Source organism: Phocoena sinus, chromosome 2 (genome assembly GCF_008692025.1).
Source record: "Phocoena sinus isolate mPhoSin1 chromosome 2, mPhoSin1.pri, whole genome shotgun sequence".
Lineage (NCBI taxonomy): Eukaryota > Metazoa > Chordata > Mammalia > Artiodactyla > Phocoenidae > Phocoena > Phocoena sinus.
The window spans coordinates 1,532,110-1,676,288 of NC_045764.1; positions in this window are offsets into that span (position 1 = coordinate 1,532,110).

Here is a 144,179-nt window from a genome sequence, read left to right on the forward strand (position 1 = left end):
TCTAATAAATAAGAATACCCGTAGTATATACTAGAGGACTAAGAACTCTGCAATGTGGTTGACCAGATGACCAGTAGCATAAGTCAAAAACTGGCACATTTATGACAAATTTTCTTCAAAAGAAATCTGGTGGAACTTGCCTTGGTCCAACTCTATGTCCCAGGAAAGAACTATAAGGACAACTGACACAGAAAAGATTCTGAGTAGTCCCTGGAACTTTCGCACTTTGAGATCTCTTCTGGAGTAAGAATATAAGCAGAACTAGCAAGTAATTCTCCAAAAGAATGGGTGAAGTCTAATTGTTTGCCTGATACATAAGATTTGAATAAGTCTTAAAGGTGGGATAAAAATCCACCGGTAGACTGGGGGAGGAAGAAAAGGCTTTCAAAGCAACAAGAGGAGCACAAGCCAAGGCACTGAGGTGTGGGATGACTTCGTCCATTCAGGGCCACCAAGAGGAAGGGTTCTGTTATAGAGCTCAGGTTACAGATGCAGCTGGAGAACAGACCAGAAAGGTCTGTGTATGTCACACTAAGGACTTTGTACTTCATCCTATAAACTGATGACTATTATGAGTGAAATATCTCCCAAAAAGATACGTTGAAGTTCTAACTCTCAGTACCTGTGGATGTGACCCTCTTTGGAAATAGAGTCTTAGCAGATGTAATCAAGTTAACATGAGGTCATGAGGCTGGGCCCTAGTTCAACATGACTGGCGTCTTATAAGAAGAGGAAACACCATGTAAAGACAAAGGCAAAGACTTGAGTGATGCAGCTGCAAGCCAAGGAATTCTTAGGATTTGTAGTTACCACCAGAAACTAGGAAGAGGCAAGGAAGGATTCCCCTGAGAGTCTCAGAGGGACCATGGCCCTGCTGAAGACATGATTTTGGACATAAAGCCCTCAGAATTGGGAGGGAATGAGTTTCTACTGTTTTAAGCCACTTAGCTTGTGGTACTTTCTTTTGACTGTCCTAGTACACTAGTATGCTTAGGTAAGTATCTACAGAGACAAGGACTGTCACATAAATGGATGAAGTGGGCCAAGCAAAAAACAATAGGGAATAGAGGGTATTGTGACAAACTACAGACCCTGTGCTCATCTTCATATTAACATATTTTAAAAGCATGGCCTGCAGCAAACAGAAAAAATTTCTGTGAGCCAAATTAGGCCCATGAGCTCCCAAGACTCTTACTATGTAATGGGAAGAATCCAAAGGGTTTTCAGCTGAGGGATGGTGTTAGTTTTGCATGGTAATAAATTGCTCTGTGGCCAAGAGGAAGAAGAATGAAAGGAGTATGAGAAGAGGAACTTTGTATGAACCAGGTGAAATGGTACAGATGAGCATGGTGGGTATAGAGAGAATGGGCTGTAGGATCAATAGTAAGTGGCTTTTAAAGTAAGGAAGTGGGGGAGTTGGGTTGGGAGGCACTGAATGGATGGCAGTGTGAACAAAGTAGCTATTGCCATGATTATGCTGTATAAGAAACCACCTCAAAACTCAGTGTCTGAAAACAACTGTTATTTATTCTCATGGGTCCAAAGGTGGGTTGTGGCTTGGCTTATCCAGTCCGGGCTTAGCTGGAGGCTCTGCTTCGCACTGAAGGTCTGCAGTTTGGATGAAATAGCTGCCTTACTTGTCCCTCATTCTGCTCAATTTAGCAAAAGCTAGATGGACATCCAGCAAGAAGCAGCACACAGGGCCTCTTGTGATTAGGCTCAGGGTAGGCACACTGTCTGCTCCACCCTTTTCCATTGGCCAGTGCATCACATGACCAGGTCCAAAGTCATGGGGCAGGAAATGAAGTCCTCCCACCATGAGGACGTGGCAATGGTGTGGATGCAGGAGGTGTGAAGAATTGGAGGCAGTAGCTCAACTGTGGTCTGTCATCTGGCCACAATTATTCACATCCATCCCATATGCAAAAGTCATTGACTAGCATCCCAGTACCCCAAATCTTATCAAATCACAGCGTCAGGCTCAAAGTCCAAGATTTCATTACCTATATCAGGTCCAGACGTAAAGCTTCTCAATTCAGAGAACAGACAAGTTATCTGCCCCACACCTGCCCAACAGGTAAAGGTGAGGAGGGGACAGGTTAATCACAACAAACACTCCCATTAGGAAAAAGGAAGAAACAGAGACACATAGCACTGGCCTATTGCAATCTTGAAGTCTCACCTGGCAAATGTTGTCAGGTCCTCCTGTCCTTAGTAGGGAATGTTCCCTGATTAGACCTGGGCTTTTTTCCTGGAGAATAGCTTCTTAGTTCTCTATTCTTCATGGATCTTGGTTCCCCATTCTAGGATTTTCTTGACCATTTCTGAAGAGGACATTGGAAACATACTCATTTTGGCAACTCAACAGCTTTCAAAGACCAGTACATTTCCTGTAGAAAGCTAGGAGCCCAGAAGTCTCTATACATTTCAATATATCTTGGGCTTTTTTGATCCATGCTGGTCATTCTTTCTTGTGGATATTTATTCATATTCATCTCTGCCTTCAACACTTCAAACAACGATCTTGCCCAAGTCCAGAAGTTCATTAAGTACCTTGTTTATCTTCCAAAACCTTTACCACCACCTGTAAGTGGTCACCATTGTTTCAGCTTCCTACAACATTTCTTTACCTCCTGCTACCCAGCCCTTTTAAAGCCAACAGAATTCATAATGAGTTTTTCTTACAGGAGCTCTTCTTTTCCAGAACCAGTTTCTATCTCACTGCTTCACTTTTGCTACAAAAAACATCACTCCAGACTCAGTGGCTTAAAACAGCATTTATCTCCATAGATCTGAGAGTTGGCTGGCATATGGCTGATCAGGCTGCCCTTGGCTGGAAACAATGAAGTCCTTTCTAAGATGTGGATGTAGGATGTGTACGGTTCATGGTGATTTGTGAGGGAGGGAAGAGCATCCTTGAGGGGGAAAGTAAAGAGCTCAGTTTTGGATACCCTGGTCTTGTGATGCCCGTGGAATGTTCAAGTGAAAAAGATGTGGGATTGGTGCCTAGGAGACTAGTCTTGGCTAGGGAGATAGAGAGAAACAGAGAGAGAGACTTACTGGGTCATCAGATTATAAATTTTGACCAGGGACATGGACATAGATGATTGACCAAGGTGACCCTATAATGAGACAAAAGGCAAAAGGCTCTAACATGAAACCTGAGGTGCGCCAACATTTAAGAGGCGTGGAAAGGAAGAAAGCTTACAAAGCCAGCTTGGATGGAACAGAGATATGGGAGAGAATGTCATCGTGTAAGCCAAGGAGAAGAATGTCTCTCACTATCGTGGGAGACATTACGCTCCCAGGTCCCACAGAGTGGCCACGCTATACGAAGACGGAAGAGAGTCTGATGGATTTGCAGATAGGAGATCATTGGTAAGGAGACCACATGATTTATCTTCGAACTAGGATACATTTGAGAGTGGCCAGAGGTGCTATTAATAATGACAGAAGAACAACACGTGTTCTCAGGCAAACAAGGGCATGTGGTCACGTTAGCGTCTGGGGATCTCTGCCAGACTGTTTCTCCAGGGTGAGTGGAGTGTAGGCTTGTGAACGAGCGGATCGGTGATTGGAACAGCAAAGAGCTGAGACCGCTGGAGAGATTTTTCTGGGAGCTACTTGGTTGGACAAGGAAGTGAGTGGGAAGAGGGAATGAGAGCAAAACAGTGATAGCAAAATGGTGGGCTTTGCAGAAACGTTTGAATATATGTTCTTCTAACAGAGCGGTCCTCAGACAGCTTCTAGGATTGTGTATTCAAATATAACTGACTGTGAGAGCTTCTAAGAGGACTGAAAAAGCAGAACGAGCTAGAGAGACCAGCCCCACCTTTTTTTTTTTAAGCAACATAGGGGGAAGATCTGTTGCTATGAGGGTAAATAAGAAGATACCAGGTGATAGAAAAGAATGGTCACTTGGGCTCAGGCTGGGAATTTGTTTTTCAGCAAGAACAAAACCATGTTCTTAGACGTGGCCTTGAAATAGTCCATTGTCAGAGGGCCTCAGTGTTACAGCAACATGCACTGTGGTGAACCCAAAATAACTAAGTATATTATGAGACAATTAAGTCTCAAATCGTGTCGAAAGTGTTTGAACCTTCCAGAGCGTGACGGATGGCTGCAAGCAGCATAGACATCTTCGTCCTTTCGCCCCTTATAAGGTTCCCTCCAAGTGACTCCCCACCCACCATGGCCAACCCACTGCGAAAGATTGCTCTAAAACCAGACTGATGGCACGGGTCCCGGTTGAACAAGCCCTCTTTGTTAGCCGCATCAGTTGGCTCCGAAGGGCATGTGAGCAGCGGCAAGAACAATTTCATGATAATCTAGGTCGGGTTTTTCCTTTCCCACCGTTGCCAGAGAGTTTCATCGACTTCAGAGTCAGCAGGGCACGGGACGGCTTATCTGTGTGGTCGTGTTTCTCTGATGGGGCTCCGTGTGGGGAAAGCAAAATCCCTGCTCTCATGCAACACCGTGAATGATGCTGAGAGCTTTACTTGATCTCAAACCCTATCAGCGTATGTATGCGGATTTTGGTTCTTTCTTTCTTTTTTTTTTTAGAACCCTTTCAGTTCGCTAACAACTAGTAGAATAACATTACATTTTGGCTAAGCAGAATGTGAGAAGCCAAGTTACATTTGAAAAACAATCTTTTCTTTTTAGGACATAAAAGATAACGGACTTAACAACTGACAATGGTGAAACCAGTTTGCCTATAACAGAGTCCCAAAGATAGGGGCCAGTTTATACTTTAAACGTTTCTTAGTTTCATTGAAATTTCAGGACTGTTTGAAAAAATGGAAAGACGGACATTTAAAGGCAAGTATGCAAAATGTAAATTGCTTCCCATATTATGGTAGACCTTGGACGATTTTTCCTAGCCTTTTTGAATGAGGAGTGAATTCTGATCATCAGCTTTGTGTTTCCCACAGTAGCTTGGCTTCACTGAATAGTCCAAATCCTTCAAAGTCTCGCGCCACCATTTAGTAGCTGTGTTACTTCGGATAAGTTAATTAAGCTTCATGTGTTTCACTTTCCTCGCCTATAAATAGGGAGAAATCATAATGGCTGTCCCATAGGGCTCTTGTTAATCATTAAATGAGGTTGTGTTTGTAAAGCCCTTGGTACAAGACCTATTTTATCTTAATAAAAAACGTTTATATCTTAATACAAAATAGATAACCAACAAGGACCTACTGTCTAGCACAGGAACTCTGCTCACTATTCTGTAATAGCCTATGTAGGAAAAACATCTGAAAAGAATGGATACATGCATATGTATAACTGAATCACTTTGTTGTACACCTGAAACCAGCCCAACATTGTCAATCAACTGTACTCCAACATAAAATGAAAATTAAATTTAAAGAAACTCAATAAATATTAACTATATTATTGTTTCTTCTTGTCATGGACCCTAATTGAGGGGCCCCAGGAACCAACTTCAAGAGGACTATAGAAGACCCTAGCACCTGGGGTAACTATTGCAGTCTCAAAACCTTGCATCTGAGTGATGGGGAAGGTGCTCAGTACTGCTGATGGGACTCTGCACATAAAGGTTCAAGCTCAGGGAGCCCCTAGCATTAGGGGAGGAGGGGCCCTAACTCAGAACCTGTCCTGGAGCAGTGGTGGGATCAGAGTTCTGCATGCTCCTTATGTTGGATCTCTCTAGATGACTGGCCTGCTTCTCCCTCCATAGCTCCTGAACCTTTGGCCTTCTCCAGTCTTAGCTCTACAAGAATTGTGGTCACTCCCAGCAATCTCACTCCTGGGCATATACCCTGAGAAAACCATAATTCAAAAAGAGTCGTGTACCACAATGTTCACTGCAGCTCTCTTTACAATAGCCAGGACATGGAAACAACCTAAGTGTCCATCGACAGATGAATGGATAAGGAAGACGTGGCACATATATACAATGGAATATTACTCAGCCATAAAAAGAAACGAAATTGAGTTATTTGCAGTGAGGTGGATGGACCTAGAGTCTGTCAAACAGAGTGAAGTAAGTCAGAAAGAGAAAAATAAATACCGTATGCTAACACATACATATGGAATCTAAAAAAAAAAAATGTTCTGAATAACTTAGGGGAAGGACAGGCATAAAGATGCAGATGTAGAGAATGGACTTGAGGACACAGGGAGGGGGAAGGGTAAGCTGGGACGAAGTGAGAGAGTGGCATGGACATATATACACTACCAAATGTAAAGTACATAGCGAGTGGGAAGCAGCCACATAGCACGGGGAGATCAGCTCGGTACTTCGTGACCACCTAGAGGGGTGGGATAGGGAGGGTGGGAGGGAGACGCAAGAGGGAGGAGATATGGGGACATATGTATACGTATAGCTGATTCAATTTTTTATACAGCAGAAACTAACACAACACTGTAAAGCAATTATACTCCAATAAAGATGTTAAAAAATAAGAAACAACCAATTAAAAAATGGGTGAAATATTTGAACAAATAAAATGCTTATTTTTTTTTTTTTAAAAAAAGGAAAGAATTGTGGTCACTGAACCTTGGCCTTTTGACCTGGCCTCCTAACTCTGGCCTGTAGGTTGTCTCATATGATGCTTATTCCTGGCCTGTCACTCGTGTCCCAGGAGAGAGCCCCCTCCACTGGGTGGGGGACTGTCTCAGTTTTGCATAAAACAGGACATTTTATCATGAAAGATAAGGGGTCACGTGGCATATTATGACGAATACACAAATGTTATCCTCTGCAAACCAGTCTTGCTGCAGGTTTTCTTTGGCTTGTAGAGTGCAAGGCTTCCGTGTCACGATTCCTTAAAATAAAATAGACATAAAATGACAGCAGAGAAGTCAGTCTCAAAATAACTTTTTATTGTGACTTTTGTGATATGTTGTAGAACTATTTATCGTGAAGAAAAATCCTAGAAGCTTTTTAAAAAACAGTCTTAAGCTATTACAGTTGAAGAGGAGATCATGGAAAGAAAACATTTTCTTTGTAAGTCCCAACAGAACAGACACATGACACTTTAGTGGAAATCCTGTAAAGGAGAACATTATTGATGAGAGACATTCTGTCTCTCTGAGTATGTTTCTGTGTTTAAAGAGTCACTTTTTAAAGTGTGAATACATATATATAGAAAGATAGAGATATATGTTTTTAATAGAATCAATTTTATAGGACATCCTAAAAGTTTTGAACATGTTTATACATCTTTACCTAGAAATTCCAGTTCCAGGGTGCTATCCTACGAGAAATATTTGTTGAGTGCCTACTACCTGCCATGAACTTTTCTCAGCATTTGAGATTCATAAAAAAAGAATGACATTTATCACCATCCTTTCTGAGCTTACATTCTAGCAGGTGGACACAGACAGTACACAATGAACATAATCAATAAGTAAGTTAGAGAGTATGTCTGGGGATTAGTGCTATAGGAAAACGGTGGAGCAGGTGGGGAGATCAGGAGGCAGGAGGGAGAGGAGAGCAGGTAACAGTGTAAACAGCAACCTATAACATTATTTTTAATAGTATGACACTGTATGGAAGCACCATAATTTGTTTTAGTTTATTCCCAATTCACCATTATAAATAAAGCTTCGATGAGCATCTTTATCTGCATGTATGTATTTGTCTACCTGTCTGATTATTTCTTAAAATAAATCCTGGAAGTTAAATTATTACGTCAAATACTATAAACAGGTTTAAGGCTTACCGAACAGAAAGTCTGGACCAATGAGCACTCCTTCTGGCACTTACATTTTTTACTCTTGCCCAATTTCATCACCAAAAATGGTAACAACTAAATTTTCATGGTATATGATATCAAATGAAAAATAAAAAGAAGTATTTGCTAGAACACATTAGATTGCATACATCCTTGACTAGATGTCAATACATCAGCATTTTAACAGTTTTTCCTTTTTTAAATTCAGTACTATAAGTGATTTTTTCTTCTTTCTTCACACCTTCCTGTATTTCCTAGGTTTTGTACACTCAACACAAATTTTGTCTAATAGCTTTTGCTTTTACGGGTAATAAAAAAATAAGTTTTAAGTAAGCAAACAATATTGGGAAGCTTTATAATGCTTTGTCAATGTTTATCACAATTTCCTGGATCGGCGAACGCTATTTCTTCATTTTCTTATTAATCTGAAATGGTTAAGGTATCTTAAAACACAAATTAACAATTCTTTCTGTCCTCTTTCGGCCAGACTACTTGCCTGATTTGCTTAGGGTACATCAGAGAAAGACCCCTTCCTCTTCTGCTATGTGGCTTGGTCCTTGAGACTTAGAAATGAGTTTTCCTAGAAGACCAGCCTCAGTTCAATGTAAAACATTGTTTGATTTGAGATGGGGGTCTTGTAGGGTGGTCCGGCTCCAAGTGGTCCCAAAGAAGTGGCTCATCCCTTCACCCAAAAGCATCCTTTCAGGGGATCAAATCTGTTAAAAATGACCAAGTTAGCTATTGATTTATTCGCGCAACAAATATTTATTAACGGACAAAGTGCTGGGGATACTGAAGTGAATAAAAAGACCAAAGAATCCCTGCTCTCATGGTGCTTCTCCTCTAGTGGCGGAGACCAAACAGTAAACAAGATGACTATGAACGTCACTGGTAGGTTACACAGTGATATGGGCTAAGGACCAAAAAATAAAGCAGGAAAGAAGGACCTGACATAGAGGAGGGTCAGGGATGCTGGAGTCTGAGATGGGGTAGCTAGTGAGCGGCCTCACGGAGGCTGTGATGTTTTCAGTAGGATCGTTTCCTTGGCATATTTCTTGCTGGGACCTTGAGACATTCTGACTCCAGGAGAATGGGTGGGTGGCTGGACTCTGGTTAATACAACCAGGGACGTCCACTTGGGGTCTGGCCCTCTTCTTTCAGGACGCCTGGGAGCTGAAGTGATGGGTGGGAAATGAACAAATAAGGAAAGACAGCTGGAGGGTGGCTGATAAGCTGGAGGGGAGAAATCGTGAGAGATAATGAGAGAATGTCCCTGAAGCCGGAGCGGTGTCAGGCACGTCTCTCGTCTTAACTGAGCTGATTTGCTCCCGTTGGCTCCCCCGCCTCTGCCTCCCTCTGCTCTGTCATTCCTTGGCTTCGCTTCAACTGCATTTGAAACATCCTCCAAAACAAATAACCAAGGTTCCTATGTGTTTAGAAAGTGGACGAGGTAAGAATTGTTTATTGAAAGGCGAGTTTGTGCCCTCGCAGCCACCACTTACTGGCAAATACTGTGATTTTTTTAAGCACTGAAAACAAATAATATTTTAAAGTGGCAGCACTTTTAATGTACAGGAAATAAATGTTCATGTAACGGGACCCTTAGCATGAAGAGCATTTTGTTCTCACGGGTAATTTACAAGTTCCAATTACGATGCAAGTGAATGTTTTCATTCCTTCCCGCTCACACTTGAATACCTGGTATATGCCGGGCTCACGACCTGTCTGTCCTCTGGGTACTTCCAAAGCAAGCATGTTGGTTCCTTGCAAAATAATTACATCTGTTATATCACCCGTGAGGGTTAATGATGTAACACAGGGAAAAGACGAAGACGGTTTAATAGTAACAATGAAATACATACTTTCTGGATAATAAAGGTATTTTTTACCCAGAAGTCCCCCAGAGCTCTTTAACTTCGAATAATGGTCAAGTTTCTATTTTGTAACGTAAGGGCAACCAGGCATGCAGTGTCCAAACTGGCAAACGATCCCAAGCTCATGTTTTTTTGGCTTTTGGACATATTTTTGAACAAACATTTGAATGTCATTATGTCTGATGTTCAGCGTTAATAAGTCCAATAAAACAGAGCCAGATGATGACTCTGGGTGCTGGAAGGTGTTTTTCCCCACTTCAAGTCCACCCCGGTCTCTACCTGTAACTCCCCACTACCATGGCTTTGCCTTTGCTCACTTTCCCTCAAACGCCCCCTGGAGGGTAACGGTACCAGGAGTTCAGGAAGGAGTCAATCACTGTGGGAAGGCTGCATAGATTGAAATCTAATGAGTTAAATAAATCTGAAGGTTGAATTATAGTAAATGTAGTGAGTGAGATAAAGGGAAGAATTAAATAGGAGGGGTGCTAACTGTGATGGGAAGAGGTGTGTGTCTTTATTCTCAGGAAAGCAAGCTACCAAGTACCCCCATCCCATCCCGTCCCATGCATCCTACCTTATAACTGGTTAATGGAAGGTGGCACAGCACTCCTGCTGTGAGAGGATACAGGGAAATGTGACTTAGGAAACAGGCCTGAGGTGTATTTATACTCTCAGCTGAAGTATTCAAAGAGCATGTCTACAGTTACTGGAAGCTGTATTAGAAACCTGGCCCCTGAGCCAGTTGTGAGCCCCTTTGTTGGCGAGTGTAGATGGCTGAGTGGAGCCTTTGGACGAAGCCTCTTCCTGTCTGTGTTTGAGGATGGGTCTCTGCCGTCAGTCCATTGACAGGTCAGAAAGGTGACCTGATTCAGATCAAATGCAGAGTGATGTGGGCTCTGGCATTAGCCGGCAGCCAGGGTTACTCAAGGTCTGGTACACGGAGTGACCTACTTAAAACTTCTTCTCTTGCTTTTGAAACTCCTTGCCCTTCCTGATTCTAACAGGTGCAGGAAACATAGGGGCCTTGGGCCAGACCGCTTCAGAAATTGCTGCTGGAGGGCTCTGAACCGTCCGGACTTCTGTGTCAGTGACAAACCTCTTTCTTGTTGGTTTTACCCACGTCTGGAGCTGCCCTGGGCTCTGGGGGATCAAGAGATTTCTTGGTTCCCTAAACATCTTTCCTCCCCCTTGGGGACACGAGGCCTCCCTGGCCCTGTTTTCCATCGTGCCTTCTCTCTAGAGGCACCTGACAAGGTGAGTCTTTCCTGCCCAGCCCAACCCTGGTGGCTTCAGTGAACACAATTGGTTTCACATAGATCCCGCTCTCCTCTCGAGAAATCACTGCATGGGAACAGGTTTGTCTGGTGTAGCTTCTACCTGCCAGGTCACTGCTGGAGTCATGAAGGTGGAGGATGACAATTTCACCTTATTCAAGTTTCACTGGGACAGGAGGCAGAGAGGCTCAGAGAGGGAAGCCTGAGAGCATGCCATCTCTAACTGTCCTGGAGAGACTGGAAAACTGCCTTGTCTATTGTTCTTTTTCACATTTAACCTTCTTTAATATGTACATTTATATATTATCTATAAATATATAAATATATTTGTAATTTAATTACATACAATTGCATTATTTATATATAAATTCTATATAATTTGTATTAAAATATACTTATTTCATATATAATTATATTATATAAAAATTTATGTATATAAATATTTATTGTGTATATTTATATATTATAAAACATTATTATATATAACATATAATATATAAATAAAAATATATAAAATATGTGCGTGTCTGTATGTATGTATGTGTATGTGTGTGTGCGTATGTGTAAAGAAAAACTCACAGAAGACTTTGGGGCTGAAGAATACTTGGCTGTTACCAGCTGTCACTCTTTTCACGCTTAGCTGATGTGCTGAGCAGAATTTTCCCCATCTCCACCTGTCCAGATCCTATATAGCCTTTAATTTGTGATTAAACAAGATCCTTCCTGAATTTTATTGCTTCCCTCTGTAGAAACAAAAATGCGTGTGCGCGCGTGTGTGTATAAATCTGAACTCGCACAAAACACTTTTGGCACTTGTGACATTCTCTCTTATACGCCAGTTGTGTGCACTCATAGCTCCTTGCTAAATTCCGAGTCGTGTACCTTCTGCATCTGTGTACCCCGGTGCCTATGTCTGTCTGCTACAGGATGGACGCACACGAAACAGGTGAGCAGTGGATGGAGTGTGAAGGCAGAGGGAGTCACAGACCCATCTGTTCACACCCGTGGACTCAACTTCCCCGTGTGTAGCTAGCTGGAGTTGTACTCTTACTTAGCTGTCCCTGATGAGTGCCTACCCAGCTCTGACTGCATGTTAGTATAACTTTAAATACAACGATAACGATCGAAAACTGTGTCCAGGCACTACCTCTGACCTGGGCATTTGTATTTTAATCAAACAAGCAAAAAGCAAACATACAAACGAGCAAGCGATTCTAACATGCAGCCAGGGTTGCAACCCTCACAGTAGAGATACTGGTTCCCTGCAATGCTTCCCAAGCATCACCATGCAAGGAATCCCTGGGGATTAAAATGTAGACTGACACTGTCAGAGTTGGCGTGACTCACAAACTCCCAGGTGATGCTGGTTCCTCTGTTCTGCAGACCAGAAGGTCTACCTCCTAAAAATTCTGCTGGAGTAGTTCAAGGGTAGGGCATAGGAATTTAAGTTTTTAACCAGCACCCTAGGTGATTCCCATAATTAGAAACATCTTGGAAACGCTGGATTTTAGCAGTGCTTTGCAATATTAGGAGTTCACTAAAAATCCCCTGGTTGCTTTGGTAAGTCCATCCCCCCTGCAGGGCCCCTACGAGGTTCCAGGTGGAACGTCAGGGTCTACACTTTAAAGATCCAGAGGTCATTTCCAAGTCATCCGAGGTTGAGCAACCCCAAAGATGGCAACAGTGCTTCTTGCATTGCAGGGAATAATCAAGGGTATAATCTCACGGACAACCTTTCCACTGAAGCTGTAATAGAAGAAACAGAAGTTGGTTTCACATCAGTCAGTTCATCTGCCTGTGTATTTTCCAATTCTTTCCCTCTTTGTCTATATAAATAAAGGTACTAGAAGCCCCATGGTGCCTGAAAATGGTTGGCCTTGTCTCAACGCCTTTTGCTATGAAAAGGCTGCTTGTATATGAGCAAGCAGGTCTGCATGAACTTCCTGCCCCACCGTGATCTCAAAGTTAGATGTCGCTCACCTGCCCTGCTGAGGGCCTTCTAATAGGATGGCTTCGGAATGCGGTCAAAACACCCCCGGTTGAGCATTTTTTCCAATGAAGTCAACTTTGGTGAAAGTTGGTGAAAGTTTGGTGAAAGTTTTGGCTTTGGTGAAAATAGTGATCCCTCCATTTTGTGAATGAAGCAACTGACATCTCCCAAGCCCTGAGTCTTGAGGCAAAAAGCGAAGAAGGATCAAAAACGATGAGTCTCGAAAACATGTCCTTAGTTCCCATTTCTAACCATCACGAGATCTCCTGCTGGAGACAAATAATAAAGTTACGGGCTCATTGTCCTTTGATCAGTTATAATATTAAAATTTCCCAAATGATAGAAATATAACTTTTCTCCAGGAGAAGAGGATCACTGACATTTGTTGAGATCTTTCCAAGGGACCGACAAGAGCACTGGAACGTCCTACTGTTTAATCTTATATTTACTTGGATTCTGTGTATAGTCTGATAGCCCAAATTTGGCTTTGGTTCAGACTGGGACAACCAGCTGAGCAATGAGAGAGACTCAACTCAGAATGGCCATGGCCTTTCAAAACGGGAGGTTTTCTTACTTCCCACAAGCCAGGAGATACTTCCTTGGAAGCCAGCTAACCATGCCTCAGAGATAAAGGTATACTGCCTCTGTGGTTTCTAAACCTGGTCATTCATCAACCACTTGGAGTGTGAGGAAAACTGACTCTTGTAGCCTATAGAGATACTGACTCAGATTTTAAGATGGCGTTGATAAATTGAAATTTTTTCCAAATGATCTACCGCTCTGCACTCCAGCATTAAGGAACATCCTTCTGACTCTAGGATTCCAGGGTGCACTGAATGTTTGTGTATATATGTGATAAGTGCTTCATAAATCAGAGAGTGTTACATAAGGCATTGTTAGTAATCACCAGACACCCCCATGTTTCTTTCACTGTGTGTCTGTGTGGGGCTGAGCTTACAACCAACAAGCAGAAATCAAGATAAAGTCTAAAAAAGGCATTCTTGTGAGAGGTGAAGCTGTTGGTTCATGGAAGTATAGGTTGTCGTGGACATAGGGACAGGAGACCAGAAGCAGAACTTGGCGGGTTCAGTACATAGAAGTTTTAGAGGAAGATACTGACTCAGAACTGGGGCAAAGACAAAGAACATGACTCAGGAAAAGAAGGTGGACAGAGGCCAGGCAGGTGGGAAAAAACCTGTGGACACATGTCAGATAGCAGGGTGAGCAGGGCGGCCCAGACCCGACACACAGGAACTGGAAGACCCATAGGAGATGCATGGAAGCTTGAGGTACAGGACAAGCCAACAGAAGAACTGCTCAGAAAATCAGAACCAGGGCTTCCCTCCCTAAACGCAGTTGGCTGGGGCTGTAGAAGGGTCTGACGGAGAGCATCCAGGTCGTGAGAAAGTAACCACAGGCAGGCTGTTTCTGAAACAGGCCCATGAGGGTGTGAAACCCATACCCTGGACGATTTTTGAACAATCTGAGTTCCTCAGCCAAATGGGCCATTGCCTGGAGTTGCTACTCCTGGGTAAACAAGCCATGTGACCTTGAGGCAGCTGCGTGCCCTTGAGCAAACTGCTTCATCTCTCCAAGTTCAAGATCCTCATCTTCAAGATGAAGGTGCAAGAAGGACAGGGGACCTCTAAGGTCTCTGTAATCCTGGGCAGCACTTACAATGCTGGCTCTGCCGGTGTTATGTCCACACTCAGTGGGACACCGCATTTGTCATCCAGCCAGGCTGAGAAAAAGCAATGTGTTGGTCTCTCTCTGAAAGTCATGTAGCCTGTTCCTTAGGGTGTTGGACTGTTGCCTTCTTGGAGCGCCATCTTGGATGCATACTATAAATAGCATGTAGATGGTCAGCTATATGCTGTCATAGCAACAGCAGGGTTCAACCACTTCCTTCTTGATAGATAGGCCACGTGGAAAGAGCATGGATCCCAATTTCAGCTTTGTAAATGTATAAACTATTTTTCCTTCCAGTTTTACTGAGATATAACTGACATAAAGCCCTGTATAAGCTTCTGGTGTACAGCATAATTTGATTTCATACATCGTGAGATGACCACAGTAAGTTTAGTGAACATCCATCATCTCCTATAGATACAAAATAAAAGGGAAAAAATTATTTTTTCCTTATAATGAGAAGGCAAGATTTGCTCTTTTAACAACCGTCATATATAACATTCAGCAGTGTTAATTAGATTAATCATGTTGTACGTTACATCCCTAGTACTTATCTTATAACTGGAAATTTGTACCTTTTGAGCACTTTTATCTAACTCCCCCTCCCCCAGCCTTTGGGAACCACAAATCTGATCTCTTTTCCTATGAGGTTGTTTGTTTGGCTTGTTTGTTGGTTGTTTTTTTTTTTTTAAGTATAATTGACCTGCAGCACTATGTCAGCTTCTGGTACAGGACATAGCGAGTCCATATTTCTACACATTATAAAACGATCACCACGATAAGTCTAGCTACCATCTGCCACCATACAAAGATTTGAGCAGCATGGGGAATATGGTCAATAATAATGTAATATCTTTGTAAACTTATAACAAACTTTCTGGGCCTCTATTTCTTATTAGGTTGAGCCATATGAAATTGCCAATGTTCAAATCTTTGGTTTTACAAAACCTGCAATTTCATAGGGTTCAACTTAAGATGAAACAAATGGGTTGGCCCGACCAGTGATTTTAATGTACCATGGAGGTTTCATTCCTGTTTTGATTTTAATAAATATTTATGAATATCTTCCCTGGGGTCAGGCACTGTGGTAGGTTCTGCCTACACAACAGTGAACAACATCGTCTCAGTAGCTAACCTCACAGAGCTTACCGTCTACTGGAAGACAGCTTTAAAGGTCTTTTGACAGGCCAGATTTAAGTCTGATAATTTGACTACTCCCGAAGCAGGAGGTAAATTGCATCTTCACAAGTGTAGGAGATACCTAGCACCTGGGGAAAGATTATTAAACTTTGTTCAGCCTCTAATGAAAAGATAATTAATACCTCTGTCAAAATACAGTTCAGAGAAGCTGGGAATGAGCAAAAAACACCCTTGATGAATTTATCCAAAGCCTGAGACTGTTTGAGGGAACGAAGATTGGGGATATTATTGTACTTTACTGATGACGTGGTCAGTCAGGCAAACGTGAGAAAATTAATACGTTGTGAAACATCTGACGTATGCAACAGGGAGCCTTCTAAAGTGTATTGAAATTTATGTTACTTTCAAGACATAAATTTAAGCCAAAAATGGAGCTTCCATATTGCCAAGGCCCCCTCGTTTGGGAATCACAAACACCCCAACAGGGTCTTGCCGAAGTCTATTCCCAGATGCCCCTCAGCAGACATCCCCTCAGGCCTCACTGTCCCAGGGGCTGAGGAAAGTTCCAGCCTCCCCGAAGGATCTGACCACTTTTACAAGAGGGTGAGCAAAATAAAGGTTCTGTTAGCAAGACAGAACTCATAGGCTGCCTGGTGGGAAGGGAGCCAAAAGGACAGACCTCAATGCCAAAGTCAACAATAAATCCAAGTGGATCATAAAAGAAGTTACGAGTGGATTAAAATCTGCCCTACCTTGGATTTTCTATAACCCTGCACCTCTGGATTAAGATCTGATTCCACCTGGAGTCCAAGTCACGATGTGCTCATACTTTATGGAGCAAATATGTCCCCCACATTCACTGAATTGTGGTGAAGTGAATCTACTTTTTCCATTGATTTATTTCATAAAACGCGTCTCTCACTCTTTGCTGTAGTCTGAACTCAGCCTATGAGAACATGATTCAGAAACTGATTAGGTCCATAAAGTACTGTGCAAATACAGCAACCCACCCCTCTGGAAGGGCTCTGTGACAGCGAACACTATTCCTGATCTGTCCTCCTTCAGCTCATCACTTTGTCCAGACTCCACCGATCCTTGGTATCACTTGTCCTTAACTCTCATTCTCTCCTTTTGTGTGAGTACGGAAAACATCTGATAATTCTGTCCCAGTGTCACAGAGTGTCACCCTCTGTATTATACCACCTAAAGGAATAAGAAAGCACAGAATGCATAGAAACAAGAGTGATCAGAGGTTCACTCACGTCTAAATGATCTTTTGTCTGAAGGATTTCAGTCTTATAATGAATCTTGTGCTCTAATTTATCACCTTGGCAAGTTAGGAATCTGCAATAGACCAAAGCTTACTTGTCATTTAGAGTGCTACATAAAACCCGGTGAACAGCAAGCAAACAGCCTTTGCTCGCCCTTGCCGCAGCGGTGAGGGGAGAAGGCTCTTCCTAGTAGGGCTTGGGGAACAACCAACCACATAGCTTTTGCACAATTAGTGGGGACAGGATTAGACTGAAATGTGATGTTTTCCCTCCAAAAATCAGGAAGATTTAAAAACGCTTCCCATTATTTAGTACAGAAAAGGCTGCTTTTTTAAAAGGAGGCAGAATACATTTACTTTAGAATAAAGGAAATCTCCAGAATTTTAGCTTGTTAGTGGCAAATGGAAAGAAAATTAGCCAGATCGATAGATACTGAACATATGTTAGATTTTAAGACTTAATTCTAGTCCTGGGAACTAAGAACTCTATACAATTAACAAATCATCTGTAATTAAAGGAAGGGATATTAAGATAGGGATTCATATCGGTGGGGGGACAGACACAAAGGCACAGACACAAAGGCGGACCCATGGGTGGGAACGCTGTGATGCTGACGTAAGAAAGGAACACGGTCAGGCCTTTCCCTACCCCTTCTGCAGAGTTAATAGTTAATGAGCATGGTCTAGCTATACCTTTATATTATCTGTGGTTACTTAGTAAATGGTACATAGTTCATTCTGTATATGGTTCAGTTCTTCTAAGCTACTTTTTGGGTTTTCTTTGCAAAATCTTCAGTTTAAAAAAACATAACAAAATAAAACAACTCCTTCAGTGTTGCTGAAGTGGGTTGACCCTAATGAATTTTCTGGATCAGCTGCTTCACATTAGATGAGATGTGCAGAGGGCCTTCTAGCTGTTTCTGCTATTGGGTTACGTGCATAAAGTTATAAACTGACCAAGCAGTGCAGGGGTGTCCCCAGAGGTAGGAAGATCCCCTTTAAAGAATCTTTTGAAGAAACTGCTTTTATATCAGTCAATTTTTTTAAAGTTAAGAAAACTATCCTATCTAATTTTTTTTCCTTAAGACCCTGTATTTTAGCTCATTGCCCCAGTTTTCTTGCCAGGTAATTATAAAGCTTTTTGCAAGGTTGTTCACGGCTGTCTGACATCTTTTTCTCTCTCTCTCTCTATTCCCCTCTCAACTTTCCACGATTCTACATGTTCTGATATCTTTTCTGTCTCCCACAGAGATGGACCAAGTATACATTTATCTCTCCCCTTTAAATCTGTGTCCCACGTCTCTACTGCGGATTCCAGAAGCCCAGGCTGTCTTCTCATTGACAAAACGCTTCTTCTCATGCTCAGTGTTGCTATTTCCACCCAAACAAAATGAGAATGAATTTTACCACGTTGAGGAAAAGAGGTATGTAAATCACAAAAATTCTTAGAGTTAGAAGGAACTTTAGAGACAAGTTGTAAATGGGGAAAATAATATCTTTTTACATAGACACAAAAGGTATTTTTTTTAACATGAAGAGTTAACACAAAATAGCAAGGGTAAGATAAACAACCCAAGGAACAGATGGGCTAAGGGTTTGCACAGCAATTCTCAAAAAATTACAGAAACCCAATAAACATATATTTAATGCTTTGAACCTCATTATCAATCAGTGGAATACAAATTAAAGAGTGGTACCATTTTTATGTATCATGGAATCAAAGTCTGGAAAAGATTATGACCCCTGGTCCTGGCATCAGTGTGAAGAGGTGGGGATGCGTACACTAGAGCCAGGAGTCTACATGTGTGCAGACATTCTCTAGGGCATTTAATGGGACCTATCAAAGCGTTAAACATATTTATAGTCTTTGAAGTAAGAACACTTCCAGTGTTTTATCCTAAGGAAATAATTAGGGAATCATGCAGAATTTTTATGTGCCAGGATGTTGCATACAGTGTTATTTGTAACCTCAAAAAAAAAAAAAAAAAAAAAGGAATCCCTAACTATATAATGTTAAAATATTGAATAAATAATATTAAATAAATTATGGTGTATTCATGGGACGGAAGCAACTGCTAAGCAAAAAGCATTCAGTCCCACCTTTATCCCACTTCCAGGGGTACCTGCTGCCATCAGGTATCTGAGTGGCTGAGGCCTTCTTAGTGTAAATATGGTTTTTTTTGTCTTTGCTCTGAAGGAGCTCGGGGCTCAGTGTTCTTTGATCCTCTAAGTCTGTTACCCGTCATTTTTTTACTTTCCGGCTTGCAAAATCCAGCTGCTATCATCTTTTTTTCCATTCTTCTTTTCCCTGTGGGCCTTTTAGAAAGTTCCTTTCTGTTATTTTAGTGGTGTTTTGGGAAGAAGCAACGTTAAATGTGTATTTTTCAATCCATTATATTTAACTAGACATTCATATCTGAAGATTTTTTGAAAAGTTTGTTGGCCGAGGCTGCTTGCAAGTTTTCAATGAGAGGGATTTCTGTGTGTCCATTGGTACGTTTAGTTGGAGCCCTCAGTGTGCCAAGCAGCATGCTGTATCATAGTGGGAAAGAGGAAAGACTCCCTCCTCATTCTGAGTGATGCGTTTTTATAGCAACTTAGTGAGACATCTCTTTTGTTTACAGCTCTCTCTGTTTACTAAGGATTCTTAGATGCATCACTGGATGCTGGGGTCTGAGAGGAAGTCCAGGTGATAGAGACCATGACTCTGGTTGATCCTATCTGGCTCCCTCTTCTCTAGGGCTGGTTTTCCTAGTTTCCCAGACATGGGTAGTCACATCTGAATCCCAAGAGGGAACGCAATTTAGCCTGAAGCTGGGATTCCCACTACATTTATTTTCTTAGCAGGAGACTTTCAGATCACTTAACCAACTTCTTCGTTTTACAGGAAAGCAATCTGTAGTCCAGAAAGTTTAAATGACTTAATTAAGGTCACAGGCTAAGTAAGTGGTAGGATCTCATGACCGGAGCTGTAACCAAGGAAGTCTAACACAAATTCGATCTTCCTTGAGAAAATATTAAGGAAACAAAGAAAGTTATGTCACTGCATAAAATAGGAAAGGCAAGAGGAAATCTGCTTAGCTGATCCTAACTCTATAAAGGTAATGCCTGAAATGTGACCTTCACATCTTACCCACTTACTTCTATACAGCAATGAAATCTTAAGACAAAAATAACTCACATTTACCAAAGGCTGAAACTTTCGGTCCACAATAATACTGGAGGAATGGAAGCCTGCCGGTCCAGGGTATTTTGGGTTCCTCAAGTCCAGTCCCTGCTGAGCTGCCCCCATCTCATCATCCATTCTTATCCCTTTATGGCAGCTATCCCTTGCATTTTCCTCTCCATTTCTCATCTTCCAGTGAAGGCTCTAGTTTTCACTTTGGAATTCACCTCTGCTTACTCTCAGCCCATGTGGTCTTGGCTCCATTGACCACAGTGGTTGGTTAAGAGGTGGGCATCTGATCTCAACTATTACACTCAGAGGATTACTTGCCACTTCCACTAGTGAAGTAGGGCCAGGAAATGAAGAGAGAGAAACATCAAGCTGATGACTTCACTTGAGCTCTGGAGCAAGCTGCTCCTGCAGCCGGAATACTTCTGAGTTATAAAGTAACCAAGATAATAAACTTAAACCCTCCCATTTAAAACAAATCCGATTTCAGTGGGTGAGAATGGTTTCTGTCACTTGCAAACAAAGAAAGATCCTAACTGTTAAACTATAGGAGCAAACACATGCATATGCACTTGTTTCTTTTTTTTAATATTGTTTTAAGGTTTTTTTTTAACGTCTTTATTATAGTAAAGTATAATTGCATTACAGTCGTGTGTTAGTTCCTGCTTTATAATAAAGTGAATCAGCTATACATATACATACCTCCCCATATCCCCTCCCTCTTGCGTCTCCCTCCCACCCTCCTTATCCCACCCCTCTGGGTGGTCACAAAGCACCAAGCTGATCTCCCTGTTCTATGCGGCTGCTTCCCACTAGCTATCTATTTTACATCTAGTAGTATTTATAAGTCCATGCCACTCTCTCACTTCGTCCCAACTTACCCTTCCCCTCCCCATGTCCTCAAGTCCATTCTCTACGTCTGCATCTTTATTCCTGTCCTGCCCCTAAGTTCTTCAGAACCATTTTTTTCTTTTTAGATTCCATATATATGTTTTAGCATACGGTATCTGTTTCTCTCTTTCTGACTTACTTCACTCTGTATGACAGACTCTAGGTCCATCTACCTCATTACAAATAACTCAATTTCATTTCTTTTTATGGCTGAGTAATATTCCATTGTATATATGTGCCACATCTTCTTTATCCATTCATCTGTCGATGGACACTTAGGTTGCTTCCATGTCCTTGCTATTGTAAATAGAGCTGCAATGAACATTGTGGTACATGATTCTTTTTGAATTATGGTTTTCCCAGGGTATATGCCCAGTAGTGGGATTGCTGGGTCGCATGGTAGTTCTATTTTTAGTTTCTTAAGGAACATCCATACTGTTCTCCATAGTGGCTGTATCAGTTAGTTTACATTCCCACCAACAGTGTGAGGGCTCCCTTTTCTCCACACCCTCTCCAGCATTTATTTATTTAAATTTATTTATTTATTTGTTCATTTATTTTTCGCTGAGTGGGGTCTTTGTTGCTGCATGCGGGCTTTCTCTAGTTGCAGTGAGTGGAGGCTACTCTTGATTGCGGTGTGCAGGCTTCTAATTGCAGTGGCTTCTCTTGTTGTGGAGCACGGGCTCTATGCATGTGAGCTCAGTAGTTGTGGCACACGGGTTCAGTAGTTGTGGCTCGCAGGCTCTAGAGCACGGGCTCAGTAGTTGTGGTGCATGGGCTTAGTTGCTCCGCGGCATGTGGGATCTTCCTGGACCAGTTCTCAAACCTGTGTCCCCTGTGTTGGCAGGCGATTTTTAACCACTGTGCAACCAGGGAGCCCTCCAGCATTTATTGTTTGTAGATATTTTGATGATGGCCATTCTGACTGGTGTGAGGTGATACCTCATTGTAGTTTTGATTTGCATTTCTCTAATAATTAGTGCTGTTAAGCATCCTTTCATGTGTTTGTTGGCAATCTGTATATCTTCTTTGGAGAAATGTCTATTTAGGTCTTCTGCCCATTTTTGGATTGGGTTGTTTGTTTTTTGGATATTGAGCTGAATGAGCTGTTACTATATTTTGGAGATTAATCTTTTGTCAACTGCTTCATTTGCAAATATTTTCTCCCATTCTGAGGGTTGTCCTTCTGTCTTGTCTATGTTTTCCTTTGCTGTGCAAAAGCTTTTAAGTTTCATTAGGTCCCATTTGTTTATTTTTGTTTTTATTTCCATTTCTCTAGGAGGTGATTCAAAAAGGATCTTGCTGTGATTTATGGTATAGAGTGTTCTGCCTATGTTTTCCTCTAAGGGTTCTATAGTGTCTGGCCTTACATTTAGTTCTTTAATCCATTTTGAGTTTATTTTTGTGTATGGTGTTAGGGAGTGTTCTAATTTCATTCTTTTACATGTAGCTGTCCAGTTTTCCCACTTATTGAAGAGGTTGTCTTTTCTCCATTGTATCCTCTTGCCTCCTTCATAAAAAAATAAGGTTACCATATGTGCATGGGTTTATCTCTGGGCTTTCTATCCTGTTCCATCGATCTATATTTCTGTTTTGGTGCCAGTACCATACTATCTTAATTATTGTAGCTTTATAGTATAGTCTAAAGTCCAGGAGCCTGATTCCTCCATCTCCATTTTTCTTTCTCAAGATTGCTTTGGTTATTCGGGGTCTTTTGTGTTTCCATACAAATTGTGAAATTTTTTGTTCTAGTTCTGTGAAAAATGCTATTGGTAGTTTGATAGGGATTGCATTAAATCTGTAGATTGCTTTGGGTAGTATAGTCATTTTCACAACATTGATTCTTCCAGTCCAAGAACATGGTGTGTCTCTCCCTCTGTTTGTATCATCTTTAATTTCTTTCATCAGTGTCTTATAGTTTTCTGCATACAGGTCTTTTGTCTCCTTAGGTAGGCTTATTCCTAGATATTTTATTCTTTTTGTTGCAATGGTAAATGAGAGTGTTTCCTTAATTTCTCTTTCAGATTTTTCATCATTAGTGTATAGGAAAGCAAGAGATTTCTGTGCATTAATTTTGTATGCTGCTACTTTACCAAATTCATTGATTAGTTCTGGTAGCTTTCTGGTAGCATCTTTAGGATCCTCTATGTATATTATCATGTCATCTGCAAATAGTGACAGCTTTACTTCTTCTTTTCCAATTTGGATTCCTTTTATTTCTTTTTCTTCTCTTATTGCTGTGGCTAAAACTTCCAAAGCTGTGTTGAATAATAGCAGTGAGACTGGACAAGCTTTTCTTGCTCCTGATCTTAGAGGAAATGGTTTCAGTTTTTCACCATTGAGAACGATGTTGGCTGTGGGTTTGTCATATATGGCCTTTTTAATGTTGAGGTAAGTTCCCTCTATGCCTACTTTCTGGAGGGTTTTTATCATAAATGAGTGTTGAATTTTTTCAAAAGCTTTTCCTGCATCTATTGAGATGATCATATGATTTTTCTCCTTCAATTTTTTAATATGGTTTATCACATTGATTGATTTGCATATATTGAAGAATCCTTGCATCCCTGGGATAAATCCCACTTGATCATGGTGTATGATCCTTTTAATGTGTTGTTGGATTCTGTTTGCTAGTATTTTGTTGAGGATTTTTGCATCTATTTTCATCAGTGATATTGGTCTGTAATTTTCTTTTTTTGTAGTATCTTTGTCTGGTTTTGGTATGAAGGTGATGATGGCCTCATAGAATGAGTTTGGGAGTGTTCCTCCCTCTGCTATATTTTGGAAGAGCTTGAGAAGGATAGGTGGTATTTCGTCTCTAAATGTTTGATAGAATTCGCCTGTGAAGCCATCTGGTTCTGAGCTTTTGTTTGTTGGAAAATTTTTAATCACAGTCTCAATTTCAGTACTTTTTTTTTTTTTTTTTTTTGTCGTACGTGGGCCTCTCACTGTTGTGGCGTCTCCCATTGTGGAGCACAGGCTCCGGACACCCAGGCTCAGTGGCCATGGCTCACGGGCCTAGCCGCTCCATGGCATATGGGATCTTCCCAGACTGGGGCACGAACCCGTGTCCCCTGCATCGGCAGGCAGACTCTCAACCACTGCACCACCAGGGAAGCCCAATTTCAGTGCTTTTGATTGGTGTGTTTATATTTTTTATTTCTTCCTGGTTCAGTCTTGGAATGTTGTGCTTTTCTAAGAATTTGTCCATTTCTTCCAGGTTGTCCATTTTATTGGCATATAGCTGCTTGTAGTAATCTCTCATGATCTTTTGTATTTCTGCAGTGTCAGTTGTTACTTCTCCTTTTTCATTTCTAATTTTATTGATTTGAGTCTTCTCCCCTTTTTTTCTTGATGAGTCTGGCTAATGGTTTATCAGTTTTGTTTATCTTCTCAAAGAACCAGCTTTCAGTTTTATTGATCTTTGTTATTGTTTCCTTCATTTCTTTTTCATTTATTTTTGATCTGATTTTTATTGTTTCTGTTAACTTTGGGGGTTTTTTGTTCTTTCTCTAATTGCTTTAGGTGTAAGGTTAGGTTGTTTATTTGAGATGTTTCTTTAGGTAGGATTGTATTGCTATAAGCTTCACTATTAGAACTGCTTTTGCTGCATCCCATAGAATTGGGGTTGTTGTGTTTTCATTGTCATGTGTTTCTAGGTATTTTTTGATTTCCTCTTTGATTTCTTCAGTGACTTCTTGGTTATTAAGTAGTGTATTGTTTAGTCTCCATGCGTTTGTATTTATTACATTGTTTTTTCCTGTAACTGATATCTAGTCTCATAGCGTTGTGGTCGGAAAAGATACTTGATATGATTTCAATTTTCCTAAATTTACTAAGGCTTGACTTGTGACCCAAGATATGATCTATCCTGGAGAATGTTCCGTGAGCACTTGAGAATAAAGTGTATTCTGTTGTTTTTGGATGGAATGTCTAAAAGTCCATCTTGTTTAATGTATCATTTAAAGCTTGTGTTTCCTTATTTATTTTCATTTTGGATGATCTGTCCATTGGTGAAAGTGGGGTGTTAAAGTCCCCTACTATGATTGTGTTACTGTTGATTTCCCCTTTTATTGCTGTTAGCATTTGCCTTATGTATTGAGATGTTCCTGTGTTAGGTGCATAAATATTTACAATTGTTATATCTTCTTCTTGGATTGATCCCTTGTTCATTATGTAGTGTCCTTCTTTGTCTCTTGTAACAGTTTTTATTTTAAAGTCTATTTTGTCTGATATGAGAATTGCTACTCCAACTTTGTTTTGCTTTCCATTTGCATGGAATATCTTTTTCTACCCCCTCACTTTCAGTCTGTATGTGTCCCTAGGTTTGAAGTGGGTCTCTTGTAGACAGCATATATATGGATCTTGTTTTTGTATCCATTCAGCCAGTCTATGTCTTTTAAATGGTTGGAGCATTTAATACATTTACATTTAAGGTAGTTATCAGTATGTATATTCCTATTACCATTTTCTTCATTGTTTTAGGGTGTTATTGTAGGTCTTTTCCTTCTCTTGTGTTTCCTGCCTAGAGAAGTTCCTTTAGCATTTGTTGTAAAGCTGGTTTGGTGGTGCTGAGTTCTCTTAGCTTTTGCTTGTCTGTAAAAGTTTTAATTTCTCCATCAAATCTGAATGAGGTCCTTGCTGGGTAGAGTAATCTTGGTTGTAGGCTTTTCTCCTTCATCACTTTAAATATGTCCTGCCACTCCCTTCTGGCTTGCAGAGTTTCTACTGAAAGATCAGCTGTTTAACCTTATGGGGATTCCCTTGTATGTTATTTGTTGTTTCTCCTTTGCTGTTTTTAATATTTTTTCTTAGTATTTAATTTTTGGTAGTTTGAGTAATATGTGTCTTGGCATGTTTCTCCTTGGATTTATCCTGTATGGATATGTATGTATCCATATGTATCCTCTCTGTGCTTCCTGGACTTGATTGACTGTTTCCTTTCCCATTTTAGGGAAGTTTTCAACTACAATCTCTTCAAATATTTTCTCAGTCCCTTTCTTTTTCTCTTCCTCTTCTGGGACCCCTATAATTTGAATGTTGGTGCGTTTAATGTTGTCCCAGAGGTCTCTGAGACTGTCCACAATTCTTTTCATTCTCTTTTCTTTATTCTGCTCTGTGGTAGTTATTTCCACTATTTTATCTTCCAGGTCACTTATCCATTCTTCTGCCTCAGTTATTCTGCTATTGATTCCTTCTAGAGGATTTTTAATTTCATTTATTGTGTTATTCATCATTGCTTGCTCTTTTGTTCTTCTAGGTCCTTGTTTAAATGTTTCTTGTATTTTCTCCATTCTATTTCCAAGATTTTGGATCATATTTACTATCATTACTCTGAATTCTTTTTCAGGTAGACTGCATATTCCCTCTTCATTTGTTTGGTCTGGTGGTTTTTTACCTTGGTCCTTCATCTGCTTCATATTTCTTGTCTCCCCATTTTGCTTAACTTACTGTGTTTGGGGTTTCCTTTTCACAGGCTGCAGGTCATAGTTCTCATTGTTTTTGGTGTCTGCCCCCAGTGGGTAAGGTTGGTTCAGTGCTGTGTAGGCTTCCTGGTGGAGGGACTGGTGCCTGTGTTCTGCTGGATGAGGCTGATATTGTCTTTCTGGTGGGCAGGTCCACATCTGGTGGTGTGTTTTGGGGTGTCTGTGAACTCAGTATGATTTTAGGCAGCCTCTCTGCTAATGGATGGGGTTGTGTTCCTGTCTTGCTAGTTGTTTGGCATAGGGTGTCCAGCACTGAAGCTTGCTGGTCATTGAGTGCATCTGTGTCTTAACGTTGAGATGGAGATCTCTGGGAGAGCTTTCACCAGTTGATATTACGTGGAGTCAGGACGTCTCTGGTGGACTAACATCCTGAACTCGGCTCTCATACATCAGAGGCACAGGCCTGACACCCGGCCGAATCACCAAGACCCTGTCAGCCACATGGCTTAGAAGAAAAAGGAGAAAGAAAGAAAGAAAGAGAGAAAGAAGGAAAAAATAAAATAACGTTATTAAAATAAAAAAAAATTATTAAAAATATAAAAAGTTAGAAAGTAATTTGAAAAAAGAAAGAAAGAAAGAAGAGAGCAACCAAACCAAAATACAAATCCACCAATGATTACAAGCACTAAAAACTATACTAAAAACAAACAAACAAACAAACCCCCCCCCAAAACGGACAGACAGACGCCTAGGACAAATGGTAAAAGCAAAGCTATACAGACAAAATCACACAAAGAAGCATACACGTACACACTCACAAAAAGAGAAAAAGGAAAAATACATATATATCTGTATATATATATAAAAAAAGGAAGAGAGCAACCAAATCAATAAACAAATCTACCAGTGATAATAAGCTCTAAGTATCAAACTAAGATAAACATAAAACCAGAAACAATTTAGATGCAGAAAGCAAACCCCAAGTCTACAGTTGCTCCCAAAGTCGACCGCTTCAATTCTGGGATGATTCGTTGTCTATTCAGGTATTCCACAGATGCAGGGTACATCAAGTTGACTGTGGAGATTTAATCCGCTGCTCCTGAGGCTGCACAGAGAGATTTCCCTTTCTGTTCTTTGTTTGCACAGCTCCTGGGGTTCAGCTTTGGATGTGGCCCCGCCTCTGCATGTAGGTCGCCTGAGGGCATCTGTTCCACACTTTCTGTACACCAGAAACTAACACAACATTATAAAACAACTATACTTCATTTTGAAAAAAAGGTGCAATTCTTCTTTTTTTTTTTGGTCTGAGGGATTAGTTCCCAGACCAGGAATCAAACCAGTGCCCCCTTCAGTGGAAGCATCAAGCCCCAACCACTGGACTGCCAGGGAAGTCCCAAAGATGCAGTTCTTTAATGGTTGTCCTGCCAACCAGGTACAGAATGAAGACAAATCCCTGGTGTGTCTTTGGAACCTCTGTAGTGACAGGCAACACATGACATGAACAAGACCCATGAGGAGCTTAGGTCCCTGCATTTATTCACACTTTTCTTGTCTAAAACCATTCTTATCCAAGCGTTGTTAGAAACGTTACCAAGGATTGTTTGGCAACTTTCATAGAAACATGGTTAACAGAAGTGAACTGGGTAAGCCTTTTCTCCCCAGGGTGGAACTTAGGCAAAGAACTTATATTTCCTCACAGCTGTGAAAGTTTTAAAGTCTTGACGTTGGCACAGAATTAATGCCTAAGGCAATGTGTCTCAGAGTGTCGTTCCCCAACCAGTAGCATCCACGTAATCTGGGAGCTTGTGAGAAATGCAGATTCCTGGCCCCCACCCCAGACCTGCTGATTATGACTCTGTGGGGATGAGGCCAGCAGCTTCTGTTTGCATGAGCTCCCAAGGGATGCTGATGCAGCCAAAGTTTGAGGACCACTGTCCCCAGAACCTGCCGTTGGGTCCTCCTCCAGGAAATACCTGAGATTTAGAACAGAATCTTTCTGAGAGAATGGTCTGTGCTGTCAGGTGAGTGCAGGTAAGTCAGCAAATGCCCTCTGCAGGCAAGTCCCCTGATATCTTGGATTCAGAGGTGAAGTCAGCGAAGTTCCAGATGATTTTCTGGAATGGACGGGAGCCTTGTTCATGATCAGAGCTTTGGGAGTTCAAGTGAGTGACTCAACATTCTTCCCAACATTCTCTAGAAAAAAAAGAAAAGGCCAAACATCTATAAAGTCCAAGAAGGACTGAATCTAGTTATTTTCTTCAGCTCATCACTTAGTTACTGACACTGATGGGGGGTAGTTACCTACAGCTCTGTGTAGTTATCACTCCCTGAGCACGATGGCTGCGGCGGGCAGAGATGGCCCGTGGCTTTCAGTGGCACCTGTGACATGCGAGCGCGCAAACGTTTAGAGGACTCAGCAGTGGGGCTCCTGTCTTGCCTCAGCTCAGCACTGTTCCCAGAGAGAAAGCTGACGCTCTGGGTGGGTCTTGGTTTTGTGTCACAGAGGATGAGGGGGGACAAATGGAGTCAACAAATAGAGTCTCCAGTCATGTTGCCCTAGTTGTGGACCTTGGACCACTGGAAACCTCTAGGGTGTTTGTTAACATGCAGATCCCCAGACCCTGTCCTAAAAATGCTCAGTCAGGACCTCCAGGGCTGAGTCCTGGGACTCTCCATTTAGTTAGCATCCCACGTTTCTCTTAGACACAGTTATGTTTGGCAACCATTGATCTACGCCATCTGACTTTGCTTCTCTTTTAGATTTTGATTAGAATACACAGTCTGCTGTTACCAGTTGGAATTTGGGCCTATAGAGAGGATATAAATTTGGAAATGAGATTAATCTGGCTTCAAATCCCAGATCCAGCAGTGATCCAAGGTAAGACTCCTGGCAAGTGGATGAACTTGTTTGAACCTCAGTTTTCTCATCTGTAAAATGTGATGATTATAATATCTATATGGCAGCAACACTGGAAAGGGTAAATGAGAAACTGTAAGCTAAGTTATTAATACATGCTATACCTATAAATATATGTATGTATTTAATACAGAGTTGCTATTTAATAACATTTTCTAAAGAATTCATCCGTTTTCTAGCCTTAGAAGATGATTTTTAAAAATCTCCTTCCAAAATACTGTTCTCCAAATGGAGGTGGGAGTGGAAGGAAGGAAGGTAGGAAGAGAGGGAGGGAGGAAGGAAGGGAGGGAGGGAGGGAGGGAGGGAGGGAACTAATAATAGGAAAGATCTGATCTAATGATTCCAACCCTCTAGATGTTTTTATCATCTAGAACTCACAGATGAGGCTGCTAAGAATCAGAGAAGAAGAGAAACAAATTCCTCAGCTTCCAAACCTCAGGCTCTTTCCGATTCCTTAAGGGGTAATCCCAGCTTTGATTAAATCCCTGCTACCATGTAACCCCATGGTGATTTGACATCACTGTATGCGATCTATACGTGTCCCCACAGGGAATTTGCCTCAAGGTCTAAGCAGACGTGACCCAGAGTTGAAAGGCCATCAAGTGTCAGGTTCCTTGAACCAGCCTTTCCTCAGGGTTTTTTTGCTGAAGGGATGACTCAGTCCTTCACCACCTCTGGCCAAATAAACCATGTTCCAATTACCACGCTACCAGCGTGTTGTCTGAAAAAAAGAGACCTAAAGAACCCGTCTGCCCTTTGTGGCGACAGAAATCCTGGTGCAGCTTTTAATGGCCTCAGTCATCCTATAGGGGGTTATGGTAACTTCAACTTTGTTTTGAGTGTCAAACTTGATCCCAGGCTTAGATACAGCACCAGAACAAGCCCGTGAAAACTTGACCTTATGTGCGTTCTAAGAACAGGAATGGGTATCCTTTCGGGGCCTGGGAGCTGAGGACCAAGTCACATGCCCAGGCCTTTGATAATGTCACGAGCACTGAAGACCAAGAACAGTCCTGGGAAAGATCGCAGTCCTTGTTCGGAATGTCGAAAGTCCATTTAGGGCAAAATCTGCCGACCGCTTCCCATGCTCTATTCTGCAAAGAAGCCTTTCACAGACTATGGAGAGTTTAGGAATTGAAGACGGACACACTCAATGTGAACCAGGATTCTAGATCCTTTTGGACTTGTCAGAGAAGCAATGGAAAATAAACAATCCCCAGATAATCTAATAAGGCAACAAAATTAGTTGTGTCTTTCCCTTTCCTGCAGCGTCAAAGCTCAGAAGACAAGCTTCTTTTTCCCCGTGGAAAAGTCAAATAGTTTAAAAATTCCCAAAGATATCGGTTTCTTCGAACGCAAGGACCTTCCACAAATTGGGCTGGCCTTTTCAAAGGGATAATATTTCATGTGTAGGTGTGATCATCATTATGTCGGGGTGTGTGCATAATCGCCCCAAAGGTAACAATTTCCATGGAATAAATGGACTAATAGCAACAAAAGAAGACAAGAAGACTCCCTAATAATGTAATTTTTATTGGTGCTTTCCTTCACTCACTGCCTTCATAGACAAATATCGGCTCATCTCACAGCACAGCTCTGGGTGGAAATCCCTGCTTGTTGGACTCGGCTCCGTGGTCTTATCTGTAATCTGAGGACACCCCTCCCTAACTCAGCTGGTCTATCAGATGGAGTCCCATTCAGGAAAACAGCTCCTGGAGGGCTCCGTTCTGGCTTCCTTCTCAGAGCCACGGGAAGCTGGGCGACGCCTGCTCCCATGGCCCCTCCGCTGGCGGAAAACCCTTGACAAATCACTTCTAAGCGTGGAAGGAGCGTCTCCATGATTTAGGGCATTTTCCAGAGTCCCTAAAACCTGCCCAGAGTGACAGAAATGTATGGGCGGTGAAGACGCTGCTGAGAATTATCGAGCGTGAGGTAAAGGATGGACCTTTGCCATGTTAACATCCATCATGAAAGCTCATGGGATGATTTATGTTTTCCAGAAATGGCTTTTTGGAAAGACCTGAGGTTCAACGGTCCCGGGTCCTAACTGACATTTGTCTTGCGTTATAAAATGTCATCTCAGAGAAACACCATTTCACGACTTCACAGAGAAACAGTGTGTATTTAAAAGTTCTGTGGGTGTGCGTGTAAAAAGTTGAAAACATAGCCAAATGCTCGCTGGATTAAGGGGACTCTCTCGGAAGCCAACTGTTTGAGATATGCATTGGGCTCGGGCTTGGTTGAAAAGGGGAGTTTTGCTGCGTGTCTTGTAGATTTCAGCTTGAATGCTCCCCCCTCCGCATACATCTCCTGCTTGTGGAATCTTAACTAGTCCTCTCTCAGTTCTATATTTTTTTCTTCGCGGCAGATCAGAGCCTGCATTTATTTTATTTGTCTCTTAATTGTTTCTCACTCTAGAATGCAAGGAAGCCCTCTGAAAACAGGAACTGCAGACAGTCTTGTTCGGTTTTCTTCCCAGAACCAAGCAGAATTGCTGCCGCATACATTGTAGGTGCTTGATAAATATTTATTGAGTTAGTGGTCAAAATCAGACTGAATCTTTGGGGCAAGACTTTATCATAGTATGTCTTGAAAACTGAAAATGGAAAGATATTAAACTAACTTCAACATTGAAGACTAGATCAACTCAGCAATGAAGGGTAAACTTAAGTATAACACATTTATTTAAATTTGATTATTTGGAATATAGGGGTAGACTTGGAAAGGAAATCTTCGTAGCATCCCTTGCGATGGAAGTACAGCATTGCGGAAAGATCACAGGAGTATGTGGAAGATGTTGACTGAACCCACGCTACATGGGGCCTGCACACATTGGGGGGCCAATAAGAAAGGGGGGTGCAGCATGACTGCTCCTCCAAATAAGAGATGGGGTTTCTGTGGCTCTAATTTGAAAAGATACATGCACCCCAATGTTCACTGCAGCACTATTTACAATAGGCAAGACGTGGAAGCAACCTAAATGCCCATCGACAGACGAATGGATAAAGAAGATGTGGTACATATATACAATGGAATATTACTCAGCCATGAAAAAGAATGAAATTCTGCCATTTGCAATAACATGAATGGGCCTGGATGCTATTTTGCTTAGTGAAATAAGTCATACAGGGAAAGACAAATACCGTATGTTATGACTTATATGTAGAATCTAAAAAATAGTACAGTTGAACTTACTTACAAAACAGAAACAAACTCACAGACATAGAAAACAAATTTATGGTTGTCAAAGGGGAAAGGAGCTGGGGGGAGGGATAAATTAGGAATATGGGATTAACAGATGTACACTACCATATGTAAAAAAAGATAAACAACAAGGATTTATTGTATAGCATAGGGAACTATATTCAATATCTTGTAATAACCTATAATGGAAAAGAATCTGAAAAAAAAGATATATACATATATGTGTGTGTGTGTGTGTGTGTGTGTGTGTGTGTGTGTGTGTGTATAACAGAATCACTTTGCTGTACACCAGAAACGAACACATTATAAATCAACTACACTTCAATTAAAAAAAGAAGGGTGGAGTTTCTGTTGACAATAGCAGTTCAGAGCACAAGGAAACCATGCCTTACCTTCTAGGGTCTCTGTCCTAGAATACACATGACCCAGGGGCAACCAAGCAATTCCCAACATGCGACTGAGGAAAAACAATTTTTTATCAAGCCCATAGTGTGTGCCAGGCATTGTGTACCCATATCATAATTAATCTTCACCATCATGCATAGAAGTTTTCTCAAGGGAAAAACTGAAGATCAGTGCCATCTACTAAATGTCTCTTGGGATTAAGTGAAGGTTCTCTGATTCCAGACCTTTGATTTGAGATTGGGACAAAGGCCTCAAGAGTGACCTTCTTTCCTGGGTGTTAGAGAAAGTGGGAGGATCCATATGATTACCAAGGAATAGAGTATCTCCAAGGAATGTCTCTGATGATTGTTCTGGCTTGGATTTGAATTTTGGAAGTTCTACTAGGATCTGGATGGCCTGTGTTTTCTTTCTAGGGCTACTTCTTACTGGTGCCGCCCCCAAAATAAGTTTGACATTGAGCACTCAGAGCGTCGCAGAGCTAGTTTCTCTTTATTTTCCAATCTGTAAAATGGACACAGTTTTACCTACTACATGGCGCTTTTATGAGGCTCAAATTAAGACGGTAGGAGCAAAAGTACTTTGAAAAGCGTCGTGTCTTACCCAGTGGAGGATTATTTTTTTTCCATCTAAATAATTTTCTAAGTTAAGGGAAGACAAAAATAATTAAATTTCCATCCACCATCCTTACAGGAGATCAAAGGTTGGCTTCTACAGTTTTAAACGTGAAAAAAGCCATTTTCTCACCTTTTTTGACTTGCATTTTCCGATTGTCTACTGAATACATGCCAGCAATTTCTTCACATTAGAGCTGGCTTTCTTTTTTTTTTTTTTTTCCTTCTGGTGACCTCTCATAGCTAATTGTGTTTGAGGGTGAAAATCAGATGTTTAGAAATGCTCATTGGTCCAGACTCCTTAACGGACCCTTCTTATTCTGTTGTATCCTGAAGAAGAGTTCTAAGTATATCATTTCCACCCCCAACCCCTTCGCTTTTAAAAAACTTTTGACAAAGACCAACCACAAATACCAGTCATAGATCATCAAAAGCCAACCCCAATTTGGCTAATGGTGTTCACTTTGTTTTTAGATTCTCTTAATACTTTAAGCACTTAACTGGAGCCTGTGTTCATCTGAGCTCTAGCCTGTGGTTTCCAGGCAGGAGCAACCCACCTGACGTTTAGTGCCCCTGTCTGAGAGTTGATAAGGACGTCTGGAGTCTCTAAACTCTTTTAAGTGCTAAATGTGGAGCTGGAATCGGGTGCCTCCCGCTGAACAATGTCTGTTGTTTCAAAATGATTACTTAATATGAAGAGGTTTCCAAGCGCACTAATGCTTGGGATATTTAAACAGGGTAATGGGGTATCTGTAAAGTGCCTTTTTAGCTAGCAGCTCAATAATCTCCCTCTTGTTCAAATATTATTTACACCACAGTTCATCTGATACCCTGTGAAAGTTAAACAAGCCATTCAGGAAAATGGGATTGAGTTGTGACAGGCTGAATAGAAGCTCTAGGAGCACATGTCTTCATATAGGGTAAGATATACTCTCGCATCCCTTTGTCCGTCCTGCTTGGGAGACAGTGAGGAATTTTACCTGCAGATGAGCAGGAAAATGAGGCACATCCAATTGCATCTATTAGACCAGACTCTGGATATATTAAGAGCAATTTCTGCATAAAATTCATTTCTTTTTTCCTCTACCTAATGCTCTGGAAATAAGCTACAGGCATGATCACCTATGCATGAATGGTCCATTGTCCTCCCCCACAAAAAAAATGGTGTGTAGAGAGAATCGCAGGATCACTTCTGCTCCTGGCATCTGGGAGAGGTTCAGGGAAGAGCTGCAGCCCTGGGGGCCTGACCTGCCCAGGCCTGTAGCCACCATCGTGTGAGATTGGTGAACAGTCACCGCGTCACCACCCTGCTGCTATGGGGGGCACCTTGTATATCTGTAGGTGGTGACATCAACACCCCCAAAGTACACATTCTTTCCTACTTTTCCCCTTAAACTTTATTCATTCTTGATCACTAAGCAACTCCCTTTTTTTTTTTTTTTTTTTTTACTCCTTGACTTTTTCTCTAATTAGGGGAGAAAGAGGTCTATGAAAATAAGAGCAGGATATCAGGATCTAAGACCTATCATTAATATAGTCCAGGAGATGCTTCAATTCTGAACTGAAAAGGAAATTTCCCATCATACATGCACAAATATATATGTTTGTTTGAGAAGAGAAACTGAGCCTTTCGTGATACTTGCTCTCTGTCTGTGGCTTCCCAACATGTAAGATGTGAGTAAAAAAAAAGTGAAAAATCTCTTCCGTCTTCTGAGTGTTTGGGGAAGTCTGCATAGCTGAGGTTCTGTCGGCAAAGCCTCTGGTGCCAAAGGGTGTGGCGGTGGGGAGGAGAAAGAACTGTGAACCAGAAGACAGGCAGTTGGCCTCAGGCCGGGGGTTCCCCAAAGCTTGGCCCGTGACCTCGCACAAATCTCAAGGTGTTTGTTTTTGTATCTGTCAAATAAGACTGATTGGATTATATAAATGCCCTCCATCCAGATGCTCAGCATCACTGAGAGAGCAAAAGGGGATAAAAATCACTTTCCTTCAAGAGTCAAGATGCAGGGCTGTTTTGAATCACCCTTCTTGTTGAGTATGTCCCAGCACCCTGGGTGGGAGAGGGGGAGCTGTGGCCACCTGCTCCCACAGTGGGCGCGGCAAGCTGTGAAGATGGGGAACTCCTAGGCATACACAGGAGCCCTGTCTTCCTGAGACCCATGGTCCACGGTGAATATTACTATTACCAATAACAACCATCTCAGGAGGATTCCCCTTTGGCGTTGGAGAACCTTCATACGTGACATCTCATCTGAGTCCCAAATCTTGGCAAAAGCAAGCAAACTACCCACACCGGGTTCTCGGGTCAGGTAGGCCCAGTGTTCCTGGGGGTAAAGGGTGTGAGCCCAGACACCTGGGCTGTCAACCTGAGCCCCTCCTTTCACCCCCATTACCGGACATGAAACTGCAAGTGACATGGAGCCCACAGCCCATCCTCTAGCTCCTCAGGACTCAGGGTCACCCCCCAGGCCCGGCAAGGTGAAGGGACACACCCAAGGCTCTGGGGGGCTGAGTGCTGGCTTTGTGGCCAAGACTAAGGCCTGGGGATCCCGGCTTCCAGGCTTCTGCTCTTTCCAGCCCAACATATAGCATCATCGGAGCCACTGCCGTGAGGGCATGAAGTCCCCACGGCCTGGATTTCATCATCCACAGCCTGGATTTCATCGGGAACCTAGTGTCAACACTGAACTGGTAATGGGAGGAAAGCAGTGTTCTGTCAGGAAAGAGGGCAATTTTCTTCTCCTTGGCACCCAGGAGAGGCTGCCAGTGATGGCTGCCAGCCTTGAAAGTCCTTCCCAGCTGCTGGCACAAGAATCTTCCCGGCCTGTACGGATGCTGGGGGCCGGGGAGCAATTGTGAAAACAGTTTCAACCATCCTGAGGGCTCCAGATCTGCTTCTCGCTCGTAAATCAGGTAGGAGCGGAGCCTAGGCATTGTCTTCTCACGCTGGGAGCTGCCGCCACTGAATCTCAGGGGTCCGGGTGCCTGGCGCCAGCCCAAGATGCACAGATGTGCCACGACTGCAGTTTCCCAGGCTGTCTGTCTCCACCTGTGCCCACACCAGTGCCCACGGCAGGAGGCTGCAGGCCAGGTAGCGTCAGCTGCTCCTGGCCCCTGGCCGTGGCTGTCCAGGCAATATGTTTTCAGTCCGCTGCCTGGGCCCCAACTCCTTATCAGGGAGCTTCTACTCAAGTCCCAGGCCAGCCCTGCCCGGCCCAGGGGCCTGGGAATGTAGATGGTGCCCGGGCCAGGATTCCCACCGCAGGGGCCGGGTCCCTCCCTGCTTAAGGCCACATGAGACTGCAGCGTGGCCCTGTTCAATTGGCTGAAGCACGTTTCTATGTAAAACTTTCACATAAGGGCAATGTTTAGCATTCGGATACAAGAAAGTGTTCTATGAATACGATTAAAAATTCTAGCCCCACTAATTCTTTGCCCTGATGATTCTGCTTGGCCCTGAAAGTTGTTTTGCCCTCATTTGGGCAAAGCAGCTCTGACTCGAAGCTGGAACAGCCCCACTCTTTATTCATTCTATCTCCTTGCTGTCTGCCTGTGCACCAGGGGGGCACAAGGTCTCTTTCGTAATTTTCTCCAGTGGCCCAGGGCTGCCAGGAAGAAAGACTATAGCCTTCCCCTCACTAAATCCAAGAGTCTGCTCCAATGACCTTTGCTTGGAGACTACATTTCTCACCACGGCAGCAAAAAAAATCCAGCCAAGAGCTTTGATCCTGAAAAGCATGAACAGAAAACAACACACAAAACAAACAAGTCAGCCCAGCCCAGGCTGGGTAAAGGGAGTTTCTTTTCATGTGGTTTCCTTTGCGCCTGCATGCTGTGACAGGTTCAGGGTGGCAGGACGCTGAGATTGGATGTTTGCAGAGTCACGCTGGCCGCCCAGCACACGGCTGGATTCAGAGTCCAGGGCGGGGTCCGCAGCGTCGCCCGGCCACCCGCCTCCCCACCCCAGCTGCTGGGCTGCAGCTCCCATCTCTCTGAGCTCATCACGGCAGGATGGTTCCTGCAGCACCTCCAAAGGACTGTCCCAGGTCAGAGCTAAGATGGGGGTGGGTCAGGTGCACGCCAGCAGGACAGAGCCCTGCGGGTGCACACGGGGTTCCCCTGCTGGTCCCGTGGGTCCCTTGGATGTTTTCTGCTCCAGCCCCCGCTCCCTCCGGGACCATTCCCTGCAGTGACTGGGCCAGGTTGATCCAGGGTCACCAGGAGCCTGAGTGGAGAGTGGTGAGGAAAGGTCAATGTCCCACCAAGCTTTGCCATCCTCAGGTTGAGGGAGGTTTCCAACTCGTGACCGAGTTCTATGACAAGTGTGTGAGGGGGGATATACGTGCAAAAATTTCACTAAGACATTGGACACAAGCCACACCGCTTGGATTCACAGGATAGAGTGTGACGTCCCAAAGGGGAGAGAGGCATTTGTACCTCCTAGTAACCCTGTTTGTGTTGTTAGCAGATGTGGGTTCTGGGTGTAAAATACCCCATAGGGTAAATGCCCACCGCAGGGCAGCAGGGGTGCCCACAGGAGCTTTTCTTCCCCAAAAGGAACCTCCTAGAGGCTCTCAAGTATTTGGGGGGACTCTTCAGATGGAGAAGGTTCTCAGGTGGAGACATGAGTCCACGAGACGTGGGTTATTACAGGTGATATTCATCCACGTGGATCCACAGTCTCGGAACGTTGGAGAAACGCTGGTTACAAACATTTTATCCAAGCTGATGGCGCTGCCAGCCAGCAGTGAGGAGCCATGATCCAGACTGGACCAATGGGTTGGACATTTATTTACACTCAGCCCCGTAGCACAGGCTTGCAGTGAAAGGACATGCAAACTGGACTCTGCTGCCACAGAGGCCCTTGACCGTGGAGTTGATGCCAAGCATCCCCACATCCTAAGAGGCTGTAAGCTTCATGAGGAAAAAGCACACACCAGCCTAGGAAAGAAAAGGAACTACAGAGATGAGAGAGGGAGAGCTTTACAGAGAAGCATGCTGGTGCCAAGGCAGGTCCCCAACGTGGGGACGGGAAGGAGTACATCCCCTCGAGTCAAGGCAAGTGACAGAAGGGGGCTTCAGGAGGAGACCTTGAAGCGGTACCCAGGGTCCCCGGGGCTCGGGGGTATTTGACTCTCTCCATTAGTCACTCATGAGGGGCCATAGTCTAAGCCCAACCGCACCGGAGAGATTGTTTCACTGGGGTGTGTTTATTTCCATCAAGAGCATGACAAAAACACCTGTGTTTTCCCCATGAGTCCACTGGTTCCGTGGGAAGGAGATGGCATGGAGACACCTTGAAAGGGATCTGTTTTCGGAGGGAATTCTTCTGGAGGGGTGAGGGGACTCCAGAGAGGAGTGGGGTCCAGGAGCCCAGCAGGTAGCCTGCATGAAGCTTCATAGGTTGGGGCCCCCAGCCAGGAAAAGGGGGACCACACACACCTGCTAGCCGGGGGCCCCAGTGCCAGGACACAGCTGCATGTGAGATGGCCCAAAAACGTGTCCTTCACTACCGACCCAGCCGTGGAACGGGTCAGAACCAGGGCTTGAGAGAAGGAGGAGGAATGAAAGGTCAACAGCGGAGGTGCAAAGAAAGTACACGGCCCCCGCCTTCCTCACTGCCGGCTTTACGAGGGGAAACACTTTACCTTTCAGTGAAGTTTGAAGTTTTGATGATTACACAACTTGGGCTGTTTTAATTGCTGAAATGAGATTCTTCATGGTACTGAAAGGGCTTGGAAAAGCTATGAGGGGCTTCCCTGGTGGTGCAGTGGTTGAGAGTCCGCCTGCCGATGCAGGGGACGTGGGTTCGTGCCCTGGTCCGGGAAGAGCCCACATGCCACGGAGCGGCTGGGCCCGTGAGCCTGTGCTCCGCAACAGGAGAGGCCACAACAGTGAGAGGCCCGTGTACCGGCCCCCCCCCCCAAAAAAAAAGCTATGGGGTCTGCTTGAGATTCTGTGTAGAGACATTTAAGAACAAACCCTCAGGATGACTTGAATGGAGAAGGTGGGAAAGAAGACTTTTTTTCCTTTTGCTCCTATGAAGTTTAGCTCGTTTAATAAAATACTTACACCATGAATAGAAACCCCCTCACCGAGTCCCCACAGTGATTGTCCTGACCGAGGAAGGAATGAGGAGGTGGCTGCAATGAGTTTGTTGGGGCTGCCATAGCAAAGTACCAAAGGATGAGTGGCTTAAGCAAGAGAAATTTAGTTCCTCACGGATCTGGAGGGTAGAATTTGAGATCAAGGTGTTAGCAGGGTGGGTTTCCTCTGTGGTCTCCCTTCTTGGCTTGTAGATGGCCGTGTTCTCCCTGTGTCCTCCCCACGTATGTGTCTGTGTCTAAATTTCCTCTTCTTGTAAGAACTCCAGTCGTATTGGGTTAGGACCCACCCTGATGACCTCATTTCAACTTGATCACCTCTTTAAAGACCCCCTCTCCAAGCACAGTTACTCTCTCCATCATGACTCCCATTAAAATTGTTGACGATTTTAATGCCCTCCAATTATAATTTCTTGAAAAATGAAAAACACTGCTCTCCTAAAAATACTGAATGAACACCTAAAAAATTTATTAAGTTGCTAATGAAGAAACCAATACAACAATAAAGCTGATTCCATGAGCACTCTGAGGGTCTGATCATTTCTAAATATTCTGAAAAAAAGTGAGAATAGGATTGCTAGGGTAGATACAAAACTGGTTAGTGTCCCACAGGGCCATAACACTAATAATCTATAGGGTTATCCCCTGCTCAGAAATGTACAAGTTAATGTGTAACTTTACAGTGTCTGGGTTCTAATCCAGTAATAAATAACAAAGTCAAACACAGGTTCATTCTGCTAGGTCATCCAGTGATTTGCAGGTAGGCTTGTAAGACATGTTCCGATGTGACACTGAAGAGACACGTCACCCTATTTGCCTTATTCCCAAGTTTTCCACAATGTTTCTGAACATTTGCCCCGGTGATTCCTTCCATCACTGGGGCCACTCGGAGCACTGTCTCCCTTTCCTCTGAGGACTTGGTTCTCCATTTCACCCCTTCTCTAACCCTTCGCCCCTTTCCTTGACTCCCAGACCATGTCACAGGCAATCACTGCAACCCTCCTGTTATCAGCAAGCCTCCCTCTTTCCATCCACCATCTCCTATTTTTCCAGGTCAGTAGTTTCCTAACTCCAACAATTTTTCAGCTCCAACAAGAGCTTTAATTCACTGACCCCATCACATTTTGGCATCTCTTATTGAGACAGGCTGGGACCTGGGACCTGGGACTCTTTGCTGCAGTGCTTGCACCTGGACAAATGTCTCCTCCAGCAACAAGATACAAAGAAACTATAAGGGACTAGAAACTGTGTGCGTGCACAGGTGGGGCACATTCTGGAGAGCAAGGTAAAAAAAGACTAAAAACCCAACTGCCAACTTCTGAAAAGCTGGGAGCAAAAGCAAGGTATTGTTCCTGCCCCCTGCACTTAACACCACCAAAGGGGTGGGCAGACCACCTAAGCTACGCCTCCAACCCAACCCCTGGACACACCCCATATAAGGAAGCAGCTCACCCCCCTGCTCAAGTAACAGGAGTGAGCAAGGACACCTGTTACTTGTTTTTGCTCCCCCTGCTGCAGCAGGACCCCAATAAAGGCTTGCCTGCATTTCTTGTCTGGCGTCTTATCAATTTCTATTGATTAAGGAGCCCAAGAACCCTGGTCAGTAACATTATCACCCTCTTATCTTCACATCCTTTCCCCCTGGCTTAAATTCCACGGCCAGTCCTTATAAGCGCTCCCTTTCAGAAGCCATCCAGTCCTGTGCTTGGCTGTCACGGTTCCCCTCTCCCCTGGCTAAGCCACACCCAAATTAAATGCAGCTCTTCTACTTTGTCCCTGTCCCCACTATTTCCGTGATTGCTGGGACAGTCACAGACACAGTGACCTCTCTCACTGAAATTCACGATCACTAACCTGGTGGAGGCTCTTGGTGCTGCCAGGTAATTGAATACATTTTCCAAGTCCATCCTGTCTCCCATTCTCCCAAATCAGGGATGGCTGACCTTTTCTGTTAAGCTACAGATAGTAAATCTTTTCAGCTTTGTGGGCCATCACGTCTATATAACAACCACTCAACCCTGCAGTCGAATCGGGAAAGCAGTGGGGTGGCTGGTAGTTTGCCAACCCCTGTGCCCTAGATCCCTAAATGATTTCTTCTCCCTCCTCAAACTTCCCATGCCTCCTCCCCCATTCTCACTTTCAGCTGAAGTCCTATGGAAATAGGACTGAGAAAATAGAAGCAAACAGAAAACAACGTCCTAGAACTCCACCCTTGAGAACCTGTGTCCATGCACCTTCTTTTCTGATTCTGTGGATGCACTGCTTTTGCTCCTGGTGAGGCCGACCTTCACCTCCCAGGACTCGAGGACACTCCTGCAGTTTCCTTCTGCATCATCTGTTCTCCCTCCTTATTGGGTTGTCCCAGTCAATATACAAATACAATGATATTCCTCTGCATAGAAATATCCAATCACTATGCCATGTATCAAAAACTAACATAATGTTGTAGGTCAGTTATACTTTAAAAACAAACAAACAAACAAAGTCATAGAAAAAGACATCAGATTTGTGGTTCCTAGAGCTGGGGCAGGGGAATCAGATGAAGGGGGTCAAAAGGTACAAACTTCCAGTTATAAGATAAACAAGTACTAGACATGTGATGGACAGCATGATGAATATAATTAACACTGCTCTGTGTTACATATGAAAGCTGTTAAGAGAGTCAACCCTAAGAGTTCTCGTCACAAGCAACAATTTTTTTCTTTAATTTTGTATCTTTAGGAGATGATAGATGTTCACTAAACTTATCGTGATTATCACTTCATAATGTATATAAATCAAATCATTATACCTTAAACTTATACAGTGCTGTATGTCAATTGTATCTCAATAAAACTGGAAGAAAAAATATTTCTCAACTTCTTGACCTTCTTTCCCCTTCTAGCTACTGTCTCGTTTCTCTCCTTTCCTTTGCAGCAAAAATCCTTGGAGTCATTTATTATATTGTCTCTGGTTTCTTCCCCCCTCCTCTCAAATCACTGCACCCACGTTTTTGTCCTATGGTAACAGAGCAAGACCCTATGGGCTTTCCCAGGACAGACCTTCCCCTCATGTCCTCCACCTGCCTCTTGTCTGTGGAATACTTTAGCCAAAGAATAACTTTAATCAGAGAAATGAGAAAAAACAGGCAAAGAAAAGCAGTCAAGACAAAATCATAATAGTTTAGTCATTAAACAAAGTCATGGACATTTAGTTCCTCCTCGAGGGCTATACATACTATTCTTAGCAGTGTCCTTTGAGCTGTTTTGCAGACACTGAAACCCCCACCAGGTGGAAGATGTTAACCACATGATGACCTGACTGTAGTCATGACATAAGCTGCCACAATTCTGAGAACCGGCCTCAAGAAAGTGGGAACAAATAAACCCTGGAACTAAAGACTGACTGTACTTAAATTAAGATGATGCTGATCAGACCACTGATGACCAGTTTCAAGATGACTCTGCTGTTCTGCATGTAAACCCCTCCCTCCACCTACACACTCCTGAAACTTCCCTTTAAAAGCTCTTGTCCCCTGATTGTCAATGGGGAGTTGGTTCTTTGGGACGTGAGTCCACCTTCTCCCTAGGATTGCTGGCTTCCTCAATAAAGCTATTGTTCCTTCTATCCAGCACTTGTTTCTCAGTATTGGATTCTTGAGTGACGAGCAGCTGAACCTGAGTTCAGTAACTCCACCAAATCTGTTCTGTCCTCCTGTCCTCCATGGCCTCCACATTGCCAAGTCCAATGGCCATTTTCAGTCATCCTCAATCCACAACATCACAGGCACAGCTGATGTCTCCCCCCTCCATACATCACTGTGGGTTTTTTCCACTTGGCTTCTGTAACACAATTCTCTTGTTTTTCCTCTTGCTTTCTTGGCTTCTCCTTTGCTGGTGAACACTGCAGACATATTGTCACCTCAGGGCCTTTGTACTTGCTCTTCTGCTCCGAGTGCTCTTCCCTAGGTAGCATAGGTCTCTCCCTCACCCTCGATTACATGAATGACACCTTCTCAGTGAGGTTGTCCTTAGTGAGAACACCTGTCCAAAATCAAAACACCCTCTCCCAACACTTCCTATTCCTTTCCATGTTTTACTTTTTATTTAATACTAGCTCCATCTAACATAATGTCTATTTTGTGTATTTATAATGCCATGCTTATCTTGTTTACTGTCGCCAAAAATGTAAAATATTTAACTATCTCATGCAGGTTTTATGAAGACCAAATAGAGGAGATATTTGTTAAAATCTAAAGACAGAATATTTGTTATTATAGCTGCTGGTATATTGGGGGAACTTAAGAAAGATCAAGTCAGTTAACAGACTTTTTTTAACTTTACCTTAAAAAAATTAGGAAGTAATGGGACTCCTTTCAAATGTATTCATCTAGGAAGATGCAGGCTTCTTTTATTGTGTCTTCTGATTCTCTGGGTCTTTAAAATCCTCCTGGATTTCAGATTAATAAGTATAAGACTCTTCTGTTTAGACTTTTTTTGGGAACCAAAGTATGATCCCTGTGTCTCCTTTCCTCTTTGAAATCACATTCTAGACAAGAAATTGGCTTCCAAGTTATTCCCTGCAACTCTAGAATCATCTTTATGTGGCTTCAAAAACCCTATTCAGTGCTCATAAACTCAACCCATGGATGTTTCAACTCCACAAAGAAAATTTGATTCAAATTGGCTATGTCTGTTTATGGAACATGTCCCTCTAGGAATAGGTTTCTTTGCCTTCTCAGTCTGTTTTGGGGTATGGCTATGAGATTCTGGCTGGGTCCTCTACAGCAAGCCAATTTTGCAGTGCCATTTTTATTGGCAGAAACTTTATTATGCCAATCTAAATGGACTAGTGAAAAAGTATTTTGAAAATAATCTTGAAAGGTATCAATAATGCAGGTCTGACTTTATGTAGATCAGTTTTCTCTCTCCCCATCTAGCAATCCAGACTGTCAATCATAAGTTGAAAACAGTAAATGTTTTTGTACTTGTAAGAAGAGGAGCCCAGGCAAGAGAGAAGCAGTGAAAGTTTGACTTCAGGCAGGAGAAACAGATGTTTTTTCACTCAAGTATCAGAATGAGGGGCATGAATTCCATGGAAAACTGGAAGAGACCTTTATGAGTGTGATGTGCTCCTAAGGGGCAGCCACCTGGCCTGTCCCAGGGTGAACTTTAAACTTCACTTTCCCATTTGGGATCTGCTTGGTGCTGGTGTTACAGGACATCTCCTGGAGCACTGGCAGTTGTGGTGGACCCCTGGGTCTTTCCTGGAACCGTGAGACCAGCTACGTCCTTGGAGCCTAACCCTTCTTCCATGTTTGCCCAGGTGGAACATAAGCTCCTTCAGTTGTCTCATCTCTCCTGTATTTTATCTTTTTTTACATCTACTATCTTAATTTTTTGATTTTATTGGAGTACAGTTGATTTACAACGTTTGCAGGTGTACAGCAAAGTGACTCAGTTATATATATACATATATTCATTCTTTTTCAGATTCTTTTCCCATATAGGTATTACAGAATACTGAGTATAGTTTCCTGTGCTATACACCAGGTCCTTATTAGTTATCTATTTTATATATAGTAATGTGTGTATGTTAATCTCACTCCTAATTCATCCCTCCCTACCACGTTTCACCTTTGGTAACCATAAGTTTGTTTTTGAAATCTGTGAGTCTGTTTCTGTTTTGTAAATGAGTTAATTTATATCAGTTTTAATTAGACTCCACATATGAGTGATACCATATAGTATGTCATTCTCTGTCTGACTTACTTCACTTCGTATGATAATCTCTAGGTCCATCCATGTTGCTGTAAATGGCATTATTTCATTATTGTTTAAGACTGAGTAATATTCCATTGTATATATGTACCGCATCTTCTTTATCCATTCATCTGTCCATGGACATTCAGGTTGCTTCCATGTCCTGGCTACTGTGAAGAGCACTGCAATGAACGTTGGGGTGCAGGCATCCTTTCAAGGTACGGTTTTCTCCACCATATTCACAGTCTTCTGTCCTTCCTCTCCCATGCCTCAACCTCCTTGCACAGCCACTCCCTGTATCACTCTTTTCTGTAAATCTAAGCTCCATGGTAGACAAACTATGAAACTTAGTCTCCTCCCAGATACCTGTTGTGCGTGGAATGCTCTTCTGTCCCCAGTGTAACTCCTCCTGCTACTCTCAGTTGGAGGATCCTGACCACTGGGAAGCTTCCCATGACCTGTTAGGTCAAGTCAGGTTCTCATGTTTTATATATAAAGCCATACTGCACACTAGGGTTTTTTCATACCATTTGTGACAACTCTAATTAAATAGCTACTTTGGTCATTTTTTGGCTTGATGAATGCTTTCCCTAGACTGCATGAGATCAGAAATTATAAATGATAATAAGATATTCCTTAAATAGAAATAAATCCACGAGAGCAGGAATTATACATTTCATATTGATCATGGCGTCGTCATCTAGGGCAGGCGAATGGACCATTGTCATTTTTCTTTTATTAAACAAAAATGAAAAGTGTTCCACTGCTCTGCTTGTATTTCAGAAAGCTCTGCTCTCTTCTAAGGATCCACTTGTCCAGCAAACCACTGTGGGGAAGGCATGCATCGTCCTGGGAGCCCAGAGGCCAGGAGGTTTCTTTTTGTCCCTTCATATCTGCCTCTGAACATCTGTCATCCACTCTCGTGAGAAAATGATCATTCCTATGAAACTCTTGTCACCCCCCCATGCCATCTTCTTAACCCCATGCAGCTGTAATCTTTGGACTTAGTTGTTTTCTCTATTCATCCAACTCTTTGGCACCTCACATGCATTGTCTTCTTTTGTACCCCAAGTATCCCAGGGACTTTTATATTAATTTGGCCAGTAGGATCCGATACTCAGAGGAGAAAGAAAGCAGGTCTGCAGAGGCTCCATGCCTCCGCTCACAAATCTTTGACCTCTCCTACTTCAACAGCTGCGTCTTCCCTCCAAGTCAGCTGACACCACCCATGGCCATGCTGGACGTTCTTGTCACCTGGGACTGTTCTGTCACTGAAACCTTGTACTCCAGTCTTCCTGTACCCATCTGACCAATACCTTCATGCTTCTAGGCTGCTCATTTCCTGACCTTCACATTCTTTCTTCTTGGATCCCATCAAGATAGCCAATCTCTCACACCTTTGTTGCTACAGAAATTCATGCAGCTTCCTACCTATCCCACCCACCGTCCATCCCTTATGGGGCTCTGTCATCAGACACCGTCAATCTGAAACTAGATAACAGTGCTTGCAGCTGTGTGACTTGAAACAAGTTATCTGATCCTGCCGAGGTACTTGCTCCTTCATCTGAAGATAGGGGGAACAATATTATTTACTTCATAGAATTACTGAGGATGGAATGTAACTAATGAAGGCAAAGAACTTAGCAGAATGACCAAAAAACAATGAATGTGAGATAATGAGTGATGAGTGTTGTTACTGACCATGATGGTGGTGGCGGCTGGCTTCTCACCGAGGTCCTTTGTCCCCCTCTCCTTGTCACCCCACCGCACCAGTCCATGCTGTCTATCCCATCCCCTCCCATGTTTCAAAGCTTTGCTTCAATGAATATCTCCTCATTCAACTCTCTTGCACCCTACTGCCTCTCAGCATACAACTTGATCCAGTCTTACCCAAATTAGACAACAAGAAACTTTCCTCAATTATGTGTCTCCCTCATCTTTCTTCTCTATTTCTGAACCAAAACTCTTGATAGACTCTGACTTTCCCTAGATATTCTATTGAAAGCGATTTTGCTAAAATCCCCATCCTTTTCCCAGCTTCCTGGGAGGGGCAGCTTTTCCTATGACATGAAACTGTACCAGTGACCACCGTCTCTTGGGAAGATGGAGACCTATGCTCCCTACATCATGGCACTTGGTTTTTTCTTCCCTGGACAGAGAAGATCTGCTCCCACGTGATGGTGGCCCTCTCGATGGAGAAACTTAGAAAAAACTGACTCTTATAAAGAAAGATTCACACACACATACACACACACACACACTCCTCCTTCACTTGGCCCCCAAATCCCCACTGCAGCATACACCATCATACTGCCTTTCTTATCACTTTTTCCACCTGCCATGACATATTTACTTTGACTCAACTTTCTGTGTGTGTTAGCAGGTGGGAAAGAGGGCAAGGCCAGAAAACAGCCTTGTGTGGTCGGGCTGCTCTCAGTTACCCCCAAAGATGGCATAGTACTCCCTCCCTTATTGAAATCTTACTCAGCTCCTGTCCCAGACACCCGCCTGTGCTTATCTTGCTTTACAATCAGCACAGGAAGGAGGCACCAAGGTCAGAAGTAACTGCTGTGTGTCGTATTTATTATTATGCACCCAAATAGACAGTGAGTCCTTTGAGGAAAGGACCATGTCCCCTGCTTTTCACCCTGCATCACTAACACTGCGCTGGACATAGTAGGGATTTAATTAAAAGTTGTTGATAGATTAATTGCATCCGTTACCTGGTCCTATTGTCAGCGCAGAGGTTGTCTCTCTGAGGCCTTGCTCTCCTGCTTTAGAAGTCACCCCAGCTAGTCAGTGACAGGCAGGACCCTCAGAACACCCACAACCTCCCCCCACCACGGTCAAGGGTAGAGAACAGAGGCTTGCCCATTCACTGCCGTGGACCCATGCTCTCTGGCCTTCATGCCATCCCTGGTTCATTCCTCCTGTGGTCCCTGCTTCTCAGATGGGGGGGGCAAATACGCCTCCCCCATCTTGGATACTGTGGCCTCTGCATTCGGTCAAGCCCTTCCCCTCCTTTTCCCACCCTAGCCTTCTAGGGAGTGAGGGCTGGGGGCAGGAGTTCCCCCTCAAATGGCACAAAGGAAAGACATCGGATCGGGAGTCAGGAAACGCAGGAACTGGCCCTGGGTCAGACACCTGACTCAGACCATTGCTGCTACTCCCCAGTGAGCAAGTGTCTGGATCTGCTCTGAAGATGTGGGAGCTGGATCCAACCTCAGCAACCTCAACTCCACGTGTTGTAAGTCACCTGAGATTGTTGTCTATTGTTCAGCTCCCTGGTCCTGCTCCTGGGGATTTGGGTTGGGTGGGTCAGGGCTAGAGCCTGGGCTTTGTGGATAGCAAATGTCTCTTACCAGGAAAGTCTGGGGACCCTGGTTTAGCTGACTCTGATGGGTCCTGCTCAGATGTCTTCAAACAGGGCTTCCCAAGAGCAGTTCGTGGGTACCACCCTCATGTTCTTTGCCATATTTTTGTATCCCATGGACTGAAGAGCTTCAAGTCTTTCTTTAAATTATCCTGCATTGAAAAAAAAATTCTTTAGCCTGTTACCTGTAAAATCCCACTCCTCTGATGTGCTCTTTCCCCCTCATACACATTAATATGAAAAATAATTCAAATAAAAAATGTTCATTTCAAACTTCACCCCACCAGGATATGTGTGTACTTGACAAGGGTTCAAAAGTGGAATGGCTCAAAGAAGAGTTAATTTACTTGGCGTCCCCTTGGTCGACGTTTAAACCCTTTTAACCCCGCAATCGGAATGCTGTAGCCCGATGACCCCAGGCTGGGGCGGGAGCCGCTGGGGAGGGGGAGGGCTGAGTAGTTTCCAGAAGCTTCGTGCTGTGTGCTCCAGATCTTCATCTCTGGAGTTCAAGTGCTGAGCATGGATGAGGCTGACACAGAAAGACTGTTTAATCACAATCCCTAGCCAAGTTTCTGGTGGTGTTACTTTTGGAAAAGGGGAATATACACCCACCGTGACATTGTACACTAGTGTCCCTGGTATTGTCACACCCCTGTATCTTTCCCAACACACACACACACACACACACACACACACACACACACACACACACACGGGTCTGTTTGTAAATGGAATCCCAGTCCAGGCAAGCATGATACTTTAAAAGCAAAGCCTTATCTCTGCTCTCCATCAGGCCTCCTTGAAAGAGCTTGCTGTCTGGCTGGTCTTTCTCTAGGAATCTGTTGTTTTTGTGGCAGCTGCCGAACTTAGTGAATCAAGCCAATAAACTATTTTGACAGGATCTGCTTCTTTTATTCTTGCCTCTCTGCAATCCCAGCCCCGATCTAAAAGCCCAGACACCGGCCCCTCCTGCCCACACACTGAAGGCAGACAGCCTCTGTCACTCGCTAATGGTGTCATTCATTCTTCAGCAAATCAGAAGGCCTGGCAGAGGCCCAGGGCCAGGGGGGAATCAAGGTCTGCTTTCCCATCGATGCACTGACCAAGGCCTTCACAGGACAGGGATACCCCCTCCCAGCAGGTGCAGAGTTCCCGGCGGGACAGCTGCCCCCAGATATGTCCTCCCATTGTCTGTTCAGCTCTGGCAGTCAAACACTTGTTCTCTTGAGCCTGGTTTTGTCTTCAGTGCTTTGGTCTTTCAGAGTTTTCCATCCAAAGCTCAATTCCCTGAGAGATGTAATAACATCTCAACTTGACACCTGAGCAGGGAGAGTCAGTAGCTGGTTATGTCACAGCGACTGAAGGGACCATGTTACCCGGAGGGCGGGGCTCAGGGAAAGTAGGTAGAGGGATGCGGTGAGGAGAGGTGTGGGGGGGTGCCCAGTCTGGTGTTCTGGCTGACACGGGTAAGGCAAGCGCCATTCAGCAGTGCCACCGCGAATGGTTTGTGTGAGGATGCCTGAGGTCTGCGGGAAGAAAGAAGTTGCCAACCCCCCAAGCTTCCCACCTAGTTTTTTCAATGTGGAGAAGATGCAAATGTTCAGCCACTGTTACAGCAGTTTGATTTCTAGGAGAGTCTTTCCACAAAGTAGTAGGACAACCAATATACAGTATTTATATTCCATAGAGAAACTTAGACTGGTGATGGGAAAGATGGAGAGAAGGGCAGGGATGAACACAGGCTTGGAAAGAGTGTGGCCCATCAGGTCCTGGAGTTGGGAGGAGGAAGAAAAGGAGGTGCCAGATGGTTTGCGAGGCATTTTTTGCAGCGATACACAACCCAGTGTCATAGTGCTGTTCAAAGAGGTGCATTTCAGAGCAGTCAGGTTCACCATGTGAGACTTCACCTGTTGGGCGAGCTGGATGATGGAAGTAGGGGGCCCATAGTGGGGAGGGGCAGCGCAGGGATGTGGCTGGACACCTGGGCGGAACTGCCAAGAGTTTCCATAGCGTATTCTGTAGACCATGAAAGCACTAAGTGAGCTCCTTGTCCTGCTGCATGTTTGAGTCAATGATCCCAGTTGACAGGCAACTCTGACCTCGGAAGTGTGCGAGAGTTTCTGTCAGTTTGAATACACAGAGGCTTGTTTTGCATCAAGAAGTAAAAAAAAGTATATGTATTAGTCTGTTAGGGCAGCCATAACAACATAGCACAGACTTAAATGACAGAAATTAATTTTCTCACAGTTCTGGAGGCTGGAAGTCCAAGATCAAGGTGTCAGCAGGTTCAGTTTCTTCTGAGGCCTCTCCCCTTGGCTTGCAGGTGGCCTCCTTCTGGCTGAGTCCTCACATGGTATTTCTTCCATGTGCATGCACCCCTGGTGTGTCTCTGTTTGTCCTAATCTCTTCTTCATGAAGACAGCATTCAGACTGGATTAGGGTCAACCTTAATGGCCTCACTATAACTTAATTGCCTCTTTAAAGGCCCCATTTTCAAACACAGTCATGTTCTGAGGCATGGGGGTTAGGGCTTCAACCAACGAATTTTAGTGGGGGACACTGTTCAGTCCATAGCAAGAGGAAAAACTATGGAGGACACCAGGGGCGCAATGACTGTCTATCAGATGCCTCCAGTGTCCTGCTTCTTCCTAAACAGCACCTTTCTGGGATGTAGAGATCTTGCTTCTGTCCCCCGAGGTGCTCACCCTCGACTCTCCCTTGACACGATACCTTCCTCATGATTTGAGGAACATTTAAAACAAAACTCCTGACTTGTGCAATACAAACATTGTGTATATTTAGCACGACATGTAAATATTTTATAGAATCTAAAGCAAATAATGAATTTATTTGAAATGTCTGTGTGAATATTTTATAGGCTGCAGCACGGTTGGGCAGCATGGAATCTGGCATGTTTGGAGCTTCACACAGGACCGATGGCAGGCAAGGTCAAAGTCAAAGGAAATAAGAATAAGGCAGCCTGTTCACAACCCATCAGAAGGCAGCTCTCTTTCTCCCCACGTCTGGACGCACAATCTGTTCTCAAATGAATTATCCACAGCAACTCAGGACCAGCTCATCTAGCCTGAGAGGAAAGAGAACAGGACTGTGTCAAGAGCAGCATGTAGAACGCTAAATGACCAGCTCAAATTATTTATTTGTTTATTTTCTGTCTCACCTACAGAATGCAAATTCCAGGAAGCTTGATTTTCTCTGTCTTGAGTATCACCATATCCTCAGTGCCTGACAACGCAGACACATACCAGGCAGTCAGTGACTTTTTTCTGAGATGAAAAAGTGAGGTTTGATGACAAGCTGAGTAGTGGTTCCACTGCACACATGTCGCAACACTGGAACCCCAGCCACACCTTGAAAGGGTTCACACTCGATCCATAAACTGTGCAAACTTTGAGTGCAGGTTTATTCACGTTGGTTGTAGGAACAGGTTAAAGTTGGCTGTGTGGGAGCAGGTGGGTGCTGTTGAGGTGGAACTAGAAGAAGGCGTTTTGGTGCCCGGGGCAAGTTGTCTAGGGGCAGTGGGAGCGGGGATAGAGAAGAAAGCCTGAGAAGAAGAAGGAAGGGGTGTGGGAGGGATGAGAAGGTCTTTCCTGCCTTCCCAAGCCTTCCCGGAAAGTGCCCCTTCACAAGCACAAACATGAGTGTTTCAAAATTAAATGTAACCCACTAATAGTTCCAGGACTAGCTACCAAGAATGTTCACTCCATTCAGAAAAAAACCAGTAATCACGTTCACAGCAAACACTTAGACAAGTAGCACTTACTGTTCAAAGCGCTTTACATGTGTTAATTCATTCATCTTTAGAACAATCCCATGAGTAGTGGGAAGTGGGGCTGAAATGGGAAGACAGAGGGTGTGCCAGGTAAAAGAAGTCTGCTTGGAAGCATATGCACCTCTCACAAGTCACAGAGCCCGAGGAATGAAAAGGCGCTGAGGGTGCCCAGGCCCGCCACCTCTACCCAACAGATGCAGGGGAGAGTCGTTTCTGGGAGCCCATCCTGCATCTTACCATCACCCAACCCAGTGGCAGATCCCTTGTCAGTCCTCAGGACAGGGTGAATATCAACTGGCTTGTTCACTGGGGTAGGAAGGGACAAGAGAAGCGACAGAGAGAGAACACTTTTTGAAGACCATTTCTCCCTTCTGATATTTCTGTTAGAACAGCACAAGGCAGTTGATCGATCAATCTCAAGCTTTTTAAAGGTCTTGTTCTCTTCTCAATTTAAAATCAAAGCCTCAAGTCCTCTGCAGTTAAACACTAACAGAGACCTTTGCTGCCTTGTATTTTGTCCAACAGAAAGAACAAGTTTCTTCTGTACTCTGCCCAGCCATGTCCCGAGCTGGTTTTCTATTCAAGCTGCGTTGTGCCGACCACAGAAGTCCCACTGCTGTTGGCAGTGTACCCGGCATGTGGGCCATTTCATCCGTGGCTCAAGGGCACTGTGGACGCGGTCACAGTGAGCAGGTTGTCTCCCAGCATGGGAAAGGCATGTTGTGGACCAGTGTTTAGCTCTCCATGCTAGAGAAGGAGGTGGGACTCCCAGAGGCCCGGGTTTTCTCCAAGGCCAGCTGCTGGGGAAGAGGACACACTCTCCATGGCTGTGACCAGTCCCTCAGGTTCTGCTCTTGAGTCAAAGCAGAGCACGTTCTCTCTTCCTTCCACATTTATAGCCTGGACTCTGCTGCAGCATCACCTGGGTACAAACACAGATGACTCATTCTTGAGAGGTTCTAAACCAGGTGGGGCCCTGGCACCTATCTGTACATTTCGCATCACTGCCAGGTGACCCATGTCCATAGCTGGAACAGAGCTGGGCTTTGTGAATACCCTGAGCTCCCAGGAAACATTGAACTCCACTTCACTGAACCACACCTGTCGACCAATGTGTGCTAGCAACACTCTCAGTACGACGAAATAGAGCACAAAGCATTTTCTTTTCTTTCTTTCTTTTGCTTTTGTCTTCTTTTGGTTGACTTTGTTTTGTTTGTGTCACCTTGTTAGGTAGAACATTCAAGGAATGAGAAGACTCCCTTTAGTTTAGTTTGAATAAATACACAATAAATGAGTGACTGCTGATTACTACACTTACCTCTATTGTTTTTCCATTCTTCACTTACTATGTGGTAGATGCTAGAGAAAATATGTATATGAGGGACACCAGGAGCAAAGCAAAGGCTTCCAGCTCAGATGAGAGCACAAGGGAGACCACGCAGAGTTATGGTTGATGGAAATTCTGTATTTTTGAGATATACGTCTTATAGAAAATCCAGCAGATCCTAGATTTAAACAGAGCTGAGTTCAGATGACAGCTCTGACTCTCAGTCTCTGCGTTAATCAGAGTAAACGAACTGCTGTAACAAACAGCCCTCCCATCTCAATGGCTTAATGTATCAAATGCTTATTTCTTGCTCAGAACACAGTCCAGTGCAAATCAGTGGTGTTCTCCACATCGCCAGTCGTCTTCTTGTACAGCGCTTCCTCTTTCAGGACCTCATCTTCCTTGGTGTTCAGTTTTGGAGGAGAAAGACAGACGGCGGAGGAGACGCACCTGCGTTTAATCTGCCTCGGGCCAGAAAAGACCCGCATCACTTCTGCTCACTTTCCATTGGCGAGAACAAGCCGTGTGGATGCCTAGATGCAAAGAGGTGGGGTGGTGCAGTCTAGCTGTGAGCCCAGGAAGAGGATGGGCTGAGTGTTAGTCATCTCTGCCACACTGGCAATGCCAAGTCACCAAACTCCTGTGAATACTGGACACTGTGGCTGAGACTGCAGCTTCCATCTTCTGGGTAAAGCAAGGACTTACACCCGGGGAACCTGGGTGCTTCTTTGTTACCTGAGAGCATTTCAATCCTCTGCTGTCCCAGTCACTCAGTTAACTGGTCAACCAGCATATTGCCAGCCCTGAGCCGGTCTGGGAACACAGCTGGCGTGTCTGTCCTGACAGATATGGACACACACTGCATCTTCAGAAGAGACTGTAACATAGTACTTGGTTTTCTTGGTATTCTAACTGTGACAAATCCTTTAGAGTACATTGTACGTCTATTAAGAGGGTGTCAAGTAATTTTTAAGCAGATTCATCCATGACTGCCTTTAACCTTTGGATCTTATATGCTTTCTTGAAGCACTGAAGTGTTACTCTTTTTTCATGCCTGGGGATAACAAAAGACCAGGTCATGAGGGATGACCTTGCCCTGCTGTTTTGCTTCCAGAGTGTGATGTTGTCTAGTATAAAATACTCCAGATATGTTTCCTGGTACAACATGCCTTGAAAATTATATGCTTTCATCTCAAAGCATAATTGGATATAAGAAACTAATGTTCATGCTGTTTTATAGCATGTTTCTCATAGCCTGTGGCCTTTTGAATGCACAGAGAGGAGATTAAACCTCAAAAGAATCTGAGTGTAATCTCTGAGCAGCTATGGATTTGTCAGGACAACCCAGTCTCCACAGCAGGCTGGATCCTGTTACCCTACACCACATTCGTCACTGAATCCGGACTGGCAGTGTTTTTACAGACAGTCGGGATAAAAAAAGGAAAGATAAAATGTATGGTTGTCCTGGGGTCCTTGCTGTAATCTGACAACAATAATGTTTGGTTTTAATGCCTTGGAAGCTACAGACTGCCCCTTTGGAAACTGAAAATGAGGACATTTAAAAGAAATCAAAGAGCAAATATCAAACAAGAAATACCTCTTGCATCATCTATTCTGGTGTCTATGTAATCCTGCATACTTTGGTCCGAGAGATCACTTGAGATTCTGGGGGCCTTTCAGGAGATTATCTGTATCAGTTAAGGCTTTGAAGTAGGGCTGCTGGCATCTCATTACTGACAGAGATCAAAAACCAAAGCAGAAGTGCAGTTCCCGGCCTGTAGGGCCTCATTCACACATCACAGAAGCACTAAATTATCAAAGTCTGGGACAATCTTTATGTGCTACCTGCTTGGCCACAAATAACTCTTCCTGCCTCTCTCTCTCGTCCTTGCTTCTCTTTCAGCTTGTACTAATTCCCTCTGCCTTGCCAAAATCGAGGAAGTCTTAAAGATTGTAATGGCAGTTTTCTTCTAAGTTAAGAACAGATTTTCAACACTTTTGAGAAAGGAAAAGATTAAGCCTCGGTGAGGTTGAAGAGTTTAAGTGGCAAATGTGCTTTTGATGGAAAAATGTTTCAGCAACCAGTCACTCTGTGGTTCATTGGTGCTGTGGTGAGTTTAGCCCTGGAGTGAAATTGTTTTATTTAGGGTCTGAGCCTGGTGCTGAAGGGACCCAAAGAGTATGTAAGCTCTGCCTCATGGTGTTTGTGACCGAGACTGTTAATTAGCAGGGAGTCTCCCACTCCAGTGCTGTGACCTGGTGGGTTGTTTCCTGGGATGATGGGAAGAGATGGGTAGGAGACCTAAGCAGCTGTCCTGATTGCTTCTTAGATTTTCCAGAAAACTTCCTACCTCTGGGGAGGCAGTGTGGGACCAGGCTCTCGTGGAGCGATGTTACAGGTCTGTGGACAGGTCTTTCCCTCCCTTTGGCTTTCTCCTCCTTGCCCTCTCTACTTGTGCCTGTTGTTCTTTTGCAAAACATCAGTGTTAATGTGCTTGTACTTGGGTCAGATTCACTCAGTCAAATGCCAGCCCTGAATCAATACACCTACCTTCTCAAATCCCATTCTCCTCCGTTAGGTAAATCCTGCCCCTGGGCTGTTGGACGCTGCTGGGGAAAGCCACAGAACTCTCTTTTCACCATTTCCCAAATCCTTCTCTCTTCCTCCAGTTGACTCTCTGACATTCTCCACTTTTAAAACCTCTTCTCTCTTCTTAAGGTCCCTATTCATCACCTCTCTCATCACTCTTGACTTATGACCTTGTTTCCTCATTACAGTGAAAACAAAAGCCATTGGGCAGAAACTCCCCCAAATTCTAACCCACTGCATCTCTCACCCCTGTAAACTTCCCCACACTCTGCGCATCCTTGTTCCCTCTCTCAAGTCCCAAGAGGACATACGTCCTCCCTCTTGCCCATGGCCAACCCCACCCCAGCTGCTCAAGACTCCATCCCCTTCCTGCTCCTTAGAAGCCTCAACTCATCTCTCTTCCTGTACCTGCAGCACTTCCCATCAAATGGCTCTTTCTCACCTGTGTTTGTACATGTTCAGGAGTCTCCCATCTGAAAACCTGAGTAGCAAACAAACCCATTCCTTGACCCCATGTTTCCCTCCAGGCTTTTGACTCTGATTTTCTTCTCAGTCAAGATCCTTCAAGAGTGGTCTGAACTGAATGTCTCCATTTCCCCACCTTCCACTTGCTCCTCGTTCTACCACAGTTTTCTTTCTGTGTCCCCCATTCCATCAAAGCTTTTCCCAAGAATAGCAATGACTATCTCACCATCAAATCCAATGACCACTTCAGTTTTTATCTGACTTGTCTTCTCATTGACATTCGACATAATTAACAGTCCCTCCTTTCCTTGGCTTTCTTTGATGCCAAGATTTCTTCATTTCTCTTTCCCCAGAGAAGTCCTTCCACATAGTAGGTGCTTAAATGCTTGAACAAAGAATTTGCCTCCATTCCCCCTTTATTCCTGTTTCCCATTCTTTTCTTTTTCCTTTTTTATTCTCCCCTGTATCTTGGATCAGATTTCTTCTCTCTGATGGGAAAAGGAGAGGGATTCTTGATCCTTACCCTGCCTTGCATGACAGAAAAACAATGGTCTGGATATCAATCGGAAGTCTACCCAAGGGAACAATAAATGTTGGAAACCTCGTACACTGTTAGTGGGAATGTAAATTGATGCAGCCACTGTGGAAAACAGTATGGAGGTTTCTAAAAAAACTGAAAATAGAACTACCATATGACCCAGCAATTCCACTCCTGGGCATATATCCAAAAAAAGCAAAAACACTAATTCTAAAAGATATATGCACCCGAATGTTCATAGCAGCATTATTTACAGTAGCCAAGGTATGGAAGTTACCTAAGTGTCCATCACAGATGAATGGATAAAGAAGTGTTATATATGTATACGAAGACTATGCAGCCTGCCCCCCCCCCGCAAAAAAGAATGAAACTGCCATTTGCAGCAACATGGATGGAGTTGGAGGGCATGATGTTGAGTGAGCTAAGTCTGACAGAGAAAGACAAATACTGTATGACATCACTTATATCGATATGTGGAATCTAAAAAGACAACAAACACGTGACTATAACAAAAAAGAAACAACCTCATAGATATAGAGAACAAGCTAGTGGTTGCCAGTGGGGAGAGGGAAGGGGGGAGGGGTAGAGGAGTAAGAGGTACACCATTATATTATGTATAAAATAAGCTACAAGGATATACTATATGACACAGGGAATATCGCCAATATTTTATAATAACTATAGATGGAGAATAACCTTTAAAAATTGTGAATCACTATATTTTACACTTGTAACATATAATATTGTGCATTAACTATACTTCAGTAAAAAGGAGGTAATAAAAAAACTTGTTCCTCACCAAACTTTAAAAATATTTTTTAAGGGCTTCCCTGGTGGCACAGTGGTTGAGAGTCCGCCTGCCGATGCAGGGGACATGGGTTCGTGCCCTGGTCTGGGATGATCCCACATGTCGCGGAGCGGCTGGGCCCATGAGCCATGGACGCTGAGCCTGCGCGTCCAGAGCCGCAATGGGAGAGGCCACAACAGTGAGAGACCCGCATACCGCCAAAAAAAAAAAAAAATATATATATATATATATATATATATTTTCAATTTAAATATCAGTAAACAACAACTACAATGAATAAAATCCTATCCGTACCTTCAGGGACCTTGCAGCTTAGAAGAGGAGATAGGCAAAGTGTCCAGAATCATGAAATCATAAGGAGGGATGTGAATGCAAATGATACTGGGGAGCTGAGGGTTCAGGATTACATCACCAAATATGGACACAGCCAAGAGACAGGACATTCGCTGTCACTGGGGGATGCAGACCCATGTCAGAACAAATCCATGGAAGGAGAGAGGGAAATAGTGGAAAAGAAAGAGGGGCAGGGGGAAAAATGTTGAGTATGAAGTTAAATTATATTTCGCAATATTTCTAAAGTAGTTCTTTTCTCTCTCTCCTCTGTGCCTGGAAAGAGAGAGCCATAATGGACAGCAGTAGGGAGAGAGCACAGCAATGTGAAGGTCTGACTCAGAGTAAATCTTTGGCCATGGCAGCTATGTGGCCCAGATGAGAGATGTCCCAGCCCCTCCATGTTTGGCTGCTATGGGGCAGGGCACTCAGGAGGGGTCCCCAGGAGGAAACGGAGCCTGGGTTAAGGAGCTCTGAAACCAGACTTCAGCTGTGATTGCTCCCCCCACCCCTGGGGGTACCTGGAGAAACAGGAGGAAAAAGGAGATGATAAACAAAATGGCTTAGTATTTTTTTTTCTCCTTCTCCCATCACTGAGCGTAACGGACAGGTCTTTCTGTCCCCGTGTAGACACTTTCCTAGGGTCTCGCAGAGGAGGGTGGGCTTATTAAACTCTGTTTGGATCTGAGGTGTATGCAGTTTCCATTGTGAGGTTGTTGAGATGACAAGGGTGAACAGAGGAAGATAACGGCCATCGAGAGCGTTTGCTGAAGCACGTGGAGGGGCCAAAATATCCATACGGACTGTACCCCTGTTGGATTTGTGGCACTTTCTTATGTCGGTGAGTCACTTCTGCTCACTGAGCTGTAAACCCCAGACAAAGTGCACGCTGTTTCAGCTGCCTGCAGGGATGCTCCAGCGATGGGCGCCCAGGTACACGGGGCACTAACAGCTGTGTGAGGAAACACATTTGCCACATGTGGATTTGATGTCCTTTTTCTAGGGTTAGTGGGGAGGGGTATTTAAGTGGGAGAAGAGTGTTGTCCCCTCAGGACCTACATGTGACACTGGAGGGTGCATTGCAGGGCAGGGGAGGCTTATTCTTGTTTCTGCCCTGTAGGGTTTTGAAAGGCCAGGTAGGGTGACACCTGAAGGCTGATGTATTCATTGGCTCAAAATGGGACCCAGCAGATAGCTGACCAGCTTTAAAACTGTCCTTCTGCTGTCTGGTTCTTTCCCAAAAGAGAGATGCGTGTTTTGTTGCCGTCATCTGTTTGGGTTTCAGACATTTCTCGCTCTGGGAGGCTCATGCTGCCAAACTTGGTTATTCAAATCCAACAATCCTCTCTAGGGGGAGGATGGCTTTTGTCAAGCTGTGAACTGCCTTATAAACAAGGCAGATCTCTGAATACAGAATCACATCCTCCAAGTCTCTGCTCCAACTGTGGTCACATTAACATGGATGGCATCTGGACCAAAGTCCAGTCTCAGGCAGAGTTTCTGACACCATCTCAGCCCTTCCTGCATCCCTGGGCTGCCTTCAGGCTCAGCTATGGTCACACCTCTCAGACTGAGAGCTGGCCACACCCCTCCCTGCCTCCCCTGGGTCTTCCTGTAACATCCAAATCAGTGCCTTTGTCAGGGGGGAAAGGGATTAAGGATGTCATGTGTCAGAGAAGAAAAACAGGTTGTGGATGGAAGAGGAAGAGAGGGAGAATATACCTCCCCCCTCCGTGAGAGGTCAGGGCCAGAGTGAGAGGGGCTGACTTGCTCTAAGAAGGTAAGATGCCCTGGATGAGCTTCCATGGCTACAAGTGTGACCCTTAGTGTTACAGGGTTCTCAGAGACTAAAACACATCTCTATGCAGAAAGTACATATTATGCTAGGGTGTAAAAAACCTTATACTTCAAAATATGTATGTACATGTGTGTATTAGTGAGCATTAAACTGGGTTAATTTCTGAATGTATAAAATCATTCATTCAACAAGTAGTTACTGAATGTCCAGGAAGTTCTAGGCACTGTTTTATGCTATGAGGATAACAGTAAACAGAACAAAAATCCTTCCCTCGTGGGGGCAAGAGATGGGAATAAAAAAATAACCAACTACAATATTTTGTGGAACATACAGTGAGGTATAGAGAAACTCAAACAGAGTGAGGTATAGAGAATTCTAGAGCAGGGGAGGGCTTACAATTTTAAATAGGATTGTTGGGACAAGCATCACAGAGAAGATGACATTTCAAGACCTAATTGAGGGGAGGACTCGGCCACACAGCTCTCTGAGGAAGAGCTTTCCAAACATTCATTCATCATGAAATGCATTTTTTTCTTTTCTTTTTTTCTTAACATCTTTATTGGAGTATAATTGCTTTACAATGGTGTGTTAATTTCTGCTTTATAACAAAGTGATTCAGCTATATGCATACAGATATCCCCCATATCCCTTCCCTCTTGTGTCTCCTTCCCACACTCCCTATTGCACCCCTCTAGGTGGTCACAAAGCACCGAGCTGATCTCCCTGTGCTATGCGGCTGCTTCCCACTAGCTATCTATTTTACATTTCGTAGTGTATATATGTCCATGCCACTCTCTCACTTCCTCCCAGCTTACCCTTCCCCCTCCCCGTGTTCACAAGTCCATTCTCTACGTCTGCATCTTTATTCCTGTCCTGCCCCTAGGTTCTTCAGAACCTGGTTTTTTTTTTTTTTAGATTCCATATATATGTGTTAGCATATGGTATTTATTTTTCTCTTTCTGACTTACTTCACTCTGTTTTTTTAAAACACCCAACAAAAGTACAAAATTTTCAGCAGTGGCCCTCAGTCTACAGACCTCACCTATTTCTTTGAGGCCAGAGTATTTTGTGGGAACACTGAGACAGAGGAGCCGGCCTCACCCTGGGCTGAGTGAGTACCTCTCCCTCCTCCTCCTCTCTCCTCCTCCTCTTCCTACTCATTCTCTGCTTTCTTCTTCTTTGTCATCTTCATGGGGGAGGAAGTGATAATAGTAATTTCATACATATTTTAAAGAGTACAAAGCATTAACAGTATTGTTTTGTACAATTTTCCTTTAGATTTACCCCCATGTTTACCATGCTTATTGTTTTTCCTTTCTTCCTGCATCTTCACTTTCTACTTGGGATTATTCTCTTTCTAATTCTCACTTCTGTATATTCTATCCATTTGATTCTCTGCTCTTCATTCTATATATTTTCTTTGGATTTATCTTCCACTTCACTGATACTTTCTTCAACTGTGTCTAAACTGCTCTTATACCCCTTTGTTGAGCTCATAATTTTGGTTGAAAATTTTTCAGTTCTAGAATTTCTGTTTGGTTCCTTTTCAAATCTTGTCATTTTTCATATTTTACAATCCTCTTTCAAAGTTTTCAATCTTTCTCCCCACCCCCCTCCCTGAACATAGTAAGTATGGTTATTTTAAAGACTGTCTGGTAATTACACTATCTGGAATCCCTCTGCATTTATGTCTGTATTCCATTGTTTTTTTGTGGTTTTCAATTATGTCATCTTGTCTCATTTTTGCCTGGACATCTTTTATTTTTGTCCTGGACACTGTATTTGAAAAACTGTGGAAATTATATGAGAATTTTTCTTCCAGAGTTTTTCTTTTCTTTTTTTGTTCTTCCAGGCACCTGGGTATGTTAATACTCTTGAATCATCTTAATCCAATTTCAGGGACTAGGAGTTTCCTTGCTACTCAGATGATCTGAAGCTGAGCTGCAATCCATTTGAGGACTAAATTATCTTTCTCCTGCTGTTCATCTCTTCTGAGTCTCAACCAAAGATTTAAGCGTTTTGGAGAGAGACTTTCACACTTGGTAAGCCTTGCACAGCTATTTTAGTCTTCAGAGCCTCATGAGGCTTCTTTCTTGTTCCTGATTTGGCTTGATGAAACCTTATATAGATTAGCTTTTTGATACCTTCAAGGATTTTTAAAACTAGTTTTTCAGATTTTCTGGTGGTCTTTAGCAAGAGAATTTGTTCAAATTGTCCTAAGGGTACTATCATTGTCATTTCTTCCACTGAGACATTTTTCTGGGGTTCTGTAAGTGATATGGCTGAAAGATCTGTACACAAGTCCAGTCTTTACTGCTAATAATGAATTTTGGTGAATAACCTCAGCTTTCTGGAGTCCATTCTTCCTCTATATCAGAAAATTCAATTAGATGATCTTTAAGTGTACAAAATTTTATGATTTCTTGGCTCAGGACTTCCCAAAGAGAAAATCATAATACATTGAGAACAGAGTTCTTTAAACTGGTGATAATTTAAACTGACTAGATATATCAAACATGTCTGCCTTAGTCTAATTCCAGTATGTTTGTTAGGAAAATGTTTCCTGAGATTCAGACCAGTAACAGATTTCAATGTTCACATATCTGAGAGGGAGGAACCCTGAATCCCATCTGTCATCAAGGTCCACTCAGGTGGTAGGACCCACCCTGACTTTTGTAGAAGAGAGAAGTTAGCACTGGAAAGTGTATGCCAGATATTGGGAATTCTAAAGGCAGAAAAAGAGCCCTAAGGCACCAATGGCTTTGTTGCAGCTACTACCCTTAGATACAGCTGGAGGATCACAGAGAAAAGGATGAAATTACTAAAGCATGGAATCTTGGAGGGAGGCCAAACTGGGAGCTCTGGGAAGGGACCCTGCTGGTGCGCCTGCCTCAGGAACTTTGAGGGGAGCCTCAGCTGCCCAGGTGCCACTGTGGGCACAGTAAGGCTGGTTCTAGGAGTGCTGGAAAAGCTGCCAGCTGAAGTCATTGGCTGCTACTGGAATAGGTGCCTCTGCCCAGGGAGACACTCAAGCAGGAGGAGCCAGTCTCTTCTCCCTCAGGGAGCCTCACACCCTCTCTCCTGTCCCCTGCTGGTGGAGACTCACATAGACCCTGCCCCAGCATCACAGAGCCAAATATAAAAGGATGGGTTTACACTTGACAGACAGCATTTTAACAACTAGCACACCATCTTTGCGGTCTGCGCTGGCGTGGCTGTATTTTGTTATTCTGTCACTGTGAATTATTGGCATTTTAGGATAATGAGCTCTGCTTTATGCCCCAAGTGTTTACGTTGTTTTATGCGGGCACGTTACATCTATGTAAGAAATATGGGTACATTAATAGCAACAGAAAATGAACCGTCAGAGAAATCATAGAAAAGATAGTCACCTTAAGAAGCAAAAACTTATATTATTCCCGTTTTCAACTTATCTATATTTTACTATTTGAGGAACTGCCTTACCTTGGCTTGTTCAAAAGCTCATTCCACTTTCCTGTAACATACCATCAGACTACAATTCCTGCCTCTATACCCCAAACTAGCAACATTGGAGCATCCGTCTGCTGTACCGAGGCTCTGAAGGCTGCCTATGATTCACACACTCTAGCATGAGCCTCTGTCTAAACACAGACCGACTCTGAGGGACCCTTCCCTGGAGTGACCTGTGATTAATCTGGTTAATTGTAAACAAATACTCTCCCTTCAGTTTTAGTTTGCTGCATTTCTCTGCCTCTGCCTTTCTTTGCCACTATATAAGGACTGGCTCAAATTGTGCTTCGAATTTCATTACAAGGCAAATTTCATTAGAACGAACTCTGCTGTACTGTCTCAGTTATTTTTATTATTGTGCAGTTTGTTATATCTAGTAATTTTACTGTTAATCAAGCATTTATCTGGGTACCTTGAGACCCTATTGAATCGGTGAGGCTCGTTTTATAATAAATGAGCTATTTATATATGGTGGAGTGGTTAGGGTTTTGCAAAACCAGCCAATGAGATGAGAGCCCTATATTCTAGGAATTTACACCTAAAAAAATCAGCGAGGGCACTGCCATCAATGCAGCTAAACATACTTATACATTTACCTATACATATAGAGCAACCGGCATAAACCAAGACCAAAGCAGAAGCATGATGTCAATTAAGCATAGACTTTGCTGTCTCTTAGGAATAATGATAATAACAAGGACTTCAAAGCATGAAATGCTTTATACCAACCGTTGTCAGTCAGGCTTCTCCAGTTGCAAACAATAGAGACCCTCCTCAGCGTGCTTAAGTAGACAGAGTTTAGTGAAAAATGTTTAACAGTTCACAGATTCTCTGGAAGGACCAGAGGAACAGTCTTGGAAGCAATGCTTCCAGGAATAGTGCCCAAATCACATGCTAGAACCAGTCCAGTGAAAAATGCAATGGCCCCACTAATGAATGGCCATAAAGTTTCAGGGAAGCAAGGTGAATAAGCTCCAGCTATCTCTGTGCAACATTGTGCCTATGTGCTGTACACTTAAAAAATTGGTAAGAGGCTAGATCTCATGTTAAGTGCTTTTACAACAATAAAATACCATTTTGAAAACAAAATGAAAAGACTGCAGGTCAGAGACACTGAAAATTGTCTTTCTGACACTGAGTTTGGGCCTCTTCTCCTGGAAAGGCTGTCTCTGCCGTCTCCAGAAGCCTGAGGTGTCTGCTTCCACTTAGTCCTGGGGCGCATTGCCTTCTGATACAGTCTTACGTGGCTGTGTCTGGTTGGTTGAAGTCTGCAACCGTCCCCTGCGCCCTGGCTGCCAGTGAGGCTGAGAAAGCATGCTTCTGCTTGCACGGAAGGCTGGAGGTGCTAGTCTGGAGGCACTGACGCATAAGACAGGGAATTCCCAAACACAGGAGGAGTATTTAAAGGTCCTGGCCAGTCAAACAGAATGGAAAATGTCTAAGTCATTTCTCAAAATGTGGTAGTTAGCCTCTGCATTGTAATAACTCAAGGTGCTGAAGAAAAATCAAGATTTCTGAGCCCTTCCCCCAAATCTTACAAACTAGAATCTCTGCAGGGGAATCAGCAACCTACATTTTCCACAGGCTCCTTGGGTGATGGGGATGAATGCTATAGAGGGAGAATGCTTACACAGTTTATATTTTCAAAAGCACTTTGAAAATTGTTATTTGCTTCATTTTTAGAATTAAATAAGAAAAAGCTCAAATGACTTCTGTCAGAGATCAAAATCTCTGTAATCCTACACAGAAAGGCCTTCCACTGTGGATAAAAGAGATAATAAATGTCGCTCTTCTTTTCACAGGGGAAGCATCAGAGGAAAAAGACAGTATTCTGGTGGAAAGAGCATGGACTCTGAGGCTAGCTTTGCTTGGGATTGAATACATTCTATGTAGCTCAATTAGCATGTGTATCAGATCGTATTTTCCAAAGGCAGCCACAACATTGCCCATCGCACATGCTATTCTAGAATCTTTTAAAATCTTGACTTTCCCCCCACCAAGAGACGGAAGCAATTTCTCCCCTCTTGAATCTGGATGGGTCTTTGTGACGGCTTTGGTCAGTCCAATGTAGCTGAAGGAATGCGTCGTGACTCCTGAGACAAAGTCATAAGGTGCCAGGTGTCGCTGCCTGGTCCTCTGCTAACGCTCACTCTAGGAGCCCACTGTCATGCTGTGAGGAAGCCCAAGCAGCCACGGACCAGCTGACAAAGAGGGGGCCAGAGCCCCTGGCTGACTTCCCAGGTGACCGACTTCCTGCCATGGGAGCCATCATGAAAGTGGATCCCCAGCCCCCAGCTGAACTGCCCCACTTGACACCACATAGAGCAGGGTTAAGTCATTCCTGCAGATCCTTGACAAAATTGTAGAGGAGTGAGAAAAATTAATCATCGTGGTTGCTTTGTCACTATATCAGGGGGGTTTGTTGTGTAGCAATAGATCACTGGTAAGGAGATGAGTTAATTAACCTCTTTGTGACTCGGTTTCTCTGTATACAAAATGAGAACAATAATTGTATCCACTTCATAGAGTTTCAATAAGAATTAAATAAGGTATTATATGTAAAGCACTTAGAAAATAGCCTGACTATAGGGACTTCCCTGGTGATGCAGTGGTTAAGAATGCTGCCAATGCAGGGGACACGGGTTCAATCCCTGGTCCGGGAAGATCCCACATGCCACGGAGCAACTAAGCCCGTGCGCCACAACTACTGAGCCTGAGCTCTAGAGCCCGTGAGCCACAAACACTGAAGCCTGTGCGCCAAGAGCCCGTGCTCCGCAACAAGAGAGACCACCGCAATGAGAAGCCCGTGTACCACAACGAAGAGTAGCCCCCGCTCGTCACAACTAGAGAAAGCCTGCACACAGTAACAAAGACCCAACACAGACAAAAATAAGCAAACAAAAGTAAATAGATAAATTAATTTTTAAAAAAAAGAAAGAAAATAGCCTGACTATAATAAGTGTTATATGAGTGCTTGTTTGAAGAAATAGGTAAAAGTGGATGGGATGACCAAATAAGACATTAACAGGCAATCCAGAGTTCCTTAGATATATGGGAAAATTGCCCCAAATTTCACGTATCCGACGGGCAGCAATTTAAATTAGTAATCACCCAAATGATAACTTTTTAAAAATGTAAAATAAATTTTACCGGTTTTAATTCTACCTATCATTTCAGCTTGACTAATTTCAATTAATACTTATTTAATTTAAACTCATTATTTACTCTTGCCAGGAATCATTTATTCTTACCATTTCCAAGTCAGACCTTAGAGTCTAGATACCCAGTTCCGATTCAAATCTCTCTTTCCCTTAGCTGAATGACCTTAGCCAATTGCCTTCGTTGTCTCCAAAGACCTAGGAGCTTGCAAATAAACATATGGAAGATAAATAAAGCTATCCCCTATGATACAGATTTCAGCTCTGGTCTTTCTAGGATGTGGTTCTTTACCAGGCAGATGACCTGTTGGAAATAACAGAACTGAGAGTCAGAATATATGACACTGCAGCTCAAATGTGATAGCATCTCCCAGGGCACCAAGATGTTGTAGGGACGAGGTGCCAGCGGCTGGGCAAGAAGGACCTTGGAGGACAGGTGACCCCTGCCCAGGGTCCCAGCCAGGTAAGCCCCCATCACCCACCAGGCATCTCTGGAATGAGCACAGGTTGCCTAGTAACCTGGCTCCTCCCTGTACACCTCAAAATACCTGCAGACATGGTATCTGTTACCCTGGCTGCTGCATAGAAAATTGTCCCTAAAGTTAGCAGCTTGAAACTACAAGCACCTCTTATGCTGCAGTTTCTGTGGGCCAGGAATTAGGGATGGGCTTCGTTGGGTGGCAGTGAGGCAAGATCCTGCAGCAGGGTGCAGTCAAGCTGTTGGCTGGGTTAGAGTCTCATCTGAAGACGTGACAGGGGAGCATCTTCCAAGATCACCCACATGGCTACAGGCAGGAACCTCAGACCCTCCCTGGCTGTGAGCCCCAAGCTTCCATCCCTCAGCAGAGGGGCCTCTCGACAGGGCACCTCACTGCATGGCAGCCTGCTTCCCGCAGAGCAAGTGGCCCATGAAGGAGAGAGTAAGAGCCGGAGCGGGAGAGAACCTTAGGCGGGAGCTGAAGAAGCATTTTTTATAACCTCGTCTTAGATGTGCGACTTGGCAGCCGGTGCTGCCGCGTTATCCCGTTTCCCCGACTGAGTCACCCTGGCACGAGGGGGGTGGCCCGCAGCGGGGCCACGTTCAAGCCTGCTCTCCACAGTCACCTTGGGTGAGAAGTTCCGTCCTTTGTGCTCCCCTCACGCCTTCCTTCAGTGCTTCGTGTGCATCGCGGTGCTGGAGGTGGGCGGCGAAGGATGAGAGCACCGCGTTCATGTCGTGTCAGTGGCTCTGTCCAGGGGTCGCCGCGTGCGTGGCTCGGAGCTGGTCGCCACGTGGCCTGCGGAGAAGGACGGCTGCGCTCTGTCCCTGCAGAGCTGTCGTTTTCCCGGGGAAAATGCCAGAACGTGCATAATTACAAGACAGGGCAAAATACTGCAAATATAAAATAAAGAAGTTGTGTTTCACATCAAGCATGTAGTCAAGTGCTACCTAATTTTTAACTAGTAAATTAAAGGAAGAGGTTAGGCTAGGTGATCTCAGGATCCTGATCGGCTTTCAGTTTTCTAAGATTGTGTGTCTAAAGAATATATCAGAGTAGAAGGAAATCCAGTGGGGCCTCATGATCTAGAAGCTTCCACAGTTGGCCAAAATGGCCTCCTGGCCCTCACAGAATTATGGGATGTCTGGGCTAAGAAAGAAAGAGGTGGAAATGCAAAGTAGTGCCTATAGGATGGGTAAACAACAAGGTCCTACTGTAGAGCACAGGGAACTATATTCAGTATCCTGTGATAAACCACAGTGGAAAAGAACACGAAAAAGAATATCTATATCTATATCTATCTATCTATAGATCTGAATCACTTTGCTGTACAGCAGGAATTAACACAACATTGTAAATCAACTAGACTTCAAAAAATAAATTTTTTTAAAAAAGAAGGAAAGGGGTGGGGTGAGGGAGTACAGTTATTTCTGAAAGTCTCAGAGCCCAGAATTCACAATTTCATGGCACTTTAGCCAAGAATGACTGGAGTGATTTTGAAATTTCCAGCAGCTTTCCTTGTGTACATTTCAAGAAGAAAAATAGAGGCTGAAGTTTCTCCTTTTCCTTTGAAAACTATACATGACTATACATTGGAACAATCTATGTGATCATGTCTGTTTTTTTCCCTGATATCCATATTTTCTTCCCCCTTGAAAATTCATCAGTATTACTACTTATCATTAAAAGTCAACCCACTTCATTTAAATTGCTCGTGTTTTGCTCTCGTCATCGTGGGGGCTGGCAAGCACTGGAACAACATCCCAGCAGAATCCGTACCTACTTCAATTCGTTTCATCACAAAAATTGACCCAAGCTGAAAAATAGGTATTTGGGGTGAGTCAAAATCATGCTGAATTTGTTCCTTTTCCTTCCACAAAACTTCTATTTTTTAAAAAAAATTGTGGATATATTTTTTAACATTTTCTTTCTCATTATTCCCCTATATGCAGATTTATAGTCTATTTCTTCACCTGTCTATAGGGATGGTTTTAAAACAGGCTGTATTCTGCAAATTGTGGTTGCTGAATGTCTTCCCTGTTCAAGAAAGCCAACGTGCTCTAGACTCTGTTCCCCAGGGAAGAGAGTATCAGTAGTACCTGCATCTTGGTAGAAATTTAGAATTACAGGTTCCACCACCAACCTACTGAATTAGAATCTGCATTTTACACAAGATTCCCAGGTGGCTAGTATTCACATTAAAGTTGGGAAGCTCTGTTCTAGAACTGTCATTGAGAGTAGAGTGTTACTTGTATTTCTCGACGGTATGCGTGCACCAAACCAAGCTTGCAGATGGACGTGGGGAGTACTGTGGACTTCTGGAGATCTCTGTCTTTCTCTCTCCCTTTCTTCCTCTCTCTCCTTCCACCCTCCCTCTATTTCTCTTTTTCCCTCCCTCCCCCATCCCTCCATCTCTTCCTTTCTCTCACTCCTTCCCTCTTACCTGCATTGACTTTATCCTTTGATTTTTCTCTGGAAATATTGAAACAATCGAGACTTGTTTTTGTTTTTCCTCATCACTTGGAGCTGATCCTTTTCATCTTTGATTCAGCCAGTTCCCTTCAAAGCTAAATATTAAACAGATCTGTCTCCTGACAGCTGACCCCAGATCGGGACGTGCCTGTGGTCCTCCCCCTGGGGGCGGAGAGCTGAGCCGACAAAGGTGGAGGGGAGACAGGATGGAGCCAGCTCCCGGCCCCTGGGGACGCCCCAAAGTTGTGTCTCTGCCTTCACGTCAGCCAATAGAGCTAAGAGTCCAGCAACGGAGCACTTCTGGACGGCATTCTTGTAGAAATTCCTTTTTTGCCAGAGGGTGAAAGGCTTACTAATTGATTTTGTCTGCCTTTCAGATGAACTTAGAGAGACACAAGGGTTTGAATTCTAACCGAGAGGTACCATTTTTAGATACTGGAACAAATGTTTCTATGTATGTCATATGACTTAGCTTTGCATGTTAGTTGTTTTTTTTTTTTGTTTTTTTTTTTCCACAAGCTTGTCATTCTGTTCAGGGAAGCAAGAGCAGTTAAAGCTCATTACGTTGACTTTTAAAAAACGTATTTCTTTCAAAAACCATTACTTCTTCACAGTAAGTTAATAAAAGAAAGCTAGCTCTTCCCAAATGCTTTGAGACTTGGTGGCCCTGCCTCTCCCTGAAGACTCCTGGCCACTGAGAACCCACCTCAGACTCTTTGCTGCCCCCAGGGCTTGTCCTAAACTCAGCCTGCTGTTGGGCTCACATCTGATGTGCTGTGTGTCTCATTATGGAAATATGGAAGAGAGGAGATGGGAAGAGAAAACAGAGAAATGACAAAACACCCCTTTGCCTGACCACTGCGTGCTGAAGTGAGCAAGCTGATGGGGCTCTGTAACATCATGGAAAATGACAGAAGTGGCAGTTTTACAGTTTACAATTGTTTTAGACACAGAGAAGCCAGCCAGCCTCCTAGTTGTTGTGAATGACCAAAGTTTTTAAGAGAACAAACATCACGGGAGTCAGAAAGCCCGCACATAACCCTGAAGGAAAGAACCTGGGCTCAGTGAGAGTAAAGAGTTGGTAGGGGTGCCCTTGCCCGTCTAAAAGGAAAATTGCGGCAAACCTGTGAATTTGGGCTCATAGTCTTAAGCCCTGTAATTTCACTTTCATTTCTCCTGTCTTGTTCTTTTGCATTGGAGTATTGCTGCATGTGAGTTCTGAATAAAGAAAAACATGGGCTAGCACACTTGGTCATTGCATGAATCTCTGGAAAGAAGAGGTGAAAAAGTGTGTTTATTTCCTCTTTAGCCTGACTTCAACTAAGTATAAGCTTAGGAGCTCTTAAAGTGTTTGTAATATAAAGTAGAAACTAGGGATATAGTGGGTTTTATTGTTATACCTTGTTTATTTTTTAATTTGTTACACCATAAAGTTTTGTGGACACTATGAAACTTAAGATCACTGATATGCATTTAATACAGTAAGTATTATAAATGGGTAGTGGAAAATAATTCATAATTGTGTACCCTATTTCTGAGAGAAATCTCTTGACACTCAAAAAATGCACTGGGTTAGTAAAAGTATAAGCCCAGAGGGAAAATTTTAAAACAGGAGGGAATATTATCTACTACCCTTTGGAAGGAGAGAGAGAAAGAGAGAAAGAGAGACAGATATATATAGAGACAGAATTATTAACCTCATTCAGAGCTCCAATTTATATCCTTTTCCCCCTACATCTCCTTCATACATCTTTCTGTAATTCATCTATTTCTATAATGGACCAAAAATCTTTCTGGAACAAGCAAGAATTTAAATTTCTTATTTTGATAATTGTCTGTTCAAAATCAATCTTTACATTTTTTTTTAACCTAAAAGGTATCCTGGAGCTCAGTAACCGTTGCCTTTGTAACTATTATTAAAAAGCAAGGGCTCCTCCTAGTGATCCAGCTAAACCGATGCAGAGCACTAATTCCAGGTACATTTGTTCTATTTGTGATGTAACGGGTTCATTATCCTTAAACACATAAGGAGAATCTACCGTCTTCAGAGACCAATAACGAATATACATGTGAATTTTAACGACGCTGCAGTAACGCCTTCAGGCCACTAGGGGCCATTTGAGTAAATTACCTCTCCTGCTCAAGGGAGAGCTCCAGCGTGGGCCCCAGCAAAAGCAGGACCTGCTCCCGCTCCAAACTGGGATGTTCTTGGGGTACTCATCAGGCGCATCATATGAAATCGTTCAGTATATCTCTAATCTCATTGTTGTTCAAAATCTCTTTAAAAGGAAAAAAAAAATGCATACTGTCTCCATCCTGACTTTACAACCAATTGCTCCACAGCAGGGATGCGTGTACAGAAAGGATTGCTCTGCCTTATTTATCACCAGCAGCAAAATGCGGTAGAGGGAAGATGGGAAAGCTGATGTCCCTTTTAGTGTTATCTGCTGTACTCAGATATTCCTCGCCTACTCCTTACCCTAAAAAGAAACGTAGCTAAGAACGCGACTGCCCAGCCCTCAGCAAACCTTGCATCCGTCACCACCCTTCCCCCGCAGTGTAAGAGAAGAAGGAAGGGAGACACTAGTTACAGGGGGCAGGGTGTGTGTGTGTGGGTGCTGCTTTCTTTCTCCTTCCCTGCCAGAGTTCACTTATTAAGTAGTACTATTCCAGGCCAGGTGCACAAGGAACCGTGGTCTTTTTGAAAGTAATCAGCAGATTTTGTATGACATCATCTTCCTGGTTTTACTGGTGTTGAGCTCTAGAAAAGAGTATTGGACACACCCAGGTAACCATGCAGGTCTGGGACACCCAGGTGTCTGAGCAGGTTGCAGGGATTGGGACCCAGGCTCAGGCAGCAGCAGGAAGGCCACAAGACAGTTCCTTCTGATGGGTTTACAAGACGGCCCATTGTTAGCGTGTGGAAATAGCTTTGAAGGAAAGCATTGCAAGCCGGTTTGTGGTAATCGGGTTTAAGCGCTGTGTTGAATAGAATATAAAAGTGAGGCAACCTCCTAACAATTACAGTTGGAGTCTCAGGTTTCATTCGAAGTTTCAGTCATGCTCCGACTCGCACATTCGCCTTAAACCTTCCATGTTTCATCTCAAAAGGCAACTGGCTGTGGGAGTATAACAGGGAATCCAGAAGCAGGTTGGAATTTTCCTCCACAAAGTACTGTGTTCTTTTTTTCTTTTTAATTGAAGTATAGTTAATTTACAATGTTGTGTTAGTTGCAGGGGTACAGCAACGTGAAAATATATCTTTCCCCTTACAGGTTATTACAGAATATTGAGCAGAGCTCCCTGTGCTACACAGCAGGCCCTGTTGGTTTTCTACTTTATATATAGTTAAGGTGCTGTGTTCTCGACACACGGTCCCGCTCGTCTGCACAGCCTACTCCTGCCGCATGGGGTGGTGGCTAAACAGAGGGTTTCAGGATCAGCGGGCGTTTCCGCTTCTTCTCATGCACGTGGTGTTGGAGGTGCCTGGGTGAGGGCTGAGTACTCCAGGTTGGGGTCTTTCTGTGGTCTCAGCTCCCTTACCCTGGCATGTGGACTTGGGGGAGATCAAGTGTGAGCTTCAGGATGTGGACAGGAGGCCGGAGCTATGCCCGTAAATTACAGCAAAGTCTGAACTCGCAAGGGGACAGAGTGGCCACGACTGGCTTGGGCCCAGGGCCAGGGCCTCCGCAGAGCAGGGGGCGAGCTGGGGACCCTCCCAGAGCCACTGCAGCCCGGCCTGTGCTTGGATGGCACACAGGCTCTTTGCCGCTTCTTCTGAATCATGGAAACAAACGGGCCGGGCCAGGATGCAATAAACGAAGCTGAGGATTAGAGACAATTTTAAGAGAGACACGAATTAGAGAGTTGCAGAGGCTGACTGTGTCTGTCACGTTCTCTTTCAGTTCAAGTATCATCTCGCCGTCCCTCTCCTTGCACCAGTGAGACCAGGGTGGCTGGCCTGGCAGCTTAGGCCTCTACCAGGATGTCCGGAGGCAGGAAGGGCAGTGACGACCTGGAGCCGGGGGTGTGGACGAGGGGGGGCGCACAGGAGGACTGTGACCCGGAGCCCGGTGATTGGCTTTCTCCATCCAGATCGGGAAGGCGCTCAGGGCTCGTCATGACAGCAGCCCATCATTTTCCTGAAGGGATGAACATGAAGGACAGGGACACCCAAGAGCCCACAGGTTCCCAGGTTAGTTCTACCCCACCCCCTGTCCCCACACAGACCCCAACCCCTTAGATGTCTAGGGCTTCAAGATCCCTTTGAGGTCACCATCAGCTGCCCTCGGCCAGGACTCCAGTCCGTTAGTCCCTGGTATGTTTATGAAATGAGCACTGTCTCCAGACTACAGTTTCACAATCAACAATGGACCTAAAAATAGAAAAAGTTTTGTTCAGAGATAATTTTGGCTTTAAACAGCAAGATCAACAAAAGATGCCTTCAGGGAAATGGTGGTCCTGCACTCCAGTCTAATGAGACTCTGGGCCGCCTCCCTGAGAAAGGGGAGGAATGCAGCTCCAACCCGATCCTCTTCCCATCTCCTCATGCTGACCTAGAGTAGGGACGAAGCCCCCATGGTTTAAAGTCAGTTGTGACTTTAAACCATGATGACCCCATGACGTGGGTCTAGGTGGCGCTGTTTAATGGACTATCTCAGGGCAAAGCAAGACCCATTGTCTAATTGGCTGGAAAGCTTTTTAGAACCCCAGAATGCTGGTTTCCAAACCCCTCTTCCTCTAAATTTTTAAATCCCTGGATAATTCCCTGGAAATGTAATCCGGATGTTTCTGACTCATGTATATTCAAGCCCATCCCCTTGTTGTTTTCAAAAGGAATTTGATGGAAGTTCAGAGTGAGCTTTTTGCTTTTTGTCTTTATCCAATCAAGGACTCCTGTAAATTAGACTCACAAAAGTCAACATGGGTTGATGTGAAGTTTGACTACTTCTGTCTTATGTTTGCTTTACTTTTTTCTTAATAGTCTTGTTAAGTTTCCCAAAAAGGCAGGAAAGAAAGGTACTATCCCATACCATAGGGTGAAGCATTCTCCCTCTGAGCTGGCAAATTGGGATTCCATCAGTAAGCAGTGAAGTAATAATGAAGTTTCCAGCAAGTCAACTTAGGAAAGGGAGTGAAAAAAAAATAAAGCAAAGACAAATATTGATTCTCAGGTTCTTGCCGTACTGTAGGAAGTCCTTTTCTCTCCAGCTGGAAGATATAGGGACAGCTTGGTTTTGTTGTTATGTCAGGAAGTAACAGATCCCCAAACACAACCTGGATTCAGTATAGGGTTTTGGAGCCACAAAGACTTGGATTTGAATCAAAGTTCTGTCCCTCTCACCCCATTCACAGCTAGATGCCTGACCTGGATGAGTTACTGGAACCCTCGGAATACCTATTTCCTCATTTTTCAAGTGGAGGTCATAATATTTAATTTGTAACTTTTAGCTAATGTTTATTGAGTGCTTACTATGTGCCAGATATTGTGCTAAGAACTTGACATGCATTATTTTATTCCACCTTTATAATATCCTTATTCTCCAATGGGAGAATTGGTACTTAATGGTGTTCCTAGAGCTGGGACACAGGCACAGATTTCTTTCTCCAGTGTTCTCATCCTATTGCTGTGAATTCCAAATGAGATAAAAGATGTATGAGGTGGTGCTTATAGAAGGTAGAGAAGAGAACCAATATTTATAAGAAACGGACCCACTCTGAGCCGTTCCCTCTACATGTTCCACTTTCCAAGGCTGTCCTTTGGCTTGTGCGTGCAGAGCTTTTGTGGAACTTATTTGAAATCTCTAGCAAAGGATCCCAGGGACGTGCATATCTTGACTAAAGGAAAGTTCCCCAATTTCGCTGGAAGAGGTTGTTGTTTTCCAACATGCCCACAGCTTTAAGAAGGATGCATTTGGAATGGTAAGTGAGGAAACAGGCAAGGATCCAGTCAATCCTTGAATTAAATGGGGCAGAAGATGTCTCTTATGGACCCCACACTCTTCCCGAAGGGATTTAACTGTGCCCTGGTTCAGCACCAACATTAAATCTAGAAAACGCAGAAGGAGGAAGATTTTTCTATTCAATGAATTATTTGTGCCAATGACAAAGTTTCTAAAACTTTTCAAAAACATAGGAGTTGGGGCTTCCCTGGTGGCACAGTGGTTGGGAGTCTGCCCGCCAAGGCAGGGCACACAGGTTCGAGCCCTGGTCTGGGAGGATCCCACATGTCGCAGAGCAACTAAAAGCCCATACGCCACAACTACTGAAGCCCGCATGCCACAACTACTGAGCCTGCACTCTAGAGCCTGTGAACCACAACTACTGAGCCCATGAGCCACAACTACTGAAGCCCCTGCGCCTAGAGCCCGTGCTCCACAACAAGAGAAGCCACCGCAATGAGAAGCCCGCTCACCGCAAAGAAGAGTAGCCCCCCTCACCGCAGCTAGAGAAAGCCCGCATGCAGCAACGAAGACCCAACGCAGCCAAAAATAAATAAATTAATTAAAAAGAAAACCCATAGCAGTTGGCTCTATTCAAAAGGGCTGATAGTAAGTGGGTGCTCTGACCCACCCCCCAAAAGATTCTGGAATCCTACCTGGTCTGTACTCAGTCATCCGATTCAGGAAATGTAGCTCTCTGTAGAGATATGTGTCCTAAAAGTCCCTGGATTACCCCAATTAACAAACAAATACAACATGTTTGCACGATTGAGCTAAGACGTTGCGATGAGAACAGACAGTGTGGTTACATCAGATAAAAATAGGAATAAAAGTGCTCATAAAAGTGGACATGCTTTTTTTGTTTGTTTGTTTTAAGCAATTGACTCACAGGAGATAAATCCCATAGCCATGTTTATATTATAGACATTGTAGGACTTTGCTTCCTAAGAGATAATAGTTTCCATCTAACCAAATCTACTGGAACATACATTAATTCCTTTTTTATTTCAGGAGGAAGAGAAGTACATCACAGAAAAGATATGAAATGATTGAAATATCCTTTTTTGCTCCCACAAAGCATGAATTAAACATAAGATTGACCTCATAATCTTATTAACATTTGTGCTTGACATGAATTATAATATAATAATGATGACAACCATAACTTCTATTTATTGAGCACTTATTCTGCGCCTGGAACTGTGCTGGTCCCTTGACAGAAATTATTTCATTGAATAGTCTCAGTTTTCCTATTGAGAAAATTGAGACTCAGATTTTAAGTGATTTTTCTGAGGTCACATACAAAATGCATAGATTTGAATTCCATGTCTCTTTGACTCCAAAATCCACAGGAATCCATATCTCCCGCCTCTAAAACACTAATGACCTATGAAGGGGAAGAAAACAGGGGTGCAGGGGGATGGGTATTGGCATCTGGGAAATACCTGGTCCATATCAGGTACTTTACACAGGGTCCAAGTTTACATCATTAATTAGCTGAGCTGGGGTCTAACAGGAAGTGGATCTGCTTCCAGAGTTCACTCATGTTCCCTCAACTGAACTTGCTGCCTGGAATTCTTGAAATTGAGTTATGTTATGTAAATTTCTAAAAATTGAAATACATATTACAATTAGACTTAGGAATCACCTAACCCTGAATCTAACTACAAACAGTGTTAGGAATTAAACTTGAAACATTGATGCTTTGGTGATCTATTGCTCCACAGCAAATTACCCTAAAGTGTAGTGGCTTAAAAATAACTGTTATTATTATCATCATGATTCTGTGGGTCAGAAATTTAGGCAGAGCACAGCTGGCTTGCTTCTGCTCCATGATGTCTGGGACCTCAGCTGGGAATACCTGAATGGCTGGAGAAGTGAAACAGCAAAAGGCTGAAAAAGCACTCTCTCTCTCTCTCTCTCTCTCTCTCTCTCACACACACACACACACACACACACAAACACACACGTTCTCCAAATAGCAAGCTTGGGCTTCCCCACAATATGGCAGCTCAGAGCATCAAGACCAAGGGCTCCAAGAGACAGAAAGTGAGAGCTGCCAGTCTCTCAAGGCCTGCACTCAGAGGCTGGGCACCTATTGTATTTCTACCATATTCTACCATATTTTGTTGGTCAAAGCAGCCACAGAGCTCACCCTGATTCAAAGGGAGGGAACAGTGAGCCCACTTCTTGATGGAAGGGGTACCAAAGAATTTGGGGCCATTTTTAATCTACCACAGTTAATTTCAAAATTGTCTAAATACATTCATGGTGGTTGAATCTCTGATGTCAACATGACAGGATACACAGTGAAGTGTTCCCCCCCACCCCCAGACTTTATCCAAACTTGTCGATAATTATTAATATTAGCCAATGATTATTTGGACTTATACCTGCATATGAAGATCTTAGAATGTATCTTCAGGAAGGAGTAAAGAAATATTTTTTGGTATCCCTCCACGTCCAAAGCAGTTATGTTTTCCCATAATGGTTCATTTAATCCTCTTACTTACCTTAATGCATTATGCCCACTTTACAGGTGAGGAGGCCAAGACTCGAAAAGACCCAAAGTGGTTTCTAAATATCGACATCCTTGGTGCCTCAGAATTCTTCAAACCTTCAGGGTCATTCTTCTTTTAAGATTTAAAGGCAAACAACTCCAGCCTACCTCACACTCCATGTGGGAGAAGAATCCAAAGATCTACATCTCTCCATTGTTCTAATTTCCTGTCTCCACCGTGTTCTTGGTCAAGCGGATCTTCTCTCCGGTTACTGGTCACATCTTTTCATCCTACCCCACCCTAAATGTGAATCCCAGCCACCTTCCACTGGGTCCATCCACCTCCTGTTAATAGCAGGAGGTTGTGGCTGTGTTTGAGTTATTCTGAAAGTTTGAGGGCAGCAGGGAGCTCACATCCTACTTGGCAGAGAAAGGGCTTTTCAGTGAACACTAGACAATACTGTTTTTAAAAATTCCCAGACCATTTCTGTCCCTGGGAATTGGCTGTCACCAGGAACTACAGGCTCCCGCCATGGTCCTCCAAACTCACCTCACTCCCCCACTGGCTGCCGCTGGAAACGAATATCCCAACAACTGGTTTTATGCATAGCAATTAGGTCCCCCCTCTGTTTTGCCCTGCCACTGCAGCTGTGTCCTGACCTGGTGGTGTCTCCCTGCACATCCAGAGAGGTCATCATGACACTTCTCTTCCTAATAATTCTACTGTTATCTTCTATAAAAACCAGGGTTTTCCCCTCTCCTTACTGCACTGCAATTAAACACAAGCCAATCTGAGTCTCTCTAGCCTGATCCTTGCTCTCTCCTGCTGCTTTGGCAAACTGGAGCTAAGGCATGGATGCCACAATGAAGGCACCAGGGCAATGGTGCTCATGTGATGGGTATGCTTTGGGTCTAGTTTCAGGTCAAATGAATATTTTTAAAATCTAAAATTCATTTAGCAAATAAATATTCTCTGCACATAGTAGATATTTATTAAGTACATGAAGAGTGAATAAATGAACACTAATGAATAAGGAGCCATGATGTTGAATGATAGAAAAATTCTCAGTACTTAGTTTCATAGTTTGACAGCTAAGCTAGCAAAGTAATGAGTGAAATTCAACAAGGGAAAACATGAGATTGCAGGAGAACACACCAAGCACAGCCAAGGGAGACCAGGGAAGAATAATGAATGGCTATAGAATGAGGTGGAAGAAAAGCTAGCAAAGTCTACAGAAGTTAGTATTGGTTGGATAGTTTTTAGGTTTATTTAATAGAAACTTGGAAGAATAAATATTTTAATAAAATTTTCAACAATTTGCAAAGTGCTCTGAATGCCAGGAAGTCATAAGGCAGCTAGAGATTACCTAAAGAACCAGAAGGATGACTGTTCTTGGAACAGACAAAGAAATATTTAGACAAAGAAATATGAAAATAAGGCAGCTCTGAATGCAGATAGAACCATCCAAGGAGGAAAACACCAGGATCAATGAAATATACATCCAATTAAAAGCCAACACAGCCCCCTTTTTAAGAGCTCGAATCTGGGTATTCCTTAGAGCTCAGTCCTGCTGCAGTGCTGCTGTGCTCACTTTTACGAGGGACTTTGCTACACAAGATGGGGGATCGTGGAAACTGCGGCGGGAAAATCACGCCTCATCTATAGCTCCCTTAATAATAGACCTCGGTCTACACAAAGTCCACAGTGTGGACTGGTATGTGGAAAAGAAGTTTTCCCACAGTGCCAATTTAGCTAACTTTGGAGGGCCCAGTCATTTTTGCCCCCAGGACTTGAGCCCCACTGGAAGCAATCTTGATCCCTAGATAGCGTGCATCCCTGATGAACAGGAATGATGGTTCTCCTATGTCATGGAGTCCTGCTGAGGTCACCACAGTCCTCTGCTCACTCGTAAATTTAGCACTTCCCTTTCTTATGTCAACAAATCCCAGATAATGATTTTCATTACATTCCTGAGAGCAAAGGAGACCAAACAAAAAATATTTCCAGTGACAAGCTATAATAATACAAGAGACAACTTATTCCCATATTCAGTGAACATCTGGGAGACTCCTGTTTTATGATATGCTGTCATAATTACATTTGTATACCTTTATCCTAGAATTCTTAGTCTTCTAAGAGTTTCTAAAATATACCAATTCAGAAAGAATGCCATTATTTTTGTCGTCTTGTATTCATAGCAAATGAAAACCAACACATATACATTTAGAAAGTGATATTAGGGATGTTATATCTTGTAGGAAATCTAAATCTAGAAAATATGCTGCCTGGTGCCTTGAGATGATTTTAAGAACACACAGACCACTGGCAGTGTTTTACTTTCTTTGGGTGTATTTTCAGTATTGCACTCCCAAATGTTGTTTGGGGTTGAAAAAAGGCTTTTTTTTTTTTTGGCCTTTTCTGTAAAGCATATAAGGGCCCACTGGATACAGCCCTCTTAAAATTTAGTAACGGGAAAAGCAAGTATCTTCTGAAACAGTGACATTCTCCCTTTCATCAGAATCTGAAAACAACGTAATCCATGGTGTTTCCTCTTTCCATAAATGGCCAGCAAGCCCAGAACTAAACTTAATGTTCAGTTACATTAACTATTTTAAATCTCTCCATTTATATACGTTCTGATTTTCTATTTTAACCACCTCATTGTGAATGCACATTTTATTGAAACCTGCCTAAAATATTTTCTGGGAGAAGGGAAAATAGAAGTTATTCTTTCAAAAAAACCACACAATTCTAATTCCTTGGGAATGGATGGGTTCTTTTAGATGAAAATCCTCAGGTCCATCACGAATCATTAGTCACTTGGGAGAATGGTCTCCACGCGTTCCCCGTGTCCTTGTGCATAAGAACACCAAATTAAAGAGGATGTGGAGAAAAGGGGGGGCCCTCTTGCACTGTGGGTGGGAATGTAAACTGATACAGCCATTATGGAGAACAGTATGGAGGTTCCTTAAAAAACTAAAAATAGTACTACCATATGACCCAGCAATCCCACTACTGGGCATATACCCAGAGAAAACCGTAATTCAAAAAGACACACACACCCCAATGTTCACTGCAGCACTATTTACAATAGCCAGGACATGGAAGCAACCTAAATGCCCATCAACAGACGAATGGATAAAGAAGATGTGGTACATATATACAACGGAGTATTACTCAGCCATGAAAAGGAATGAAATTGGGTCATTTGTAGAGACATGGATGGACCTAGAGACTGTCATACAGAGTGAAGTAAGTCAGAAAGAGAAAAGCAAATATCATATATTAACGCATGTATGTGGAACCTAGAAAAATGGTACAGGTGAACCAGTTTGCAGAGCAGAAATAGAGACACAGATGTAGAGAACAAACGTATGGACACCAAGGGGGGAAAGCAGGGCGCAGGGGGTGGTGGGGTGGTGGTGGGATGAGTTGGGAGATTGGGATTGACATGTATACACTAATATGTATAAAATAGATAATTAATAAGAACCTGCTGTATAAAAAATAAAAACCAAATTGAGAAAAGTAGAAAGGCCATTTGGGATTTGATTTCTTGATGAAAATCTACCTTCTGATTTGATTCTCTGCTGAGTTTGTTCCCTGGGCATGGAGAGCAGAAAACATTCTATCTAATCACAGTTTTTGTTCCTAGTTGATCCCAAGTGACAGCAGAAGGGTTCCCCGCCTCAGACTAGGACCCTGTGCAGACACTTCTCTAGATGCATGTGGTTCTGGGTCTGAAAAACTAGCATAGGGCTTCTTTAAGCCTCTTTATCAAGAGATGCTTGTGCTATAAATTAACACAACATTGTAAGCAACTATACTTCAATTAAAAAAAAAAGAGAGAGAGAGAGACTTGTTCTCGCTGGCTCTGGAGGCATAAAACAGCATCAAGTCGGACTTTCTGGTAATGACATTAGTATTCTAATATCTGATATGACAGATTCCAAAGGGCTGCAAAAATACAGTCTAAAAAAGCCAACCAAATCGCTCTAAAGCTTTAAAAATAAACATTTGTGCTTCAATTATGGGTAAAGGCCTGGGAAAGAGGAAAAGAATCTGCAGAAGCATTTAAATGAAAGCTGTTTGTCCACCTCGAATCACATTCTTCAACCAGTGGCTTGTACTGGTGGGGTTCTTCAACTCCTTGTCATTTTGCAGCAATAATAGCTTTTTAAAGACTTTATGAATTGTGATTAGAGTTTAATGCTGTAGCCCAACACTTCCTTTAAAAAGATATGCAGTCAGTGAATCATTCTTTATAACAAAGAGCCTGGGAAAAATTAAGGAAGGTCACATAGGAATTTGTGGAATTGGTAACCAATCAGAAATCCTGAGATAAAAAGTCCCCATTCGGTCTGACCTAGAGAACATTTTGGAAATTTAGTAAACCTGGAGCAAAGTTATTTGAAATCCCCCAGTAATAAATAAAATGGTTAAATTCCACTCATTCCTGTAACTGCTTAGAGCTGATGGCTGTGTCTTATCTGGGAACACAACCTCCAGCCCTTGAAATCCCTGATGGGATCTGCCTCTGCCCTGGGACGCAGCCGGCAGTGGGAAAGGGAGAAATTTCCCAAGTGCCTTATCTTTTACGATTAGTGCTTTCCACCAAAGCTGTCATCTTTTACTGCCATCCAAACTGGAAATTAAGGAGCAGGGCCTCCCAGATGGCAGGGGCTACGGGTGCTGGCAATAAATATATGAGTGAAATAAAAAGAGACACAAAAGACCAAATTAAAACAACCACCTGAAATGCACAGCTTCCACTCCCAACAACCCTCTCTCAATTGATGGCAGGCTTATTAATTCAGAGGTAACTTGTCCAAGGTTTGAGTTTCCTTTACAGAGCCTAAATATATACTAATATATGTTTAAAAACTAAGAACATCTGATCTATGGTAAAGAATATTTAAATATGTAAACAAAGTAATTTTCTTTTTTTTCTCACCCACACATATCACTTTATTCCAATCTGAATAAGGAAGAAAAGTTAAAAGAAAAACCAGAAACATATGTATTTTTTAAATATATTCAACAATTGCTTTAGACAAGACTTGTACCTTTAAGTCCTAAAAAGCAAACCCATATTCTAACGTAACTGATTTTTATTTATTTAAAAAATCAAATCTGGGCTTCCCTGGTGGTGCAGTGGTTGAGAGTCCGCCTGCCGATGCAGGGGACACGGGTTTGTGCCCCGGTCCGGGAAGATCCCACGTGCCGTGGAGCGGCTGGGCCCGTGAGCCATGGCCGCTGAGCCTGTGCGTCCGGAGCCTGTGCTCCGCAATGGGAGAGGCCACAACAGTGAGAGGCCCGAGTAATGAAAAAAAAAAAAAAATCAAATCTATTAGTATATAAATGGAATTCATCTGTGAAAAACTGTTTCTAATATTTTTAAAGTTATACTCCATTCATAGTTATTGTAAAATATTGGCTATATTCCCTGTGTGGTACAATATATCCTTGAACAAAGTAATTTTCAAACACAACTACATTTTCTGATCATACTAAATCAACAGCATAACAAGAACTTCACCGCCTGCCATGCTGTTATTTTGACCTTCCTGTTAGGAAAATGGTGGAAAGCTTGCCCCCAGGAGACAGTGGCTGTTTTATGTGCCCCAAATGAATTTCATCTGACTGCACGTCCCTCTGCCCGTCCACGCCCTGTCTAGCCAGACAAAGAGGAGCTGGGAAGAACAGTGAATTACCAGGTCTAGTTTGCATTCATGTATCCAGTACTAACAAATGCTAAATCTGCCACTTCTTTCTGTACTAGTCTCTTCTGCCCTTTTCCCCTGGTGATGTTAATCACAAAACATCCTCTTCGTCGTTAGACCTAAGAGGAATATGCCTGACAAAAATGCAATTCCTTTTATTATAAAGAGAGGCACACAATGCTAATAAACATAAGCTTTATGGTTTGGGTTGAACATCACATTCCACTGATTTTGAGGACGTGTGGTTTTACTGGGAACCGATGGCTTTTAACCTTGCGGTCCTGGGTTTCCGGAGCTTGTAGCCTGTGTGTATGCTCGCAGGGATGAGCGTGAAGTGGTGCTTGGGCAGCAGGACCTGTGGGCACCTGGCCTCCATAAGCATGGTCAACACATTTACAAATGGTCTTTGATGGGTATGTTCACAGATGCCCAGGGATAAACAGAATTTGATGTGCTAGAAGCTCCTATGCTCTGTGCTTTCTCCGTTACCTTCCTCTCCACCGTCCCATCCCCCGACTTGAATACAGGGGCAGGGTCTCTGTCTTGTCTGCTGCTCTGTCTCCCACACCTAAGCAGGACCTAGCATGTCAAATGTAATGCCCAGTCCCGGGTAGCAGAATATGTAGAGCTTGGGCTGACCCTTCACACCTCCAGAGCTCACAAGTTCTGCTTTGATGGAGCCCATGAGATGGGTCTGTTTTCTAATCTTTTGCTCCATTCGTAGAAAATGGAATTTTAGCTTCTGCTAATTTGGGAGTGTCATTTTCTCAGAGGCTATTGTGACAATTAAAAAATTACAAAGTCTAGTTAAATAACATAACACTTTGTGCTTTCATCTTCCAAGTGTCTGCCCCAAACTTAATCTGCCTTAAGTCATAAAGGTGAGGTGAGCACAAGGCAATGAATTAGATAATGGTGGCTTTTGATACAATTAGACATTATTAAAATAAGTATCATTATTTTAAAAATCTAAGTTTTTATCCAATAGCAAGCTGAATCTCTTTTCTTCAAAACTCCTCAATAATCTTCTTTTTTTAATTCTTGGAAAAATAAATACATAAAATAAAATACGTTTTATCAAAGCTGAATCTTCTTTCAAGCTCACGATGGTGTGAAATAGCAGTTCTGAGCTCAGACTCTGGAGTCGAATGCGTTCCAGCCCTCATTCTGTCCCGTGGAGCAATGGCAGGTTGGACAAACAGACCCATCCGCACCTCAGGTTTTTCTTCCCTTCATCGGGAGTAGTAATAATGGTACTAAGCTCACTGTGTTATCATGAGGATTAAATGAGGTAACGGGTATAAAGTCATTGGCACAGCTCTTAGGTATCGCTCAGTAAACCTCCCTTGTTTTCTTTGGTTGCCAACTCACATTATCTCATGTTTTTAAAATGTGGGCTTACCTATCCTTTTCCAAATAGGACTTGGGGTGGCTGTGGCTGACAACAAAAAAGAAAAAGCTGCATGACTGCAGAGAAGCTGGAAAACGACGTCAAGGTAAGAGCAGATTCCAATCCTCTAAATGCGGTGGTCCATTGGGTTATTGTGATTGAGCTTCAAGTTAGATTGTGGACTTGCTGGCATCCCAGACTCCAGAGTTTCATAACTCTCTTTATTGGAAGGGAAAAAGGATACCAGCTCCTTAGGAAGAGACAGATTTTCCTGACACCAAATTGCGAGACGAACTTTTAAATTAGAATTCTATCTGGAGACTGATGGTTCAATGGGAATTGTATTTTGATTCCATCCTGGTTTATGATAAATGTGGTTGAGGATTCCTTAAAGCTGTTTCTGATGGGTATGATGTGGCCTGAATAAGTGGTTGAATTCTGGAGTCAAGAATGAAGCAGAAAGACCAAAGTATTATCTTTACTACTGATAACTATCATATTGGAGAATGTGCCTCTTACCTGTATACAACTGGGTTCCTAGTACTGAACCTCCAAACCTGAGAGGTTTATCTGACCAGTCGCAGGCAAGGCTGGTCCACCATCAACCTCACGTGTGCAGGGACCTGTCCCTGTGAGACATCCACAGGGGCAGCGTGGAATGTCTGCTTTCTGTATGCAGGGTCACGTCCACGAGCAGAGAAAGGGCTGGGTTACACCTAGCATTCTGCTAGGTGGGTTGGGTTGCTTAGCTCGTGTTTTTCTTCCCAGGGGTACTATGTACCATCTCACACAGTGGTTTCTGCACCATTTCATAGGAAACAGCTTTATATAACTTTCAGAAATTGTATACATATTCAGTTGCATCCCTATGCATTCAGAGATTTCAGGTTTGGGCAGAGAGGTCTTTTTTTCCCAAAACAGATTATCAGTCATTTATTTTATTTTTAGCCAATCCTTGAAAAAATTAAATATGGCTTATGAAAATGTATCAGTGGTAGAATGAAAACGTAAAGTATAAGTATGTGACAAAGAAGACCCAAGGATGGGGGTGGGAGGGGAGGTACTTTCAGTGGAGCTGAAACTCCAGGCTGCAGCCACATCCAGCCGTGGGGTGACGGAGGTGGAGGTGGGTCTCGGGTCTTTGGAATCTCTGACTCTAAGCATCACGGTCTCTGCTGTGCTCGCCTGAGTGCTTTGACTGCAAAATACACCTTTGGTAATCAAAAGTGATGAAGTGATGGCATTTGGAGAACACAGTAAAACGATACTTTTAAGTGTGTCCTAATTAACATTAAGCCATTATTTCAGGCAGTAATGGAGTCACTTTAAAGATCACAACAGGTTCTTTCTCATAAAATGTTTCCTTAAGACATGGGAGACATTTTTCTTTCTTTAGTAGGCAGTTATGCAAGCAACTAATCTAAAAGAGTTTTAAATCATTCGATCGAAAATAATAGGGAATTGGAACTCATGTGTTTTACACAACTTGAAAGTATATTGTCTATCTAGAGCTTAACCCAGTTCATCTTGCTTCTTTGGCTAGAGTTAAAATATAGGTTTTGCAAGAGCTTTCATATGCATATTCATAGTCAAATTTCATATAGACTATAGCATCCCCTCGGTATCAATGACTAAATATAGGTGAGTGAAGAACAGAGCAACCTCAGCTTTAAGGCAGATTTATCCATGAAATTATAAGATATGAAAGTAACTCTTCATGAAAGCCTCTTGCTCCTTGATTAGAACTATTAAAGAAACTGTTGGATTTTTTAAAAAGGGGGACAAACAACCAACAACGATGTGTACCCTGTGTCTGTCTTTCTGCACCCTTCCCATCCTTCCAAGCTTCACGTTACCTACGAGTGTGATGAGATGCCTTCTACATGTTCACTCAGATCACTGGGAACAGAGCTAAATAGGATCAGGCTGAGAACTAAGAATATCCCTCTAAAGAAATTACTGTGCAAGAGGACATGAATGAGGATTCTTCGGATCCTTACAGCTTTCAGTCCATAAGTCTGAGAACAGCAGGAAACGTAGGCATTGTCACATGCCTTGGGGAAGGTCAGGTTCCCTGTGTTCACCCCTTCCCTCCTCCCCTAACCATCTGTCTAATAAGCTTGACCAAGGTGGAAGTTAAAGTGGTTGGACTTGACCCATCCTTCGTGAACTGTACCTGATTCCTCTTCGTCACCCTCTTCTTTAAGAGTTTTCTTAGAATCCTGCCTTGACTGTCTAGGTTGAAGACAACCTCAAATCTGGGTTCTAATTCTTTTTTTTTTTTTTGTAGGATGAGAAAGTGCAGTTTGTCAATGCATTGGATTTCAGTGACTCTCTATTTGACCTTTGGCGATCCTAACCGGGATCAGTTCAGACTCCCTGTGAATTGACCTCCCCCCATATTTTATTATTCAAGGACATTTAAGGTTTTCCCAACTTGGTTATGACAAAAGCAGAAGCACACACACACACACACACACACACACACACACACCCGGGGTAAGATATGATAGTCTAACACAATTTTTCTATGTATTTTTATATTGTCTTTCCCTCCCTCATTCTTATGCAAGACTTTCCCCTCTTTCTTTCCTTACCTCGGTCCCTCCAGAAACTTTCGGCATCTCAGGCTTCCGCCCCTATTTCAAACCTTCACTGAAATCACTGTGTAGAGCTGACTGCGGAATTGTCTGCTGGAGCAGAATCATTCAGCTCAGATGTCCCATCAAGACTTCACTTTCTTATCTGCTATTTTTGTGAGGGCCTCAAGTATAAGCTAGACCTTCCTTAATTTTCTCTTCTAAGCATCCAAAAATAGTATCTGCTGACCTTTGTTCCTATTGTAAAAGGACTTCACTACTGTATTACCTTGTCAGAATCCATTCTGAAAATAAACGTGGGATTTTGTTTCGGTTTGGGCTTGGGTTCTGAGTGACGGCATTCCGCCTGATTCTCGTAACTATTGTCTATGATTACGCGAAGTTCCGTGGGCTGGCTGAGACAGACAATTCCGGGTTTCCGTGTTTTTCTGGGTTTGCAATAGAAATACTAACAGTAGTCTCACTGAAGAAACAAGCCCGACACAGACAAAAACAGCCTGCTAAGGGGTAATGTGTCTCCTGTCTGCGGATGGTGCCAAGAGAAGCGGCTTAGCGTGAGCCAGAAAATAGCAGACACCCCCGTCTGTGTAGACTCGGGAAGTGTCATCAGAAATCCCCAACCTCCTGCTCTGAAGGGAGCCAGTGTATCCATCGGCTGAGGTTTGGAGAGCAGGACGGCAGCAAATTCCAAGGGAAGCCCCGGGGTTATCTCACATTATGTCCTGTGGCCAACTTCAACACAGCTCGCCCTCGGGCTGAACTCCACTTTGCCAGGCTGCAGAGGACTAAGCCCAGTGTCTACAACAAACAGCTTTCCCAGCCAAGCAGGAGCCACCTGAACAAACCTATGGCCTGTTCCCCAGAGAACTTTCTGACTGCTTATGAATAGGGCAACGGTGCAGTCCCGTACTTCTGGCATGGGATGGTCAAGCTGTGCTGGTACACACTCAGAGCATCTGCGTTGCCCCCCAGCTGCAGCCTCTCCTCACCCAGAGTGCCTCGACCTCTTCTTGGGCCACTTAGAGCCCTGAAACCCAGGCAGAGAGGGCTGCGACCCCAATTTCTTAGTGGCTAGTGGGAGTCTACTTTTCCTTTTCCCCTAAGGGGGAGAAAGCGCCCGGGTGTAGGTTCCAAATCTGATGTCCTAAAACGGTAACTGTGCGTTACCATGCGTCCTGAGCACATGCCACCCAACAACGCGTTAACACTTGTTAACACATATATTAAATCATTCATCCTCAGAACGATTCTCTGGGGCCACCTCTCAAAGTCACAGGCTGATCAGTTCCATTCACAGTTGGGAAAATCCAGGCACAGAAAGGGTGGGTCCTTTCCCAGCTGACAGGCAGAGGCAGGGGCCGATCCTGAGTCATTTGAACACGGGATCTACAGTTTTACATTCTTTCTGTACAAACACAGGTCACGGGGCAGAAGGAAGCTGCACTCAGGGTTCTGGGCCAGGGCAGGCTGGGAAAGTCTAGGCGTCTCCAAACCTCTTAAGTCCAGAGGAATGGGAGGAAAACAGCAGAAGGGGCCACAGCAAGGGTTCTCGGCCGAATTCCGACCAGACTAAGAGGGTTTGGAAGGTGGAAAGTCCCCCTCCTTGGCTGTCCCATTCCCAGACCCAGCCTGCAGGGAGAATTAAATTGTAAAGACATTCCCCCTCGGAGGCTTGGCCCTCGTTATGTTAAACTCCTAGTGCCCTGAATCCAGACTCCCCTAACCAGAGAAACTAGCCCTTTCAGGGTAAAGGATGCCCTCCTTCTTTGCTGTAGCTTTTGACTGTCCAGGTATGACCGTCACCTTCATCTCCACGCCCTCCCAGCACTGCACGAAGCAGCCCCCAGCCCCCAGCTCGAGCAGCAGGGACGGTCCACTAGTTGGCGTGTCTCACATCCTCTCCACGAAGAAAGCTGATGGTCCTAAAGGGACTTTGATCTCCTACAAGGTCAGTCCCCTATGCCCATCAGAGATTCAAATGTCAATGTAATTTTCGTTTGTAAGGGCATCTGATTATGTTTCGGGTCTTTGAAAATTGGCATCAGATGCGACACAGTGAACACAGTTGTCAGGTTATTTTCTTTACTCCTGCACTGAAGGCTCACCCTCTTAGTAGGAAGAGTCCCCAACCAGGTAGTAGAGCACAAAGGATACTGCTTCTCAGAGGCCGGGAGAATGATCCCAAAGCCTCACGCAGGTCAAACAGCCTTAGGTGCGCCCGGTGAATAGTACCTTCCAACAGAATTTCTCGGACTTGAAGGTGTGTACAGGTGGCCTGAAGAGCTTGCTAGAAGGCAGATTCTGATCCAGGAGGCCTGGGCTGGGGCCTGAGGCTGTGCATTTCTGAAGAGCTCCTGGCTGACGCTACCGATGAAGAACAAACCCTTAAAAATGTCCTTTATCCCGAGACTCTATGCCCCAGATTGATGCAGCACAAATGCATACAACCCAGACCCTTCCGGAGGATGTGCTTCTTATTACTGACGCCCCCGGAAAGAAAATGAACTCTCCCTGGGCTCTTTGGATGGGAGGGTCTTTTTAGATCTTGACGGTTTTCAATGTTTTGTCTGAGTGCTTTCCCATAACCCAGAAAATATTTCCTGCTTGACGGATGTTCTGTTTTAATAGAGGCATCACTACCTCAAAGGAACGCCCTGTCTCTGAGCTGAAGCAGAGGAAGACTTTTCTGGGGCTTTGTGGTTTGGTTATTTCATGTCTCTGCATGTGGGTTACAGGATCAGGCTGAACTGGGCTGCAACAAATGTCCACTCTATTAAAACTGGAAAAACCATCAGGATAAGAGCTTTTCTCTTTTTGAGGACAGCCACCTCACGTAACCCCTGATGGGCCCATGATGTAAGATGCAACACAGCAGGGAGGCAAGCCCCAAGGCCATTCATTCGGAAACAGAGGACCCCATTCAGATTCTCGTTCTGGGAGCCACAGGCATTGCTGTGTTGGGCAAACTACCTAACCTGAGCCTCCGTAGCCATAAAACAAGTGAGAGTGTCATGAGCAAAAGAGATGAGAGATGGCAAGATGAGAAGGTGAACCTGCACGGCTCACCGGTTGGCCTGGGACCAGCCCCCGATGGACCCCATCAGGGTTCCCTGGCATCAAAGCCTGCCAACCTCTCATGGTTTTCCCATGAGGAGAATCTGACTTTTGATATACTAGTAAGAAAGCAGAGACTCAGTCATGGGATCACTGTACAGACTCCCATCTGGGTTTTCTCTGCAGGGCGCCTCCACTGCTTTGACAGGTGACGGGAGCGCTTCAGATCGCAGACAACTCGCTAGTGGCTGTTTTCTCCAATAGCCACTAGTGGGTGGCGGTTTATGGCACTGCATAGGAAAAACATGTTCAGAAGACAACTTTTACATTTTGTGTTTTGGGAAAATAAAACTCAGATCAGAGTGCTTCCCATTCTTTAGAAAACGTTTCCCACTTGCCTTAAAAAAAAGAAAGTCTCGATATAAGTGCCTCTACCTCAAAGGAAGTGAGGAAAGCCAGGCTGCCCTTCATCCATCCACCCTCCAGCTTGCAGTACTGTTAAGATGCACAGGTTCTGCAGACCTGGGCAGGGCCTGAGAGTCTCAGTTTCCAACCAAGTCTGCGGTCATGCCCCTGCTGCTGGTCCTTGGGTCGCACACTTTGAGTGGCAGGTACCCGACCCCCTCCTTGCACAATCCTCACCTACACGTGCTTCTCTCTAGCTCAGAACCCTTGACTGAGTGCCTGACGTTAATCCCCACTTCTTGTGCCTCCCTGACCCTGTGTCCTCCTTGCCTGACTATCCAGGATCTGGGGCTGAGTCTCTCCTGACTGATTTGTGGTCTATGGCCCAGTCCTACAACTCGGCACCTTCAGTGTCTCACTGAAGACTCTCCAATCCAGTCTGCAGCCTCCCTGCCCGTCTCTTGGGCCAACCTATTCTGAATGCCCAAAGGCAGGTTCATGAGGACCTGGTCACCACAGCAACAAGACACAGATAAGGGCCATCCTCCACAGGGCACCTGGGACTGGCTATATGTGTTAAACTCTGGAGGAAGAAGCCTGGATTGAGCAAGCCTGTAGAGCATAGAATTTTAAAATTGAAAAGAATCTTGGAGGTAGTCTTATGCAAAATCATCACTATGTAGAGAATCAAGGTCCATAATAAGAATAATGAACATTGACTGAACACTTACTGTATCTGCTTTCATCTTCCCAACTCCCTCTTGAGATAGGTATAATCATCACGCCCATGGTATGGGTGTAAAACTGAGGCTCAGAGAGGTTGAGTAACTTGCCCAAGGTCACTCAGCTTTTAAGTGATTAAAAACCCAGGTTTGTTTGATTCCGCGCTTGTGCTCTTAACTACACTTAAACAAGGCTTTCAATCAGGAGAGGTTGAGCAGTTCTCTCTGAGGATAACACAGCCATATCCAGAGCCAGAACCTATCTCATCTGACTCAGGTTTTTCCCCACGGCAGCAAGATGGCTGTCTTAAAGCAAGCTTCATGTCACATGTTTCTGGCCCTGAGTCTTGACTTTGAGTACAATTATAATAAAGAAAAGTATTCGTTATCTCACAAAGCATTTATAAGTGGATCGACAATAGTACAGAAAAAATAACTAAATCGCATCAAAACGCAGATAAAAGGCTTGATTCAAAAAGGTCCCTTTTTGGGGTTTCCCTGGTGGTGCAGTGGTTGGGAGTCCGCCTGCCGATGCAGGGGACACGGGTTCGTGCCCCGGTCCAGGAAGATCCCACATGCCACAGAGTGGCTGGGCCCGTGAGCCATGGCCGCTGAGCCTGTGCGTCCGGAGCCTGTGCTCCGCAACGGGAGAGGCCACAACAGTGAGAAGCCCGCGTACCAAAAAAAAAAAAAAAAAAAGGTCCCTTTTTGAAAGAGCATATCAGATTTCCTACTGTGTCTGAAAGTTTTGTATGTGGTACCCAGTACCAAAAACACAATGCCTCAATGACACAGCATTTCTGGTAGCTATTTCCACACATAGGAAGAGTCTACCTAACTTCAAAGGAATTGACTGAAAAATTTTTTCAAGCCAATGAATCAGCTGTTTGATGTCATATATGAAAAAGACCTACCTAAAACTGACTAATCTTCTAAATAAAATGGACTGGCTGTCTGTATTGTAACTACTACTGCAATGTCCAACTCTCCGTTAGGAGCTAACGTTCTGTGGTTATGGACTAGCTATTGATTTGTTCCTGTTAGGGGGAGAGGAGTTTAAAGGGCTGGTATGTTAGTTATGAAAAGAGCGAGTAAGAGATTATCTGAACTTGTCAGAGAACGCAGAGCAAGGATTGTTATCCAACATGCACCACGACAGATTTCCTGCTGAGTGTCCCAAACCCACTGGAACATCCAGACAATTACTGTAACCGAGCTTAGGGGCCGGCGTTCTGAAAAGACGCATCTGTACTTCCAAAAGCGCTTCATCTTTTTGCGTCTTTGAATGAAAGTTTCTGCAGGGCACTGGGATTTAATGAAATTTCTCACTCCTTTAGTAATACCGTGGTCTCTTTTAAACTCTACTATTATCTGCTCCTACACGTGGCTGGCTTGACGGTTCATTCCTCAGGGCCCCTGCCAGCCCAAGCCACGACCACAGGATGGGTTCACCCATCCCTCAGGGAGAATTCGAGCTATGGGGTTTATACTCTAATACAGATCTAGGGTCCCTAAATTTTAGAAGGATAGAGTGGGATAAGGCCTTTGAGAATGTCTAATTCAGAAGTTTTCAAGCGGTTCTAAGGTGGTGTTTTATAAGCAGTAAAAATCTTTATACAAAACAAATCCTCTTCAGCCACCATCTATAAGAGAAATCAGGCAGGAGATGCTCCGGGGGAAATAGGGATTAGGTGGCCTCTCTTGATTCCTACATCCCCGAGGTTCTTCCAAAAAACCCCAAAACTCTCCAGAAGACTCTATGTAATCATGCAAACTTCCAACTCAGAGAATGCTTTACCAAGGTCCGGGAGCTTTTGAGCTCAGAGTGTGAATGGCTCCTCTGTTTCCTGTCACCTAGTAGAGAATTTATAACTAACTTCCAGCTGTCTTGAAGAAAAACCTCCATTCTGCCCAAGCCCAGGGCTGCTCGTTTTTTAGCTCCTCTGACAGCTCCTTTCTCAGAGCTGGGGCTGGGAACACTGCTGAAGACCCCGAGGCCTGAGGGCAGAGTTCATCTCTGGAGCTGACCTCCATCCCTTATCTCCAAACTATCGAGCTGACATCTAGCTGTTACACTCTGGTGCCCAAGGGGGAATTTTTCATCTGATGATGAAACAAAGTGAAACCAGGACTTTGCTAGGTCTGTTGTATGAGGGATGCATTTGAACTATAGCAGAACGTGGGGAAATTCAGGAACTTTCTTGTCTGTGGACAGAGCTCTTCCGCTTAGCTCCGTGGGTCACGTGCAGGGCTACCCGCAGGCATAGAGCTGGTAGGTGCCGGGCACTACCGGCCCACAGTGCTTAGCCTTTGTTAGCACTGCAGGAGGAGATGCGCAGCTCTTGTGACAAACGTTAATGGCAGAGGCTGAGACACCACAACAAGCTCTGGATACTGGCAGGAGTGGGCCAGACCGTGGTGCCGGGTTGTGACACACCAGGGGCCCGGATACAGGGAGTCACGTCCTTGAAGCCCTAGGGTGCCTTCACAAGGGCCCCACCCGGAAGGCACGGTTTTCACACCCGGACACATCTACAGGCCCTTCTAGTTCATGATGATAACTTAATTAACAATGTAAAGCTTGACAGCAAACGCCCCCAAATCCCCATGGCTGAATAAGAGATGGTGCTCCAGAGCTCTACGTGCGAACATGCTGTGTACTCCAAGCCACTTTTGCTTGGAAACTCTGTGTCCTTCCCTCGCTCATCTGATAAAAGGTTCCCTCACCACTGGGTGTGTTCTCGCTTTAATGCACTAGCTTCAAAGCCAATGCATCTAAGGGAGCAGATGTCCTGCGTCAGCTGTGACACTGGAGGATGCGGCCGAGAGAACGGGCTGAGTCGGGGAAGCCTTGGGCGCTGCGGATCCATCACAAAAAACTGAAGGTGGGCCTAATGCACCAAACTCAGCAGGACTGTTAGAAGCTTGTGTGGGATTCCCAGGAGGCAGGCCAAGGCTGCGCTGGTAGAAAATGGGATGGAGAAACAGAAGCCACAGGCATTGGCTTGTATGGCCCTTAAGTCTGAATAAATAATAACGCCTCTATCCCCACAGCCAGCAGTCTCCAAAACGTCCCAGCGGCGTCTCCTTCCAAACTTCAGGAAGCTTTTACATTGAGAGGACTCAGTTCTCCCCTTTTGGAGGCAGCACAAATTCAGTTTCTTCTTAGGAAGCGGCAGGAAATTGGGGATTCTCTAAGGGCATTTTTAGAAAATTGAACGTAGAACTTTTATCAGCGGATGCATAGCCGGCTCTAGCCCACAGCCCTCGCATTCATCAGAAGCAGTTCTGGGAGAGAAAATTAATGATAATCCTAAGTACATAATGGCTTGCGGGAGACCAGAAGGCCCTCCTCCGATGGCTGGACTGGAGGCTTGCCAGACGGTAATGAAAGATGCCGCCTGTGTGCTTGACCTTGGTCATGGTTCACGCTGCAGAGGAAAGAGCTGCAAAGTTGGTACCGACGACTTAAATCTCTTTCCTGGTAACTGAAAGCGACTCAGGTTGGGATCATTGCTGGTAGTGTTGTACTTGGTTATTTAAAAAAACAGAAGAAAGAAAAAAACCCCTTGCTTTCAATATTTCTTTCCAGTTTAAGCATAAAATCTCACAGAGCCCTGGGAGAATATTACACCAATCACAAAATAACAGGTTATTGTGTACAAAGGACTCAAACACGGCTGCAGCCTTCCTGTTAGAGCACGTTAGTGGCGTGTCTGCAGGCAGAAACCAATTACACCTGGCCTAGTGTGTAAGTGAAATTGATGCTTTGCACTTTCCAGAACATAAATTCTGTAGCTATTTCGCAGCGAGACAGTTGGCAGTGGCTTTGGTGTGTACGGCCTTTCTCCTCGGTGCTATACTGGGAGTGGTCCTCCAGAGTGGCTGTCACACACTAGGCCTTGAGTAAATGGTTAGGAGAAAATTCTCACTGAGGTGTACGTGCCTGGTATCAGAGTTCGTTCTTGGAAGCAGAGAGGGAAGGAGAAGAAGCCTGGGTTCACCAAGCACCTGAAACAGGGGCGAGAGCTTTGGAGAGTCCTTGGATATTGTTGTTCAAAGCAGAGATTTCAGAGCTCTGTTGAAGTGGTCGCCACCGAGGTATTTTCTACGAAGAAAAGACCTTGGGAGGAGCAGGGCCATGTGTTGGACAGTCTGAAGCAAACGTCTCCTGCTCAGGCTGGTTGACTCATCCCCACAGCCCTGCCCAGTTCTGCTGGGGAGTCAGGCGAGGCCATTGAATGAACGCTCACCTCTAATGACTGTTGTCTGTATTCTTGTCTTTAGAGTGTAAACAGGTTTATGACGGGCCTGAGCTTTCCGTACTGAGTTCAAAGGCAAAGCCAGATGGGAGAAGGGAAGGGAGGGAGGGGGGACAGGGCAGAGGGAGGGTGGCGCCAGGACTTTTGCTGCTCCAGACAGGGCTGGCCTTGCTGCTGCACCGTGATGCCCATCAGTTCTTTAGAAGCCGAGGCCCTGGTTGGCCTGGGGCCACCGTTGCCAGGGTTCAGGGCTTGGATTTGTCCAGAGTCTCCGGATGCTACGGACCTACTGTTTCCAGGGGCCGGGAGCCTTGGAGTTTGGAGACCCAGCACCTCACGAGGAAGGAAGGAGACAGGAGCAGTGCAGGGCTCACTTCCTCCACTGAAGACCAGTGGCCAGATCTGGGGAAAGCTGCCCGTCCGCAGCCCTTGCCTCTGACTGTGACAGTTTTTCAGAACATAAGCACGGCTGGTCTGTTCTCTCTTGAATTAGAATTAGGAACAGATCCCCTTTTACAGAGGGTTGCAACCGAGCAGGACCCTAGGGGGCCTTCCTGGGACAGACCCCTCCCCCACGTCCTCTGCTGTAGCTCCGCTCTGAAGTACCCAGATAATAGTATCTGATGCACATTTCCTGAGTTGTATTATAGATGCTAAAACCACCACGAAATGGAAGAAATTAACGAATTCATGACCATGTGCACATAGCCCCCAGACCTACTGCAGCCTGAGCATTGATGCTGACCCCTGTGACACCACCCTGTTACCTCACCATCAACCAGAGAATTGTGCCTGAGCTGATCATCTATCCTGGGATGCCCCTGCCTCACCTGGCCTTTAAAAATGCTTTCATGAAACCCATCGGGGAATTCACTAGCAGCCAGAGCACTAGCTGCCCTGGGCTCTTTGCTTGGTGTCCTGCAATAAACCCTGCACTTCCCTTCAACACAGCCAGGTGTCCGTAGCTGGGTTTTACTGCGCGTGGACGAGCAGACCCGCGTTTTGTTCTGTAATAGGGTGACCTGCTCTGTTACCACATTCGTGACTCTGCACTGTGCCTCTCTCTCCGTTCAGGTCCTCAGTGCTGTGGCACACAGATCCTTCTTCACCTGGTGTCCTTGAATCTCAGCTTCTGTAGGGAGGAAACACTTCTATCTACCCTCTTAGGTTCCTCAGCTGGACCCTGCAAATGAAACTGACGAAAGACAGATTCATAAGAGAAAAGGCATACACACTTTTTTGATGTTAATATTTTAAGGTTTCCATGCACAGAGAACTTCACAGAAAAGAAATGAAGTCCCAAAGAAGTGATTAAACTTGAAGGGCTTATATACCATTTTAACAAGGGGCAATAAATTGTGGAGAAGTGACAAGACAAAGGAAATGGGGGTTGGGCTTCTAGAGAAAACTGTGTGAAGGTAAACCTGTGGAGGAAACTAATGGAAGATATGGCTGAGATAGTGAGGTTTTGTCTGTAAAACTCATCTCAGTGCCACCTCCATCTCCAGTGAAAACCATTATTTTTCCCTCCCTGGTACGAAGGTGAGGGACACCTTCACGGGGATATTTATGCCCTGTTTTAGGCAGATAGTGGAAAGGCAGAGAGCTTTTCCTGTGTCTGCTTCTTCTCAGTTGCCTTCAGTTCAACATAATCCTTATCACATAGTGACGTATGTCAGGCTGGTATAGTTTGATCCCCTTCACCACCCAAAACTTGCCAAGCCCCCTGGTCAACTAGCTACTTCAAGGGCATAACTGGAGCATGCGGGTGCAGGGGTGAGGACCATGGAAGGCAAAAGCCATGCCATTTAAAAGGTAACCTCTGCACACCATACCCCCTGCGTTCTTTAAAAGAAAAATGCCATTTCAAAATTTTTATCGAGCTGTAATTTTATCCATAAAATAGATACATCTTAAGTGTAGAGTTCTACAGTTTTCACAAATGTATATACCCATGTACACAATACCTGGAACAAGATTCGGAGCAGAGGCATCCTTCCCAGCCCCCTCCCTCATCTCAGAGGCAGTCCCTGTTCTGATTCCTGTTCCTGACATCCTTTGTCTATGTGGCAGTGACTCTACTGGTAGAGATTTCACCTCTCATCACAGAACTGGACCTGCACTTTCTCCATTCCCTGTTGGGCCTGTGTTTGCTGGAATACCCCTGGATGGGGCAGGGCTGTAGGGAAGTGGACGGCTGAAACTGTAGGAGGGGAGGAGAAGGTGATGGAGAGCCACTGGTCTGTCCTGGGCAGGAGTGGACCTGGATTTTGATTCACCAGGATGGGAGAGAGATCTCGCTTGATTAAAGAAGGAAGCGTGCAGAGGAGAAGGGAACGTGGATGGGAACGTCTGTGCCCAGGGTAGGAAGGAGCATGTCTCAGGGAAAGCACAGGCTCTGGGCTTAGGCAGACCTGGCTCTGAACCCTCCCTCACCAGCTCTGTCACCTTAGGATGTTCTCAGCCTCCTCACCAGTTAAATTGGGTTAGCAATTTGGAAGCTAATAGCCAAGGATGCAGTGAGATTTAAAAGAGGATTTGTATGCAGAAGACCTAGTGCAGTGCCTGACACATGATAGGTGCTTAATAGATGGTAGTAGCTTTGTTACTGCTTCCAGGTAATCCCAACTTTTAGTAAATTGTTTTCTTTTAAATTGTTTTGAGAAAGAGCTCCAAGTGGATGGTAGGATACAGATCTGCTAAGATCAGAGGAGAGGCTCTTGCTATGCGGTGAAATGTCACCACTGTCTTATCATGGAACAAATTACACAGCGTCACAGGAAGTGCTAATTTGTTCTTTAAAAATGAGTGATCTCACAAGTTTCCTATTAGTACTCACTGCCTCTGTGAGGAAAGAGCCAACGTGATTCTGTATAAGTACATTAACCACAACACATTTCCACTCGGCCAAGAAAATGACAAATTGCTTAGGATTTATAGGTCCTGTTTTTAAATCTATAAAAAGTCATTATTAAGGAGTGTTTGTCTGTTACCATGAGCTGGGCTTCCTCTAAACTTTTATTGTCACAGCAGACCACCAAGTAAAAAACAAAACAAAACAAAAGTGAATAGATATTAGTGTTCAAAACCAAAACATAACAAACAAAAGAACCCAAACCCCAGTTAAGCAACTCAGTAATCAAATAAGACCAGAGATACTGGGCTCATATGGATCGATTAGTTCTGGCACACCATTAGTTCCAACCCCTCGTGTGAGCCACACCCGACAAAGCTGGTTGGGCACGTGGAAAATCTTCGGGAAGCTGTTTTGGGTTCATGGTCAAAATTCAGAGAGGAAAAAAAATGAGCCACCCTGCAGTGCGATTTGTTGGGTCAACGGCAGTCAGAGACTATCACACATTAACACATAGGCACTGAAAACACACAGAGACACACAACCAGCTTGGTGGGAGAGTCCCCAGGAAAGCAGTGTCAGCCAGGAAACGGAACAAGGGAACCCCTACGTTTCCTTCCAAGTGTAGAAATCCCCAGTTCTCTGTCACTCCACCCTCCCAACCTTCAGGGAAGGCAGGCAAACTCAAGGAGAGATGGAATCTCATCTATGACAGGAAAACTAAACGTCTGTGAGAAAAAGGCACTTTTCATTTTCTATAAAGCACAGTGTTAAGAGAAAGGTTTATGGGACCTGTTTCTGGTTATGGTATAGGAAGTAAAAAGACTGTCACTCTTGCCCCCCAAACCAAAGCAAGATTAATCAACAGGAAGAGGAGAGATCTACTGTAGATGGTAGGGAGAAACCCACCAAACTTGTGAGAAAATTATAATGACTGTGTGACACAACGTGAAAAATTAGAATGCCAAGGAGCTCCAGTCACAGAGCCAATCTATACCCACCTATCACACTTCTTAATACAGGTCTTCACCAAGTTCATGGACAATATGTCGAAGGCTGGGACCAGAGAGCTGAGAGAGGTCTCCCAGGAGGTAAGAGGGATCTCGCCCAAGTGCAAGGCAGCTGCCCTCTAAAGTGGGGGAAGGGTGACAGAACACCACCCGAGGCAGTTAGCAGGAGGGCAGGAACTCCAGGCCCTCAGACATCAGAGGAATGAACAGTTCGCCAGTGAGCCTGGCAGCGAGGCTGTAAGGCAAAGTGAGATAACCCATGGTTTGGAAAACCAGCAGCTTTTGGTAAAGCATAGAGAAATACCTGGACCCCCTCAGATGCTCAGATTCTAAGACCTGCTGAAGGCAGAGAACTGACCAAACACCTGAAGCCAGTGGGAAACTGAATCAAATTAAAACTGCAGCAAAGCTCAGATCCAGGCTGACTGCATATCAGATGGACTCAGCCTTCCAATTTTGAAGACGAACGGGGAAGGGACATGACATTTCCTAGAAGTATCGTCTACTTGTCTCTCTAGTACTCTTTTATGTAAAATATTCATTATACAATAAAAATTATGAGACATTTGAAGATGTTAAAAACAAACCAAAAAAAACCCAGGTGACTCATGGTCAACAGAGGGAATGGATGAAAGAAGCACACCTGGAGATGGTACAAATCAGAATTTTGAAATAACAGTGATGAGTATACTAAAGGATATAGTGGAAGAGGAAAACAACATGGAGAAAGAGACAAAAATTTCAGCGGGGGGATGAGTGCAATGAAAAGTAAGAAAAATAAATGCTAATGAGATTCCACTTCTGACCAAAGTGGAGTACCTGTGATTAGAGTTACCATTCTGCATGAAACAACAAAAAAGCAAGTGGACAAAATATGGGAAACAATGATTTTTTTAAGTTGCCTTGTGTTTTTTTTTTCTAACATCTTTATTGGAATATAATTGCTTTACAACGTTGTGTTAGTTTCTGCTGTATAACAAAGTGAATCAGCTATATGTATACATATATCCCCATATCTCCTCCCTCTTGCATCTCCCTCCCACTCTCCCTATCCCACCCCTCTAGGTGGTCACAAAGCACCGAGCTGATCTCCCTGTGCTATGCAGCTGCTTCCCACTAGCTATCTATTTTACATTTAGTAGTGTATATATGTCCATGCCACTCTCTCACTTCGTCCCAGCTTACCCTTCCCCCTCCCTGTGTCCTCAAGTCCATTCTCTACGTCTGAGTCTTTATTCCTGTCCTGCCCCTAGGTTCTTCATGACCTTTTTTTTTTTTTTTTTTAGATTCCATATATATGTGTTAGCATATGGTATTTGTTTTTCTCTTTCTGACTTACTTCACTCTGTATGACAGACTCCAGGTCCATCCACCTCACTACAAATAACTCAATTTTATTTCTTTTTATGGCTGAGTAATATTCCATTGTATCTATGTGCCACATCTTCTTTATCCATTCATCTGTCGATGTATACTTAGGTTGCTTCCATGTCCTGGCTATTGTAAATAGTGCTGCAATGAACATTGTGGTACATGACTCTTTTTGAATTATGGTTTTCTCAGGGTATATGCCCAGTAGTGGGATTGCTGGGTCTTATGGGAGTTCTAATTTTAGTTTTTTAAGGAACATCCAGAATGTTCTCCATAGTGGCTGTATCATTTTACATTCCCACCAACAGTGCAAGAGGGTTCCCTTTTCTCCACACCCTCTCCAGCATTTCTTGTTTGTAGATTTTTTGATGATGGCCATTCTGACTGGTGTGAGGTGATACCTCATTGTAGTTTTGATTTGCATTTCTCTAATGATTAGTGATATTGAGCACCCTTTCATGTGTTTGTTGGCAGTCTGTATATCTTCTTTGGAGGAATGTCTATTTAGGTCTTCTGCCCATTTTTGGATTGGGCTGTTTGTTTGTTTTTTTGATATTGAGCTGCATGAGCTGCTTGTATATTTTGGAAATTAATCCTTTGTCAGTTGCTTCATTTGCAAATATTTTCTCCCATTTTGAGGGTTGTCTTTTCACACTTTTCAAGGTTTCCTTTGCTGTGCAAAAGCTTTTAAGTTTCATTAGGTCCCGTTTGTTTATTTTTGTTTTTGTTTCCATTTCTCTAGGAGGTGGGTCAAAAAGGATCTTGCTGTGATTTATGTCATAGAGTGTTTTGCCTATGTTTTCCTCTAAGAGTTTTATAGTGTCTGGCCTTACATTTACGTCTTTAATGCATTTTGAGTTTATTTTTCTGTATGGTGTTAGAAAGTGGTCTAATTTCAGTCTTTTACACGTAGTTCTCCATTTTCCCAGCACCACTTATTGAAGAGGCTGTCTTTTCTCCATTGTATGTTCTTGCCTCCTTTATCAAAGATAAGGTGACCATATGTGCGTGAGTTTATCTCTGGTCTTTCTATCCTGTTCCATTGATCTAGATTTCTGTTTTCGTGCCAGTACCATACTCTCTTGATTACTGTAGCTTTGTAGTATTGTCTGAAGTCAGGGAGCCTGATTCCTCCAGCTCTGTTTTTCTTTCTCAAGATTGCTTTGGCTATTCGGGGTCTTTTGTGTTTCCATACAAATTGTGAAATTTTTTGTTCTAGTTCTGTGAAAAATGACATTGGTAGTTTGATAGGGATTGCACTGAATCTGTAGATTGCTTTGGGTAATATAGTCATTTTCACAATGTTGATTCTCCTAATCCAAGAACATGGCATATCTCTCCCTCTGTTTGTATCATCTTTAATTTCTTTCATCAGTGTCTTACAGTTTTCTGCATACAGGTCTTTTGTCTCCTTAGGTAGGTTTATTCCTAGGTATTTTATTCTTTGTGTTTTAGTGGTAAATGGGAGTGTTTTCTTATTTTCTCTTTCAGATTTTTTATCATTAGTGTATAGGAAAGCAAGAGATTTCTGTACATTAATTTTGTGTCCTGCTACTTTACCAAATTCAGTGATTAGCTCTAGTAGCTTTCTGGTAGCATCTTTAGCATTCTCTATGTGTAGAATCATGTCATCTGCAAACAGTGACAGCTTTACTTCTTCTTTTCCGATTTGGATCCTTTTTATTTCTTTTTCTTCTCTGATTGCTGTGGCTAAAACTTCCAAAACTATGTTGAATAATAGTGGTGAAAGTGGGCAACCTTGTCTTGTTCCTGATCTTAGAGGAAATGGTTTCAGTTTTTCACCATTGAGAACGATGTTGGCTGTGGGTTTGTCATATATGGCCTTTATTATGTTGAGATAAGTTCCCTCTATGCCTACTTTCTGGAGGATTTTTATCATAAATGGGTATTGAATTTTGTCAAAAGCTTTTTCTGCACCTTTTGAGATTATCATATGGTTTTTATCCTTCAATTTGTTAATATGGTGTATCACATTGATTAATTTGCGTATATTGAAGAATCCTTGCATTCCTGGGATAAACCCTACTTGATCATGATGTATGATCATTTTAATGTGCTGTTGGATTCTGTTTGCTAGTATTTTGTTGAGGATTTTTGCATCTATGTTCATCAGTGATATTGGCCTGTAGTTTTCTTTTTTTGTGACATCTTTGTCTGGTTTTGGTATCAGGGTGATGGTGGCCTTGTAGAATGAGTTTGGAAGTGTTTCTCTCTCTGCTATATTTTGGAAGAGTTTGAGAAGGATAGGTGTTTGCTCTTCTCTAAATGTTTGAAAGTATCTTTAATTCAAAGAAAGGAAGATCAAATAAAGAGGATTTCACACCAGAAAAGCTGAGAGAATTCACCTTTAACAGACCCACAGTACAAGAAATGCTAGCAAAGTTCTTCAGGCTGAAGGAAAAAGACACCATATGAAATCCTGGATCTCGTGGAAAGAACTGAGGCCACAGAAATGGTAAGTATTAAAGACTGAGTATGTTCATGTGTGTGTGTGGGCACAGATGCACACGTATGTCTGTGTGTAATTTATTTTCTATTTATAACATGTATAAAAATATAATACAGGCATGCTTTGTTTTATTGCACTTTGCAGATATTGCCACAAAGTGAAGGTTTGTGGCAACCCTGTGTTGAGCAAGTTTATCGGCACCATTTTTCTAATAGCCTTGGCTCACTTCATGTCTCTCTGTCACATTTTGGTCATTCTTGCAATATTTCAAACTTTTAAATTATTTTATTTTTATTGTGATCTGTGATCAGTGATCTTTGAAGTTACTGTTGCAAAAAGATTACAACTCTCTAAAGGCTCAGATGATAGCATTTTTTAGCAATAAAGTATCTTTTAATTAAGCTATAAACATTGGTTTTTTAAGACATAACATTAGTGTACTTAACAGACTCTGTTACAGCCTAAACATAAGTTTTAAATGCACTGGGAAACCAAAAATTTGGTATGACTTGCTTTATTGTGATATTCACTCTGTTTCAGTGGTCTGGAACCAAACCCACAATATCTCCGAGGTCTGCCTATAGAAGACAACAAGAGAATAGGTTGAGAAGAGATTAAATTATGTTCCTGTAAGGTTCCTATACTGTCTATGAAACACTACAATATTATGTAAAAATAGTGAACTTAAATATACATATTGTAATTTGTAGAGCAACCACAAAGAGGTATAGTTTGAAAGTCAACAGAGGAGCTAAAATAGAATACTGAAAACTATTCATCCAAGGAAAACAGAAAAGTAGGGCTGGAGGGATGGAAAAAAAACACTTGGGATAAATAGAAAACAAATACCAAGATGGTAGGTCTGAACTCAACTATGTCAGTAATTAGCTATGGTTTTCTTTCTTCCTTCCTTTCCCTTTTTTTTCTCCTTCCTTCCTCCCGTCCTCCCTCTCTATCCTTTTCTCCCTTCCCTTCCCCCCTCTGTGTTTCCCTCCCTTCCTCTTTCTTTTGTATCTTTCCTTCTTTCCTTCTCATCTTCTTTCTTTCTTTCATTCCTCATTCCCAACCTCCTTCCTTTCCCAGATACCCTTTACCAAAAGTATGGCCTGGTAGTCTGTGCACTAGTTCTTGAAATCTAGTGGATTTCCTCTTGCAGCTGCTATTTGAGTCAGTTTGACTGACTTGTCTGCTTTAGGCAAGAATAAACCTCAACTGGCCACCTTATGTCCACTTTGTCTAAAGCAGTTGGTTCTGCAATGATTGATCCATGTAAAGATACATGTCATGAAGACATAATCACATGATGTGTAATCTATAAAAGTTCAAATCACTGTGTTGTACACCTGAAACTAATATAACAATATTGTAAGTCAACTATACTTCGATTTAAACAAAAATATAATTAAAGTCAGAACGTACACAGTCAAGAATAGAATAAGTGTATATCCAGCTTTGGTCTTTTTAATGACATTGTGAAGTCTTCTCCCTTCTTCCTCTGAGACTGGACATTCTCTTCACACACATCCAGGTCATAACTATGTCAAAAGGAAATGACAGTTATTTCAGCAGAAGTGGTCAATGTAAGAAGAATCTGAGGTGTACAGAGACTCTCTTATTCCCCATGTCTCTTGGTCCCAGCTCTACCTTGCCTACTCTGCCCTGGACATTACTGATGAAGTAATTTTAACACTGCTGTTCCCACAGCAACATCTCTTACAGATATTTTTCAGATCCTAGGTTGGAGTAATCTGAGGGGATCATATTTTCTAGATGTTCATTCTGATGTCTGACATACATTTAAAGTTATAAGATATATCCAAAAGGACGTACTTTCCTCTTAGGAGTGATGACTGTAGTTCCAGTAGGTGACATTAGGTGTCCCAGTTAGAAGAATGGGGCTGATCAATAGACTTGCTGCAGATTCATCTAACTAGCATCTTAGAGGAATAGACATAATTTCATCACTTATCCGACATGAAAGATTAAAGATGAGTCACCTACATTTCCATTTTAATAATAATGAATGCAAGTTTTGGAAATAACATCTTCTATAGATATATTTTTGTCTGTTTCAATGATGGTTTAACTTAGCAAAACCAAAAATTATTTTTTTAATTGAAGTATAGTTGATTTACAATGTAGTATTAGTTTCAGGTGTACAGCAAAGCGATTCATTTATACATATACACATATACATACATACATAACACATATATATGTACTTTTTAAGATTATTTTCCCTTATAGGTGAGTACAAAATATTGAGTATAGTTCCCTGTGCTATACAATAGGTTCTTGCTGGTAAAACCAAGAATTATTTTATCTGATTGCTGCCTTGCTTTAGTATTGAAAGCTTTTCTGAAATTTACTTACGTGTGTAGCCAATTTGTTGACGTGTAATGCTCTTCCTTTGTCTGAGAGCAAAGACGTCAGTACTCAGAATTAAGAGGGATGAGTGACAGCATGGAGGTAAGCCCTGATTCCACTGGAAACTCACTTTTCAATCTTAGACACACCTTTAAACTTCCCTGACCCCCAGTCTTCTTCCACATAATTTCTGCTCATATCTAATTCCTGTAAAATGGGAGTATTCTAACCTAGTCCTTAATTTTAAAATTAAAAAATCCCCACTTTTATTAGGAAAAGGAACTTGCTTCCTGGAAAGGGCGTTCAATTAGTGTAATTCCAAGCCTCTCGCTGGACCTTTACTTTCTGCAAAGACGGAATACCTTACATGACAAATTTGGGGAAAAAGTCTGGGCACACATAGCTCAGTTTCCTTCCTCTGGGGAAGAAGCCTGTCCATAGAAAGCATGAGTTTCCATTTGCTCCTCCAGGTCTTGGTCTTCCTGAGATAAGACCCCCTACATGAGTTTAACATTGCTTTATTGGGAGGATAATTCTGCCTATTTCTAGAGTCCAGTGAGTAGACCTGTTGGCTATCACAGAAAATGGCCTTCTCTAATTTAGTGATATCAATAATAAAAGCATTTTAGACTCCTTATTTAATCTATTATTTTATGTTATACAAATATACAAACTCTGGTAGAATGCAGGATGCAGGTTATTGGTGGTTTCCTTGGAAACCCCAAAATCTATCTGATAGAGACTTGTGAAGATTCCACACAGAACAGAGAGGCAACACAACATAGTGGTTAAAAAGGTAGGCTCTGGTACCAGCCTACCCCAGTTTTAATACCAATTTTAGCTCTTCCTGGATGTGTCCTCAGGCATATTGTTAAGTCACTGTGCCTCCGTGTTCTCATCTGTAAAATGGGGGAGAAATAGTACCTGCCTTTTAGGGTGATTTTTGTGGATTATATGAATTAGTGTATGTAGCACTTAGAGCAGTGCCTAGTACATTGTCGGTACTCAGTGAACGTCAATTACCATTATTAACCATTATAGTGTAGTTACATACAGTACCTGCATCACAGTGAGCATTCTAGGACTTATAGCTGTGATTATCACCATGGCAATGGTCAATACAAAAGAGACATTTGTGTTATTTAGGATAAGTAGGCAGAATATAGAGACGTGCTATAACAAATAGACCCAAATATTCAATGGCTTTGAGAAGAAGTTTATTTTTCAACTCAAGTCACAGTCCAGAGAAGTGAAGACTTATGTGCACATAAAAACCTGTATGTGAGTACTCATAGCAGCTTTATACATAATGACCAAAGACGAGAAAAGACCCAGTTGTTTTTCAACGGGTGAATAATTAGACAAACCACAGATTACTAGTCAGTAATACAAAGGTATGGACTATTGACACACATAACAACTGGATGAATCTGCAGAGAACTAGGCTGAGTGAAAACAAGGTAACCCAAAAAGGTTACATTCAGTATGGTTCCATTTATAGAATATCCATGAAATGACAAAATGATAGAAATGGAGATGAGATTGGTAGTTGCCAGGCATGAAGGAGGGGTGGGTGGGAGGGGAGGGTGTGTGGCTATAAAAGGTCAACACAGGGATCCAGGGCTCTACTCAGTGACAGGGATGTTCTGTACTTGACTGTATCAACGTCAATAGCCCTGCTGGGACATTGTGCTGCAGTTTTGCAGGATGTTACTAGACAGACGAACTGAAGAAAGGGTACTCGGGGCGTCTTCACGTTATTCCTTACAACTGCATGTGAATCTACAACTATCTCCAAATTGAAAGTTTAATTTAAATACCCCCTGGTTTGTTTCTTAACAAACAACATAAAAGACATAACTTGCATTTAAAATTTTCACCTGATTTTAAAAGATAGCTCAAGACTGTTTTTTAAAGAAGAAACTCATCATTGGAAAGCTTATTCTCACTGGGAAAATATACACATTTGTAACAGTTTGTAATGGTTTTGGCTCATACAGTTCATTACTCGACCCACGCTCTGGGGTCAATCTAGACGGTTGTTCGCTGTGGCAAATGCCATTTTATTCAGAGTGAGCTGATCTCCAGACGGGCAATCAAATTCCAAAAGACCAGCAAGTGACCCACTGCCGATCTCTGGGGAGAAGCAGAAAGGTGGGTGTCCACTGCTCTTGACCTGAATGGTCATTTTGTGGTCCCTAGATCTAGGGTCTAGCAGTTTCTGAGAGAGACAGTCCATTGGAAAGAAGAGGTTCTGGTATTTTCCAAAGGGCCAAGTCTCAGCGATTGCAAATGGCATGTCAAGGTGAATTTGGGGAGAAGGGTCTGAGGCTGGCTGACCCCCTTCCTCTCCCACAGGTCACCCTCCACAGTTTACGGGTCCCCCTTGTGATACCTCTTCCCCTGCATGGCTCCCCAGATATCCATCTTAATCAGATTCTTCCACTTCTTTAAAGGTCACTCATTGGTTCAAGAAATATTCACTGAGTGCCTAGATTGTGCCAGGCAGTGGCATATAATGGTGACCAAAGCAGCTCTGACATTCCACCATTATCACCTTCCCTGTCTTCATCATGTGACATATCTTTTGAGTGCCTTCTATGAGCAAGACACTGTGCATAACATTCCCTGACCCTTCTGCAGTCAATACTATCTGATCCTCATGTACAGACAAAGAAACATAGGTTGAGGCATGCAAAGGATGCCCAAGGATCTGTGAGTCTGCTCCACATTGTAATATCTCTATTTCCTCTGGGTCTGGCCACTGGTGCTCTGAACCTTGACTTAGGAAACCGAAATGAGCTTTCCTTGCACGGATGTGATGAGATATTATTCTCATCTGCCTCTTTGCTACATCTGCCTCCGTGGAAATCTGAGCCCTGGGCTGACGATCCCTTTCTGACCACCTGACCTTAATTTTGCATTCACTACTTGAAGATCTGATGTATCTTTTCTTTTTATCTAAACCACTGTCCAGCAATCTAAGGCAAAACTTGTAAAGGTGGCATGAGGACTTTGGTCGCTACTATTTGACAACCCATCATGTGGAAGGACCTGTGAAAATCCTTGCCCTCTCCCCACCTACTCCTTATTCACAAGAATGAGTACAACGTCTCCCCTACCTTCTGCCAGCATCACCCTTCTTTCTTATCCCCTCTCCGAGAAAGCAATGATAATAACTAATATCTGAGAACGCTGTAGACATCCTTTGGTTAATCCCCTGTTGAATCGTCTGAGATAGTTACTATTATTATCTTTATTTAACACATAAAGAAACTGAGGTTTAGAGAGACTATATAACATCTCCAGGGCCCTGCAGCTAGAAGAGGCAAGACTTGAACCCCGTTTGCCTGTGCTCCTACTTCCCTGCCCTAATCCACCTCTAGGAAAATGGTACTGACCGACGGAGTGCACTGCCAAGTTCTTGCCTGGGCAGCACCTCGACTCTGCCTAACCAGGTGAATGTGTGGATCAACAGGAAGGATTCCTAAATTCTTCCGGTGCAGTTATTCCCTCATGGTAGCTTCAAGGGCAACGATCACATCATAGAAATATAACACAATAATTACAAGGCTGGGCAAGCATGTGCACAGTCCCTACTCCACTGCTTACTCTGCGGCTATAACTAAGCAGGTCAGAGTTTTTCTGCATCTCAGTTTCCTTCTCTGCAAAATAGCGATCATGTTGTTACCTACATCTAAAAGTTGTGTAAGGAATTTATCATTGGACTTAAGTCTATGATTCCTCTAGTTCATGGAGCATTTCCTTGCTGAGGTTTGTGAAAGGTTAAAAAAAACCCGGATCACTTAGTTTTCACAAGCATTCTCAACTCCCTGAGCAGGTTTTAATCACACCCCCTTTAGCTAGTCTCCTTTCCAGACTAAACTGTCCTAATCTTGGAAATCTTGCTTCCTTTGGAGCTAGAATCACAAGTACCAAAGTGGAAACAAAAACACACTCTTCTGCACTTATGAGTCCAAGTGCTTGTTCTTAGCAGAGTTCTTCCTGTGAAAAGACTGAAACACCGAGGCAGGGAAGTTCAGAGACCCAGAGCCACTGAATAAAAGCAAAATCCCTTAGAATTACACCGATGGTTCTTCCAGATAAGCAGGTAATTCTGCGAGGTAATTTGGAGAGAATTCAACAGTGTTTATTACAGGTTCACTTAAGAAAGCCAAACATCCAGCCCTAAAAGCAATTTCAAAGCAAAACTCTAAACAGTATTTTAGAATACAGAGGAAATTATATGCACAGTCTTACCTCCCAGGGGTTTTGAAGGCTTAATGGGGGAAAAAATAGAAGCTATAAAGAAAAAATCGCCAGGAGAAGGGCAGGAAATATGAGAAATTCACTATAAATGGGACAGACTAACAGGGTAAAATGTGCATAATGTGATTTTTAATAGGCATTAAGTAAATACCTGGAGGTAGATTGACTTTCTGTCCAATGGGAACACAGCACTTGGGAGGCATGACCAAATGGAGCAAGAATCACTGCAGAAAGTGGAAACTAGTTCAAGCATACATTACTTTTTTTTTCTTCTTTGACTCTAAATATCAAAGGAGCATTAACATTTGCCCTAAAAGAATATCTTAGTAATTGATTGGGGTTGCAAGACAGATTATTTTGTTTACTAGGAAAATGATATGTAAAATACCAGATTTTATGATACCACTTACGGTACATCACACTAAGTGCCCCCAATGTGGGGGGGGGGAGGCCACATTATTCTTCAATTAGGATAGAAAATATTAAAATGTTCATCATTCTTAATAATAATGAACAGACAATGGATGAATTTAAGGCCTTTATGTTATTCTAAACCTTCGTGTGAGTTCTTTAGGGGAATACTGAAAATTGGGCTGGACTTCTCTCTTAAAAATACTCGTGAGACAACATCCCCAAGAATAACTCTTTGATCTTCCTGGAAGTCTTCATTGTTTGGAGACGTCACCTCTGCCGCTTACTTTCGTAGTGATTCTCCCCAGAAAGACATTCCTCTCTACACATGGGACAACACTGCAGCTGGGTGTATACTCTATCAAGGGCAGTTGTATTTCACCCACCTGGGTCAAAGCTCTGGACTTAAAGACCTGAGGCTCCTCCTCTCTGAATTCAGGGGTTTAGAATCGAGGTAGCATAGTCAGGAGCACCCAGACTTTAGGGTCAAAGTGTTCCAGGTTTGAATCCTGCCTCAGCCCTTCACTCGGTAGATGGTCTTAGTCAAGTTCCTCAGCTTCTCATCTCCAATTCCCAGCTCCACAACGGAGAAAGTAATACTTACATAGCAGGGTTGTTGTGATGAATAAATGAGATTATTAACCTGAAGAACTTTGCTTATGGTGTCTGTGTCATTGTCGATATAGTGGTTGTCATGGTTCTGGGCCAGAGCTCTGAGCCTACTGGGGGGCTGCAAATACCACACGGGCCTTGAGCAATAGATTAGAGGCAGTGTTGTCCTAGAGTTGGCATTTTCTCCCCAGAAATGAAGTTCTTTTCCTTCCAATGCCAGACTTACTGGTTCCTGTCTTACTGACCCCTCAGCAATGAAACTTTTGTATAATCATCTTTGTTCTAGAACCACCATGTTTTGGAGATTGTCCAAGGTCAACTTGCCAATGCCGATCATCAAATATGAGGACCCCACTACGATTAGAATCTAGTGCTTTTCTTTTTGGTATACCTAGGAATTGTCATAAAGGAACACCTAATCCGTATAGACTAGAGGTTTAGAATTTTACAGTGTGAGATGCCTTTTTTTAAGTGCATGTTAGGTTTCCTCAATACATTCTTTAAATTGGCCTGGTCGATGTGAAGCTTTCTTATATCCAGGTGCTGTAATCACAAGAGTGATAACTCAAAGCTGTATCGCTTCCCTGTGGGAAGAAGGCTGGGCATCCTGGCTAAACACTTCACTAGAAGGGAAAACACTTCTCTTGCATTGATAGTAGTTTCTCCTGCCACTTGGTTAAATAAGAAGAAAGTATAATTAAGAGGCACTTCTTTAGGCATTGTTAATTTGGGGACAAAATTCTCAAGAATGAGACATTTATGACAGCTCCCAGCATGATAGGTAGAGAGAGGGCCGCTTGATAATTTTGTGCTTATTGGAAAGTTCCTTTTTCTCCAGTGTTTCAACATCTCATTTTGTTAGAATGCACACTGCATACCTAGAATCTCTTTCTTTTGGAAAAGACAAAGCTCTCTTGTTAAAGGAATAATATTCCCTGAGAGAAGGCCCAGCGCTGAATGCTTAAATGGTTACTCCAAAAAGAGATTAAAAATGGAAATCAAGGAAGGTAAGAAAGGCGACACATGACTATGAACCTCACGGATTCCACTAGTATTATTTCTCTTAAAATATTGTCATTGTCTTTTTTTTTTTTCCTAAGGGAAAATAAGCCTTGGATTTAACTGGTATCTAAACTGCATTTCTTATTTTATTACTGCTTCCTTGGGTGGCCATGGAAAACACATTTAGTCTTTTGACACCTTGGTTTTAACAGCTATAAAACGGCTTAATATCTTTTACTTTTATAATGGACTTTGTAGTAGTTATCTATTGCTGTGTAACAAATTGCCCCCAAACTTAGAGACTTAAAACAAGCATTTATTGCACCACTGTTTCTGCGGCTCCATTTCTATGAAATCCAGACATGGCTTGCTTGGGTGCCTCTGCCTCAGAGTCTCTCAAAAGACTGCAATAAAGATTTGGCTGGGGCTGCTGTTTTATCCAAAGGCTCAACTGAGAGATAATCCACTTCTGAGCTCACTCCTGTGGTTGTTGGCCTGATTCAGTTCTTCCTAGGCTGTTGGACTGAGGCCCTTAGTTCTTTGCTGGCTGTTTCCCAGTGGGGCCACCCCCGGTTCCCTGCCACGTGAGCCTCTGCATAGGGCAGCTCACAGGGTGGTAGCTGGCTTCTATCTAGGTGAGCAAATGACAGCCTCAGAGCAGGCTTGTGAGACAGAAGCTGCTGTCTCTTTACAACCCAATCTCAGAAGTGACATCTTATCACTTTAGCCATGTTCTATTCATTAGAAGCAAATTTCTGGGTCCAGCCGCACTGCAGGGGAAGGGGTTACACAAGGGCGTGACTGTAAGAGACAAGGAGGCTGGCTTCCATAGATCTGTGGGATCACAGGGAAGCATGCATCTAGATCAGGGGGAGTCTCTCAAAATTTCACCCTTTCCCTTAAGTAGCACAGCTTTGATTCAGGCATTCAAAACCACATTTAAAAATTCATTCACTCATTAGGAAATATTTCCTGTGTACCAGTTATTTATAAGGCACTTTGTGTGGGGGGGTGCTTTGAAAATATCAAAGATAAAGGACTTAGCAATTCAGGTGGCACAGAGCACCCTTTGACAGAGAAGTCATCTGCTCTGTGGGTATGTAAGCATCACCCAGGGACAGACGGCCAGCTCTGCGTGAAAGCAGGGGTGGAGCAGGAGCACATGCAACCCCCACATCCCTAGCCACGCTTCCATCAGCTGAAACTTTGGGAAAGGATCTAGAATGTGAAAGGGATCTGCCTTTAACCACTTTTAGGGGAGGCTTGTATAAAGTTCTCAGCACTCTTTTGGGGTAAACACAAGGGACCAGTCCTTTTTAATACTCTTTCCTTGGGACCCACACCATGGGCTGTGGCTCCTGTGCGATGGGATGAAGACAAAGATCTCTCTGGGCTCAATCTGCCACTAAGCAGTGATGCTTCTTAGGTTATGTCATTGTTACTGAAGTCTAGGCTTCTTCCTTGACTTTTATATGTGTCCTTCTAGTTCCCCCAACTAGACGACTCGTCTCTAAGAGCAGAAGTCATTTCTTACCCTTCCTTGCATCAAAACAACTTTGATTAACGTGGCATATGTGCAACAGATGATTTATACACAGATGCCTCTTTCAGAGGGGCTTAATTGACACCTAGAACCGGTTAGGAACAACCAACTTAAGATCATTGGTTGAAGGGCTTCTAGGGGCATCATCTTGTTCACATTTGCCCAACTTTGGGTTCCTTCCTTCTGCTCCGGCTTTCTTTGAGTTTTAGTTTAATTTTTCCTGTCCCTTAACCTCTTTTTTTCATGAAAACATACTTTCTTTTCTGTCATGCTCTGCCTCAGCTCAGTTTCTGCTCCTGCAACAGCCCCGGATTGGGGGGAAATGGGCACCAGGGTCTCTCCCAAGGAGGACAGCAAGGAAGAAAGATGTGTCCACCAGGGAGAGTCCACGGCCCCTCCGGAAGCATGGGTGTAGGCTGACTTCTTTGCTCTTTCCTTCCGTACGTTTCAGAGTTTTTCTATTTAAATGCAGGGACCCAGGTCTACTACGGTAGTAGTAGGTATTTTAATACATAAATATCTTTCTCCTCTTTGGGAATGTGTTTCCTGTTTTTACTTGTTCTCTAAATATATATAATTTTTAAATTATAGGTTTACGTCAGGAGGACAATTTAGTCAAGTATAACTTTCTTCACAGAACATGTCCTGGTCTCAGCACATAAACTGTGGAATGTGAACAGGCTCGGAGAACACATGAATCGAGGTACCCTCTCCTTGACTCCTCTGTCCTGACATTTAAAAAAGGTATCTCTGCTCTTTTCTTTAGCAACTAAGTCTATAAAAGAAGCTGCTCTCTAAGAAGTGTAGTAGAGATCGAAACCTTAGCTCACGTCACCCAGATAGAAAAATATTCAAAATCCCGTCACAGAGAGAGAAAGCTCCTTTCCAGGAGCACCTTTGAGGTCCAAGGATACAGAGGCACAGATGTTTCACCCACAAGCCCTTAGACCCTTTGGTGATTGGGGTCCTGAGTTTCGGAACAAGGCTGAGAGGAAAGGCGGCCTCCTGGACAGTTGGGCTGTGTTACTCATCGTGTGGTTGGACATTAATGCGACCCACGAGCATTTCTTTTTCTACATCTCATTCTGCTTCTGGGATATGCCAATCTGTGAAGTCAAAGGAAGAGTTTCTGACTTGGAATCCAAAGGCCTCAGTTTGAAAACGGAGAGGCCTTACCTCCAACTGGGACACGATCAAATAACTTAAGTGGGTTTGTGGCCTAAAAGCTAAATGAAAGTAGAAACATATAAATAGGTTGAGATATAATTACATAAATGCGCCACACAAGTGAAAGATGCACTTCCGCTATGTCACATGTTGGGTTTCCTGGAAGCAGCTTCTGAGGCGGAGGTATGTCTGCAGATGCTTTACCTGAAGGAGTGCATCAGGGAACAACACCTGTAAGAGACTGAGGGAAGCAGAGTTTGGCAAAGGGAGACGTGGGGCCCCACTGCAGTCGTGACAGAGACAGGAAGCCCTAGAGCTGGGGTCATCCTTCAGAGTTGTCACAAGCCAGGCAAAAAGGGCAGCTTCTATAATCCCCTCCCCACTTTCCTCACTGCCTTTGCCACTGGGCATCTCTAAGGGGAGAAGGGGAGATGCCTTGGAAAACACGGCCCTTTAATGCTGAGGGTAACTCCCTGCGAGGAACCTGGTTTTGAGCCAGAGGCAGCCCCTCCCAGCAGCTGAGGGGAGGGTCAGGGTGACAGATCACAGAACCTACTCCACTCTCTATTCTAAAATGAGGTAAAGGGTATCTGGCAAAAATCTGGGATTTAAAGGTAAAGTAAATGTTTATATAATTTCATATTTAATTATTAAATATAAGATTAAAGAATTAATATATACAAACTAAATAAGAATAACTAAAAACTAGCTCACAAGTGAATAGAAAGGAGACAGAATAATGCCAGCGATGGAGCCTTCAGTCGAGCACAAGCAGATTCAACAGCATCCACGGTAATCAAAGGAGAGCCCCAACAGTGGGACAGTGTGAACGACGGTGAATAAAGAGAGTGAGTTTTTCTTCTTCTTCTTCTTTTTTTTTTTTTTTTTTTGCCATGGCTTGCAACTTACAGGATCTTAATTCCCTGACCAGGGATCAAACCTGGACCCTGGCAGTGAAAGCACGGAGTCCTAACCACTAGACCACCAGGGAATTCCCAAGAGAATGATTTCTGCATAATATGTGTGTGTCCTTCCAGGCAACAGTCAACAGGAAGACATTCCTTCCCATGCTTAAATTTGAAGAGCTCAGTGAGATGCAGGAGACATTGCAATGTCTCCAGGAGTTTTTTGTTTTTGTATTTAACATCTTTATTGGAGTATAATTGCTTCACAATGGTGTGTTAGTTTCTGCTGTATAACAAAGTGAATCAGCTATACATATACCTATGTCCCCATATCCCCTCCCTCTTGCGTCTCCCTCCCACCCTCCCTATCCCACCCCTCTAGGTGGTCACAAAGCACTGAGATGATCTCCCTGTGCTATGCAGCTGCTTCCCGCTGGCTATCTATTTTACATTTGGTAGTGTATATATGTCCATGCCACTCTCTCACTTCGTCCCAGCTTACCCTTCCCCCTCCCCGTGTCCTCAAGTCCGTTCTCTACATCTACGTCTTTATTCCTGCCCTGCAACTAAGTTCATCAGTACCACTTTTTTTTTTTTTTTGGATTCCATATATATGTGTTAGCATACGGTATTTGTTTTTCTCTTTCTGACTTACTTCACTCTGTATGACAGACTCTAGGTCCATCCACCTCACTACCAATAACTCAATTTCGTTTCTTTTTATGGCTGAGTAATATTCCATTGTATATATGTGCCACATCTTCTTTATCCATTCATCTTCAGGAGTTTTTACAGAGAGCCTTCACAAGCATCTGACCAATGGCATAAGTAGGTACAATTTACCCTCAGAACTTCCAGCATTTGCAGAGATTTGTATCATACAATTAGAATCAGAAGAACGTCAGCGATAAAAGAGTTGATGCGTGCATTGGGCAGAATGCTTCCGCAGACCATGAGACTCAGAAGCCTGAGATGAGTAAGTCAGGCACCGGCGTGTAGGAGGGTAAGAAGCAGAGGCTGTTGAGGGCTGGGGATCAAGGGAGATGAGGGAAGGGTGTTTGGACCCGGTCAAGACAGGAGCCATTGGAAGTAATCCCCGGAAGGAATTCACTGATACAGGGAAAGTGGGACTTGGTAGTTTCTACCAGAACTGATTTAGCTACTGCCATGGCATCTTATATATTTAGTACACCGTACAATTTATTTCAAAGAGTACATGCAACTCTGCTCAATGAATCTTTTAATATTTTTCCTAAAGTCCCAAGTCAAAAGAACATTTTTGAGCTGGGGCATCCTAAGGAGCATGTAAACCCACCCAACATTTGTTGTCACTCTTCTGGTGCCCCAGGGGGAAGACCAGGCAAACAGCAACCTTTAGAAAATGACTCTACACAAGGCTATTCCTTAATGGGTGTGCCACTCACCTATTATGTAATGTTTTCATGCATCCCGTCCCAAAGAGAAAGAAAAGAGAAGAGGAACTGGATATTAGAAGCAATTATCATTCTTATTCAGCTGATATAAGCCCTGGGAAGTTCCCCTGATCACATCCTGGTACAGAATTTTATTTCATTTCTTTCAGTGAAAATGTGTTTTTTACGTTGGCCTAAAAGCTGCAAACTAATGAATATTACTGTAGAGTTTCAAATTGATTCCACAATGACGAGTCCTCTTGTAAGAAAAACCAGAGTGTTTGACTGAGGGATCAAAGATCAAACACCAGACGCTTGAAATGAGAGCTGTCTTTGTCACACTTTCTTAAAGGCAAGAAAAAATGCCACAGCCTGACTCTCAGCCTCCATTTGGATGCCAGGTCTCCTAAGATCTCCCTCCCATACATCATCCCGCCACTGTCCCCGCACTGAGAGGTACCATCCGACTGGACTTGAACAGACTAAGGTGGAGACTGGATTTCAAAGGCAAGGTCATATTCAGGTGAAAGTTGCCCTGGGTCTGGAGTCCGAAGCACTGGTTCTGGGTTCCAGTTCTCTGGTGTCCACGGGTGTCCTGAACCTGCCCATTGAAAGGTATGCCAATGTGGGCCTCAGGGTATATGTGGGGATGAAATAAAAATGAAAACGTGAAAAGGGCTTTGTCAACTGCAGAGCTCAATGCAAATGTGTTAGGTGTCATTACACATCTTTATCTTCGTTTCCAGGGATGTTTGCTGAATGAGTCCTGATGGCAAAATCACATGGAGGAGAGTAAAGAGGTAAGAAGTTTCCTTCAGCCCCTGAGGATTAGCCCCATTGCCCTACATCTCCTCCCTGACTCTGCACTCGTAGCCATAAGAACGTAGAGCAATTCAATGCTTGAGCCTGGGGCTGGTGTTCCAGTACTTTGGCCAGCTGTGATTTTCCCTAGAGATCCTATTTCCATCTTCTCTTTTACACAGTGTCCTGAAGTGCCTCTAGCCTCTGGCTTTCTCTCCTTGCCTGTTAGGATAGGCAGATGGGAGAGGGCACACAGGCCCAGAGAAAGGGAACAGGGAGAACCCAAATTCACACTGGAATCTGGGTCTTTCAAGCTTTGAGGCAGGAGATTGAGCCCCACTATTCCGTGGGCAAGGTGGGACTCCAAGAAGCAGGGAGGCAAGGGGGTTCTCTGCAAGTTTTCAGTTCTGACCCAGAACAAAGGGTGAGAAGGCTCACACTGAAATATCTGTACCTCTTAACTTCTGTCATTTCACATTCATAAAAATTAGCCCCTCACAAATTTCCCTTCCCAGAATGGCATAAGTGCTAAAACTGTTATTATTAGTTCTGTACCACTTAGGTTTCAGGCTAGCAAGGCATCCTCAGAGGTATTAGATCTAGAAAAGTATATTTCTCCTCTAAACAAAGAGAGAGGCAAGCCTGTTCCTGGGTTCGAATCCTGGCTCTGCTGTAGCTCTATGACCTTGGGCTACTTCTCTTTGGCTTGGTTTAATTTGCAGCAAAAATTGTTGGGTTGAATTCTGACAGCACGACTCAAACTTGGTTGTCCATGAGAATCACCTTTAAAAGTTCTTGATGCCTGTCACTTCCCTGACCTGTCCCACTCTAGAAAAATTACAATAGAAGTCTCCAGGGTTGCTTTCAGGCACGGCATGCAGTCCAAGTCCCCCAGGTGATTCTAGTGTGTAGCTACTTTCATGGACGTCCAGGTTAGATGATCTTCAAGGACTCCTCGATCCAAGGTTCTAAGCTTCTGTGAGACTGCACTTGTGGGGCTTTGAGTCTGGGTATCACTGTTCCCGACCAGGTTTCTTGGCCTCCCCCAGTCAATAGAAATTGATAAGAGGCCAGACAAGAAACTCAGGCAAGGCTTTATTGGGACCCCTGCTGCAGCAGTGGTGAGAGAGGACAAGTAACAGTTTCCCTTGCTCGCGCTCCCCGAGGGGGTGTGAGCTGCTTCCTTATATGGGGAGAGGGCAGGGGCGGGTCCAGGGGTCGGGCTGGAGGCGTGGCTTAGGTGCCTTGCCCACCCCTTTGGTGGTGGTGTGTGTATAGGGCATGGGCAGTGCCCTGCTTTGGCTCCTGGTACCCTGTTTTTGCTCCCTGCTCTTCAGAAGCAGCAGTTGGGTTTTTGGTCTTTTTGTATCTTCTTGTCCAGAATGTGCCCCACCTGTGCACGCACACAGTTGTTTTTAGTCCCTTATAGTTTCTTTGTATCTTGTTGCTGGAGGAGACGTGTGTCCAGGTGCAAGCCCTGCAGCAAAGGGTCCCAGGTCCCAGGTCCCAGCCTGTCTCACCACCTCACCTTCTTTGGAAGCTAGCTGCTCTAACTGCTTCCATCAACTGCCAAGTTAAGCAGCTGACTCTGAGGAATGAGATGGTTATTTCTCCCCCGCCTCTGTCTTCTCCAGGTCTTGGCTGTTGACAACCAGGAAGATTCCCCCCTTTCAATTTACAATCTATAAAAAGATCACCCTATACTTGACCTAAGTCCGATTGCAAGAGTACACATCAGGGTTCTTAACTTTGTTGGTCAGACTGACCCCTTTGAGAACCTCATGAAAGCTATAGATCCTCTCACAAGAAAACTTCACGTCTGTGTACACATATCAAACTCAGAAAATTTTCGTGGGCTCCAGAACTCCTGGTGCAAAGAGAGTTCTATTCCTTCTCGCCATAATATATACGTAAAAAATTTACTTAACCCAGGAAGGCAGAAATTGCAACATAGCAGGAAGCATCAGGACTGAAAGTTGAGCCCTGAGTTCTAACTTTGGTTCCACTTCTAATCAGTTGACACTTAGGGGTCACTGAATCACTTTATGCCTCAGTTTACACACATGTCCAATTAAGAACCCTAACACCGACTCCGCCACGTTTCTGCCTTACCTCCCACTCTCGTGAAGAGTTGGAACATTCCCCTCTGCAGCCTGTGTTTGGGACCTTGGGACCATAGCACCAAGGTGTGCTTATGTATTTGCACCTCATTCTGAGTGCTTGCATTGACCAAGAGGCCATGAGGATAAGCATATGTAAGGGTGTTGGAGCCTGGAAGGGACTGCATGAAGGGCCCGCATGCAGTGTCCATCTGTTTGGAATAGGACTTGGACTCTGACCTTGGGAGGGGCAGGTGGAGAGCCTGTGGACCCACCCGATACCAGCCACAGTCCTTCGTGCTGGAAGGCTAGACCTGGAACCAGGTGTCTGAGAGGCAATCTCCCAGACTTCACACAAGCTGACAAACTGGCCACGGGAGTGGCAGAAAATACCCAGCTGGTGAGGGTCAAGTGGTCTGGAGAGAGTGGGAACCATGCCTGGCCTCTGGGCACAGGCATCTGGGGGAGCTCTGTTCCCAGGGCACTAACCTGACAAGCATGCCCAGCAGGCGCTGCTGGGAGGGTGGGTTGGACAGCTCTGAGGGGCCCCAGCCCCACCAGGAGAGCACAGCATTGTTCCACCAGGAGCCTTGAGAGGCTGTGTCCCTGGCCAACAGCCCCACTGCCCCATCTGCCCCCAGCCCACCTTCTCTGACAACCCTGGAAGCAAGGGATGGGTGAGAAGGAAAGATAGCCGTTCCTGTCTGGGTCGCTGAGCTTCTCCTCAGTATGGTCACTTAGAGATGGCAGAGAAGCCCCCGGGACCCCAGGAGAGCTTTTCCTCTTGAATGATATTGAGGAAACAATCAAAGAAGACTCTCACTGGAAGTGGTGAGGTGATGTGTGTGTGAATGGGGAGGCTGTCTGGGGGTCTCAGAGAACCTGAGGGATGGCGCTCCTGGGGACAGAGGGAGATGACGAGGGAAAGGGTGACAGCCTTTGGAGCCATGACTTCTCATCCCGGGGCTTCAAAGAATGACACACCTCCACTTCAATCCCTCAAGTGCATCGTTTCTTCTCATTTCGTCCTACTGGAAAGGAAAAAACCCAGCAATGCACAGTGCGGCAGCAGACAGATGCGGTTTTGGAAAAAATTTCCTCCCAATTCCCCTTTTGCTGCTCACGGACTGTTTTGCAACTACCGTTTCCGGCTGGGACAGAGGAATATACACAAGCAGTATATTTTTTAAAAATATTGACTTCTTTGAAAATAAAGATAGGCATCTCACAGTTTCTTCCCATAAAACAAGTGATGTGTGTTTCCAAGCTGGGGCATTTCTTGCTGTCTTTATAGGTCTGACAAAAGATGCTTTCTACTGCAGGCTCTTTTCTTGTAAACCTTTTTCTTTTTGAGAGAGAAGCCGTCCTGTTCTGCACAGAATTGCATTCCAGTATATTTGAATCATAGAGAGAAGACACAAACAACTGTTGATGGGCATGACGGGAGGTGGAAGGTCACTTTGTGGTCCCCTGTCTTACTGATTCGGCAGAGGGACCACCAGCCAGAGGAGACCCAGCAGAACCATCTAAGACCCAAGAACTCACAAGCTTTCTTGCTCACAGGACCTCAACTCCACAGCTCTGTTTCAGTGAGGTGAAATACATTGTCACCATTGGTGTTGACACCCGGCCACGAGGTTCTTTACAAACCTGGGAAGAAATGGAACCAAGCTCTTACAGTCTCCACCGTTGAGGAAGCTGCCATGCAAGGTGACTCTTCCTCACGCCTGCTGGGGTGAGGGGGGCACGGACCTCTTTGTGCCAAAGAGACAGGGCTTCATGTCTGTATCAGCTGGGGTCCAGCAGGGAGCCAGACCATACCAGGCAGTCTAGGAGAGAATTTCCTGTAAAGAATTGTGAACTATAGATTGTGAAGAACTGAAAAGGCAAACAGAACAGTTGGATGTTAAGGAGATAGAAACGGGAAAGCAACCCTAGGCTGAGGACACAAAGGAAGAGGTTGGGGTTATTAAGACTTGGAGCTTTAAGGACAGGACGGCTCTTTGGAGCTGAAACTCTGACCTCTGAGAAGGGGAGCCATCCAGTGGGTGAAGCTGTCTCTCGGCATCAAAGGGGCTACAGATACTGGGAAAACTGCAAGCTGGACTCGGCTGCTGCTCCTTTAAGGGAAGCCGGGGTGAGGGGGCAGCGTTGCTAGGATGACAAGGACAGAACAGGAAGCAGGAATTCATGGTCCTTCTTCCTCCGCAAGTCTCTCCAGCGCCCTCTGTCAGCAGAGCCTAGCAACTGCAACTGGCCAAAAAGTCATTTGCGACTCCCAGTCCCAGCAGGAAAGCAGAGAACTGAGGATGAGAGACATGGTTTAGTAACTAGTGCGCTTAGCCCGGTCTCCATTGCTTTATCACTGTCGTCCAGCTTTCCTCCTTTCCCTGACCTGTCATTCATTACAAGCTGTGGAACTGGACCCTTTTGCTTCTTTGAAATCGCTAAGTTTAGGCAGAAGGTGGATTTGGAGAGCTTCCTACGTAGGTTACCGACATGCCTGGAACCCAGGATTTCTTAACCTCAGCACTACTGATGTCTTGGGCTGGATAACTCTTTGTTTCAGGGGAGTGCCTTGTGCCTTGTAAGGTGCTGAGCTGGCCTCAACCCACTAGGCGCTTGGAGAACCTCCTTCGTCCTGCCTGGGTTCCATTCAACCCAAAATGACAACCAGGAAAGTCTCCGGACGTTGCCAATGTCCCCTGGGGAGCAAAATCTCCAGCTCTAACCCTTCAGTGTTGTTATTCTGAATTTTCTGGTCAGAGAATTAGAACGGAAGGCTGCCAGTGCTTTCAGAAACTACTTTGTACTCTTCAAAGACCTTTCTCTGCTCTGTTGAACCGTATCCCAACAACCCAGGAGGCAAGGAGGGACAGATACTGTACTTTCCACTTTACAGGCTAGCGAGCTGACTCAGAACCACCCGCCAGCCCCCAACCAGGAAACCCTATCGAGGCAGCGGCTACGATGCTCGGAGAGTGCATCCTCACGTTTTTAGAGGGAACGGGGGACGGTTGGACGTGGACTCTGGCGGAGAAGGGAACCTCCCCCGCGCCCCAAGCTACCAATAATGTTCCTTCTATTTTTCTTCTCAAGTGTCCAGCTGTTGCCAGGAATACCATATAAAACATCTTTATGGAGTGAACACAGGCCCCAGCAGCTTATACAAGCTGGCTCCGGAATTCCTAATTAACTCTCGAGTCAGCGCTTCACGCCAGCCCTCCCTGCGCCTTGTCCCTTAGGGTTTGACTTCTGGCTCACCTGCACGATGGCTCTTGTGCCTACGACTAATAAACGCTTTTGATGTTTCTCGCTGGGTCTGGGAGGGCAGAAATAAAAGTCTCTTCCAGCCAGCTTGCTCCAGCCTGAACACGGACCGTTCACGGGAGGCACCGGGGAGACGCTGACTGGCCCCGACTGATCCAGCCAAGTAGCCCCTGCGGACAAGTGCCACTCCTGTGCTCGGGGTCAGGTACGACCACCCCAGGGCCTTTGGGTGACAGCAGAAGGAATCTCCTCACCACCGCATAGAGAAATCATTCTCAAAACGTGGGGCAGGCGTCCTCACAGCTCTCCCCATACTAGAGATTTCTGGTAGTCGTGAAGAGCAAGGGTGAGAGACCATGCCACCACTGGACAGGACAGGACAGAAAGGAAATTATGAAAATAATTTCCGTGTGCTCATGGGCTTGTGTGGGCATGTGTGTGCATATGTGTGTGTGGGCACGTGTGTGTACATATGTGTACATGTTGATCCATGACTTCTCATATGGAGCCGACAGAAACCAAGGTCATGGGTGTGCAGACCTTTTGCAAACCCTGTGTTCTAATTGGCTACCTCCTTGGCTAATTGATGATTTGATCACAAATTTACAATTTGTTACATCCAGTCCTTATGTTCCCAGTAGAGAATAAAGCCACAAAAAGTACCTAGATGTGTTATACAAATACTTGGAAATATTTGGATAATTTATCGTATTTCTCTCTACTTATAGATGTTGAGAATTTGAAAAATAAAATCTAAATCTAGATCTTTGCAGCTCAGAATTCATAGATAAATAGGAAGCTCTGCTTTGGCAAGGACTGTGTTATAATTTGCCTGAATTTTTCCTGGCACTGAGCATACCGCTGGAATGGCAACTAAACTGGCATTTCATTGACACTTGTTACTTAAATGACCAGAAGAATGATGTAAAAATAAAGATACTAATTTTTTAAGCGACAAGTTGACAGCTGGGGTTGGGTCTTTCCAAAAGGGTGAGGGGATTTTCCTTCTCTCTTTGTTGATTCTCACAGCACCCGGGAGGGTGGCTGTCCTGGAGCCAGGAGCACGCTCCAGGCTGATGACGGGGGTTGTGACATCAGAGCGTATGCCCTGCAGAGGACTTAGTTTATAGGAAGTTTCTCCATGACCCTGAGAGACGAGGAAGAGCATTTGATTGGGAGTTCACTTCCTAACTGTGTGACCCAAGGAAACTAAAGTGGGGATAAGCAGGTCAGTATTCGTACCCCAAAGTTGCTGTGAGGATGAAATCAAGCAAGGTCATGCAGAGAGCAGCACGCAGACTGGAGAGGGCTTTCCAGAAGGCGGTGGTTATTAATGAGGGTGCTCGAGCAAAATCGTCTACATTGAGGAAAGTGGACTCCTTCGTGCATCTGAGGAAGTTGCCCAAAGCCGCACAAGCCCGTGGCTTCAATGCTCATGTTGCAGTCACCTAGTGACAGCCACTAGGGCATGAACTTGCCTCCGTTGCAAAACAAATCTGAATTCTAGCTCACGAAATCAAAACGAGTAAGGACTAACTAGCTACTGGTGTATCTGGTGTAAAGTATTCTTCAAAGCTCGCTTACCAGGAAACCAATTCACAACAAAAGCAATTCGTTTATAAAAGGAAACGAAAGTGTGAAATACAGAAGAAATTGATGGCTCAAATTCCTTATTCCTTAGAATCGACCACCTTTGTTTTGGCATACTCAGACTAGTTTCATGATTTTTAATAAATAATAACATAGATGATCCATAGATAATGCAACAAAACAGTACCCTGTGGGGCCTTCCCAGAAAGACCCCCTTCCCCATGTCCTCTGCCTGCCTCTTGTCTATAGAAAAATTTTAGTCTCCCAAGCTTCTGCAGTTCCAAAGAGTACATTTAATCAGAGAAGTGAGAAAATGAAGAAAGAAAACAGTCTAGCAAGACAAAATAATAATAGTTTAGCCATTAAGCAAAGTCAAGGACACTTAGTTCCTCCTCAAGGGCTATAGATACTATTCTGAGCCGTGTCCTTTGAGCTGTTTTGAAGAAACTGAAACCCCCTCCAGGTGGAAGAAGTTACCTGCATGCTGACCACCTGCACGTAGACCCCAGACCAGCTGGAACCAGAAGGTTGACGATGTTGACTCCTGATGACCTCACCGCCAACCAATCAGAAGAGTGTCCACCAGCTGATCACACACCCACAGCCCGCCTCCCTCACCCTGTCTTTAAAAAGCTTTCCCTGAAAGCCTTCGGGGAGTTCGAGCTTTTAAAGCAGTAGCTGCTCGGGCTCCTTGCTTGGCACCTGCGGTAAACCCTGCACTTTCCTTCACCACAGCCCTGTGTCAGTGGATTGGCTTTACTGCACTCAGGCAAGAGGACACAAGTTCTGTATGGTTACAATTAGACAAAGACCATGAACGCAATACAAAAGGGGCTGAAGTGAGGGAACTAGCAGGCTGGTGCCACAACTTGTTTTGTGGGTGAGAAGAAGGCGGTCAAGGTTTCCTCACTCCCAGGTCAGCCTACAAAAGCGACGGAGCACCTCTGATTAACCCTTCAACAGCCACCAGCACTGGAGACCCGTGGGCCCCCGCTGAGCATCCTTGTGTGGACTCTCCATGGGTAGCTTCTCTGCAGCTTGCCTTACTTGTCTTAGCACTGTGAGTCCTGTGTTCGAGCACCAAGTACTGGGAGAGCATTACTAGTCATCTGTTTCAATACTTGGCCTACCAATTCTTCCTACTTTACTTCGTCATGAGTTTGGCCAACACGACAGTCTCCATTTACTCTGTTGGGAAGGCCTTTTGTAACCAGGAGCCCTTATCAAGTTCCTGAGTCCAGGAAGCCTGGAAGCAATGAAGCCCTACTTAGGCTGGGGCTGAGAAGTGGCTGAGCAGGACCCCTCCGCCCAGCAGGAAGAGAATACCAGAGGGCACAGGGCAGTGCCTGGGCTCCCAGCAGTTCTGCTGAAGGGGCCGCCTTATTTCATTCCAAAGAGAACCTCAGAACCAGAGATACGTTCCAAAGCTCCAGGTAATCTTCTATTTTCCCACCCACTGTCTGCCTGGAATCATAGATGACTGCTGCACTTTAATTAGTACAGATAAGTAACTGCTAAAGTCTGACCTATTTTTTCACTGTTCCAAATGCACCAGTGTTGAGACTGTGTCCTGCCTGCTTGGAAAGAAAGCAGAATAAACAAACCCAGAAAGATAACCCAAAGAGTACGTGATGGCTGAAACGAAGATGAAGCCGAAAGCATTAGGTTAGGAACAATTTCTGCCACTTTGAAGTCTAAGACGATATTTCTGAAAGACAAAATACAGAACAAACATATGCATGTATATATACTGTTACATGCAGTATCTAATTTGCAGCAATATATTGTGGGAAAAAAAAACCCTCAACAAATGGAAATTTCTCCCAGAGTCTGGCAAAAAACCACCCCTCTGCTCTGATTTGGAAAAGAAGCCTGTAAACAGTGTTGTGGTGTCTGGTTTTACGTTACAGATGATTTGCAGATATCTAACTTTGATTATAGTTTAGCTTTGGAGATTTTTATCACAGAAACGTATTTCAAAGAGCCCTAGCATTCAGATGATGGGGGAGAACCTTGTCAAAACAAATGCTTTAAGCCTAAGAAAATGAGAATAGAAAGAGTGGACAAGCTGAGGAAATGCCCCCGCTGGTTTATTTCTCTGGGTTTTGTTCTGTACTGCGAGCTCTTTTTTTCCTGCAAACAGAAGGTTCGCTCACTAGGGTGATGGTGGGACCAGCGTGAGTGGAGGGAAGAGTCGAATCAGACCCCCCACCTGCAGATGCTCTGGAAAGGGTGGATCCAGCTTGCTTGGTGGCAAAAGAGCAATGACAGAGGCAAAGGACCACATTCCTCTAATACAGCGAGACGTGGTCACTCATAGCTGGGCGCAGAGCCGAGGGCAAACCGCACTACCCCGCACTGTGTGCTGCAGAAAGGACGGGGCACTTCAAAAGCAGCCTCGAGGAAGAAGGCCAGTCGTGGAGATACAATGCTTCCCGAAAAGGGGATGTGGTAGGGGAAGCAACCCCCCCGACCTTTCCAGAACCTCTGGGGCAGGGCAAGTGTGATCTGCAGCACTCGTGCTGGGGCACATCGGGTGCTGGCTTTCTAGCACCAGTGGGTGCAGACCGTTTCCCGGGTCTTCCCTCGGGTGGTCCCGACCTCGCCAATTAATGCGTATGTGCTGCGGACCCACCGTGCTGCCTTTCCTGAGCTAATTAATCACTGTGAAAATGAGAAAGGGTACGAGGGAAGGGGAAGGGGCGGGGGCGGGCAGGGCAGGTGGCAAGACCAGCTCTCGCTGGGGCTGTTGGCAGGCCCTTCCCGATGCCCTGCCCGCCCTCAGGAGCCAGTGCTTTGACCTTCTCCCTACCTGTCCTCACAGCATCTTCCTGCTTCTCCCTTCCCTGGAGATCTGCAAGCTTTGCCAAGACACCCACGGGCGCGCGAGACAAAGGGAGAGTGGAATCCTGGGCTCCGGTGAGAAGATGCCATCTGCTGGAGGGTCCGGCCAGGCGTCTGTGAAATTACACACACAGCGGAGGAGCCCAGGGAGGAGTGCGGAGCTCAGGGGCCGCTCTTGAAAAGCTTAGAGCGTAACATGGTCCAGGGCGCCGTGCAGCGATCTACGCAGAGACAGGCAATCCTGGACCTCCACCGGCTGCCCTGTCGTTTGTAGCCACTGAACCTATCAAGTCACCTCTGAGCCTCAGCTTCCTCACCTGCCAAATGGGTATATGGAGCCCCGCCCCATATATGTATACGAGACCACGTGTGTGAAATTGGAGAATGGCGAGCTGTTCGGGAAGTATTAGACACTGTGAGTCACGGAACAACAAAGGCTGAATGTACGCAAAGGTCCCCGGAGGCCCTGCACGCACACAGCCTGGGAAAGGAGGGTGGAGAGGGACTCAGCTCAGCTGTCGCCAGCGGGGGGGATGCTTCACCACGGGGGGCCGCCTCCCAAGGGACGGAGGCAGGTCCCCAGCAAACCGGCCACACCCACCTCCTGTCAGGGTTTTGAGGGAAAGCGCCCCCATGTTTCGTGCCCAGGTTCTGGGGGCTTGAGTTTCCTTTCCAGAGGCCGGCGCTCCCAGGCGTCAGGGGAAGCCGGACCAGCGGGAGCTTAGTGGTTTTACTGGAGGGGAGCCTACAGGAAATCGTTTAAGAAGATAATAAGGGGGATTTTTCCTGTCTAGAGACGAGGCCCCTGAGTCTTGGCAGATGGTGCTATTTTCTCAGGTTCAGGAATAAACGCAGGAGAAGAGCCTCGGCTGATCGTTAAGTCAGCGCCTTTGGGTCGGTACCCGGACCCTCCTGCGGTAGAACCGAGCTTGAATGCCTTGGGCTTTGCCCGGGCCGAGGCCCCAGAGACCCGCGTGACTCTCCCTCCCTCCCGGCCCGGAGTCCCTAGTCCCCGTTTCCCCATCCTCCCCTCCCCATTAGATCGGCCCTCTTGCTGAAACGTGGTTATCTCGGGAATTGAGAGTATCAACGAATTCCTACTGAGGCAGAGGGTAATTACTTCGGGCGGCGCCTGACTGTCATACGTAGTTTTCATTTCAACAAACGGTTTGACCCCAAAAGGTGACTAGAAATTTTGCCTTCAGAGATGTGTCTGCCCGGGAAGTGCTATGTGGAAAAGGAGAAGCGTTACATCCATACTGAGAAGAGAGAGTAATCAGAATGACGGCCCATGGGGGAAATCGAGTCCCGTTCTCCGTTTCAGAGGCCCCAAGCGCAGGGACAACGGAGGAACCACGAATTCACGAATGACCCGGGGAACGGGGCCCCGGAGCTGGAACTGTCACTAGGGGTCGTCTAGGGCTCTAGCGCAACGCCGTGAGTTTTCCAGATGAAGGAGCTCCGGCCTGCAGAGCCTGCAGCCCACCGGGCACGGTCTCAGTCATCCGCACGGGTCCAGGTCCCCAGCCCTCGGGAGGGAGAAGGGCCCTCAGGCCCAGCGTGTCCCCGCTCAGAGGAGGCCCCGCCTGGGTTAGACGCCTGCTCGCCAGCGCCGTCTGTGCAGCGTGGCCAGGACTCGCCTTGAGGCTGGAAGGGCAGCTTTCATCACTCCCATGCCTGAGAGGAGGGAAGCCCCCCGCGCGGGGTTCTCAGGATCCGCGTTTCCTCTTCCCTGGCTGTCACCCGATCTCTGATCAGGGTGCAGTAAACAGAAAAGAGCCTGCTTTATGCCATCACAGATTAAGTGACACCGGCTAAGGGCTCCATCTTTCACTGTTCCTTTGAAATGGACCCTCCCTCCCAGCGCTGCTTTTTGTCCCATGAGAGGAATGCAGTGCTGGCTGGCTGAGAGCAGGGCCGCTTTTCCACATCCAGACTGAGCAGTGACAGCGCTTTGGCTGCTGGGACAGGGTGTGCTGGGAGGTCTGGAACGATGAAAGCCACGCTCAGTTGTAGAGCACTTGCATCTTTATCATCCTTTCAGCCATGGAATGAGCACCCAGAGAGAAAGCGGCAGCCTCTGGAGTGGTCCCCGCGAGGCGAGAGGCAGGATGTGGGCAGAAGGCTCTCCAGCAAAGGGACGAGGCACCGTTTGCTGCGTCTCACATCCTGCTGCCATTCCCCGAGTCACAACTTGCCCTTGGCCTCCCTGATTGCTGAAATACCCAGTCTAGCTGGTTGCAGACACCGCAACCTTAAGTTTCCAAGTGCGGGAATTTGCAGATGACGAGCCCGCCTCAGCTGCTTTTTAGCACCAGCGGAGAGACATCAAGCAGCCCCAGGAGGGAGCCTTGGACCTTCATGCCTGGCGTGGCTCAGAGCCCCGCTCACTGGAGGACACGGAAGCAATTCCTATTTCTGTTTGCAGTGACAGCCCCCAACTCAACTTGGTAATGATACGCTGAGCCCACTTATACAGAGAAATCATTTCCAATTATTGCACTACGTGACCTCACATGAAAATTCAGTTTGCTCAGGGTTTTCCCAGGTATCAACATAAGGTACAGGAAGCCTTACCCACAGGGAGACAGGCCATGCATAAAGACGGGCAAGGATAATGCACGGGAGGTACCAGTTTTGCCCAGCGCCTCCTGAAGCTTCTGCCCTTTCACAGTGACACAGTGGGCACACTGCAAAGAAATTAGGCTTCACTGACAGAAACTGGGGATACGACAGACTCTGTATCTCTTGATGGTCACATCACAGCTTCAGCACAAAATTTTGTTTCTACTAGGCAAGCTTTCATAATGCAAATTGGATCTAAGACGTCAATTCATTTTGGAGCATTTTTGCTCCACATGACTTACAAATATGCCATCGGCTCCTGGAGTGGTTCCGAATGGGAAGTAGTCAGTGTGTAGCCGGTGGCCCAGCTCACACAGTGACAGCTCAAGGCATTGTTTTCCTTTGTTTTCTGCCGCTGGTCGTCAATGCTGCTGCGATGTACTTTCCTGGCCTCGAAACTTGTTGATTTTTATCTGAGCTTACATGTAATTCAGAGTCTGCTCAATGTTTGGCTTTCCTTTTCTCACTCCATTTTTGACTTCAGTTTTGATAAGCCTAGTTATTATTCTTAGGTTGCAAAAACAAAATAAGTTTACAAAGATATCTTTGTGGTTGAAATCCCTGCTGAAGACAAGTAACGTTTCGCTGGCAGCCTGACCCTCTAGCTCTTAGCCACTCTCTCACGGCACCACCACCAACTTTTCCTCATTGAGATGATCCATATCAAACGGGATCCAAAAGTAACCAAGTGAAGTACTTTAGAGGAGCACAGCCATTTCGTGGGAGCAGTAGTTGGCCTGGGGTATTATAATTTTGAGGGCTTTTGATAAACTAAAGCAAAGTCAGAGACCAGAAGGGTGAAGCTGTTGGAAATCAATTCAGAGGAGCAGGGGAGAGTCAAAGGTCTGACCTGTGGATACATCCTGTAGACCTAACCTGTGTTTCTGCAGAATGGGGCTCCACAAGGTCGATGTTACGGGGACTCAGATTTCTAATCATTAGAATTGTTCACGGGAGGAATAGGCTGCCTTGTAAGGGAGTGATCTTCTCACCAGTGAGAAATTTCAAGCAAAAACTAGATGATGTCCTGTCATAAGGTTAGAAAAAGTACCCCTCTTGTGTCAATGAAAAAAATGTCACCTGCCATATCAGTAAACAAGGGATGCTGCAGCCATCGAGCCATCACATTATGGCCGCCCCTGCGGTCAGCCCTGAGGAGGTTCAGGATGGAGAAAGGAGGATATTGGCCCTAGATGGTTAAGGTGCATATCAAAGGAATGACTTCAATGAGCCCAGACTACTGCATCTTCCCATACAGAGAAAAGTGCTAAATCCATTAACTTGAGATGTCTGGTTTTCTTTCATTAACATTAAATCTTTTGAAGTTCTGACTACCTGGTCTTTGTTGCAAAAACTCCTATGTAACCTGGCTTTTCCCTCACCTCTTCAGAGCTGTCCCTCGGAGCAGTATGAGAGCCTGTCTCCTGGGCTTAAGTCCTCAGTTTTGTCCTCCAAATACAACATAATTCTCAACTTTTAGGTTGTCTGTTTCTTTTCAGTCGGCACCTGTAATGCTCAAATGTGGCATTCTCCACTAGGATCTCAAGAGCCCTGGGGAGTACAGAGGCCAGCAGGACTGGGTCCCAGGCAATGAACAAGGAGGGAGCAATGATGAACACAATGGGCCAGACAAGGGAGACCTGACACTGTCTCAGATGCAGAGCCCATCACGGGCTTCCTCCTGCAAGATCAGCTCCTCCAGGTTGGTTTCTACACCCTTCTGGTCACATCTTTACATTCACTTCAGCTTATCAAATCTCTCTCCTGGCAGAACCAGAAATGTTTTCTCCAACCAGGTGCCACTGAAAGCTCTGTGTTCTGATCCCACCAGGAACAGACCTCACCAGGGGCCACTGGTGAAGCCACGAGTTAAGGAAAACCTCCTGAGAACAGGATCCTGTCTCATTCATCTGGGCCCTGGCTCGCTGGGTGCGGAGCTGTGGTGTGGTGACCACTGGAGACATCCCTGGCCCACCTGGTGGTGTGGAAGGAAGCTCTTGGGGAGTCTGGGAGAGAGACTCCAACAAGTCTGTTTGAGAAGCTCCAACCACATAAAAGCAGATGCTGGGCCCCTTGTTTTCTCCCATTTGTGCTCCAGGGCACTCCTAATCCACATGTTTCCTACTAATTTACCCTTCATTCATCAAGATATTATTTTGTAAGAGCTTTTTGATGTCTGAGATGCTTGATGAGTCTCTTAAGCCCTTTCCCACTTTGTACTACGAAATTGTGCGCTCCCGGCGCTTCTGCGAGCAGGAGGTAGGAAGACAAGGTGTTGTGCTTACAGTCGCAGAAGGAGGAGAAAAGCCTTGCAGACAGTCCCCGCCCAGCCTGCAGGCCAGCGCCATTATGCCAGGTGCAAGGAGGCACGCCACTTTCTCTACAGTGTTCTTTGGGTCCTGCCTCTCAGAGGAGGGTCCCTCTCCTTTGGAAATTCAGTAAATCATCCCATTCCTGCTTTACCAACCGTTTAATGAGCACTGTTTAATGACAATGGGCATTGACCCGGTGTTGGGCATCCAAATATGAACAACGCTCAGCTCTTGCCCTTGAACAACCCACATCCTAGTGGAGAAGAGAATTGCCTAGGCCACTCCAGAAAGGGCAGTGGGTACAGTACCAATGGAGTGCAGGACATTATAGAATAAAGGAGGGCACCCACCCCAGACTAGGATGGAAAAGATGTGTCAGGGAAGGCTTTTGAGGCTCTCCAGAAGCAATGAAGTCATCTTAAGACACAAGGTATTAATTCTCTGCTGTTTATTTAACGTCTCTCTGACCAACCAATTGCAATATTTCATAGATAAAGAAAGGAAAGGGGTGAAGAAAAGGAGGCACTTGAAAATACTCAGTGGTCAAGGCTTGACCTAGATGCTTTAAATGCGGGATACTCTGGGCTTCCCTGGTGGCGCAGTGGTTGAGAGTCCACCTGCCAATGCAGGGGACACTGGTTCGTGCCCCAGTCCGGGAAGATCCCACATGCCGCGGAGCGGCTGGGCCCGTGAGCCATGGCCGCTGAGCCTGCGCGTCCGGAGCCTGTGCTCTGCAACGGGAGAGGCCACAACAGGGAGAGGCCCGTGTACTGCAAAAAAAAAAAAAAAAAATGAGGGATACTCTGCTTTCTTAATGCCATGATGTGATAGTCCATCTGATGTTTTCATTAAGAAACACAAGCTCTGACCCTCAGCCCAAGAGTCACTCCAGCAGCTGCAGGCCAGCCCCAGGCTCCAGGGCACCAGCTCTATAAGCCAGGCTGTGCTGCAGTGGGCTGGCTATTGGCTGGCTGAAAATACACGGGATTTCACACGCTGGTATATTTCATGTGCATTTCGAGGACAATTTTAAGAAAAATTATTTTAGCCTCACCTATGTGAATCAGAGACCTTTGGTGCAGGCTTCAAAATCCATCTTTATTCATCTGCCTCTATGACCAACAGATTTTCTTAATTGTTTTCTGATAATAGAAATAACATCTTAATCGTAGGAATTTTCGTTGATTAAATAAAAACGTAAAGAAGAAAATCAAAATTACCCACCACATTACCTAGATAACCAATGAAAGGCTTTGGAATTTACCTCTCTGATTACTTTTGCTAAGTCACATGCTGTGTCGGAGTGTGTGAAGGTTTTAAGCCTCGTGATAAATAACCTACAGAAGGTTTTCCTTTTTTTTCAGTTATACATATGTGTTTTTTTATATTCTTTTCCATGATGGTTTATCACAGGATATTAAATAGAGTTCCCTGTGCTGTACAGTAGGACCTTGTTGTTTATCCATTCTCTATATAATAGTTTGCATCTGCTCATCCCAAACTCCCAATCCTTCCCTCCCCCACCCCGCTTGGCAACCACAAGTCTGATCTCTATGTCTGTGAGTCTGTTTCTGTTTTGTAGATAAGTTCATTTGTGTCATATTTTAGGTTCCACATATAAGTGATATCATATGGTATTTGTCTTTCTCTTTCTGACTTACCTCACTTAGTATGATAATCTCTAGGTGCATCCATGTTGCTGCAAATGGCATTATTTCATTCTTCTTTTATGGCCGAGTAGTATTCCATTGTATATATGTACCACACAGAAGATTTTCTTCTAATGATTGGACCTCCTTGTTCTGTAATTTCAAGTCTCAGGGTCAAAAGTTGCCCTAAACTAACCATGAGTTTTTACATCCAATTGATGGCCAGCTGATGAGATAGGTCCAGCCCCAGGAGGCATAGAGGGCTGGGCGAGGTAACCTGGTTTACACATTTTAGTCCTTCTGGGTCCAATCTATCCTTTGCCTATAGGACCTTGTGACCAGTCTTCCATAGCTACTGATGCCAGACTTTGAATTATGGGAGGGTCATGGCATCCCAACCCCCATTTATTCATTTTTTTTTATTTTAAAAATAAATTTATTTATTTTATTTTTGGCTGCGTTGGCTCTTCATTGCTGCGTGCGGGCTTTCTCTAACTGTGGTGGGCGGGGGCTACTCTTCATTGCAGTGCGCGGGCTTCTCATTGTGGTGGCTTCTCTTGTTGAGGAGCATAGGCCCTAGGCACGCGGGCTTCAGTAGTTGTGGCACGTGGGCTTAGTTGCTCCGCGGCATGTGGGATCTTCCCGGACCAGGGCTCGAACCTGTGTCCCCTGCATTGGCAGGCGGATTCTTAACCACTGCGCCCCCAGGGAAATCCCCACCCCCCTTTAAATACACAAAATGTTACCAACTCTTCAGAAGATCTAGAAGAACCCTATTTTCCGTCTAAAAGGAAGGAGTCGTGAGACTTACTTGTGATATATGTGGAAAAGCAGAAGACAGAACTTTTTCTTTCTAAAAACTGAAAGGAAAACCAACTTCATTCCTTTCAAAGCATGATAAATCCCTGTATTAACTTTTTTCTCAAAAGAGGGATAGCATTTTCTTATCTACTAATGTGCTAATGTGTTCTTTGTGCTTGGGGTCAAACTTTGAATTAGCCTTGCAGATTCACGTTAAAGTTTATCTTCAGTCTTGTTTGAATTCTTTATCACTCAGAATTCAGTATCACTCAGATATATATCATAATTAACTCAGGACTGAATATCATTCAATATATATCTTTTTGTAAAAGTGGCAGAGAAATAACTGTGACCAAGGAGAGAAATAAATAGCAGGGTGCTGTGTGACCTTTAATGGGTTTTATGACCTCTCTGTGCTTCAGTTTCCTCATGGTAAAATGGGGACAATAAGAGTACCTACTTGTGGAAGATTGAAAAATGTCCACAATCCTTCACTCCTTGTGTCCAAACCCTTTGCGAAGTGAACTTGCAGTTCTTTCCATCAAGTATGTAATGAAGTCTATTTCCCACTCCCTTTACTCTTATCTGAACTTGTGACTTTCTTTGGACAATAACAGGAGTGTCAGTGCCAGTTCTAACCAGAGCCCTGAGAGGCCTTGGCTGCGTCTCCTGCCTCTCAGAACTCTGCCCAGCCACCACATGAACAAGCCCCGTTAGTCTGCTCAGAAATGAGACAGGACATGGAGCAGAGACAAGCATCCCCTTTGAGGCTACCTGAGACCAGTCAGCCCTCCGTCAAACAGCATCTGACCACACAGGCAAGAATGAGCCCAGTCAAGACCAGAAGAACCATCTGGCCAAGCCCAGCCCAAATGACTGAGCAGCAGAATCATAAGCTAAAAAATGCATATATTTTTACACCATTGCACTTTGAGGTAGTCTGTTTGGCAGTAAACACTGATAGACAATATCATGTACAAAAATGAGAATTACAGGCTTATTGAGAAGTTGAAAGATCAATATTTGTAAGATATTGATAACTGTTCCCTGTTCTATGTAAATTCTAAGTGTTTGTTTTCATGATCATTATCATTATTAAGGTTTTAGGAAATCCACATAGTTCCATGATCTATTTGGAAAGAACAAAAACAAAAGTCTCAAATATTGGCTTTAGAAGGATACTTTGACTTGTGTTTCAGCTCACATCCAACAATGGTCAGTAAATTAGCAGATTTATCTCTGCCGATATTTTTGTTGCAATACTAATGTTTCCCAGCGTGACTGAGATCTTTTGGCATATGAACAAGTATTTTTGCTGAAAGACAAGGCTTTAATCTTACAAGTGCTTACTCTTTTGCCGGGGAAATTATACTTGTTTGAACTTTTCAAAAACAAGCATAATTTTGATTCGCTTAGACGCCCCCCTGGTTACTAGTGTATTATGTAGAGACCAGACATGTCATAAGCAAAATCTACTCATTTCACTGTGTGTGCTGGAAATCAGCTAAGTCATCCAGAGTGACGTTAACTATAATTCCAGAACTGAAAAGAGTTCTTGTTCTTTCCTGTGGTAACAAGTACTTTAATATATATTTATAGTTTAGTATAATTATTCATTATGCTACATTATAACAATTACTGTTTTTATGAACATAACTTTCCTACAACTTATTCGAAGTGATTCTATATGATTACCTGGGTAACAGAAAATCTAGAGAACTGCAAATCAGCTCAAGAAATGGCATCTAGGATTGCTTTTTCATAAATTTCAGAGACTAGAGATACCCTCTCTGCTTACTTTAGCAAGTACGGGAGATTGCCAAGGGCTGCTAGAAGACATCTCATTTGCCAAGTCTTACGTTATAATTTTTCTCTATCATCCCCTGTTAGTAAAGCAAACTTCACTTTATAAATAATAAGACCTTACCATTGCCTCAAAATAATTGTATACATCATGTCATTGTTGTTTTAATCCCCCAACTTTCTAGAGAGGTAGACCAGATATCTGTGATTATCTCCATTTTACAAAACAAGCAAATGAGAGAGAGAATTGGTACACTCAAGTCGCCTTCCTGGCAAGTGGCATCACTAGGGTCAAAGCCAGTTTTTCTGATTCCAAGTGTGGGGCTCCTTCAACAATGTCTCATCCAGCTCTTCGTAGACCCCTGAATGACGAAAAGACAGATGTGACCAGAAAGCAGTCAGGCACATCTAATTTTGAGTCCTGGCTTGTCCACATATTAGCTAGGTGACATTGGACAGGTTATTTAACCTTGCTGAACATCATTTTTCTATATAGAAGAGGGATGATATTATATACCTCATGGAATTTTAGTGAAGATTAAATTATCTATTTAAAGTGCTCAGCACTGTAAGTACTTAATTAGATGTTAATTGTTGTTACAATTTTGGTGTTATTATTGCTATTATTAGCCTGCTAGTTGGATGAAGTAGCTAGAGATTTCAGGGTCTGAGATTGTTGTTAAAACTGTTGTAGGAATGCCAATTTCCCCCATTCTCCTCCCCAGAGATAAATCTAATCTTGTGGGAAAATAAGTCTGAATTACATTAGTAATTCTGAATTACTTTGAAGATTTGTGTTTTCTATATTCTTTCAACCCCAAAGCTTAAACTACCCTCTTACATTTATAACCTGAGAACTGGGTTGCCCTTCTCACGGTCAGTGTTTTATCTCAGCTGAAAGGAATAAGGAACAATTCTGAGATTGAATCATGCCTCCTTATAGGACTAAAGCAATAGGAAGAGAGTGTATTTTGGTAGGTGATTTTATATTAATTTGTGACTACTTTTTACCTTATCTGTGGTTGATAACATTAAACTCCAAATGGTCTCTAAGGATGAGTTAGAATAATGGTCCATTTATGTTAGAGCAGCTGCCTTCTTGGTTGGTCACTAGCACTTTCTTGTGTCAAATATCCCACGGACAATTTTTTAAACTGATAAATACATAAGATTGTGTCTCTGTATTGAAAATCTCATGGCATAGAACTCTGGAGCTCATTTGGTTACAAAACTGCTGCATATGAAAGAGGTTTGACATCTTAGCTGATTTTTTTTTTTTAAGGTTTCAGCTCTCTTTTCCAAAAGATACTCCAAGGAGTAGAAGGGTGCCCGAACTGCGATAGAAAAGGGCTAGGCTACATTATTCCCCAAAATAATCCTTCTCCTAAAAAGTCAAATGCACGTGACGCATTTTGCAGTTACAAATGTAATATCTCACAAAGGCAAGCATCACCAAAGTATAGTAAGACCATTGGGTGAAAGTTGTCGGGAGGGGATAGTCACGGGTTCTCAAACGCTACCCCTCAGATTATTAATTATTTACAGAAAAGAAAAGTTACCTTCATAATGGAGAAATCTGTTGGATAAGAAATCCAACTTATTAAATATAATAATGGAATACACTTCAGATACTTTCTGATGTGATACACAGAGAAAGATTCAACATCACCTGTGTGGTACTCTTCCCCTCAAATGCATAAACTGAATCTCATCAAGAAGAAATAATCAGCTATATCCAAATTCTATATCATTCCACGTATCCAAATTCTATGACATGCCACAAACCAATTGGCCTGGATTCTTCAAAACTGTCAAAGTCATGGAAGAAAAAAAATATGAGGGAATTTTCTGGATTAAAGGAAAATAAAGAGAAATGACAACTGAATGGTATCTGTCATCTTTGATTAGATCCTGCACCAAAAAAAAACAAACAAAAAAATGCTATAAAGTATAACTATAGGTTAGATGATGTTATTGATTCAATGTTTAATTTCTGGAGGTAATAACATAACTTACTTTTAAATAGTTAAGCAAATATATACACATATGTGTGTATATATACACAAAAAATTGCATATACAATTATGTCTCGAGAGAGTCAGATACAGAGAGAAAGCAAATGGGCTAAAATGGTTTTTAAAATGCAGGTGAGGGAGGACAGCTCAGTTGACAGGGTTCCTGCAGAAACGCCTAGGGCTTGGCAACAGCCTGGCTTCCAGATGAGATCAGAAGGGCACCACCGGCCCATCCCGCGGACAGAGATGGCCGATATCTTCCTAACTTACATGCTGTTTCTTCAAGACACTCCCAAGTTTGCTCATAAAATGAGGCTCCCACAACATCTTAATCTTTCACATGCTGGTTTTCCTGAGACAGTACTACTTTATTTCATACTATGGCCCTTGAGCCAGACTGCTGTGGTTTTAATCCAGGCTGTTAATTTACTAGCAGCATGTGTGGATTTGGGCAAGTGACTTGATCTCTCCCAGTTGCAGTATCCACACTCATAACAGGGGTGTAAAAGGAATAACTATCTCATAGGATTATTTGGGGGAATAAAGGAGGTGAAGAAATGGAGTCTTGGCACAATGTCACAATGCCTTGGGCATAGGAAGCCTCAATAAATACTTGTCATTACTAATAGTAGTATGCATACAGCTCAGAGCTTGCCCATGAAAGCTACACTAAGAAAAGTAAGGAACAAATATGTATCGGGCTCCTACTATGTGTTAGGCACTGTTACTGTTCAATGACCAGCAGTAAAAGACCATTTCCCTGATGAAGTTTACATGGTAGCCCACACTTACATAAGCCAGGATAATTCAGAGTAACTTACAGGTATTAACATGTTTAATTCTCAAAACACCTCTGGCTCTAAAGGTCTCATCTCAAACATTCTGCCTAGTGGCTTGACTTGGGGGACATTTCTGGGGCTTTCGAAAAATAATTGAGTTGACATTGAGGTGTATAGAAGAGGAGTAGTTTGTTTTGCTATATTTTGTTTTTGTCTTTCCAACTCTGTGAAAGTGTTTAATGACAAAATCATTTTCCGGTTGGCCTGGCAGCTAAGGATCTGATAGAAATAATTGATGAAGTGCATTCGTTATTTTTAGGTAAATGATATTCCCTGGGGTGGGGTAAGGGCAGAAGAGACTAACGGGAAAGTGAAACAAAGAAAAAATTCAATCTCCCTTTCTTACATATTTTAAGAAGCTTAGTCCACGAGGTCCAGGATTTCTACCGGATCTCCCCATTCTTGCCAAGGTCACCATGGTTCTATTGCCTGGAGAAGAAAAAGCACTCGGCATTTAAAGGAAGGCACAGCTCTGTATCATGTTCTCAAGTCTGAATTTGTCCCAGCTCTCTGCCAGTGGATCTCCACTCAGCTGCCTGGTTAGACCAGCCTTGCTGTGACCAGGCATGAGTCACAGGGGGAAATGCTGTAAGCTTGTCGACAGTCGGTCATCATTCCCTTCCTTGCAAAGCCAGACCTGAAGGCATGTCTTTGTTGATCATTTTTGATGTGTTGATGAAGGCTACACATCTCTAGAAACCTCAAGACACCTTTCCAAATACTTTTCCTTTCATTTTATAAACCTCTGAGTATTTCCAGGAAAATATATTATCCTTATGTTTCTGTTTTGTGTCCACTTACTTCATCCTACTGTTTAGTAAGAAAATTGGTATTCTCCAACAAGTCTCATAATCTTTCTTTTCTTTCCATTGAGAGAAAGGGTGGCCACAGTCTTAACCAAGTTCAAGGCTGACTGGAGACTCAAAGCCATAGGCTTTTTTTTTTTTTTTTGGCTGTGTTGGGTCTTTGTACCTGAGCACAGGCATTCTCTGGTTGCAGTGAGCAGGGTCTATTCTTCGTTGTGGTGCATGGGCTTCTCATTGTGGTGGCTTCTCTTGTTGCAGAGTACGGGCTTTAGGCATGTGGATTTCAGTAGTTGTGGCACGTGGGCTCGGTAGTTGTGGCTCGTGGGCCCTAGAGTACAGGCTCAGTAGTTGTGGCACACGGGCTTAGTTGCTCCATGGCATGTGGGATCTTCCTGGACCAGGGTTCAAACCCATGTCCCCTGCATTGGCAGGCAGATTCTTAACCACTGCACCACCAGGGAAGTCCAAAGCCACAGGCTTTTAATTTTGCAAATACTATTTTCTTCTTCCTAATCAAAGAGACCAGGGTGAATACCCACAGAAGGCAAAACCATTTTAATAGCAGGTTGGACAAAACAGAAAGACCCAAGTAAATTAACCATCACACAATTTATATTCTGTTAACAATGTTTTCTTGAGTACTTAAAATGTTCTTATCCTCTAACCCACAAAATTCTACTTCTAGGAAATTGTCCTAAGGGCAAATTCGGAGATATACAAAGAGATTAACTTTATATGAAACTAAATATCCAACGATATGTTATTGGTAAACTAAATTATAGCATGTCCAAAACATGAAATACTACACAGCCATTAATGAGCACGTAGTGACATAGGAAAATGTTAGTAACATATTAAGTAACGAGGCAAGCTACACAAACATGGCTTGAGAGTTGTTTAAAAGTTAATGGGAGGGAATAAAGTGGTGAATGTTTAGCTGTGCCTTCCATTGCCATCTGTGGGATCTTTGCTCTTGAATGAAAGGGAATTTCCTTCTGTGTCCCAAGAGCTTGTTTCTGGAGAGTTGGGACTCTACACTCAGAGGACAGTTAACAAAGCTTTGTTTTAAAAGCCCAAGACCTTTGGAAGGATAGAGGTTGCAGCTTTGGAGAAGGAAAGAATGTTGGCTGTCCTGGAGGAATTGGAGTCTTCGGGACTGGGAAGGAACGAAAAAGGTGGCAAGTTTCTATGGGAACTGAAGCCTGGGATCTTACTGCAGCTCGCAGGAGGAGGGGCCCGGGTGACAGCGTGACTCCCAGGAACCCTCAAGCATTTGTGTTACATGTGATGGCTTATCCTCGTCTCTACCTTCCTCTACTGGGTCACTCCCACTAGGATACAAACATGTTCTGGTACCTTTCACTTCAGAACAGCCACCTTCCTAACCCCGTATTTCTCCTCCCCTACCTCCCCATTGCTAAAAGTTTGCCCATAGTGGGCAGGCTCCCCTGCCCTGCCCATGCCCTCCCCAACCCACGGCCATCTGTGTGTGCCCAACCCAGGGGTACACAGGGTGGGAGACTGCTCTCCTTATGGTCACCCAGGACGTCTCCATTCCCCTTCCTCATGGCTCTCCACCTCCCCGGCTTCATTCAACCACTCAGACTGTCTAGAAACATCAGCTTCTCTTGCTTCCGGGACACTGAGCCCTCCTGGATTTCCTCTGTCTCTCTGGTTAATCCTCCCCATGCTCATTGGCTGACCCCTCTTCACCAAATTCTAAATGTGAATGTGAAAGAATTCAACCTGCCTCTCCTTCCTCTCCCTTCCTTCTCTCCCTCGGTAATATCTACTTTTCAGAAATTTAAATACCATTTTTACTCAAAATCATTTTCACACTTGTATAAATCTAGATATCCTGACTTTTTTTGTTTGTTTTTGTTTTGTTTGCAGTACGTGGGCCTCTCACTGTTGTGGCCTCTCCTGTTGCACAGCACAGACTCCGGATGCACAGGCTCAGCGGCCATGGCTCACGGGTCCAGCCGCTCCATGGCATGTGGGATCTTCCTGGATCGGGGCACGAACCCATGTCCCCTGCATCAGCAGGTGGACTCTCAACCACTGCACCACCAGGGAAGCCCCTCAAGTTTTTACAATTTTTATGGTAACACAAAAGACCCCGAATAGCCAAAGCAATCTTGAGAAAGAAAAATGAAGTTAGAGGAACCAGGCTGCCCGACTTCAAACTATACTACAAAGCTACAGTAATCAAGAGAGTATGGTACCGACACAAAAATAAAAATATAGATCAATGGTACAGGATAGAATGCCCAGAGATAAACCCACGCGCATATGGGCACCTAATTTATGACAAAAGTGGCAAGAACATACAATGGAGAAAAGACAGCCTCTTCAATAAGTTGTGCTGGGAAATCTGGACAGCTACATGTAAAAGAATGAAATTAGAACACTACCTAACACCATACACAAAAATAAACTCTAAATGGATTAAAGACCTAAATGTAAGACTGGACACTATAAAACTCTTATAGGAAAACATAGGAAAAACACTCTCTGACATAAACCACAGCAAGATCAAGATCTTTTTTGACCCACCTCCTAGAGTAATGAAAATAAAAACAAAAATAAACAAATGGAACCTAATTAAACTTAAAAGCTTTTGCACAGCAAAAGAAACCACAAGGAAGACAAAAAGACAACCCTCAGAATGGGAGAAAATATTTGCAAATGAAGCAACTGACAAA